The sequence below is a fragment of the Phyllobates terribilis genome, unplaced genomic scaffold (genome assembly GCF_046119375.1).
Source record: "Phyllobates terribilis strain yellow unplaced genomic scaffold, ASM4611937v1 Scaffold_1__5_contigs__length_1240528914, whole genome shotgun sequence".
In the NCBI taxonomy this organism is placed as follows: Eukaryota; Metazoa; Chordata; class Amphibia; order Anura; family Dendrobatidae; genus Phyllobates; species Phyllobates terribilis.
This window is the reverse complement of record NW_027362761.1, coordinates 562,908,857-563,053,035: the sequence shown is the minus strand read 5'-3', so window position 1 is coordinate 563,053,035 and position 144,179 is coordinate 562,908,857. Positions and strand designations below refer to the sequence as shown.

The following is a 144,179-nucleotide window of genomic DNA, read 5'->3' as shown; positions in this document are numbered from 1 at the left end:
GCACTACAGATGAGCGGATGAGGCAAAATTCATGCGGATTTTCCCAGGAAATGCGATTCCCAGACAAGTTATTCTCTGAGAATTTAATGTCTCTTATTATTATTATTATTATTATTATTAAATGTTCTGAGGTCTATTCTTCTACTTCTTTCTTATTTAATTCTGCATACATATTATAATATCAGCTTGCATCACTTCAGATCCCAGCATATAATAAATGCAAGATGTAAAAAAAGAAAAGAACCCTTCTACAAACCTCATCGCTCACCTCTCCGGCTCCTCCGCTCCTCACCGTCACCCGCCTGGTTCCTGTTGCATCTTCTGATTCCCTGCCGATAGTGCTGAAATCCACGGGCCTCTTACAAGGATGGTTCTACGCAAGTCCACAAAAGGTCATGAAGCCAGTACATGTGAAGTGACCGCGGGCAAGGCCGCGCATTGGTATCTATGATCTGGCCCAGCAAGATCTCCACACTTTTTTAACACAGCAAAGAAAAAAAAACAATAAATGACAACCGTAAATATGCACAGTAATAACGTGTACTGATAAGCTGACCCTCACTGTCCCTACTCACACGTTACCAGTCTTTTACTCCAGAAGGATGTGTCCCCCGTCGCAGGCCTGTCTGTCTTTTGCAGGAGGGCGTCCCAGCCAAAAAAAAACAGGAACAGCAGAATTCGCGGAAAGAAAGGAAGGGATACTTCGGCCTCTCGCCAGAGGTCCCGCTTACAGTCTCTCTGATCCGGATAGAAGCTCTGGTGGGTCCCCTTATGTAATCCACACTCCAGTAGCAGGGAGTGTAACAGCTGAATCCTTCAGCAGTACAGGAGCTGGGGAAGGCTCCGAGGATATGGTGTCAGATAGAAGAAATCACGTTGAGAGTCTCTCCTGCGCCACACACGAGGGCCTGCACACCGTCCTGGCTCTTTTCACAGACCACAGCAGACTCTTCGCGCGCTTTTTCCTGCTTTCCTGCAACATCATCCTGTGTAATCACTTCTGTAACAGGCTCTATATCAATTATCACAGAACAGCCAGAGCCGGCCAGCTCACTACACGCCCCCCCACTCAAAGGTTGGCAGTCCGTCCAGGGCGGCGATGGCTGTGGATGTGACAGGGGGCGGCTGGGAAGAGGGCCACACATATTGGTCTCTGTAGGACTGTCCTGGAGGTACCCCTGCAGTGGTCCTCGTTGTCCGCCTAACGGGTTGGATCCCTTCTCTCCTATCAGTCACCCCACTCTCTTTCCCAGTCGACATGTCAGTAGAGGAGGTAATTGGTTCAAGTGCGTCAGTCGGACGGACAGGGGTAGGCATGCATTCAGTCTCTACATCCCCGGGGCCAGTGTCTCCGACAGTATTAGTGATATCCATCTCTCTAGGTATCACAGTAGGGGAGAAAGGCTGGGAACGGCAGGGGCGCAACATATTACGGTGCAAAGTTCGGATGCTGCCGCTGTCTTCGCCCTGCACTCGATAGACGGGGCCGCCGGGGTACAGCTGTCCAATTACTCGATAGACTTCGGTCTCCCACTTAGGCCGGAGTTTCCCTTGCGGCTTTTTTATTCGGACGAGGACCAGTTGACCTACATTCAGTGGGTCTTCTTGTACCGGAAGTGGGTCAGCGTGCACTTGATCCTGAATTTGTCGGCCTACTAGCCAGTAGACAGTCTCCATTCTCTGGCGGTGTGTTTGTAGCCAGGAAGGATAGGTACCACAGGTATCTTCTTCGGAGCTAGACAGTTGCAACTCATGGATGTCTTTGCCTGGACGGCCAAAGAGAAGGGTGTATGGGGTGTATCCGGTGACGGAATGGACCTGATTATTATAGACCCACAGCAGTTTCGGGAGGAATCGAGGCCAGTCGGGCTTTTTGTCTTCAGCCAAAGTCCGGATCAGTTGTAAGAGGGTCCGGTAAGGGGTGGTCCTGGACTTCTTAATTCCATACATCCGTTGGAGTTCTTCAATGACTCGCCCTTCGAAACAAGCCCCCTGATCAGAGTGTAGCCGCTCCGGACACCCGTAGACCCGAACGAATTGCTGACAGATAGCCTGTGCAGCTGATTCAGCAGTCTGATCCTTGGTAGCAACAGCGACAGCGAATTTCGTGAAGTGGTCCACCATCACCAGACAGTACTGGTAGCCACTATTCGCCGTTCCGATCAACAGATAGTCCACCATCAACAGCTCGAGGGGTCTCGACGTCTTAATAGTCTGGACGGGGGCACGCTGCTCCGCGGACTTGTGGAATTCACAGGTATGGCATGCTTGACAGACGTTTTCAACCAACTTAAGGAGCCCCGGACAAAAAATGAACTGCTGGGTCCACCGGAGGGTCTTGTCTATGCCGAAGTGGCCGTTCCTCCTGTGAGCTTCGCCCACCATCTCATGGGCCAACTGCACCGGGACGACAATCTGCAAACACTCCTCCAGCATATGGGATAAAAGGGCCCTGCGACACAGGACTCCATCTTTCACGATCAGCCGATCCCACTGGGCAAGCAGAGCCAAGGCTCCGGTCGATAGTCGGGCTCTCACTTCGGAGGGCGGTTTCTCTTGTTTATTCACATACTGTTTCAGTAAGACGTGCTCGGGATCTCGATCTTGAAGCTTGGCCCATTCTTGCTGGGACAGGGGAGATCCCACTACGGCTTCAATCCCTCCTACCGCATACTGGCGGCTATCTTCTATTTGCTTTGCGAGTCGGGCAAAGTCAGGCATCTCATCTTCCTCCAACTCTTCATCCCGGTCCCCCACTGGCGGGGATGATGTCACTCTAGACAGGCTGTCAGCATTCTGATTCTTGTTCCACGCTCTGTATTTAATTTTGTACTGGAATCTAGAGAGCCTGGCTGTTCCATTGCCCCTAGTTTGGCATTCTCTAGGTGGGCAAGAGGATTGTTGTCCGTCATGACCAGCACCTCCGCTCCTGTCAGATAGCCGGCAAATTTCTCCGTCATAGCCCAAGTCAGAGCCAAGAGTTCCAAGCGGAAGGAGCTGTAGTTGACGGGATTCTTTTCGGTGTCACGGAGAGACCTACTGGCATAGGCTATCACGCGTTGTTTATTATCTTGAACTTGAGAGAGGACCGCCCCTAGACCTTGAAGGCTGGCGTCGGTGTGCAACTGAAACTGTAATGTGTAGTCTGCATATGCCAGAACAGGGGGTGATGTTAGAGCAGCCTTAAGTGCCTGAAAGGATTTTTCTCGGTCAGGCCCCCAACTGATGCGTCGTCCTCTGGGGCTGTTCGCGGTCTCTCGGAGAACCTCATGCAGTGGTTCAGCAAGCCGAGCAAAGTCCTTGACAAACCGACGGTAGTAGCCTGCTAGCCCCAGAAAAGCCCGGACTTCTTTGACGGTAGTTGGCTGCGGCCACTCTTGAACGGCTGCTATCTTCTCCGGAGAGGGCTGGACGCCTTCGGCCGCGATCCGGTGACCCAAGTAGTCAATTTCCTGCTGGAACAGACGGCACTTGCTGGGCTTCAACTTCAAGCCGTGTCGCCTCAAGCGCTGGAACACTTGGCCAAGCTTGTGAAGATGATCTTCAAAGGTGGCGGAGTATACCACGATGTCGTCAAGGTATATCAGCGTAAACTCAAAGTTGAAGTCCCCCAGACAGCGTTCCATTAGTCTCTGAAAGGTCCCCGGTGCGTTATTCAAGCAGAACGGCATCCGGTCGAACTCATACAGGCCCATGGGAAGGATGAAGGCGGTCTTTTCCCTGTCCTTCTCACTCATTGGAACCTGCCAATATCCACTGGCCAGGTCTAGGGACGAAAAATATTTGGCCTTCTTCAGGGCGGTCTGTGACTCTTCGATCCGAGGAAGTGGATATGAGTCCCGGATAGTGCAAGCGTTCAGCCTACGGTAGTCCACGCAAAACCTTAGGGAACCATCTTTCTTTTTGACTATCACCACGGGTGCAGCCCACGGGCTCTGGCTTTCACGTACCACTCCGGCGTGTAGCATAGATTCTAACAGGCTTTTCACCTCCTGGTATTGCTGAGGTGGTATCTGCCGGTACCTCTCGCGGATAGGGGGGCTATCGCCCGTGGGTATCTCGTGCTGGATACTGGTGGTACACCCAAAGTCTGTGTCATGCTTTGCAAAGGAGTCTTGGTGTTCCCGCAGGAGTTCCTCCACTTGAGACACTTCTTGTTTGGTGTACTGAGACGAGTCTAGCTGCACTTTTTCCCGTAGTTTTCGCCCAATGTCTTCATCGTCTACTTGAGAGTTTATGGCTGAGACGGTTACCGTCCAGTCGCCTTCTGTAGACGGGGTGAATTCTAGGGGCCCAATGGGATTCACTTCCGTGGGTAGAGCATATACCCGGGCAAGTTGAGTGCCGGCTTCAAGGGCTAGGCCTACGTCTGCGGTGTTGTTTAGCCTGACAGGGACTCTCCCGTTCCTCACGACGTCTAGAGTGCGAGCAACTAGTGGGTTTAGCTTACCCCCACTTGGGGTCCTCGGCTCGATCAACACTTCAACCCCCTCAAGTTGTCGGTGGGTGTTAAGGGGTAAGGAAATGACTGTCTCTTTTTCAGCGGGCAAAGTAATCCGAGTACGGCGTGGCACCGTAATGGCGGCTAGGGGTAGTTGTTCCTCTGCCATCTGTTGAAGTCCAACGGTCCGGATTACGCGCTGGAACGCCAGACGAGTTGGCTTATGTTTGGTGACTTTCTGCCAGTATTTGGGTCATTTTCTGGTCAACAGCATAAGATCCAGGTCCTTCAAGATGTTCATTTCAACTATCACTGGGGTCTCGGAGCCGAAACCTTCCTTGACGATGACGATCCCTCGTTTTCCTAAGTCCTGTCCGCAGGCCTTTGTGTCCATCCAAGCAACTCCGGTCACTGGAATGGGTAGATTATTAGCCGCAATAATCTTAATGGAGGTGTCTGGGTCACGAGCAGTTCTTGGTTTGAGGTAATTTTCGTAAAACTGTTCAGAGATCGTGGTCACTTGTGACCCGGTGTCCATCAGTCCCTGTACGGCAATTCCTTCCAGGACAACTTCAAGTGTCGGGCTATTCGCGGCAAGAGCACTCCGCCATCGGCTCTGTTTTTCCACACCCCTCTCCTTGGCCTCCCCTGCTGCGTGAGCCTCAGCTGCAGGGGTGTCTAGTTTAACGGCGGCCATTGTGGTGAGGCCCGGCGTGGTAGCTCTGCTTGTGGATATGGCTGGGGTTCCATTCGCTGGTCTGATCGAAATTCCCTTCGCTGGGGTGACTGAGGTTTTGTTCGTTGGTGCGACGGAGGTTGTTGCGGAGGGAAGTGTTGAGGACAACGATTTTCCCTATGGCGAGGATCACCGCATGACCAACACTGTCCCACGGGACGACTAGGCTGTCTTCGCTGGTCTCCCTGTCGGTCTAATGTTAACTGTAATATCTGTCTCTGTAAGTCTGCTACCATCTGTTTCAGGTCTTCCGTGTCACTGTTCGGATTTTTAATGTCAGATATGGATCTGCACGCAGCACCTTGAATCCCCACATCCATGACGGGTCGCCTTGAACGTTCTATGGCTTCCTGTTTGACTTCAGCAAAAGTAAGAGCCGGCATCATCCGGATCAAGTCCTGTAACGTGCGGTTAGGATACTGGTCTCTCAGTCCTATTACAAATTGGTCTCTCAGTACCAGGTCACGAGAAGCCATACCAGCTAGCTGCTCCCCTTTTCCACAGGTTTGTTCAAGGAGTACCTGAAGGGCGTTCGCATATTGGGGAATATCCTCCCATTCAAGCTGCGTCCGTCTAAAGAACATGTGTCGCAGTGTTCCCTGGTATGTGGTCGGCCCATAGGTGTTCTCCAGCACCCGCACCAAATCATCTACTGTACGCTGGCCCCTGACCGTCTCCAGTCTGACTGTCGTCCATGCCTCCCCCTCTAGCATCAGTACCGCCATTTCTGCCAAGGTCTTAGGGTCAATATTATACATTTCCCCCAGTATCCGGACTTGTTCCGCCCACTCTGGTACAGGGTAGTTTCGTCCGCCAAATTTCCTGACGTGATTCACAATAGACACCGGCGGGGCTTTCTGACTGTACACATGGCCTGGGTGGGAATCCTGTTGGTCACAGATCCTGCCGACTACGCCAGATGAAGTGACCGCGGGCAAGGCCGTGCATTGGTATCTATGATCTGGCCCAGCAAGATCCCCACACACAGACTCTATCTTGATAACCGTATCTTTACTCGTATACATTTTTAACACAGCAAAGAAAAAAAAACAATAAATGACAACCGTAAATATGCACAGTAATAACGTGTATTGATAAGCTGACCCTCACTGTCCCTACTCACACGTTACCAGTCCTTTACTCCAGAAGGATGTGTCCCCCGTCGCAGGCCTGTCTGTCTTTGCAGGAGGGCGTCCCAGCCGGAAAAAAAACAGGAACAGCAGAATGCGCGGAAAGAAAGGAAGGGATACTTCGGCCTCTCGCCAGAGGTCCCGCTTACAGTCTCTCTGATCCGGATAGAAGCTCTGGTGGGTCCCCTTATGTAGTCCACACTCCAGTAGCAGGGAGTGTAACAGCTGTACCCTTCAGCAGTGCAGGAGCTGGGGAAGGCTCCGAGGATATGGTGTCAGATAGAAGAAATCACGTTGAGAGTCTCTCCTGCGCCACACACGAGGGCCTGCACACCGTCCTGGCTCTTTTCACAGACCACAGCAGACTCTTCGCGTGCTTTTTCCTGCTTCCCACTTTGGTCACGTGACTCTCTAGGGCGGGACACAGGAGGCTCAGTCTCTTTCTCTGTCATCACACCCTGCGCAGGTGCAACCTCTGGCCACAAGGTGGCAACATCATCCTGTGTAATCACTTCTGTAACAGGCTCTATATCAATTATCACAGAACAGCCAGAGCTGGCCAGCTCACTACACATGCGCTATGACTTTTTGCACACATGTTCAGAACCGTACCGGGCTTCATCAGAGCAGGAAGTTCCAGCACAGTGTGAGAGGCTCGGGTATCTCAGCTCTTGTGCCAGGAAACAGAAGATGCAATGGGGACAGGATAGGTGATGGTGAGGAGCGGAGGGGCAGAAGAGGTGAGTATAAGGATTTTTTTTAACCTCTTGATGGCCTTTTACAGTCCCGAGATGTGGTGGTCAGTGGTCGCCATTTTGCTGAATCTTCACAGAATCGAATTACAAAAAAATCTGCATTTTGGTAAATGCGGAATTTTGTAAAATATTAGTAAAATTCAATTCCATTCAGATGTATTTGCTCATCTTTAGTTATCACTATTGCTTTGCAGCACTGCGGTCCTGACTTCAAAATCCACCAAGGACAATATCCACAAGGAATTTGCATGTTCTCCCTGTGTTTTTGCATAGATTTCCTCCGGGTTCTCCGGTTTCCTTCCACATTTCAAAGACATACTGATAGGGATCTAAAGGAATTTAAGGAGAATCAGGCTTATTCTTTTGGATTGGATAAACCAAATATAGTGTCCTCTTCTGATCTTGAATCATCTGATACTGAAAGATCAGAGAGAGGTGACTATACCCCCTTAAGGGGCAGTGGGAGATCAGGCAGACAAAGATGGCAAAACAGGAGGGGAGGAGGTTTTGGACAGAGGAATTTCCAGAGGAACAGAAGCTATGTGGGCGGAGAGTATATCAACAGATCACCTTCACCATCAAATGGATATCTGTCCTCGTCCTCCTCTTTTTTAGAGCAGAACACTCTCAGGGACTACCCCCTAAGGATCAAGTTTCATTGAATAGAAACCAGATTGTTAATATGTCTAAGCATGTTCTCAGCACTTATGAAATCAATGTGTTGAGTAAAGGTCTCTCATATGTACCTACAAACCGTTTCAATTGCTTTCAATGGGTGAAAGATATTAATTGAAATGGAAAAATTTCTTTAAGTCCCATAATAGGGAAGAATGCAAAGCTCTTGGTCTATCTGAGGACGATTTTGAATCTAAATATCCTGGTAGATCTGGAAAGAGAAAGCATGAAGGATAGAGGTACAGGACCTTTTACGAACTTAAAAAATAAGAGTAAAAAGATGCCACCATCTGGCAACTTTTCCAGGGTGGATATATTTATCAATCTGGTGGAAAGGGATTTATGTAAGATTTCCAGTGTTGGGGGTACAGGATCTAATTTGACAGCTGATGAGGAATCTGCCCTTGGGTCCTTAGAGGAAAATAAGCATCTGATATTTAAGACCTCGGACAAGGGCAGGGACATTGTCATTATGGACCACGAACAATATCTTATGATGTGTTATAGGGTACTTATGGACAAGGATACATATGAGACTCTCCCTGTGGATCCTCTAACTGAGTATAAGAAATCATTGTTGGTAATTTTTGACCAGGCACTGAATGAACATCTTTTATCCAAAAATGAGTATGATTTTCTATTTCCAACTTTTCCGGTTATTCCCACGTTTTACACTCTACCCATGATACATAAAGGCTTCAGTGCACTTAAGAGACGCCCGATTGTCTCCGGTGTTGACAGCTCAACACAAAATAGTGGGATTTATCTTGATTTTATCTTCCGCCCCTATGTAACAATGCTACCGTCATTTATTAGAGGCACAACTTGAGGGGATCCACATTGATGCAGATATCATCCTAGCGTCAATGGATGTGGAAGCATTGTATAGTAACATACCACATGGGGCGGGCCTACAAGCTATAAAATACTATCTCAGATCCAGAGCAGTGGAGTGTGAGAAACACAATAATTTTCTGTTGAACCTCCTTGAATATGTACTGACCCACAACTACTTCCTCTTTAATGGTGAATATTTCCACCAGCTCAGGAGTACTGCGATGGGGAGCCCTTGTGCCCTCTCATATGCCAATATCTTCCTGGGCTGGTGGGAGGAAACCCATATCTTCGTGGAAGAGATGTGGTGGCAAGATAAGATCACGTTGTGGGTCAGATACATAGATGATATTCTTATTCTATTGGCAGGGTTGACTCGCCCAGGGTGATGGGGACGACTCGGTATCCGGGACTTTTGCCTGACCTTGGGGATGTCGCGGTGGTCGGCTCCCGGGCCCGTACCCTGGGGTCACTCTTTTAAAAGGGGATTATTTATTAATTTTATGAAAGTTCGTGATGCCACCTGTGGTTTCTGGTGAGAATCACCAGCGCTGCGGCAGTCCACTGAGGCCGGTGATAATGCAGCTCGACGGTATAGCTCCCCACAGGTGGAGCTAGGCCTCAGGGCAGCGTACGGAGATGGGGATGCAAGACAGGCGAGACCCAGCCGGGTCAGAGCAAGAACAGGGACAGACACGATAGTCACTTCAGTACCTTTTACTGGTGGTAATTCAGGCACATCCCGGAGCACTGTAGGGTGAAGGGTGCATATCAGGATCCTCCCCAATGAGCGGGTGTAGGGCCTCCTGTTTCTTGTCTTTGCGTAGTAAGTTTCTGACCTGCCTGGAGCTAGGCCTAACTTTGTCTCTGTCCTGCACCTGCTGACCTTGTGGTAGAGCCTTCTCTTGGAGTACACGCTCACAGCTTACGGGGCCTATGTGTCTCCTGGCACTGTTACGTATCAGCTTTCTGGTGATCCTGGGACCTGTAGTTCTCCAGGGATTCCGGTTATGCCTTACTGGGTCTTGGAGATCCCGGTAAGCTCGGACCGGGAGTCCGGTAACTGCTTCGGGGTGAGCTGGTTAAGCTCCTCTGCCCCCTATGTACTAACTCTCCACTCGCCTTTGGCCTACTCGGGGCCCTCACTAGGCTATACACACTAGCGGCAGCTTGCCGCGCTTCACCGATCTTATGGCGCCGGCACACCTTAAACTCTAACTGAGCTCCCTGAATCTAGCTAGCAGGAGTCTCGTGCTCCACTGCTGAACTATTAACTGAGTGCCCTAGACTAGACTGAGCTCCACTGCAGACTGACCTCTCATAGGCTTCTTTACTGCAGGAACTCTTCAGAGGAACTGCTCTGCCTAGCTCCACCTTCCCTATCTATATCCCTAATGGGCTCCCTCTGCTGGTCTGAGGTGGAAGGTGGAGATGTGTGAATGTTTATGGGGGCCTCTTGTGGAGGATTCCATCAATGCACTCTTCCAGGATCTGTGATACCAAGCGCAGCTGGGCGTCACAGGGTCATCAGCTGATTTTACAGAATTTGTAAGATTAATTAACATTAATGAAGTGGGACTAAAATTTACTTCGGAATCTAATCACACACGACTATCTTTTCTGGATCTGATGATCATCAAAGATGAACGGGGATGTCTACAAACAATTACACACCGTAAGCCAACAGCAACAAATAGTCTCTTACGATGGGACAGCCACCACCCTATGGCACTGAGAAGGGGGATACCAAAGGGCCAGTTCCTTCGGGTTAGGAGAAATTGTTCTGATGTAGGTGACTATCGTAAGCAATCCTCTGAGTTGAAATATAAATTTAAGGAGAGGGGCTATCCAACACACATCTTGAATCAAGCGTGTGATCACGCAATGAAATGTAAGGGAGATTCCCTCCTTGAGGGTCATCCGAGAGCTGGGAGTGATATATCTGGATTAATAGGAACTTTTGATAACAACAATGAACAGGTTTTTGCGATTCTCAGGAGACACTGGGATATTTTGGTATCCGACCCGGATTTAAAGGGTGCTATTTCTACATCGTCGAGTGTGACATTTAGAAAGGGACGATCTCTGAAGGATCGACTGGTTCATAGTTTTTATCAAAAACCTTCTGGGATGGGGACTTGGCTAAACAGAAAGATCTGTGGGTTTTTTCGATGCAATGATTGCAAGATGTGTGAACAGATGAGCTCAGGAAAGTCATTTATTAGCGCTTCGACTGGTAAGAGGTTTTTTATAAGGGACTTTTGTAATTGTAAAACGGATAGTGTCATTTACAAAGCCACCTGCTCTTGTCCGCTGGCTTATGTTGGGAAGACTTGTAGAGAATTTAGACGTAGAGTGGGAAAACACCTAGGGGACATACGCCACGAGAGAGATACACCACTGGCGAGACATATGGATGGGGTTCATTATTAGTGTTGAGCCACCCCCGTAGTGTTCGAGTTCGGTTCGGTTCGTCGAACACCCGTGTGTTCGCCGAACTGTTCGTCGAACACCTTCGAACTCCGTTAAAACCAATGGCAGGCAAACAAAAACACATAGAAAACACCTACAAAGGTGTCCAAAAGCTGACAAACTGCTCAGAAGACATAACTAACACATGGAAAAGTGACAAGTACATATAGTCATGCGAAAAGAAAAGAGGTGGAGGAGTAAAAGGAGGGGGAGACACAGATATAGGCATGTCATGCCCTTCTAGAATCCAAAAAGTGAGAAGCCGACACGGCCAGTCCGTTCCTGCCCGTGCCACCTCCGTGTCGCCGGGTTTGTGCCAGAGCCGCGGTGGACCCTGACGGCCAGCCCCCCTCTCCCAATACTGGTGCCTGTCCGCTGGTGGGTCGAGCGAGCCCCCCTGTGGTGGAGGCAGCTCTAAGCTTTTTAATTTAAATTGTCTCTCTAATTTGAATGAATACACTTTAAATCCTTTTACAAGGATCTATTGGAGGGCAAGTCTCATGCCAGCAGCCGCGCAATTCCAGCTCCAGTAGCGTCCACTAAAGCTGCTGCAGTTAAAAAGCTTTTATAAGGATCGAGCTCGGCTGTCCACCGCAAGGCATCCTACCGCCAGTCCCAGCCCCTATACCTTGGGGTGCCTCCTGATGCTCTTCACTGAGTATCCCGTGGTCCCGAAGCATTTCCTTTGAAAAAATTAAGTGTCCAAACTACAGGTGATGTAGCTTGCTTAACAGCCGGGATAATCCGCTGACTAGCAGACACTGCAACTAGGCACAAAGTATTTCCTGGGCTAGATGCAGTTAAAAATTTGTAATTAGATACTCTCGTTGGATGCTGAGAAAGCATTCCATAGAGTCTCCTGGCACGCCATATATTATTCTCTTAAAAAGCTTGGGGTAGGGGTCTAGGGGACCCTTTTATAGCCAAAATCACGGCCTTGTATCGCAATACGTCACCTAGGCTGAAGATAAATGGAACTGTAGCACCCTGAGGGCTCGGTTGCTACAGAGGTATTGCACCTCACCCAGAGGTGTGATATCTCAATCTCAGCTAAGGATGGAGTGTGGATCAGGACCCGACACCTGCATGCATTACACCACATTGCCGTGGGGCAGGGCGACCAATATGCCCCTGAGATGGGCACGACAGTCCCTGTCCCTGGCTGGAGTGGGGGGAGGGAACACTGAGGAAGGGGAACCCTGTAGTGCAGGAGCAGGGAGGAAGCAGTTCCTGGGTGCATTGAGAAGGGAGTATAAAAGGTGGGCACCATCTTAGTTCAGTGCAGAGAAGTCTGAGCAGAAGTGACAGGGAGCAGGGGCTCTGCATGAGCTCTGCTCCGGAGGCGGGCCTAGTAACAGAGGCCCAGGCCTGGAAGAGGGAGAAGGAAGGAAGAGGAGCGGAGAAGGCTCCAGGAACGAGGAACGAAGGGATCCCAGGGGTCCGGACGGGCGAGTCGCCACCGCACGCCCGCATCCACCTGCGTGGAGGGGTCAGGCCAAAAGGGGAGACCGGTCCCCGAAACTAGTGGAGGCGGGAAACGACCCTCAGCTAGAAACCGGAGGCTGTGACATTTTATGTGGCGCAGCCCCTCGCTACACCCGCTAGGAAGGCACCACATAGGGTCAGGGAAACTGGCGCCAAGTTTACCAAGAGGAGGCCCGAGGCAGCCGGACAGAAGGGTTGGTAAGAAAGGCCAGACAAAGGACACACAAAGGGGGTCCTGTGAAGCGCTCCAAAGTTATCTGGGAGTTGTCTGAGCCCCTCACCTGGTGAGCACAGTACGACGTGGGCAGCCGTTACCTGCAGAAGTGGTCTGGATAATAAGAACTGTGAGTAAAGGCCCTGGACTGCATCACTGACTCCGTGTCGTTACTGCTGCTGCCCTGCACCATCACCCCCATCCTCCGCATATACTGCCCTGAGGCTATACTCCTCCCGTGGGGAGTTATGCTACGCTCTGCTGCACCCACAACACCAGCCTCAGGGGTCTGCCCTGCAGCGGCGGTTCACTCTGACCGCAATCCACGGGTAGCGTAGTCGGACGTTTAAACATCAAAACCACATAAATAGTTCCGCCACTGGTTTGACCGCCCTGAGCCACGGAACCGGGTCGCCGCCACGGAGACTACAACCACCAGCATCCACCAAAAAGGGTCCGGCTCCGGGTGTCCCAAGGCCCAGGGGGCGCGTCAGAACATTTTCATCACCTTTCATAATCACCAATGGGACAAGGCAGGGATGTCCTCTGTCCCCTCTCTTATACATCCTAGTGACGGAGCACCTGCTCTCATCAATTCGCCATAACCCCAATATTAGGTGGATTGAGGTGGGAGGCACCGAGTACAAGTGCTCTCTATTTGCTGATGATGTACTAGTGTATATCACTCAATCACATATATCCATCCATGCTGTTATGGCTGAAATAGATCACTTTGTTACATGGTCAAATTTTAAAATCAATGCAGCGAAGTCTGAGGCCCTCGATGTCTCCCTCCCCAAATCCATACAGGATTCCATCCAGTCCAACTTTCCCTTTGCCTGGCCCTCACAGAGTATCAAATACTTAGGAATTCCTATTCATAGAGACCTCTCTCGTCTATGTTATCTTAATTTTGGGCCCTTTATTGAACAACTCCATACAGACCACGGTTGGCAAGTTAGAACTGTAAGATTCACTACGTGAACCACTGGTGTTTTGTGGAAAAGCACATGTATACTGTGTTCCAAATTATTATGCAAAAAGTGTTTAGGAGTGATAAGGGAAGAATTTGTTTGTTTGTCAGTTAAACTCATTGATGGTGATGTGTGTCAGGGCTCTTTATATCACTGTAAGCAATTGCAGACACCTGTGCTAATTAGTTTGGCAGGTGTGTCTAATGAAAGGCAAGACTACTTAAGAAGGCTGTCCCACATTATTAAGCAGCCTACATTTTCTGCCAAAATGGGAAAGAAAAAGGATGTGTCGGCTGCTGAGAAGCAACAAATTGTGGAGTGTTTAGGTCAAGGCATGACTACAATCAACATTGTGCGATGATCAGGATGAAGTGTCTTGGCAATCAAGAAGTATGTAGCTGATTCACAGTACACACGTGTGCGTGCTGATAAGGGCAAATTGAGGACTCTCTCCTACAGGCAATTATGTCAGGTTAAAAGAGCAGCGGCAAAAAAGCCTTGTCATAGCAGCAGACAAGTTTTTGAAGCTGCTGGTGCCTCCAACATCCACCGAACAACAAGATGCAGGGTCCTTCAGAGGTTTGCAGCTGTGCGTACGCCATCCTGTCGACCTCCTCTATCCACTGCACACAAGCAGAAACGGCTCCAGTAGGCCAAACAATACATGAAGACTGATTTCAAAACTGTTTTGTTCAAGAATGAGTGCCGTGCAACGCTCGATGGTCCAGATGGATGGAGTGAAGGATGGCTGGTTGATGGACACCCCACGCAAACACGGCTACAGCGCCAACAAGGAGGAGGTGGAGTAATGTTTTGGGCTGGAATCATGGGGAGAGAGATTGTCGGCCCCTTTAGGATCCCTGAAGGGGTAAAGATGAACTCCATAATGTATGTGGAGCTTCTCAAACAGCACTTCCTGCCATGGTTCAAGAAAAAGAACCGTGTATTCCACAGCAAGATCATTTTCATGCATGATAATGCACCGTCTCATGCTGCACATAACACATCTGCATCTCAGGCTGATATGGGCATAAAAGGGGACAAACTTATGGTGTGACCCCCATGCTCCCCTGACCTCTACCCCATTCAGAACCTCTGGAGCATCATCAAAAGGAGTGTCTATGATGGCGGGAGGCAGTTCACATCTAAGCAACAGCTCTGGGAGGGTATTCTGTCCTCATGCAAAACAATTGAAGCGGGAAACCATCCAAAACCTGACAAACTCAATGGACGAGAGAGTTCAGAAGCTCCTTTCGAACAAGGGGTCCTATGTGCAAATGTAACATCACCTAGAATAAAGTTTTGAGTTGAAAACTGTTTGATTTCAGTTTCTAATAACCTGCTAATGCTTATAATTTCAAAAATGACCATTTTTTGGTCTTTATTAAAATGAAAAGGTTTATCAAAGAGTGTGGGGGATCTAAGAGTGTGGCAACCCAGTAGTCAGGATTACTTCGAATTCTGACAATCTGAGGGTCATGTTGCAGGTAGTGCAGCAAGAAGGCACTTATGTATCTTGCGCATCTCGGAGCCCCAAAATTATTTTCGGGCTAGATGCAGCTAAAAATTATTATTAATTTTAAATCTGGTGGAGCTTAGTATAGATGGCCTAATAGAATCAGTACTACACACTGCTACAAAGCCCAAATTATTTTCCAGCCAAGATACAGATAAACATGATTAGTAATTTTAAATCTGGTGGAGCTTAGTATAGATGGCCTAATAGAATCAGTGCTGCACACTGCTACAAAGCCCAAATTATTTTCCAGCCAAGTTACAGATAAACATGATTAGTAATTTTAAATCTGGTGGAGCTTAGTATAGATGGCCTAATAGAATCAGTACTGCACACTGCTACAAAGCCCAAATTATTTTCCAGCCAAGATACAGATAAACATGATTAGTAATTTGAAAGCTTAAAACGGTTGGTGAGGTGATTTTAACCAATCATCAAGCTTTTACTCTCCCCAGGATGACACAGGGGTAGAAAAGTCGTTTCGGATCCATGATTTGTTCATCTTTATGAACGTGAGTCTGTCTACATTATCAGTGGAGAGCCGCGTGCGCTTATCTGTCAGCACACCACCAGCAGAGCTGAACACACTTTCAGACAGAACGCTGGCTGCGGTGCATGACAAGATCTCCAAGGCGTAAGTGGCTAGCTCCGGCCATTTATCCAGATTGGAAGCCCAAAAAGAGCAAGGGTCCAGTAACAAAGTCATGGCTTCAATGTTTACTTGGAGATACTCCTGTACCATCGTCTCTAGGCGTTGACTATGTGTCAGACTTCTTGTCTCCTGTGGCCTTAGAAAGGATGGGCTAAAAAAGTGGTGAAATGATTCCGCAAAATTGATGTTACCAGCAGATACTGTGGTTCTGTTACGGTTTGAGTGCTGAACACTCGACGGTCCCACGGTGGGCAAGTTGGAACTGTGAGATTCACTACGTGCACCACTGGTGTTTTGTGGAAAAGCACAAGTAAGATTCTGCAACAGTCTCTGCTGATACTCCTGCATGCGTGCATCCCTTTCTATGGCAGGAATAATTTCTGCAAATTTACCTTTGTACCGGGGATCTAACAGTGTGGCAACCCAGTAGTCAGGATTATTTCTAATTCTCACAATTCGAGGGTCATGTTGCAGGTAGTGCAGCAAGAAGGCACTCATGTTTCTTGCGCATTTAGGAGCACCAAGTCCCTGTTGTGTTGGTGGCGAGGTAACAATCATGCTTCCTTCCTCTGTCCTCTCCCCCCAACCTCGCACAACAGAAATGTGATCAAGGTCTCCCTCATCTGATGAGTCTTCCATCAGTTCGTCCTCCACTTCTTCCTGGGCTCCTGCACCTTCCTCACTAGTTTGGCTGCTACCATGCGCCCTGGTAAAACCATCTCCCCCACCCTCACATGCCTGCAGCCTTGGTGCTGCCGACCGTCTGGACCTTGCAGATGTTAGCCCTTCCGCATACAACTCCTCCTCCTCTACTTCCTCCACCTCCTCTTGTGCCACCACCTGACTTCGAATTCTGTTTAACATGTGCTCCAGCATGTAAATCACCGGAATAGTCATGCTGGTAATGGCATAGTCAGCACTAAACATCTTCGTCGCCATTTCAAAACTGTGCTGAAGGGTGCATAGGTCCCTGATCTGAGACCACTACTCCAGCGTGATTTGCCCCACCTCTGGATCTCGTTGGCCCAGGCTACACGTCAGAACATATTGCACCAGGGCTTGTCGGTGCTGCCACAGTCGCTGCGACATGTGCAGAGTTGAATTCCACCGGGTAGGCACATCGCATTTTAGCCGGTGAAGTGGCAGGCCCAACGACTTCTGTAGAGATGTAAGTCGCTGAGCTGCGGGATGCGAACGGCGGAAGTGAGCACACAGCGACCGTGCCCTCTGCAGAAGGCCATCTAGTCTGGGATAGTGGGCTAAAAATTGCTGGACAACCAGGTTCAACACGTGAGCCATACAAGGCACGTGTGTGACATTGCCCCGGCGAAGGGCCGCACCCTGGTTTGCAGCATTGTCGCACATGGCCTTCCCTGGTTTCAGGTCCAGTGGAGACAACCATTCATGAAACTGGGTCTCCAGAGCTGACCACAGCTCCTCAGCTGTGTGACTCACATTTCCCAGACATTTCAATGTAAAAACCACCTGATGACGTTGAGCCCTACTGCCAGCATAGTAAGGAGATGTGCAGGATCCCTTCTGCGCAGTTAGAAAGCTTGTGGCATGACCAGACAGGCTTTGGGTGCAGGTGGAGGACCGAGAAGAGGTTGAGGAGGCAGAAGCAGTGGAGGAACTTTGAGATAAAGAGGATTGACGCACAACTCGTGGGGACGGCAAGACTTGGACAGCAGCCCCTTGTCCTGCTGTCACCATAGTTACCCAGTGCCCAGTCAGCGACATGTAACGCCCCTGTCCATGCCTACTCGTCCAAGTGTCTGTGGTGAAATGCACCCTGTCACACACAGAGTTTCTCAAAGAAGCGGTGATGTTGTGTGCGACATGCTGGTGAAGCACAGGCACACCTTTCTTTGAGAAGTATTGCCGACTGGGCATATGGTACTGGGGCACTGCGACGGACATAAGGTCTCGAAAATCCTCTGTGTCCACCAGGCGGAAAGGCAGCATTTCTGTAGCCAAGAGCTTGCAGATGGTGAAATTCAACCTCTTAGCTTTCTCATGGCTAGGAGGAAATGGTCTTTTACTTGTCCACATCTGAGGGACCGAGGGCTGGCTGTTGTGCTTAGACGGGGTTGATAAGGGTGTCCCCGGCAAACTGCCGGTCTGTGAGGAAGATGCAGGCGGACATGTTAGGTTGCCTTGATCCAAAGGTGGTGCTATCGATGTCGGACAGCGCTCAACACCAGCTGGTGTTACCACCTCCAAAGAAAATGATGACCTGCCAATCACGCTGGCTGTTGCGGGTAAAGAGGTGGCAGGTCTGCGTCCCAAAACAGGTGTGACTGCTGTCCCCCCAGTCACAGAGGATGAAGAGGCCGCGGATGCACAAGATGTGGCAGACGGTGGTTGGCCCGGCCGGCTAGGCCGCATTGTAGCACAGTGAGCTTCCCACTGCAACTTATGCTTTATGTCCATGTGCCGGTTCATGCATGAAGTACTCAATCTATGTATTTTTTGGCCTCTACTTAGCTTTTGTTGACAAATGTTACAGATAACACGAGTTGGGTCATCTTTATCGATCTGAAAAAATGCCCAGGCTATGCAAGGCTTAGCACCCATGCGACCTGAAGAGCCACCACGACTTGTGGTGAGAGGCAGAGTTGTGTTTGAGGATGCCGTTGTTGACGTGCTTCCAGTACTATGTCTCTGTCCAGAAACGCGCAACCTGACCTCGTCGTCACTAGCATCCTCCTCCACCTCCTCTGCTGACCTCATCTCTTGGCTGACTGTGGGTTGACAGTAAGTGGGATCTCCAAACTCATCATCATCACCCTGTGTGTTATCACACCCGTCGTCCTCAGAGCCAACCTGTTCCTGCCCTGACAAAAAACTAAAGTTGTCGCTCCAATCAGGTATTTGAGTCTCATCATCGTCTTCCTCATTGTCTCCACCAACAGGAGTTACAGTTTGGGAATGAGGGTCTACATTATGGTCAAAACCTTCTGTGTCTGGTCCTGGATCCGACTCATAAAGATTCTGGGCATCAGTGCAGATCATTTCCTCGTCTGGATTCACAGAAGCGCTGGAGTCGACCTCTGATTCCCAGGCTATAGTATGAGTAAACAGCTCTGCAGACTCAACCATCTGTTCTACCTTATACTCAGACGGGCAGCTGGAGATTTGGGAGCTGTGAGGAAGCAAGGGTGATTGGGGTGACACCTCTGAGGACTGGAGTATTTGTGATGTTGAAGTTGATGTGGAGGAGAGCCCACTTAAAGGAGCACTTGATATCCGTTGAAGCACCTGCTGTTTTTGTGCCTCATCTGGAATTTGTAGCGATTGGCGTGACCGTAAGAAAGGGATCTTATCACATTGTCCGCTAAAAGAAGTAGACATTTTAGTTTGGCTGGAAGATGGTCTTTCTTCTGCAGATGTTACTGTTGCTTTAACACCTACCCCACGGACACAACCTTTTTTCCCCTTCCCAACACGCCTATTCCCCTTTCCACCAGCAGCAGGCCTTTTTCCACTCATTTTGGTGGTTAACTAATTCACAACTCTGGAGTTGTTTGCACAAAAAAACAATGGATGGGAACCGAGCAGAGCTGAGTGGCCAAACTGTGGTATTGGGCCAAAAGTATAGGCTGGGTTAGATGCAGAAAAAAAAATATATTCAATTTGCAACCTGATGGAGGTCAGTATAGATGGACTAATAGACCAAGTCCCACACACTGCTAGAAGCCCAAATATTTTTTCAGAGCTAGATGCAGATAAAAATTATTTTTAATTTGCAACCTGATGGAGGTCAGTATAGATGGACTAATAGACCAAGTCCCACACACTGCTAGAAGCCCAAATATTTTTTCAGAGCTAGATGCAGATAAAAATTATTTTTAATTTGCAACCTGATGGAGGTCAGTATAGATGGACTAATAGACCAAGTCCCACACACTGCTAGAAGCCCAAATATTTTTTCAGAGCTAGATGCAGATAAAAAATATTTTTAATTTGCAACCTGATGGAGGTCAGTATAGATGGACTAATAGACCAAGTCCCACACACTGCTAGAAGCCCAAATATTTTTTCAGAGCTAGATGCAGATAAAAATTATTTTTAATTTGCAACCTGATGGAGGTCAGTATAGATGGACTAATAGAACAAGTCCCACACACTGCTAGAAGCCCAAATATTTTTTCAGAGCTAGATGCAGAAAAAAATTATATTCAATTTGCAACCTGATGGAGGTCAGTATAGATGGACTAATAGAATGATGCTATGCCCAAAAGGTTTTACTTCACTAGGTGCAGTAAAAAAATTGGTATTCTATACACAGGTGGTGTAGCTTGTGACGCGCCCCCTGGGCCTGTGCTGTGCAGGGGGATACCCGGAGCCGGATCGCTGGGGATTGTAGTCCTCCGTGGCAGTGACCCGGTCCGTGCCCAGGGCGGTCAAACCAGTGGCAGTCTTAAGTAATAACAATGTCCGACTACGCCACCCGTGGATTGCGGTCAGTGGGGACCGCCGCTGCGCTGCAGACCGCTGAGGCTGATGTTGTTTGTGCAGCCGAGTATGGGATAACTCCCCACGGGAGAAGTATTGCCTCAGGGCAGCTAGTGTGGATGATGGTGTGAGCGTCCCAGGACTGATGATGCTGGTGCGGCGATGAAACACAGAGACGTGTGGAGAAGTTCAGGGTCTTTACTGATGGTATAACGCAGACCCTCCCGGGGGTACTGGTTAGCAGTAGGGGCCTGGTCAGTCTGTAAGCAAGTAGGATCTCCCCTGGCCAGGTGGAGTTGTAGGCCTCCCCGACTATCTGCCCTCTTTCCTGGCTACCTAGTTCTATGCGGGTAGAAGTAGCCCACGTCCCTGAGTATACCGTGTGGTGCTCACCCGTATGGCCGGTGACTTGGGGCCTTCCGTTAGCCTCCGCTTCACGATGGCGGTGCTGGTCCCTTGCTTGTGACCATGCCTCCGGGCTTCTAAGGCCAGAGGACATGGAATCCCCTGCCGGTTGGATTCTGCTGCTGGACCTGGATGTCCCCACAGCCTCGGACTCCGTGTCCGGGTTTAGTGTCTTCAGCCAAGGCGAGCTTTCTAGCTTCCAGCCTCTGGCACTCGCTCCTGCTCCTACAGAGCTCCTAGTTCTCGCTTTCCCTCTGTCTGCTGTCCTCCAGACCTGACTGCGTCTCTGTCTGGGACTTCACTCTGACTCTGACTGCTCTGCTTGTTCTGCAGGCTCTGTCTCCCCTAATCCCGCCCCAGACCCATTTTATAAGGGCAGATTCCTCCCCTCCCAGGTCTGGGTGGGCCGTGTTGCATGCTTAGGGCTCCTGACCAGAGAAACCTCCCACTTGCTCTCAGACATAATATTTCTATTACTGTGGCAACCAGACCCCTGGGGTGCCACATTCCCCCCTTGTAAATTTTAGTACTCCGGGACTAAACACATTTTTAAAGAAACATAAATACAGGGTATAACAATAATACAATAACATATTTGCAAGAAGCTTTAGTTCTTTAAAGGTCAAGGCGTGTCCGCAACCGGGTGTCCATATCACCCAAGGTGAAGTTTGTGAAACAAGAGGGTGTCCATGTCACCCAAGGTGAAGCTTTAAGCGAAGTAGGGGACCTGTCCAAAGCAAACCCCTGCGTTCTTCCAGGGGCAATGTTTTTAGCAGATCTATCACCACCTGGTTCATCTTCTCGCAGAGTCCATTGGTTTGGGGGTGATAGGGCGTTGTTCTTATCTTCTTGCAGCCATACAGGTTGCAGAACTCCTGGAAGACCTCCGCTTCAAAGGCTGGTCCTTGGTCCGTCAGCACTTGGTCCGGGTACCCGTGTGGGCGGCAGAAGTGCAGCTGGAAGGCTCTCGCTGCTGTTTGTGCTGTTAAGTCTTTGACGGGGACCACCACTAGGAATCGGGAGTAGTGATCCACGATGGTTAGGGCGTAGACATACCCGCTTCTGCTTGGAGCCAGTTTAACATGGTCCAGAGCGACCAGTTCCAGTGGCTGCCTGGTGATGATGGGCTGCAGGGGAGTCCTCTGGCTGGCACGGTCCCTTCTTCTTAGATTGCACGGGCCACAGTCTCTACACCATCTCTCAATGGCTCCTCTCATGCCTATCCAGTAGAACAGTTCACGCAGCAGGAACTCCAGCTTCTTCCATCCGAAGTGCCCTGCCGCATTGTGGTAGGCCTCCAGCACCATAGCTGCGTCCCGTCTCGGTACCACCACATGCCAGATCAGTTAATGTGTCCGGGAATTGACCATTCTGCGGCACAACTTCTCCTTATAGAGAAACAGTCTGCTCTTTCCGTCCACAGTTGCTTGGTCTCTTCCGGAGCGTCTAGGTCCAGGCGGGCGTCAGCCTGGGTCAGCATTTCCTTCACCAGACGGACTGCGGGGTCACTGTCTTGCGTCTCCGCCCAGTTGTAGTGGGGTAAGGGGTTGAACGTAGCGGATCGTTGGCCCCTCACACGGTGGGAATACTGGGTAATCCCATGACGGTGGAACGCAGGGAGTTCGATCTCTTCCAATTCTTCTGGATCCTCCCCTTCGTTCGGTAGGTTTGGCATCCTGGACAGGGCGTCCGCGTTGATATTAGAGCGTCCTGCCCGGTATTTGATCGTGAACTCATAATTGGACAGGCGGGCCATCCATCTCTGCTCCAGGGCACCCAGTCTTGCAGTGTCCAGGTGTGTCAACGGGTTGTTGTCCGTGTACACGGTGAACCTGGAAGAGGCAAGGTAATGCTTGAAACGTTCGGTTACTGCCCACACCACTGCCAGGAACTCTAGCTTGAACGAGCTGTAATTCTCAGGGTTTATTTCCGTGGGTCGCAATTTTCGGCTGGCGTAAGCAATTACCCGTTCTCTCCCCTGCTGGATCTGGGACAGTACAGCTCATAGCCCGATGTTGCTTGCGTCCGTGTGGAGGATAAAGGGCTGGCTGTAATCAGGGTACGCCAGGATTTCATCCCCCGTGAGGGCCATCTTCAGCTGGCGGAAGGACTCCTCTTCCAGCTTTTCCCATTTGAAGGGTGGCTTCTGGTTTTTGGCCTTCCTGGACTGGCCTATCAGGAGGTCCTGCATAGGAGCTGCCTTCTTGGTAAAACCGGGAATGAATCTTCGGTAGTAGCCTACCAACCCGAGGAACTGCCGCACTTCCTTTACGCTGGATGGTCTTGGCCAGTCCTTAATCACGGTGATCTTGTCAGGGTCGGGGGCTACTCCGTCAGCACTCACCACGTGTCCCAGGTACTGTACCTTTGGCTTCAGTAGATGACACTTTGAGGGTTTTACCTTTAGGCCATAGTTCGCCAGGGCTTCAAACACTTCTGCCAGGTGTTCCAGATGGTCCTCATAGGTCTTGGAATAGACGATGACGTCGTCCAGGTATAATAGGACCGTCTCGAAGTTCCGGTGTCCCAGACAGCATTCCATCAACCGTTGGAAGGTTCCTGGTGCGTTGCAGAGCCCGAACGGCATACAGTTAAATTCGCTGAGTCCCATTGGGGTGGTGAATGCGGTCTTCTCCCGGTCCGCCTCTGCTACAGGAACCTGCCAGTACCCGCTAGTGAGATCCAAAGTAGAGAAGAAGTTAGCAGATTTTAAGGCAGCTAAGGACTCTTCTATCCTTGGTAACGGGTACGCATCTTTGTGTGTGATACGGTTGACCTTCCTGTAGTCTACACACATTCTCATGGTGTTGTCTTTCTTCTTCACTAAGACTAGTGGAGCTGCCCAGGGGCTACAGCTGTCCCTAATTACCCCAGTCTCCTTCATGTCTTTTAGCATCCCCTTGGCGTGTTGATAGTGTGCAGGGGGTACGGGTCGGTATCTCTCCTTTATGGGAGGATGGTCTCCCGTGGGGATGTGATGTTCTACCCCCTTTACTCGCCCGAAGTCCAGCGGGTGTTTACTAAACATTCTCTCGTACTCTTGAACCACCCGATAGACTCCCTGTTTTTGGCGTGAGGGAGTGGAGTCAGTACCCAAATGCAGTTGCTGACACCAGTCCTCCATTGGTTTCGTAGAGCCGTTACCTTCCTCTGGTTGAGATGGAGGCAAGGGTTCCACAGCCTGTACAGAGTTCTGGTTAATGGTGAACAATTTGGCTAGCGTGGCATACCGGGGCAGGTATACTTCTCTCTCCCCGATATTGTTGATGCGGACGGGCACCCTCACATGGCGTACATCGACCACCCCCCGTGCTGTCAAAATGGTGGGCCTCCTGTCTGAGTAGACGGGTTCTACCATTGCTTGGTAGTCTCTACCTCTTAGACCAATAGCTGCCCGGCACCAAATCATCATCTCACTTTTTGGGGGCATGGCAATAGGGAACGGGTCACACATTCTCACGCTACCTATCTCACCACCAGATAATTCCACTTGTTGCCGCTTCATCAGTGCCCGGATCTCTTTTTGGAGGACACGCTGCTGGCTGGAACTGGCGTTCTTGGCAACCTGTTGCAAAATAAGAATCACCTCTGCGAGACAGTTTTCGATTACATTAGTACCTAGGGTTGTTTTTGGGTGACTCTCGCGACGGTCAATGTCCACAATGATAAGTCCTTGTGCCGGCAGTTCAACTTTACCGACCTTGATGGTCACTTCCTTAAATCCTATCTGTGGCACGGGCTGACCATTGCTCGCGATAATGCTCAGGTCGTCATCTGGGTAGCGGGTTATGTCCGAGTCATTCCAGTACCGCTTGAAGAGCACGTACGGGATGGTGGTGACCTGTGACCCGGTGTCAAGTAGGGCACTCATAGGAATGCCATCCAGTACCACAGGTAAGACCGGACGTCCCCCTACGTATTTGTCACGCCAGTTCGATGGGCCTGATGATATTATGCCTGGGGGTTGGCCCTCTACCCCAGGTTGTGCCCGTTTAAATGACAGTACCTTGCCATATGTCCGGGTTGATTGCAGCGGCGGCAGATGGGTCGTCCGTCCTCGTTGTACCGGTCGCTGGGTCTTCCTCTGGCCGGTGGGGTCCTCCTCAGTCAGCGCCACGGGACGTCCTCCGGTCCGGATGACAGCTGGATCTTTCCTGGAGAAGAGACCTGTAAAGACTGCACAGTTCTGGTTAGCGCGGCAACGCTCTTAGTCAGCTCTTGGACCTGATGGTGCAGGTCTGTAGCCGGGTCATTGTTCAAAGCCTGCGCATCAGCTCCCACAGGCCCTGCAGACAAGGGCGCCGCGTCCTGGTGATAAGTGATAGCAGGGATCCTGTGGGTCACAGCGCCACCTGGTGCCGGTTCTCGGAGCACCCGGATGGCTCTGTCCTTGAACTGTGCAAAGTCCAGGTCAGGGTCCTGTAAGGCCATTGCCCACAACTGGGTTCGGTGGGCATTGCACAGTAGACCCTCAATAAATTGTTCGGTCAACAGCTTGTCTTCATTTCCCACACTGTCAGGGTCTGCCTGTTTAATGGCTCTCAGGGCCTCTTGTAGGTTTAGAGCATAGTCTCTTATACTTTCATGTGCCCGTTGTTTGCACCCGTAAAATCTGATCTTTATTTCGGCTGAGGTGCGGGTGTCAAATGTGTCTTTCAGCCGGGCTAGTATCTCTCTGACAGTCCTCTTCTTCCCAGGTGACCAGGACTTTACCTCTCTTTGGGCTGCCCCGATTAACTGGGCCACCAGGATGCTTACTTTTTGCTCTTCCGTGAGGGGGTATACCTGGAAGAGGCTATCCAGTTATTCCCTAAAGTCACTCAGGGTATGTGACTCCCCTGAGTACTGGGGTAGCCAGGTTGCCCCCGGGATATAGAGCATGGTGAATGGCATGACCGCTGCAGCGGTTGCGCTGGCGGCCGGTGTGGCAGTGGAGCTCCCCTCGGTGTCCGACATCCTTCTACCCCCCTAGTGGACCGTGGCCTACCTTGCAATGCTCTTCTTCTGTAGGCCGCGGCTCCGCAGTCAATCGTCGGGGTAGAGGACCCGGCGTCGCGCTCCGATGACGTCAGCGTCGCTCTTCCTCGCTTCCAGGACCTTGCGCAGCGTCAGTGCATGGGGCGGAGCTTCGGATCTCGCGCGCTTTCGGCGTCCACGCCCCTCTTCTTCCCGTGCGGCATCCCGAAGATGGCGTCCGAAGGCGGGAAGCAGTTGCGGATGGCGGGAAGACGGCGGGAAACGACCCAAGATGGCGTCCGATGGTGGGAAACGACTCCGGACGGCGGGAAACTTCACCACAGATAAGTATAAAAGTCTTTTTTTTCAGGCACGCAGTACCCGGTGGTTGCGGGCACGAAATCCTGCCCACTACGCCAAAGTTGACGTGCCCCCTGGGCCTGTGCTGTGCAGGGGGATACCCGGAGCTGGATCGCTGGGGGTTGTTGTCCTCCATGGCGGTGACCCAGTCCATGCCCAGGGCGGTCAAACCAGTGTCAGTCTTAAGTAATAACAATGTCCGACTACGCCACCCGTGGATTGCGGTCAGTGGGGACCGCCGCTGCGCTGCAGACTGCTGAGGCTGATGTTGTTTGCGCAGCCGAGTATGGGATAACTCCCCACGGGAGAAGTATTGCCTCAGGGCAGCTAGTGTGGATGATGGGAGTGATGGTGTGAGCGTCCCAGGACTGATGGTGCTGGTGCGGCGATGAAACACAGAGACGTGTGGTGCAGTTCAGGGTCTTTACTGATGGTATAACGCAGACCCTCCCGGGAGTACTGGTTAGCAGTAGGGGCCTGGTCAGTCTGTAAGCAAGTAGGATCTCCCCTGGCCAGGTGGAGTTGTAGGCCTCCCCGACTATCTGCACTCTTTCCTGGCTACCTTGCTATATGCGGGTAGAAGTAGCCCACGTCCCTGAGTATACCGTGTGGTGCTCACCAGTATGGCCGGTGACTTGGGGCCTTCCGTTAGCCTCCGCTTCACGATGGCGGTGCTGATCCCTTGCTTGTGACCGTGCCTCCGGGCTTCTAAGGCCAGAGGACATGGAATCCCCTGCCGGTTGGATTCTGCTGCTGGACCTGGATGTCCCCACAGCCTCGGACTCCGTGTCCGGGTTTAGTGTCTTCAGCCAAGGCGAGCTTTCTAGCTTCCAGCCTCTGGCACTCGCTCCTGCTCCTACAGAGCTCCTAGTTCTCGCTTTCCCTCTGTCTGCTGTCCTCCAGACCTGACTGCGTCTCTGTCTGGGACTTCACTCTGACTCTGACTGCTCTGCTTGTTCTGCAGGCTCTGTCTCCCCTAATCCCGCCCCAGACCCATTTTATAAGGGCAGATTCCTCCCCTCCCAGGTCTGGGTGGGCCGTGTTGCATGCTTAGGGCTCCTGACCAGAGAAACCTCCCACTTGCTCTCAGACATAATATTTCTATTACTGTGGCAACCAGACCCCTGGGGTGCCACACTTGCAACACAGATAGGCTACTCCACTGACTAACACACTCTGCAATTGGCCAAAAAGAATTAGCTTTGCTAGATTTAGCCAAATGCTGTGAAAAAAACTTGCACAGCACTGGCACAGACCTGCCTGGCAAAAACTGATAGGAACTGATGTAACTTAGTCCTGAAAAGGACTGCAATTACAATTAGTCTTTACTCCCAACCTATCTATTTAAGAGCACAGACCTGCCTGATAAAAGTCATTGGAAATGATGTAACCTAGTCCTGAAAAGGACTCCAATTACAATTAGTCTTTACTCCCACAATCTATCTATTTAAGAGCACAGACCTGCCTGATAAAAGTCGTAGGAAATGCTGTAACCTAGTCCTTAAAAGGACTGCAATCACAACTATTCCCTACTCCCAAGCTATCTGTAGATTTGTGCGAAAATTGGCTTGAAATTAACAAGGTATAGCGCACAAAGCAACAGCGGTGCCGTCTAACACGCAGCTGCAGCAGTGAGAAAATGGTGGCGACGGGGAAAATGGCTGGGTCTTATAGGGCAAGTACATGTGACATACACTGCCAATGACACATGCCCTTGCTTGTGTGAAAAAAAGCACTTCGCTCCGTGTGTGCGCTGCTGATAGGCTGACAGACTGCACCTCCTCACTGTAAATGCGGGAAAGAGAAAAAAAAAATGGAGATCTTCATTGTTCCTGCAGAGATCCATCCCCTGCCCCTCCCCCCGCCCCGCTGTACACTCAAACTGCGTATTAACATTAATTTTCAGCATTACTGAGAAAAAATCCAGTTACCCTTTTGGTGCACGAACAGTTATCGAACATAACCTCGAACAGCCGAATTTTTCTCAAATTGTTCGTGTTCGCCGAACGGCTCGAACACCGCCCAAAACAGCTCGAATTTGAGATTGGCGAACAGTTCGAGTCGAACAACGCTCATCTCTATTCATTATGGCAATGTAAAAGAGGTTTCATTCAACATTTTGGAAAAAGTAAGACGTAATTCTGTGTGAATGGATATTTAGACTGAATAGCATCACACCGAAAGCCATTAATGAACAACTGTCATATGCCCCTTTCCTATAAGTTTTCTGTTTCTTTTTTAGGGATTTTCTGATACATCACTCAGGCCCAGTTTTGGACCAAAAAATTGGTTGTTGACCTGTCATAATCTATGGGTTGTCCTATGCTTGGGACACCCACATCTTGATTTATCTTTACATCATGTATATTCTCTCTCCCGGTCCATTAGGTTTACCTTTGTGTACATCACATTTGTATATTAAATAAACCCCCAATCTAAGCTGAATTCATTTTTTTAGGGCTATCAAGCCAGATTGCGTAGGGGGTGTATTAATTGTGTAAAAAATATTTTTATCAAAGTCTGTATCCTTCTTGGGCCCCTCCTTTTGAGTATTGTGGTTTATAGGGTGACGTTGTTATATCTTCCATAAGTGATAAGTAAAGTGTCTATATCTAATGGCCTGCCTGCTAATTGCGCATCTATGCGCAAATATGTTGCATCCCTCTTGGCGTGGCTATGCCCCCTTCTGATGTTTCTGGTTGCGGGAGCATCATCTTTTGCGCTGCTGTGTAGTTTTGGGCACTGTGTGGCCTTTCCGGGGAGCGCTTTGAGTCTTGAGCCTTGCGTTCCAGGGGCTGGAACGCGTATACATCATGTTGCCGAGCACCGGAAGTGACGTCGGTGGTAACCGGAAGCTATGCTTTCCACTATGTGGAACGCACACCGACTTGATAGATCTAGGAGCGCTGGTGTATACCAATAATGGGGACTATGGAGCGCAAACATATGTAGCATGGGGCCTATTTTTACAGGCTATACACCTGGTATCCATTATTGGGACTCTCTGGGACCAATGGAATCGGGAAGGAGGATGTATTTAAACAGGATTAGTGGAGGGTTTGATTTACCTACCCTAGTTCTGATTATCAAAATGGACTGATTACTAGCATGCATTTATATATTATACACTGTGTGCCGAATTATTAGGCAAATGAGTATTTTGATCACATGATACTTTTTATACATGTTGTCCTACTCCAAGCTGCATAGGCTTGAGAGCCAACTACCAATTAAGTAAATCTGGTGATGTGCATCTCTGTAATGAGGAGGGATGTTGACTAATGACATCAACACCCTATATAAGGTGTGCTTAATTATTAGGCAACTTCCTTTCCTTTGGCAAAATGGGTCAGAAGAGAGCTTTGACGGGCTCTTAAAAGTCCAAAATTGTGAGATGTCTTGCAGAGGGATGCAGCAGTCTTGAAATTTCCAAACTTTTGAAGCGTGATCACTGAACAATCAAGCGTTTCATGGCAACTAGCCAACAGGGTTGCAAGAAGCGTGTTGGCCAAAAAAGGAGCAAAAAACTGCCCATGAATTGAGGAAAATCAAGCGTGAAGCTGCCAAGATGCCATTCGCCACCAGTTTTGCCATATTTCAGAGCTGCAACGTTACTGGAGTATCAAAAAGCACAAGGTGTGTGATACTCAGGGACATGGCCAAGGTAAGGAAGGCTGAAAAACGACCACCTTTGAACAAGAAACATAAGATAAAACGTCAAGAATGGGCCAAGAAATATCTCAAGACTGATTTTTCAAAGGTTTTATGGACTGATGAAATGAGAGTGACTCTTGATGGGCCAGATGGATGGGCCAGAGGCTGGATCAGTAAAGGACAGAGAGCTCCACTCCGACTCAGACGCCAGCAAGGTGGAGGTGGGGTACTGGTATGGGCTGGTATCATCAAAGATGAACTTGTGGGACCTTTTTGGGTTGAGGATGGAGTGAAGCTCAACTCCCAGACCTACTGCCAGTTTCTGGAAGACAACTTCTTCAAGCAGTGGTACAGGAAGAAGTCGGTATCGTTCAAGAAAAACATGATTTTCATGCAGGACAATGCTCCATCACATGCATCCAACTACTCCACAGCGTGGCTGGCCAGTGAAGGTCTTAAAGAAGAAAAAATAATGACATTGCCCCCTTGTTCACCTGATCTGAACCCCATAGAGAACCTGTGGTCAATCATAAAATGTGAGATCTACAGGGAGGGAAAACAGTACACCTCTCGGAACAGTGTCTGCGAGGCTGTGGTGGCAGCTGCAAGCAACGTTGATCGAAAACAGATCAAGTAACTGACAGAATCTATGGATGGAAGGCTGTTGAGTGTCATCATAAAGAAAGGTGGCTATATTGATCACTAATTTTTTTTGTTTTTGCATGTCAGAAATGTTTATTTCTAAATTTGGTGCACTGACATTGGTTTACCTGGTGAAAATAAACAAGTGAGATGGGATTATATTTGGTTTTTATTAAGTTGCCTAATAATTCTGCACAGTAATAGTTACCTGCACAAACAGATATCCTCCTAAGATAGCCAAATCTAAAAAAAAACGCTCCAACTTCCAAAAATATTAAGCTTGGATATTTATGAGTCTTTTGGGTTGATTGAGAACATAGTTGTTGATCAATAATAAAAATAATCCTCTAAAATACAACTTGCCTAATAATTCGGCACACAGTGTATATCTATACCCTGGACATTACTTTGTATCAGCCTCCTGAGGAAACGTACTTCGGGGAAACGCGTTTAGGCGATGGGACACTGATCATAGACCTGAGATATGAGGACACGACTTTGAGGCTTTAGACTTCTATTATCTATTTGGGACCTTTTTGAATATTTGGTCATGATATGTCTCTCATTGGAGACACAGGGACACTGACCAAAGGCTGAAACCTTCGTTATACATCCTGGACCATCTCCTTCTGGGCAAGATAAGTCATCTATTTATATCACTCACTTCTTTCTCGCTGTGTTTTATATCATATGCCTTAGACTGCATCGGAATGTGGTGCAATTAGGATATATTCCAGGGTGAGCCAGGATATATAGGGATAGCCGACGTTGAGCGGGGGCGCCAGAATCGCCAACTTTAATTAGGGTGCCAACCTCCGCAGTTAGGCAGGAATCAGCATATAGGTGGTAATTTAGGTCCTGGTCAGTGGTATCTTAGTGTAGAGGTCTATGCTAGAGTGATCCCATCTGTTTGTTTTAATTATGCACTACAATCACTTTGTTCACTGGGTTGCACTTATTCTTGTGAGGTACCGAAAGACTTGCTATATGATTCTATATAATCCTATCCATCTGTATAAAGGAGGAGATTATTGGATTATGATAAATGGTATACTAGTTATGTGAGATATCCCCTTCTTCTTTTTTTCATCAATTAGGGCTCTTTGGAATTTAACAATAGAGTCCAGTACCTTTAGTGTGGTTTCACATTAATGTATATGTTTGTCTGCTTTTTAATGAGATTTTTCTGATTAAAGTTTTTTTATTCTGAGGTTACATGTTGTTGTTTTTTCCTCAGAACAGTTGTATTATATTATAAAAATTACTGTTCAAGACCAGGGACTCACAGAAAAAAAAAATTGTAATTGCTCATAAATGTACTACTTTTATTTATAGGACCAAAATAATCATTTTCTTCTGCTCAGTATACAGGCACCATAAAAATACATTGTTAGACACAATGTATTTCTATGGACTTGTATGAGTTGCTTCTGGATGCATTGACTGCATTGTAGAGTCAAGTTAACTAAATCCGCCTATGTTCACCATTGGGAGCTGTAGCTCAATGGTTAGAGCTTCAGCCTCTGGATGCTGAGTTCCCAGTTTGAGTCCTGTGAGGTCACAGGAGAATGAAGAGGTGAGTAATTTATTCACTGACCAGTGAGCAACCCCGCCCCTGAGGAGGAGGAGCTACAGCCTGACATCAGAGAGGTGAGTATAAATAGAAGCTGGGAGAACAGTTGAGATGGGATGGTTGGGAGCTATATGTCACAGTACAGGGATAATGCACACAGTGTTGTCACAGTACAGGGATAATACACACAGTGATGTCACAGTACAGGGATAATACACACAGTGATGTCACATACAGGGATAATACACACAGTGATGTCACAATACAGGGATAATAAATACAGTGATGTTACAGTGCAGAGATAATATACACAGTGATGTCACAGTACAGAGGTAGTATACACAGTGATGTCACTGTACAGGGATAATACACACAGTGTTGTCACAGCACAAGGATAATACACACAGTGATGTCACAGTACAGAGGTAATATACACAGTGATGTCACAGTACAGGGCAGTAGCATAACTATAATCTGATGGGCCCCAGTGGAAGATTTGGACTGGGGTCCATAAATTTTGTTATACTCACCTGGGGCGTACATAGAAGAAGTATAAATGCACTCCCCATAGTCCTCCATATAATATACTGCACAGCTCATAGTCATCCATAAAGTATAATGTATCTACACTGACAACAATAGTAGTATAATGCACCCCCATAGTCATACATAGTAGTATAATGCACCCCCATAGACATAAATAGTAGTATAATGCACCCCACAGACATCCATAGTAGTATAATGCACCCCATAGGTATCCACAGTAGTATAATGCACCCCATAGACATCCATACTAATATAATGCACCCCCATAGGCATCCATAGTATTATAATGCACCCTCATAGATATCTATAGTACTATAATGCACCCCATAGACATCCATAGTAGTACAATGCACCCCCATAGAAATCTATAGTAGTATAATGCACCCCCATAGACATCCATAGTAGTATAATGCACCCCATAGACATCTATTGTATTATAATGCACCCAAAGACATTCATAGTAGTATAATGCACCCCCGTAAACATCCATAGTAGTATAATGCACCCCCATAGACATCCATAGTAGTATAATGCACCCCCATATACATCCACAGTATAATGCCCCCCATAGACATCCATAGTAGTATAATGCACCCCATAGACATCCATAGTAGTATAATGCACCCCATAGACATCCATTGTAGTATACTGCAGATTGTAGATTGTAAGCTCTTACGAGCAGGGTCGTCATTATTTTTGCTTTAATTATTGTATTATCTTTAACTGTTACTTATGACTGTTGAATGTGAACCTCTGAATTGTAAAGCGCTGCGGAATATGTTGGCGCTATATAAATAACGATTATTATTATTATTATCATTATTACTGCACCCCATAGACATCCATAGTAGTATAATGCACCGCCATAGACATCCATAATAGTATAATACACCCCCATAGACATCCATAGTATAATGCATCCCCATAGACATCTATAGTATAATGCACCCTCCACAGATATCCACAGTAGTACAATGCATCCCATAGACATTGCAAAGATCTAAGGTTGTGGGTTGGAAATAATCACCTAGGCAGGTTAACAATGCAATATTTTATTCCTCACATCCACAGTAATACAACTCCAGATAAATGGCCAAAATACAGTTCCTCAAGTTCCCAGCCTGGGATCAATAGTTCCACTGACTTTGTATCAGGCGATACTCACTGTCTCCCAACTTTTGGTTGGCCCACAGATTTCGTATCTCCAGCCAGTATAGTCTGTAGCCACAGTCCATGCTCCCCCAGACGACAGATAAAACTATGGAAGCACAGGTATCCAGCAGCAACAGTCGTTTGAGAAAGTTTAAATCCCAATGGCATATCCCACAATTGTAGCACGTTCATCCAGCCCAGTCAGTACTGATCTCCAAGACTCCATATGCCATTGATTCATCCATGGTCCAGGTCCTCAGATTAGATCCTACCCCTTCAACATCATTCCACCAACTCCTCACTAAACATGTGGCTTCTTTTCTCCTTCATTGGGATCAGCCCTCTGAATGGGCAGAACTGCTATCACCCTTCCCCCCCCAAAGCTAAGGGTACATTAGTGGAGGCATTTTTCTCAGGTTGAACCCATCACCTGGGTCTGCATGTGAGACTCACTGTGGTGACGGCTCCGCTGGATCTACTTTCAACACTCACACACAATGGGTCTAGTCGCTGTTTGAACAATGGTTTAAGGATCCTGAGATACTGATGAGATTACTGGAATGCTGGACACTTTACAAGTAAGATTAGTGCACATAAACTGACGAGCAAGCAGAACATCAATAAAACACAACAAGCAAATCTCTAATAAAACACAATAATAATATAGACGGAAACGGAGCCCCGTGCTGGAAAACTCTCATAGTCTTTAGTAAGTGGGCAGCTCCTCACAGACATCCACAGTAGTATAATTCCCCCATAGACATCCACAGTAGTATAGTGCACCCTCATAGACATCCACAGTAGTATAATGCACCCCATAGAAATTCACAGTAGTATAATTCTCCCCATAGACATCCACAGTAGTAAAATTCACCCCATAGACATCCACAGTAGTATAATGCACCCCATAGATATCCACAGTAGTATAATGCACCCCATAGACATCCACAGTATTCTAATGAACCCCCATAGACATCCATAGCAGTCTAATGCACCCCCATAGACATCCACAGTATTCTAATGAACCCCCATAGACATCCATAGCAGTCTAATGCACCCCCATAGACATCCATAGTGTAATGCACCACCATAGACATCAATAGCGTAATGCACCACCATAGACATCCATAGTATAATGAATCCCATAGACATCTATAGTAGTATAATGCACCCTCATAGACATCCACAGTAGTATAATGCACCCCCATAGACATCCATAGCAGTATAATGCACCCCCATAGACATCCATAGGAGTATAATGCACCCCCATAGACATCCATAGTAGTATAATGCACCCCCAAAGACATCCATAGTAGTATAATGCACCTCATAGACATCCATAGTAGTATAATGCACCCCCATAAACATCATAGTAGTATGATGCACCTCATAGACATCCATAGTAGTATAATGCACCCCATAGACATCATAGTAGTATGATGCACCCCATAGACAGCCATAGTAGTATAATGCACCCCATAGACATCCATAGTAGCATAATGCACCCCATAGACATCCATAGTAGTGTAATGTACCCCCATAGACATCCATAGTTGTATAATGCACCCCCATAGACATCCATAGTAGTATCATGCACCCCCATAGACATCCATAAGAGTATAATGCACCCCCATAGACCTCCATAGTAGTATAATGCATCCCCATAGGCATCCATAATAGTATAATGCACCCCTAAGACTTCCATAGTAATATAATGCACCCCCATAGACCTCCATAGTAGTATAATGCATCCCCATAGACATCCACAGTAGTATAATGCACCCCATAAGCATCCATACTAGTATGGCCAATGATTTAAAAATATACGTATATATATATATATTCTCACTGTTTCTTCACTCCCACACAGGGCACGTCCTCTTGTGAAGCGTTCGATGGGAGCGTGTGACGTCACTGTCATGCACCCCGTCGCATGCTCGTCGACATCAGCTGCTGGCCAGCTGTGAGCGCTGCGACCGCGGTTGTTACGCCCCTGATACAGGGGTAGAATTCACAGTGATGTCACAATACAGGGGTAGTATATACGTAGCTGCTGTAGAACATTTCCTAAAGTTGTTACCTATTGAAAACTTGGTGGTTATTCATAACACTAAGTAATACCAATAATGCCCTCTAGATGGCACTGCACCCCTGATAATTTCCTAATATGACATTTATTATAACATTATTACAACATAGGAAAGCAGCAGAAAAAAACTGGAAATAATGTGAACACATTCTTGACTTTGAAAATTAAAGTTATGTCTTATGTAAATATAGTCGGTGCATAAATCTAGTCTCTTAGGTGCAGATCTTACTGCGGCTAGTAAAAATGTTTGCCCCTCTGCAATAAGGTGAAAGTACAAGTCGTAATGTCAACAGCACCATTCACTTCTGATGGAGACATGGATGGCGCCGGAGAGTCCTGGAATGGATATTTATCACATGGACCCCCATGGTTCTACTGACCCCAATTTACAGCTGTTATATTAATAAGTATCTAATAATAATAATTATTTTTTATTTCTATAGCGTCAACATATTCCTCTGCACTTTACAATTCAGAGGATCGATTTCTATTAGTTAGAAATGATTCTACATCGTTCTCGTTCACAGACGACCTGGTATTCGTTCTCGCCGCCTCCAATCTCCCTTGGTGAGAGATGAGGACGATCCGCAGAAAGGGCCTTAGTTTTGCTTAAAACATTTAAAGATTAATTGTGAGCTCTTCCCTCTAATGTTTATTCCTCGGAATAAAATATAATCTGTAATAACCTGCGGCCATATGCCAGTATTTACCGAGCCTCCACCAACTCCACAGCCAAGTTATTTACTACGGTTTATGCTGAGAAGGGTTTTAACTTCCAAGTGTAAAGTACTTAAAGCTGCAGAAGTCCGGGCTAAATGTGGCCCTGGCTGTAATCTGATTTATAGCCATGTGCATATGTGCGATCTGATCATCTACAACCCTCATCATCTCTCTGTAATCTTATCTGACAAATATAAGGAGTAAGTATAAAGAGGAGTCATTTCTAAGCAGAGATATTAAAAAAAAGTTCTCAACTTTAGGATTTCCAAACTACATTTGCTTCTGAGCTCAGTGATCAGCTGCAGCATGTTGTTACTACTGCAGCCAAACAACACAGAGTAAGGCCTCCTTCACACATCAGTGTGTCCAGTAGGTGTGGTGACAGTTTCCACACGTACTGGAGACGCTGACACACATAGACCCATTCAAATCTATAGGTCTGTGCACATGCCGGTGTGTTTCCATGGACTGTGTGTCCGTGGGCAAAATACGCTGACATGTCTGTTTTTTATCAGCAGATCGGGCTGCAAAATGTCCCGCACACGTGCACACTGATGACACATGGATGTAATCCACGTATCATCAGTGTGACATGTACCGGCGCCTGGGAATCAGCGGTACAGTACGCGCCGTTCCCTGGTGCCTCTCACACCATTGTCACCTGCTCTCCCTGCAATCAGCGAGAGCAGGTGACAATGATGGGAGTTGTATTTAGCACCCGCAGTGTACATTGTGTGTAAAATAAAGTATTAAATAGAAAAAAAAGAGTGGGCTCCCACCGATTATTCATAACCAGCAGAGGGAAAGCCACCCGCTGGGGGCTGATATTACTAGCTGGGGAAAGGGGCCATTATCCCTTAATGTTCCCAGGCTATTTATAACAGCTCACAGCTGTTTTGTTAGCCTTTACTTGTTATTTTACAGCGGGACCCCAGAAAAATAATTACGTAGGGTCCCCTAATATATTCTAACCAGCAAAGGCTAAACAGACATCTGTGGGCTGATATTAATAGCCAGGGAATGCTATGGATATTGGCCCACCTCCCAGGCTAATAACATCAGCCCTCAGCGGCCCCAGAAATGGGGCATACATAAGATGTGCTAATTCTGGCACTTAGCCTCCGTTCTTCCCACTTGCCCTGGTACGGTGGCAATAGGGTTGGGGTTGATGTCAGCTGTTTTATGGCCGTTGACATCAAGCCCAGGGGTTAGTAATGCAGAGGCATCTATAAGATGCCCCTATTACTAACCCCATAGTCATTTTGTAAAAAAAAAACACCCAAAATAAAGTTCTTTAATTAAAATAATGACACGAACTCCTTTATTGAAATAAACACTTTCCACTCTCTTTTTCCCATTTATTACGGTAAAATTAAAAATAAAAAACAATCATATTGCTGACCTGTCCGACGAGAAGGAAATCCACATGTCCCACATCGTAATCCATCTCTGCTACATCTGGATTTCATAGCCGAGTGGTGGCAAGATGGGGCCGCTGAGGGCTGATGTTATTTGCCGGGGGAGAGGAAGGGGTTAATATCCATGGCCTCTTCACTGGCTATTAATATCAGCCTACAGCTGTCTGTTTAGCCTTTGCTGGTTAGAATTTATTGGGGGACCCTACGTCATTTTTTTTCTGGGGTCCCCCTGTAATCTAGCCAGTAAAATCTGATCAAACAGCTGTGAGCTGTCATTAATAGCCAGGGAACATTTAGTGCTAATGGCCCCTTTCCCTGGCTAGTAATATCAGCGCTCAGCGGGCAGTACTTCTTCATGAGTTTTTATGTATGTGCATTTTTGTTGTGGAAATCGCATTTACCAACAATTTACCTGCAGATTTCAGGGTCCCCATTGAAATTATTGAGTAAAATCCACACCAAACAGGTATGTTTCTGCGGTGGAAATTAATCTTAAAAAATGCACAAAAAACAATTTCCATATGGATTCTGCACCAAACCCCAGATTGCCAAGAAACAGAACCTGTGACTAAGGCTGGAGTCACACTAGCGAATAAAAAATCTGTCTGATGTTGATCCAGAAAAATAGGATGAGTGTCATGCGAGATAGATAGATAGAGGAATAGATAGATAGATAGATAGATAGATAGATAGATAGATAGATAGATAGATAGATAGATAGATAGATACAGTTGGTACCAAATACTAATGAAATGTATGTAAACTTTTGACTTTGTAGTAAGTAATAAAAATGCCTTAAAACATTCTCTCTCTCTCATTATTCTGGCATTTGGCAAATATTAAAATTATGGTAATCCTAACTGACCTAAAAAGGGAAAGGTTTATTCTGATTTCATGTCAGATACTGAGAAAAACCTGCAGATGTGTCTTTGTATATAGTGGATGTAAACTTCTGGTTTCAACTGTAGATATATGATAGATAGATAGATAGATAGATAGATAGATAGATAGATAGATAGATAGATAGATAGATAGATAGATGATAGATAATAGATAGATAGATAGATAATACATAGATAGATAGATAATAGACAGATAGATGATAGATAATAGATAGATAGATGATAGATAATAGATAGATAATATATTGATAGAGAGATAATAGATAGATAGATAATAGATAGATAGATAGATAGATGATAGATAAAAGATAGAGATAATAGATAGATGGATAATAGATAATAATAGATAATAGATAGATGATAGATAGATAGTAGATAATAGATAGATGATTGATAGATAGATAATGGATAGATAATAGATAGATAATAGATAGATGATAGATAGATAATAGATAGATGATAGATAGATAATAGATAGATGGATAATAGATAGATGATAGATAATAGATAGATAGATAGATAATATATAGATGATAGATAATAAATAGATGATAGATAGATAATAGATAGATGGATAATAGATAGATGATAGATAATAGATAGATAGATAGATAGATAATATATAGATGATAGATAATAAATAGATGATAGATAATAGATAGATGATAGATAGATAATAGATAGATAGATAATAGATAGATAATAGATAGATAGATAGATAATAGATAGATAGATAGATAGATAGATGATAGATAGATAATAGATAGATAATAAATAGATGATAGATAATAGATAGATGATAGATAGATAATAGATAGATGATAGATAGATAATAAATAGATGGATAATAGATAGATGATAGATAATAGATAGATAGATAGATAGATAATAGATAGATGGATAATAGATAGATGATAGATAATAGATAGATAGATAGATAATAGATAGATAATATATAGATAATAGATAGATGATAGATAATAGATAGATAAATAGATGATAGATAGATAATAGATAGATAATAAATAGATGATAGATAATAGATAGATGATAGATAGATGATAGATAATAGATAGATAATATATAGATGATAGATAATAGATAGATAATAGATAGATCGATATTAGATAATAGATAGATAGATAATAGATAGATAATAGATAGATACAGATAGATAGATAGATAGATAGATAGACAGATAGATAGATAATAGATAGATAGATGCAGAGAGATAGATAGATAGATAGATAGATAGATAGATAGATAGATAGATAGATAGATAGATGCAGAGAGATAGATAGCTGTCAGATATTTATTAAGCTTTGTGGAGCTTATCCGGAAACTTTTTAGGAATAAATGTAAAAAAAATTATTTAGGGTCCCCCCTATTTTTAATAACCAGCTAAAGGAAAGCAGACAGCTGTGAGCTTGTCTTATTATTCTGGGAAAAGAAGGGAAATAGGACTTTTAATGTGAGAAACACCCCACCCAGTCCTATGGACCCAGACTAGGGGAATGTGAACATGACGTCTTTTTTTCGGCTGTAGAGTCGCTGAATTTTTGTATGTGAAGCGGCTTTTTTGGTGACTTTGCCGTCATTTTTTTGCAGTGCCTCTGACGCTGACGTCTTTTCTCTGTACTTTCTATTACAGTGGTGGAAGTCGCCTGAAGAATGATCTAGTTACTTCTTTTAACAGATTTACAGTTTTCAAAACCTAAAGTGGGTTAAAGAAGTAACAAAAGCCTAAACATGTGCACAGCAATATCGATTTGACATTGCTGTACAATATGTTCATTTTTTTTTGTTTTGCGGCAGTAAAAAAGATGCTGGCGGCAGAGCTACAGTGAAAATGACGGCAAAAACGCTGGCGGAGCTGCTTAAAAAAAGAAAAAAGCCATCGATTTGTCCTTGAATCGGCTTTGTGAAGGAGATCTCTGGCGGCTCCACTGTTGGATTGAAGATACCATGAGTAGAGATGAGCGAACAAGAAATTAAAGTTCAGTGATCGCCGAACACGGACTTCTTCCAGGAGTCCATTGCAAATGTTCGGAGTTCCGGAGGATGGAGGGAGAGAAAGAGAAGAGAGACATATAATAGAAAGAGAGAGGAGAAAGAGAAAGAAAAAGAGAGAGAAGAGACAGAGAGAAGAGAGAGAGAGAAACAAGAGAGAGGAAAGAGAGAGAGGAAAGAGAGAGAGAGGGGAAAGAGAGATAGAGAAATATGAGAGAGGAAAGAGAGAGAGAAAAGAGAGAGAGAAAAGAGAGAAACAAGAGAGAGAGGAAAGAGAGAAACAAGAGCGAGAGAGGAAAGAGAGAAACAAGAGAGAGAGGAAAGAGAGAGAGGAAAGAGAGAGAGAAACAAGAGAGAGAGGAAAGAGAGAAACAAGAGAGAGAAACAAGAGAGAGAGAAACAAGAGCGAGAGAGGAAAGAGAGAAACAAGAGAGAGAGGAAAGAGAGAGAGAAACAAGAGAGAGGAAAGAGAGAGAAAGGGGAAAGAGAGAGAGAGAAACATGAGAGAGGAAAGAGAGAGAGGAAAGAGAGAGAGAAAAGAGAGAAACAAGAGAGAGAGGAAAGAGAGAGAGAAACAAGAGAGAGAGAAACAAGAGAGAGAGGAAAGAGAGAAACAAGAGAGAGAGGAAAGAGAGAGAGAGAAACAAGAGAGAGAGAAACAAGAGAGAGAGGAAAGAGAGAGAAACAAGAGAGAGGAAAGAGAGAGAGAAACAAGAGGGAGAAAGTAGAGAGAGAGAAACAAGAGAGAGAAACAAGAGAGAGGAAAGAGAGAGAAACAAAAGAGAGAGGAAAGAGAGAGAGAAACAAGAGAGAGAGAGAATGAAAGAGAGAGAGGAGAGAGAAACAAGAGAGAGGAAAGAGAGAGAGAAACAAGAGGGAAAGAGAGAGAGAAACAAGAGAGAGAGGAGAGAGATAGTAACAAGAGAGAGAGGAGAGAGAGAGAAACAAGAGAGAGAGGAAAGAGAGAGAAGATAAACAAAATAGAGAGAAAAGAGAGCACAGAGAGAAAAGAGAGAGGGAAGAAAGAGAAGAGAGAGCGAAAAGAAAGAGGAAAGAGAGAAGAGAGAGAAAAGAGAGAGAGGAGAGAGAGTAGAGAGAGAGAGGAAAGAGAGAGAGGAGGGAGAGTAAAGAGAGAGAGGAAAGAGAGAGAGAAACAACATTGTTTTCAATGCGGTTCGGGTACAGTTCTTGTATCTCAGCCGAACTTTGGAATAAAGTTTGGGTTGACTCATGTACCAGAACCCGAACTTCCACAGGTCCGCTCATCCCCAGCCATGTGCACAAAGTCTGTGAGCGGAAACTCAACGTTTTTGAGGAGTTTGAGATTTGAAGACTTGGAGAGTTTCCACAGACACACGACCTAAGTAAGGCTGAGTTCACACTGAAGTTTTTTTTCAGGAGTTTAACAAAGAAACTGGGCACAGTCTCCACCATTGCTCCAACAGCAAGCTGTGATTGTGATTTACTTCACCTTCTGACTCCCAGCAAACCTCTGTCACATTATGGGGACAAGACTAAAAAAGACAGGAAAAGCTTTGAGAAAAACTGTGAAATTGTACTGAACTGCAAAAGAAAGGGATTGTATTATTTCTACATGTCCCACCTCCACCTGACGAGCACACAGTGAGATTTTGGTGAGTTTTTTCGCTGTATATTTTGAAAAAAATGTAAGTAACCTGTTTTACTTAGTGGGTGCAGAAAATCTGTAACATCAAAAACTCACCAAAAGCTCATTGTGTGAACATCGCCTAAGAAGGAGGTGTCAGCTGTCCTGCGGGCTGGTGGGGGTCCGACCCCCCTCTTCCTCCACAAAAAAAAATTATATAAAATGCCGCAATATTGCAGGTGAACAAAAACTGTGCGATATAAAAAAAAACAAAAAAAACTTGTCCTGGACTTAAAAAAAACAAAAAGCTTTTGATTCTTGGAAAACAAGAAAGAAAAATAATGTTTATAAAAGTTAAAAAAAACTACTTCCTCATGACGACTGATTGGTCGTACGACTGCGGTCGGTGCGATCTCGTTATTATTTTTTTTTTTAATAAAGCCATTATTACAATTTCAGCAATGAATGGGTTAAGACTGCCGGACAGCGCCCCGCCTCCTTTCGGATCTGTTCTCTGATTGGCTGCGGTCTCCGCACACTCTTTTCCTATTGGCCCGCGGACCTGTCACTCTCCTGGACGCTCCTCCCTCCCTGGTCCCGTTCTGTGAATGATTTGCGGCACCGGACATGGAGCTCTCCTATCAGGCGGTGAAGACGGCGGCGCAGAGCAGAGAGGCGGTGAGTACCAGCCGGGTATGACGCCAGGAAGAGAAGGACCGAGGGTAACGCACGGTATGTCCGCTGCCGGTGTCTCCCGGGGAATTCTGGGACTTGTAGTCCCTCGGGTACAGCAGCGCTCTGGTGTTTCTATGAGTCTCACGTGATTACCCTTTTGTCTCTGTTGTTTTTTGCTAAAGTTTACATTGGTTGTCATGGTAACGGAGCAGGCGCGTTTCCCTTCACTTCCGGTTCTGCCTGCGGTTGTGCGCCTGCGCGCTACGGTGACGGTCACGTGTGACTCCTTGGTTGTCACCGAACACGTGGCTCCTCTAGGAGGCAGTGAAACATGGCCGCTCTGTCTCCGCTTGTTCTCTAGGCCGGAAATTTGACCATAAAAGCGTTTTATGAAATTTTTTTTTTGCGGGGTGTGGGGGATATTACACAGATTGCCTCTATCAATAAAATGCGTGTTATTGGAATATTATTTTAAATTGTCGTTACACATAGGGTTGCGCTCTGACTTGCGCACGGCGTGGTGGATGTCGTTTTCGTACCATCATAGAAGAAGGGATTTTCTTATAACATTTAAAGGGGTATGACCACAGTCATTTTTGCAAAGTAAATGTCTGATAGATGCGGGTGACGTAGAGCTCGAGCTGCTGGGAGGGGAGACATATTTTGGATGGCTCGGACTTTCGGATGTGGAGATACCAAGTATTTTGTGTTTGATGTGAAGTGGAAGCGTCTAGGAGGAAGAGCTCACCGTGAAGATATGTGGACCGTGCATCTGATAGGATGGGGCCACCGAGTACGGACGCGCGTGGGGCATAAATGTCATTACAAATGGGTTGTAATGGTTCAGCAGCTGCCTGCAGCCGTACATCACCAAGCACAAGGCCGAGCGTCGGATGGAGTGGTGTAAAGCCGCCACCACTGGACTCTGGAGGAGACGTGTTCTTTGCAGTGACCAGAGTAAGGTTCTGGCACTCAAAAAACACAATAGCATTGAGATCAAAGGTTATGTATGTCCTTTTATTGATGTACATACTGCAAAGTCCAATTTAAAAGAAGATTTCTGCCCAACGTTTCAACCCACACGGGTTTTCCTCAGGGGCTTCAAAAACTAGTTCCAAAGTATGTGAAGAAAACAGCAAAAAACAAAAGTATCAATAACAATGTACGTACATCATCGAAACAACATAGGTATATCTATAGAGAGTAAATATAGGATGTGAAACAGCCGACATTCCCCCAAAAAAGGATCCATAATGTTTCAATATTAAAGCTGCTTCATCATGAGAACTTGAAATCATAGATAATAATATATATACACACACATGGGATAGGAGGAAAAGGTCAAGCGGCAAAATTAGTGATATCAGTGCATAGTGAAAATTAATATCGATCATGATCCTGTATTAATGTCATTGTGGTAATAGTCATATAAAATTTATAATACCCATATAAAGAGTTGAGAAGTATATGGTCAGAACTTGCTGTGACTAGTGAGTGTGGGATATCCTATAGTAAAAAGATTTATGATATTGGGGGAAAAAAACATAGGGTTTGTGGAAAATCAGGGATCTAGGAAAAAAATTTTTTATACATACCAAATGGTCAGTGAAATAGTAGAATATGGCCACAACCGGTACACTACACCGAGAGTTACCCTGTGTAGCTGTAATGAGATAACACACTGCTCAGTGTCTATAGCACATAGTCCATATATCTAAAGTGTGAGGGTCCTTCAATGATTTACCTGTTTAATATAAGGAGCTTAGGAATGACAGGCAATGATCCTAGGAAAAAAGAGGATCATAAAAAGAGAACATGTTCCACTAGAGAGAATCCAAAGTAGTTAACCCATAGAAGCGGTTTCAAAATGGAACGGATGGAAATGTTATTTGGGTATATAGATTACCTGTTTGTGCAGAGAAAGTCATGGATTGTGGCGCTCGCTGTGCTGACACAGCAGCTTTAAATACAGCGCTTCCGGTCTGCTGGAGCGCAGGATCCGGTATGTGGAACGCAAACTAGAGCATGTGCTGTATGTGCTGTGAAGAGCGCATAATACCGCTATATGTCAGCATGAATGTGTGGCACCCTGCTGTTCATAGGTACCACAGGACCCAGGGTGCATGGACGGACTTCTCCACAAGAGGCCCTCATTACATACAAACACCTCCACCCTTCCACCTCAACCACCAGAGGGAGCCCGTTAGGGATATATATATGGAGGGTGGAGCCAGGCAGCTCAGTTGAGTGTTTAGTCAGAGAGCGTGCTGACGCTGAGAGCAGCGAAGACGCAGCACGTCTGCTACTGAGTTCTGAGGGCCCCGAGTGTGGCCGAACGCAAGAGGAGAGAGGAGTTGAGCGGGCAGATGAGCATCATAGGCTCACCCTGATATACAAACCGGACACCGGGTCCGCGCCTACAGGGTCCCTCTATACCCAGTAGGGATCACCAGCATTCTAGGAGGACTACAAGTCCCTGGCTGACCTGAAGCTAGACCCACACAGGACCAGGAACCACGAAGGCCCCGGCGCCCAGGGATAGTGGTTTCCAGCAGAAGGTCCTACTACCGAGCGACAGGTGAAGGAACAGCACGACACATAAGCTAGGCCCAGTTGCAGGCTGGCCAGGAGCATACAGAGAGGCAGACACGGACCAGGAGGCCTTATACCCGCTCACTGGGGAGAAGTCCTGAAGTGCACCCATCCTACTGAGTACCCTGGACTATACCTGACATCCGCACCAGTAAAGGTATTGAAGCGAATCCCCTGTCTCTGTCAGTTACTCCTGCTGCGCCATTCCGCCTGCACTACAAGCCCCAGCATCACCACCCACCATCAAACTCCACACTGCCCCGGGGGCCCGCTCCACCTGTGGGGAGCAGAAACACCTCAGCTGCCATCCCAACACCCCCGGAGGTCTAAAGCAGTGCTGGTAATCATTACCAGGTACCACAGGTGGCGTCATGAACTGTTTATTTATTTTATCCAAGTTCCAATCCCCTTTTTCAAGAGTGAACCCAGGGTACGGGCCCGGGAGCCGACCACCGCGACATCCCCAAAACCAGGCAAAGGCCCGGGTACAGAGTCATCCCCATCCCCTGGGCGCGACATCACTCTTCCTGGCGTCATGAACAGGATTTCGTGCCCGCTGCCACCGGGTACTGTGCGCCCTAAAGAACTGTGTCGCATACCGTGGTGAAGTTTTGCCGCCAATTGCCGCTGTTTCCCGCCATTGTCCGCCATTTTCGAGTCGCCGCGCGGGAAGAAGAGGGGCGTAACCGCGGGAACCAGAGAGGCGTGACTGCTGGAAGTGCGCGAAGCTCAAGCCCACGCCTCGCGCTCTGACGCAGCACCAGGAAGCGTCAGGTCCTGGAAGGAGACCGTCGTCTGCGGAGCTGCGGCCTACCCGATTAAAGAAGCAGGAGGTAGGCTACGGTTCACTAGGGGGGCGCAACCATGGCCGACGACCAGCAAGCCGCCGGAGCACTGGTTAACGCTCCTGATGCTCAACTTGCGCCCGGCGTTGCACAGGCCGGAGCGGACGCCCCACCAGCAGGGGTCGTGACTCCGTTGATACCCATGGCCCTGCCGTATATCCCTGGAGCGAAATGGCTTCCCCAGTATGATGGCAAATCAGACACCCTGTCTGGATTCAAGAGTAAGATATGCGGTGTACTGGACATGTATTCTATGACTGGTAAGCAGAGAGCCGCTGTTGTGCTGGGACAATTGACTGGTGCCGCAGAGCGGGAAGTTGAAACCTTGGCCAGCCGCAGACCAGGAATCAGTATCCATTATCTTTAAGAAACTGCAAACTGTCTTTGAAAACCGCACTGAGACAGATCTCCGGATGAGGTTCTACCACTGTGCCCAGAAACCTGAGGACAGTATCCGGGACTACGCCTGGCGCTTACAGGAAGCCCTGCGGGCCCTGAAACAGGTTAGTCCAGCCAGCATACAAGATGAGAATAAAATGCTGACGGAACAGTTCATCCGGGGGTTGAGGTCCCAGGAGGAGAGCAGAACTGTACGGTGGTGGGCTTTAGATCATCCAGACTCCACCTTTGACACCCTGAAGGACATGGCTATTAAGGGTCTACAGCCCCTGGAAACATCAGGGACTGCTATCCAGCGTTACCAGGTTGGGGCCACCCCAGTGCCCGCAGCACCCACTGCTCCTTCATTAACAACTGAAACAAAAATGCAAACAGCGCCCCCTAGCGAGCTGGACTGCCTACGCTCTGAAGTGCATCAGCTAAGTAAAACCCTGGCCACTGTCCTGAGCACCCTGCAGCTACAGACGGAGCCAGAGCCGGAGGGAAGGATCCTACTCGTCGACAGCCCTGAGGATGTCCCCTGGATGAGGAGAAGGAGGACAACGCCACCCCGTAGTAGGACAACGCCACCCCGTGGGAGGACCAACGACCAACGTAGCCCTCCAGGAGACTTCATCTGCTACCGTTGCCACAAGGCAGGCCACACAGCGCAGAACTGTCCTTTAAACGGGCAAACCCTGGGGCCGAGGGCCGACACCCAGGAGTAAATCAACCAGGCCCATCAAGCTGGTACCATCGGTTTGTAGGAGGAAGGCCTTTCCTGTCCATCGTGCTGGACGGTATAGCAACACCTGCGTTACTGGACACCGGCTCACAAGAAACCATCATACCTGATGTCCTCTACAAAAGGTACTGGTCCATAGATGAACTCCACCCGCCAGCCCCAAACCTCTCTGTGTATGCCTCTAACGGCCTTCCTCTTAACCTAGTAGGGGTTAAGGACGTGACAGTGAAGGTGGGGAGAGTGGAACTAAAGGACCAAGGACTAATTGTCATAGAATCTAACCCTGGTGATACCAATCCGTATATGATACTTGGTACAAATATTGTTGGTAACTGTTTGGGAGAAGTGTTGTTTTTACTCCAACAGATTGCTGACACTGCCAAGCCAGGGCAGAGGAAGGTGCTCCAGAGAGAAATTTGAGCCCTCCTGTACCAGCAACAAGTAAAGCTAACAGGTGGTGAGATTGGTAATGTACAGGTGACAGACCTGATACCCATTGTGATTCCCCCAATGAGTGAGATGCTGATTTGGTGTAGGGCAGCAATAGGTCTCAAGGGACAGAACTACCAGGCGGTAGTGGAGCCCATTAGCTCAGAGCACAGACCTACACTCCTAACTGCTAGAGGGGTAGTTGATGTACGCAATGGGAGGGTACCTGTACGTCTCCTAAATTGTGGGGAGGAGGAAGTTAAATTACCAAGATACGCCACTGTTGCCAGATTGTATACTGTGAATAATGATGCCATACACCCAGTGGAATCCTTGACCCCACCAGATACAGTGGAGGACAATGACTCCGAAGCTCAGCTGGGGGATTGGTGTCAACAGCTCCATGTTGGGACTGACGCCACTCCTGTCCATCAGAAACACGGTGTTTACAGAGTGGTTCAGGAATACGAACAAGTGTTTAGTAAACACCCACTTGACTTTGGAAGGGTTAAAGGGGTACAACACCACATACCCACCGGTAACCATCCACCCATCAAGGAGCGTTACCGACCCATACCACCAGCACATTATCAGAAAGCCAAGGAAATGTTACACGACATGAAAAAGGCAGGGGTAGTAAGGGATAGCTGTAGCCCCTTGGCAGCTCCCCTGGTCCTGGTCAGGAAAAAGGACGGTAGCATGAGGATGTGTGTAGATTATAGACAGATTAATCGCATAACACATAAAGATGCGTACCCTTTGCCCCGTATAGAGGAATCCCTGGCTCCACTAAAATCTGCCAGTTACTTCTCTACACTGGATCTCACTAGCGGGTACTGGCAAGTCTCTGTTGCTGAGGAAGACCGAGAGAAGACGGCCTTCACCACCCTGATGGGACTGTGTGTGTTCAACAGTATGCCGTTTGGACTCTGCAACGCACCCGGAACGTTCCAGAGGCTGATGGAGTGTTGCTTGGGACACCAGAACTTCACAACAGTGCTGCTGTACCTGGATGACATTATTGTGTACTTGAGGACATATGAAGCACCTGGCAGAGGTATTTGAAGCATTGTCCTGGTATGGGATGAAACTAAAGCCTTCTAAATGCCACTTCAAGCAGAAGGTTCAGTACCTGGGACACATAGTCAGCTCAGGATTCAAACTCTGATACTGTAGTTTGAGAGACTGATACCTTACCATTGCACTATCCAGTCAAGTGATAGCAACTAATAACTTTTCTTGTCTTATGAGATCAACCATGAAAATACTCAAGGTGACTAAAAGTCATTGTGATTCTGATGTTTGAAGAAAGTCACACATCAGACTCAAACATCATTTGAATTTGGCTTGCTTGCAGTCTGTGCATAAGTCCCAATGAGTTTTAGACAAGTTTGCACTGACAATCATATAACCAAATAGAACTCCAATGTTTTTACAACTAAATTAATAGCTTAGTGGTTAGTGCAGTTACTTTGGGACCCAGAATTTTGGGTTCAAGTCCCATCAGGGAATAGTTACTTTTTTTTTTTATTATTATTATTACAGTTGTAAAAGTCACTCGTCAGATTCACTCTTCAAAATCACTCGTCAGAATCATTTGTCAAAATCATTTGTCAGAATCATTTGTCAGAATCACTCGTCAGAATCACTCGTCAAAATCACTCGTCAAAATCACTTGTCAGAATCACTTGTCAGAATCACTCGTCAAAATCACTCGTCAAAATCACTCGTCAGAATCACTTGTCAGACAGGGTATTTAGCCTCAAACTGACATCATTCTGATGTTTGATTTTGATATCTGATCATGTCCTAAAATGGACACTGTATTATTGTGTGTATATCATATTCATGAATCATGTAATTCACACTCTATTTTTCTTGTAATTCTTACCTTCCTCTTCCCTCTTATACTTACCTTATGAGCTCGCCATCCTACCACTAATTTATCCTTCTCTTTTTCAGACATTTCACAGTTAGATCCGCATTGTCCCTATTACATTAAGGGTATGTGCACACGATGCAGAAATGAAGCAGAAAATTTCTGCATCATTTCTGCATCTCCCTGGCAGAAAAAACGCATGCAGATTGTGCATGCATTTTTCCTGCGGAATACATGCGGATTCACATGCGTTTCCGCATGTGGATTGACAAGCGCTTTCCAGGCGATTTTAGCATCACCTGGAAAGTGCTTGACAACTAGGTCACACTATATAAATCCATGCAAACAGCATGGATTTATATAGTGTGACCCGAGAGAGTGTATATACTTACCCTCTGATGGCCCGCGCTGTCCTGCTTTACACTCCGTTCTCCCGGCTGCCGGCAACTTTGAATTGAAAGACCTGCCGACGTCAGCGTCACGTGACCAGTCACATGACTCTGACGTCAGCGCAGGTCCTTCAACTCACTGCAAGTGCTGGGAACCAAGCGGGAGCGCTGCGCGGGCCGACAGATGGTAAGTATACATTTATTTTTTATTTTATTCTTGTTTTACAGCTTTTTTAATGGTACCTGGGTGTGGATGAGTCTCCTCTTCTCCACACCCGGGTACCATCCGCACATTAGAACGTGCCAATAACGCAAGTACAGATGCAGTCTTGCGGAATTGGCGCGTTCTAATGCAAGTCAATGGCGGCGAAAACGCCGCGTTTACGCAAAATTAATTGACATGCTGCGGATTTTTGAGCGCAGCATAAACGCTGCAGAAAAATCCGCATCATGGGCACAGCACATGCGGATTTCAATTGGGGAACATTGCTGCCCTTCTACCATGCGTTTTTAATGCGTTTCCGCGGCGTTTACGCAACTGCAAAAACGCCGCGGAAACGCATTAAATACGCATCGTGTGAACTCAGCCTTGCAGCTTTGCGGTTTAATCATGTATCCTTTGTCATTTGAATCATCTCCACACTTGTGTACCTAGTGATGTCTCACAATGTTTACCCTCCCCTTTTCTCCTTATTTGGGTCCCCCCTTTCCTCCCATGCACGCATTCATGCAGACATATGGCGGTATTATGCTCTTCACAGCACATGCGCTAGTTTGCGTTCCACATACCGGATCCTGCGCTCCACTGATGCACTGATATCACTAATTTTGCCGCTTGACCTTTTCCTCCTATCCCATGTGTGTGTATATATATTATTATCTATGATTTCAAGTTCTCATGATGAAGCAGCTTTAATATTGAAACATTATGGATCCTTTTTTGGGGGAATGTCGGCTGTTTCACATCCTATATTTACTCTCTATAGATATACCTATGTTGTTTCGATGATGTACGTACATTGTTATTGATACTTTTGTTTTTTGCTGTTTTCTTCACATACTTTGGAACTAGTTTTTGAAGCCCCTGAGGAAAACCCGTGTGGGTTGAAACGTTGGGCAGAAATCTTCTTTTAAATTGGACTTTGCAGTATGTACATCAATAAAAGGACATACATAACCTTTGATCTCAATGCTATTGTGTTTTTTGAGTGCCTGAACCTTACTCTGATCTATGTAAAAAAAATTTGGTTCTTGGCACCTACTGTGTATAGTGAGCCCAGTCTTTCTATTTGGACTATGTGTTCTGTGCAGTGACGGATCACACTGACGGGCAGATCTGGATTTGGTAAATGTCGGGCTACAGAATACCTGCTTTAACGTGATGGACTGGGGCTGTCTGGTCCCTTATTTACTGCAATGGATAATGTTAACACTTTAAAAGGGGGTTGTCTCAACGTCTTAAAGGGGTTGTCTTTCACTTGGACAACCTCTTCTGAATCCCTATGTTCCCCCTCCATAAAATAATAACACATATACTCCCCTCCGGCGCCCTTCCTGTGGTGTTGGCTCTGGCTCAGCTCCCAGGGCTCACTTGACATGTCACGCAAACCCTGTGGCTAATCAGCGCTGCCGTCACTCTCCTCTCCTATGGACAAATCAAGGCATCTAGAGGAGGTGAGAGCTGTGGAGGCTGCTCTCATTTCCTCCGGATGTCAATTACATCTGTAGGAGAGGATAGTGAAGCCAACACTGATTGGCTGCAGGGATTGCGTGACATGGCATAAGTGTTATTATTTTATGACGGAAGGAACATAGGGATTCAGAAGAGTAGTGGACAAACCCTTTAAATGGATAAAACCGCAAAGTGCTCGCATTTTTGCAATTTACCTCTTATTAAATATCTTCTCAATTCTCAAGAATCTTATAATTTACTGCTCATTGCCGAGGTTACCGACCACCTCTGCAGACTATCAGCTCCTTGCTATAAAGGTGACAAGCGCGGCTCTGAAGCTGGTCGCTCACTGGATCACGCTACTTGCAGCATGGGAGAATGACCATACCGCTGTTCCGATCTGTCAATCATCAGGAGCACACCGCACCCCGGCAAGCAGAAAGTGGAGAGGCAGAGGAGCGCTGCGCTCCTGAAAATATTAGATTAGACAATCCCTATAAGGATGAAACCATTTTGGGCATTTTTTTTTGTTCGAAGGCCCATAGCTGTTTAATTACCCATTGGACGCAGCCATAAGGGAGCTCGTTGTTTGTGGTTCCAGTTGTATTTTTAATGATATCCATTTTGGGGTTCTCTTAATTTTTTTTAGAGGCAGAGAAACGGTTGAAGAACATCAATATGGCGCTTATTGGTACCATTTTGGGGTATGCGGATGAGCGAAAAACAGCAATTTTGGCATTTTTTACCTCCTTCAGTCTAATCGTCAACATGCGTGATCACTTTTGGGCCTTATTAAAAATAAAGCACCTTACCAGCAATGTCGGTGCCACTGTTCTTCGGCTTGTTGTGTCACGGAACCGCTGCAGCCAATCAGCTGCTACTGATCAGCTCTAGCTCCTCAATACTCCGTCAAAGCGGAAATATTAAATGTGGCCCCTGATTGGCTCAGTAATCCCGTGACACATCTTCTTGTGACCCACTGAGAATAGCGGCACAAACATCGCTGATACGATAAGTATCCTCAGGGCCCTGAAGTGATTGAGGAGTGGGCAACCCCTTTAAATTGCCAGGATCATCTTTCTATTCTGGCTTTATACATAGCTGGGCTCCTGCAGCTGATCTCAATGTTACAGAGGCAGTACCGGCTGTTATGCCCAACGGTGGCGCAAGTGGATTTATGGACCCACTGTGCCTCAGGGGTCTGCCTAGGTAGGGGCATAGCTAAGTGGCTACCAGGTGTTCACTGCAGCGCCAGATGGTAGAGACAGGCTGGGCTGCAGGTAGCCACGAGGTACCACTCCTAGGCAGATCCCAGGACTGCAGCTGCTGACCTAAGGGGTCAGGTTTGCCACTGACACGAACTAGGGCTATGTTCAGACACACTGGTCTATGATACTGAATCAGGGACTGCCCGCACACGGACCGGGTGACAATGTTCATGCACTAGCCGCACTGGGACCAGGAGACTTCGGGAATTGGACTGGCTGCATCGGGACCAGGGATTCGGGTTTAGGACACTGTCTACACCGGGACCAGGGGATCTCACAACTCACTAGTAGGAGAAACTACACTACTTCTACTAATGAATACTGTTGCTTTGGCGACTTCCTAATGGGGAGGGAGTCTTATATACAAGATGTCTCCCAGATATTGGCTGTGAGCCATCTCGCAGGTGTACTAATTATACTAAATGCCTCTCAGGTACAAGCTGAGGGTATTTACTATATGTGTTCACTGCCCAGGGCTGTGGAGTCGGAGTCGTGGAGTCGGAGCCCATTTTGGTGGAGCCCTAAAATATATAATAAATTGGGTACAGTAGTACAATGCAGTTTGTGGGAAATATTTTTTCATAAGAATTTGGGAAAGTTATGAAATGTCCTATAAATGTCTGTCCTATTCCTGATCTAAGGGTCTACACTTTTAGCTGAGATGAATCTGTGCTGCAGTAAATTTATCACTTAAAAATGAGCCGTGTATGAGGGAGACCGAGTCGTGGAGTTGGAAGTCAGGGAAATTGAGGAGTCGGAGTCGGAGGTTTGGCTTACCAACTCCACAGCCCTGGCGCTGCCCCTTTAGGAAGCAGAGTAGGGAGCGCGTTTGCGCACTAGGTGTGTCCGCAGGAACTGCTTCGCGCACTACAGTAAAGGACAGGAATCACGCCGGGGACCACGCCACAGTGCAAGGGTGGTGAGTGTGCCAGCGTCCGATTCAGGGCTGTGGAGTCGGTGTCCATTTTGGTGGAGTCGGTATAAAATGGACCGACTCCAACTCCTAAAATATATAATAAATTGGGTACAGTAGTTCAATGCAGTTTGTGGGGAATATTTTTTCATAAGAATTTTGGAAGGTTATGAAATGTCCTATAAATGTCTGTCCTATTCCTGATCTGAGGGTCTAGACTTTTGGCTGAGATGAATATATTCCTTAAACATGAGCCATGTATGAGGGAGATTGAGGTTTGGCTTACTGACTCCACAGCCCTGGTGTCCCTGCATGGAGGGGGAAGGGGGCACCATGCAAAAGCGCTGGTCATAGTGTTACACCGGCCCATACTTAAAGGGGTTGTCCACTACTTTAGATTACCTCCCCCCCCCCCCCCATGTATCCCCCCGGGGCCCCTAAGACTTTTTGTAAATACCTTCCGTTGCAGATAATGCCTGTGAGCCGCGCTATCACTGGCCGCTCACAGGCATCACATGACCCCAGCCGGCTCTGACATCCACTGATGTCATGACAAGTGCTGACAGCAGCCGGGGTCCCTCTTCCGCGTTCCAGGTGGATGCCAGGCTGTGGGCGGGGTTACCCCCCTGCGTCACACCCGACATCCACCGTGCGCTCTGCCTCTCCCCATTCATTGGGAAAGCGCGCGGTGGATGCCGGGTGTGATGTAGGGGGTAACCCAGCAGCCACCGCGGGGACCCCAGCTCTGAGTCACGCCTCACTTGTTGTGACGTCAGCGCGGGGTCACGTGATGCCTGTGAACGGCCACCGATAGCGCCACTCACAGGCATTATCAGCAACAGAAGGTATTTACAAAAAGTCTTAGGGGTCCCGGGGGGATACATGGGGGGGGGGGTAATATAAAGTAGTGCACAACTTTTTTAATGACTGATATATCCGTTATGTAGCATTAAAGGGATTGTCTACCAAAAACGGGATAGGTGATAACTTCTAGATCAGTGGGGTCCGACCACTCGGAAGAACAGGACACTTATATCCCCGTTACAATGGCTTTGCAGTGCACATGCCTGAACACAGCACCACGCATCCCCTATGGGGCTTCCAAGCATTGCTCTGCTTTTTCTGACAGTACCACAGATAATGAATGCAGCAGCGCTCGGACCTCCAACCTGCCGATCCATTCAATAACATGGATAAAAGTGCCTCGTCCAGGCTGAAAATTCCCCGTTCTGCGGGTCCCAGCGGTCGGACCTCCACCCATCAGTAAGTGATCATCTATTCTGGGGATAGGTGATAATGTGTTTTCACCGGACATCCCCTTTAAGGGATTATTACCGCAGCATGCCACATCTACCCAACAACTCCCACAGACAGACTCCGAAATGTTATAGAGCCGTCGCAGAAGAGTAGAAGTCGTTGTAGCTGCAGATGAAGGGCTGACTCCATATTGACACCCATGGTTCTGGAATGGGAGGTCCAATCATGTAAGTGTGATGGTCGGGGGTCCACAAACTTTTGGCCGTAGAGTGTTCTACATAGGAGCTGTATACACATAACATACAAACAAATACACCCCTAGTCTGTATGAGATCTCTGATCTGCATTACTGCTGTATAGACCAGGGTTCCCCAACTCCAGTCCTCAAGGCCCACCAACAGGTCACGTTTTCAGGATTTCCTTAGTATTGCACAGGTGATAATTCCATCATCAGCACAGGCAATAGTTACATCACCTGTGCAATACTAAGGAAATCCTGAAAACATGACCTGTTGGTGGGCCTTGAGGACTGGAGTTGGGGAACCCTGGTATAGACTATACTATATAATGGGCGCACAGTGTGATCAAATTGTATGAGCCCATCTGCCAGTGACCAGGTGACCTCTTCAGATGGACGTTCCTGGGCCGAAGCCTACACATATGAAGGGCAGGTTGCTGTGACTGCACTACAGTAGTATTCAAGCAAACAAATACCACCTAAGGTATATGGGAACATTGACTACACACATTTTGAGCAGCATTACTGCTGTTTAGACTGTACTTTTAAAGTCCAGGGACTTAGCTGATCAAATGTGTGAGCCCATCCGCAAGGCATCTTCTCTGTAGATTGGAGCCTACACTATCAGAGTGCGGTAAATTTGTAGGCCTTGGCCGAGGATAACTAATAGGAGAAGCTGGAGAAACCTCCATCAGTTGCCTTCTTACTGGCAGATGGGTTCGCACATTTTGATCAAACCCATTCTCTTAGAACCTTGCTTTTCTAAGTATAATCTACATTTCCAGACTCATGTATTCAGTGTGTATACTTTAGGTTATGTTCACATGCGGCATTTTTGCAGCGGTTTTTTTTTCCCAGGAAAAGCTTTGTAAAATACCTGTTCGCATTTTCTTTTGCCCTATTCTTTACAATGGGTGAAAATCGCTTTCGGAATTGCTGCGTTGCAGATGTGAAAAAAACACTTTTGATGGTTCAAATCCACAAGGAAAAAAGTTAGGAGCGTGTGCCGATTTCAGAAATCGCATTCACTTTCCTGCTTTATTTTCCCGGGAAAAACTGTAGCCATGTGTGAACAAACCCTTACAGGGCCCAGGGTTGTGCTGCACTTGTTTCCTTGCTCTCTATAGCATTGCAGCCGCTGCAACCTGTCCGCTCGAGTCGTCACGTCTGATCGGTTTGTTTGCAGGTAAGTTTAGGAGATCCCTGATCCTCGGCTCTTATCCTCCATGTATCGGGGACTCTCCAGCCTTCTGTCTCGTTAATAAGCTTTGCTTAATGACTTCTGCACTGAGCTGTGTTAATTGCTTATTTTTCTTTTACAGTTTTTCCTCCTTTTTTGCCTATTTTTTTTTTTTGTGCACTAATTATTTGTAGCAGTTTCTCTTAATGGACTCATTCCCCGCCATTAGTTTTCATGCATATCATCTTAGTTAACGCTCAGGCGTTTTATCTGCAGAGTAATAATGGCCGCTCTCCTCGTGCTCGTTACTCGCTCGGATTGTACAGTATCTCCAAATTGGCTCCAACTACATATAAAGTTACAGCCGCGGTAACTGGAAACCCTTGGCTTTTCGTTTTCTGCCGTTTTCTGTATAGGGGTTGACATCCAACTTTTCCATAGTCCTGAAAGGCATTTTTACTGTGAGTTGTGTTGCAATAAATCCAAGTGCCGTAGGTAAGTTGGGCGATGGGTTTCTTCAACCACATTAAGTGTCTGTGTCTTGTCCTTCTAGGATGAGCAGCGGACGGAGGCTCGGAGGAAGAACCTGCTCATACTCATCATGCATTACATGCTGCAGGAGGGGTGGGTATTCTAGTGCCTCCATGTATATAGGGTATGATGTGATCCCATTCACGGAGGGGTTGTCCAACATTACGATGTCCCTACGGTAGGTCACTAATATTAGATCATTGGGGTCCAACACCCAGACTCTGGTACAGTGTGTCATTCCCTTACCGATCCGTATTGTAGTCCTGGAAAACAACTTTAAAGGGGTTTTCCCACAAACTAAAGTTAATTTTAATCAATAAATCTTGGAATAATAATAATTTCCACAATTGGATGTGTTTAAATAAAATGTTCCTGTGCTGAGATAATCTTATAAATGTGCCCCTGCTGTGTACTGTGTAATGGCTGTGTCTAACCGTGCAGGAACATGGTCTGATCATACCACATCTCCTGGGCAGGGGGGATGCAAAAGAGTATACAGACATTACAGCAGGGGATCAGAGCTGATTCTTTCTTTGAAGTAAAACATTGTTTAAAAACAGGCAGGGAAATGCTTTACTTCACAAAAAGAATCAGCTGTGATCCTGTGCTGTAATGTCTGTATACTCTTTTGCCCCCCCCCCTGTCCAGGAGATGTGGTATGATCAGACCATGTTCCTGCAGGGTCAGACACAGCCATTACACAGTACACAGCAGGGGCACATTTATAAGATTATCTCAGCACAGGAACATTTTATTTAAACACATCCAATTGTGGACATTATTATTATTTCAAGCTCACCTCCTCCTGTATAATGACTGATAACTCCTCTTTATACAGTAGATAACACAGGATCCACCATTCACAATAGGTGATGTCACAGCTCACCTCCTCCTCCTGTACAATGACTGATAACACCTCTATATACAGTAGATAACACAGGATCCACCATTCACAATAGTTGATGTCACAGCTCACCTCCTCCTCCTGTACAATGACTGATAACCTCTATATACAGTAGATAACACAGGATCCACCATTCACAATAGTTGATGTCACAGCTCACCTCCTCCTCCTGTACAATGACTGATAACCTCTATATACAGTAGATAACACAGGATCCACCATTCACAATAGTTGATGTCACAGCTCACCTCCTCCTTCTCCTGTACAATGACTAATAACACCTCTATATACAGTAGATAACACAGGATCCATCATTCACAGTAGGTGATGTCACAGCTCACCTCCTCCTCCTCCTGTACAATGACTGATAACACCTCTGTATCGAGTAGATAACACAGGATCCACCATTCACAATAGGTGATGTCACAGCTCACCTCCTCCTCTTGTGCAATGACTAATAACACCTCTATATACAGTAGATAACACAGGATCCACCATTCACAATAGGTGATGTCACAGCTCACCTCCTCCTCCTGTACAATGACTGATAACCTCTATATACAGTAGATAACACAGGATCCATCATTCACAGTGGCTGATGTCACAGCTCACCTCCTCCTCCTCCTGTACAATGTCCTTTGCCCACATCGGAGCATGAGCAGAAAATACATATATACCAGTTGATAAGCAACGTTTCGTTGTCTCTTGTCCTACGTCCATGTGACTGCTGAAAAGCACAGGAAGTACAAGTCTAATAGGAGGCTTAGCGACCAATGTGAAAATTGCAAGATTTCTGTATTTTTGTCCTTTTTTTATATAGATAGTGATCTAGAATAATGAAAAAAAAATAACATAAGAACCTGATTTAATCAGTAGTTTATTTTCTGATGACACATTCCCTTTAAATTTTTGCTTGCATTATGCTATATACAGAGATAGCAAATAAATAAAAAAGACAACGCGGCCTTCTTCTGTTTGACCGGCCACAATGATGAGTCACACCAGGTCAGCTAATCAAATGAAGAGCCGTGAGGGCCGTCAGGGGGTTCCTAGCGCCCCTGTCCTGTGGCTACAGATTACTGATGTGGCCAATGGACCGGGTCCTGGGAACTAATTCACACCAACTCTACTTATCACCAGTTTGGAGTTGCACTTTTTTATTTAAGAAAAGAGGAAATATTTAGAAAAATCAGCAATCTGTCTGAAGAGTCTGTTCCTTTAGGAAGGCATTAGGCTATGTTCACATGTTGCATTTTTGCTGCATTTTTTAATGCAAATTTTAAGCTGTGTTTTACAGTACCAGCAAAAGCTATGAGATTTCAGAAATCTCATTCACACACATTGGTTTTTTTCCTGACTGAATTGGAAAACTGCTGCGTTTTTGAAAGTTGCAGCATGTCACTTCTTGCAGCATTTTTTCACCCTAAGTGCAAAAACGCAGCAAAAAACGCAGGTATCAGGTTTTGCTGCATTTTTAGTGAAAAAAAGCAGGTACAGCAGCATGTGAAACCCATTTATTTTTGTGATTTTCACAAGTTTAACCCAAAACGTCTTGGTCTCCTCACCTGAGAATGGCAGTTAGGATTAGTACAGTTGAATTAAATTAGTGATGCGTGCAAAGTAAATATTGGCCGACTATGGTGTGAGGTTGAACAATACCTGATCAACTGAAGAGCTGACCAAAGTGTGAAAGTAAACAGTGTCCTACAAACTCAATGCTCTGCCAATGTTTTAGGTAAACTATTCCAAACCAATTCACCTCCCCCTGCTCTTACATTTGTAATAGTGTATTTTCTCATGAACTCGATGAACTCGTGAACTTTTTTGTTCAGAATAGTCACTACGTTTTCCAGACATAAAACTATTTTTCCATTAAATAATTTGATCAAATTGCCCTTTTTTTTCCCAAAAATGGTTTCACATATGTCTTGCATTGGTGACCTGTGTTCATGCTTCTGTGGTGGAAGCAAAGCTGAAATTTGGGATCCTGAAAAACAGCAAAACCTGCTTTTTGTAAGCAGCTTCTTTACTGCGAAGAGAGCAGGTTTTACCTGCAGAAAAAAACGTAGCAAAAACGCACCGTGTGAACATAGCCTAACTGTTGTGACTCCGTTTTGCAAATAGGTGACATTCTAAAAAAAAATTTTCAGGCAGATCAGACTTTAAGCAGCGCGGGTCAGTTTCCGATGGGGATCCATTACTGCTACTGTGAAATGTTGCAGACTTTTTGCTCTCAAATCTAGAAGGTGCTTTTTACTCCCACCCCCAAAAAAATCCTGTGTATCCTTATGCCGGTGTGCAGCACTCAACATTGCACAGCCATGGCAGTCATCTGAGCGATCATGTAGTAAAATACGTGTGAGCGTACCATTATGTTTCAGTCAAGGTTTATTGGGGTCCAGCCTGTTTAGCTCACAGATTGGGTACAATTGTAACAAACCTTCAGCAGTGAGAAATGTTGGGTCTGTAGAGGGGAAGGATGTAAATAAGACCGTTCTCATTCAGATACAGCAAGCAGAGATCTAAAAAAAAGTGGTGACGAATTGAAAGAAAATTGTGTCTCCCCCATAGTGAGAATGGGGGCAGGTTTTCCATGAATGTAGTGTTGGATCCATATGGTAAGTAAGCTAAAGAGCATTTACTCCCAAAATTACACTGACCCCGGGTTATTCACCTTTCTTTTAGTTACGTGGACTCGGCAAATGCCCTGGAGCAGGAAAGTAAACTAAGCCTGAGAAGATTTGAGGTCTGCGATAACATCGACCTGGAAACCATTCTCATGGAATATGAAAGCTACTATTTTGTCAAATTCCAGAAATACCCGAAAATCACCAAAAAAGTTGGAGAAACCGGTGAGTTTTACTGCAGCAGCAGCAACTGGAGCCAGCTTGGATCACTGCAGTTAGCTCGGATCACCGCAGTTAGCTCGGATTCAACTGTGTGGGTGTATATATACAGTGCCTACAAGTAGTATTCAACCCCCTGCAGATTTAGCTGGTTGACACATGCGGAATTAACTTGGCATTGTGACATTTGTACTGTAGATCAGCCTGGAAGTGGGAAATGCACTGCAGCAAATATTGTTTTGTTTTTTTTTTGTTTGTTTTTTAAAAACATTAAAAGTTAATTCAGAGTGTCATTTATTATTCAACCCCTCAAACCACAAGAATTCTGTTTGGTCCCCCTAAAGTATTAAGAAGTAGTTCAGGCACCAAGAATAATGAGCTTCACATGTGTGGATTAAAGATCTCTTTTGCCAGCCTTTTCTGACTATTTAAGACCCTCCCCAAACTTGTGAACAGCACTCAGACATGGTCAACATGGGAAAGACAAAGGAGCATTCCAAGGCCATCAGAGACAAGATCGTGGAGGGTCACAAGGCGGGCAAGGGGTACAAAACCCTTTCCAAGGAGTTGGGCCTACCTGTCTCCACTGTTGGGAGCATCATCCGTAAGTGGAAGGCTTATGGAACTACTGTTAGCCTTCCACGGCCTGGACAGCCTTTGAAAGTGTCCTCCCGTGCCGAGGCCAGGCTTGTCCGAAGAGTCAAGGCTAACCCAAGGACAACAAGGAAGGAGCTCCGGGAAGATCTCATGACAGTGGGGACATAGGTTTCAGTCAATACCATAAGTAACGTACTCCTCCGCAATGGTCTCCGTTCCAGACGAGCCCGTAAGGTACCTTTACTTTCAAAGCGTCATGTCAAGGCTCATCTACAGTTTGATCATGATCACTTGGAGGACTCTGAGACAGACTGGTTCAAGGTTCTATGGTCTGATGAGACCAAGATCGAGATCTTTGGTGCCAACCACACACGTGACGTTTGGAGACTGGATGGCACTGCATACGACCCCAAGAATACCATCCCTACAGTCAAGCATGGTGGTGGCAGCATCATGCTGTGGGGCTGTTTCTCAGCCAAGGGGCCTGGCCATCTGGTCCGCATCCATGGGAAGATGGATAGCACGGCCTACCTGGAGATTTTGGCCAAGAACCTCCGCTCCTCCATCATGGATCTTAAGATGGGTCGTAATTTCATCTTCCAACAAGACAACGACCCAAAGCACACAGCCAAGAAAACCAAGGCCTGGTTCAGGAGGGAAAAAGTCAAGGTGTTGGAGTGGCCTAGTCAGTCTCCTGACCTTAACCCAATTGAAAACTTGTGGAAGGAGCTCAAGAATAAAGTCCACATGAGACACCCAAAGAACCTAGATAACTTGGAGAAGATCTGCATGGAGGAGTGGGCCTAGATAACTCCACAGACCTGTGCCGGCCTGATCAGGTCTTATAAAAGACGATTATTAGCTGTAATTGCAAACAAGGGTTATTACACAAAATATTAAACATAGGGGTTGTATAATAATTGACCCACACTTTTATGTTTAAAATTTAATAAAATTCAACTGAGCAACATAACTTTTTGGTTTGTAAGATTTATGCTTCTGTTCATAAATCCTACTCTCGTTTGCAGTTTGAAGGCTCTAACTTATTTGCATCTTATCAAACCAGCTAAATCTGCAGGGGGTTGAATACTACTTGTAGGCACTGTATACAGTACAGACCAAAAGTTTGGACACACCTTCTCATTTAAAGATTTTTCTGTATCTTCATGACTATGAAAATTGTACATTCACACTGAAGGCATCAAAACTATGAATTAACACATGTGGAATTATATACTTAACAAAAAAGTGTGAAACAACTGAAAATATGTCTTATATTCTAGGTTCTTCAAAGTAGCCACCTTTTGCTTTGATGACTGCTTTGCACACTCTTGGCATTCTCTTGATGAGCTTCAAGAGGTAGTCACTGGAAATGGTCTTCCAACAATCTTGAAGGAGTTCCCAGAGATGCTTAGCACTTGTTGGACCTTTTGCCTTCACTCTGCGGTCCAGCTCACCCCAAACCATCTCGATTGGGTTCAGGTCTGGTGACTGTGGTGGCCAGGTCATCTGGCTTAGCACCCCATCACTCTCCCTCTTGGTCAAATAGCCCTTAAACAGCCTGGAGGTGTGTTTGGGGTCATTCTCCTGTTGAAAAATAAATGATGGTCCAACTAAACGCAAACCGGATGGAATAGCATGCCGCTGCAAGATGCTGTGGTAGCCATGCTGGTTCAGAATGCCTTCAATTTTGAATAAATCCCCAACAGTGTCACCAGCATAGCACCCCCACACCATCACACCTCCTCCTCCATGCTTCACGGTGGGAACCAGGCATGTAGAGTCCATCCGTTCACCTTTTCTGCATCACACAAAGACACGGTGGTTGGAACCAAAGATCTCAAATTTGGACTCATCAGACCAAAGCACAGATTTCCACTGGTCTAATGTCCATTCCTTGTGTTCTTTAGCCCAAACAAGTCTCTTCTGCTTGTTGCCTGTCCTTAGCAGTGGTTTCCTAGCAGCTATTTTACCATGAAGGCCTGCTGCACAAAGTCTCCTCTTAACAGTTGTTGTAGAGATGTGTCTGCTGCTAGAACTCTGTGTGGCATTGACCTGGTCTCTAATCTGAGCTGCTGTTAACCTGCGATTTCTGAGGCTGGTGACTCGGATAAACTTATCCTCAGAAGCAGAGGTGACTCTTGGTCTTCCTTTCTTGGGGCGGTCCTCATGTGAGCCAGTTTCTTTGAAGCGCTTGATGGTTTTTGCAACTGCACTTGGGGACACTTTCAAAGTTTTCCCAATTTTTCGGACTGACTGACCTTCATTTCTTAAAGTAATGATGGCCACTCGTTTTTCTTTACTTAGCAGCTTTTTTCTTGCCATAATACAAATTCTAACAGTCTGTTCAGTAGGCCTATCAGCTGTGTATCCACCAGACTGTATCCACCAGACTTCTGCACAACACAACTGATGGTCCGAACCCCATTTATAAGGCAAGAAATCCCACTTATTAAACCTGACAGGGCACACCTGTGAAGTGAAGACCATTTCCGGTGACTACCTCTTGAAGTTCATCAAGAGAATGCCAAGAGTGTGCAAAGCAGTCATCAAAGCAAAAGGTGGCTACTTTGAAGAACCTAGAATATAAGACATATTTTCAGTTGTTTCACACTTTTTTGTTAAGTATATAATTCCACATGTGTTAATTCATAGTTTTGATGCCTTCAGTGTGAAAGTACAATTTTCATAGTCATGAAAATACAGAAAAATCTTTAAATGAGAAGGTGTGTCCAAACTTTTGGTCTGTACTGTGTATATATATATATATATATATATATATATATATATATATATATATATATATATATAATGTGTATACGTGTATGTGTGTATATATAGACATATATATCTATATATACACCTATTAATCTTATCATAAATGTAACTTTTTTTTTCTTTTTAATAGATAGTAAAGTGTTCGCAAAGCCTCGAAGTGGAGGAAAACTGAGAAGGTAAATCTGCTCGTTGTGTCTTCTCCTGCTACATTACTCTTATACCGGGTTATATGTGTAGCTCAGTCACCGTATTCATATGTGCTAAAAGCAGCACAGAGTATTTTAGCAGGTGTGAAGTTGGGATAATTAGAAAAGGATTGGACATTACATTTCTCTCCCCCAGAACAGCCAGTAATTCCTCCCAGGGTCTGCCGAGAATCACCAACCATAATATCATCCATCGCCCAGTGTCCAGGACACACGCCAGGATGGCGGAGAAAGCATCAACCAGAGAGATCTCCAGACAGGTGGGGGGATCCGAAATCACGAGGGGGACGCTCTATATCCCGAGACTGCTGGGAAGTGTTGTTCTCCCTGTATATATCTGACATTCATGATCTTTACTGTTGGGCAATGGATAAATCAATTGGCTGAATGTTGCAGAGACTTTTTTTCTTTTTCAATTAATTTTTCAGATTCTAATTCTTGTCCCATTTTGCAGGAGAATGGTAGTTCCAGTCCTCCGGAGGTCTCGGATTTTGGCTTGAATGTTTCAGCTTTAAATAAAAATGGAGGGGAAGGTGTTTCACAACGAAGGGTCAGTACAATTCACACAAAGCAAGAGAATAAAAGAAAAGATTCAGAGATGCTGGGACCTCCAGCAGACGCCAAAATGAATGTATGTGCATGAGATGAACATGCCGTAAAAACGACTAGGATCCCTTGTCACAATATTAACCCCTTCACGACTTATGACGTATCAGATGATCGCAGCTTCTAGTCTCCTATGGAGACTATTGAAGCATGTAGAAAGTAGGGAAAAAAAATGTTTTAAAAAAATATAAAAAAAAAAATAAAAGTTCAAATTACCCCTCTCTTGCCCCATTCAAAATAAAATAATAATAAAAAAAATACACATATTTGGTATCGCCGCTTTCAGAAATGTCCGATCTATCAATATATAAAAATAATTAATCCGATCGATAAACGGCATAATGAGAAGAAAAAAAAAACGCCATAATTAAGTTTTTTTGGTTGCCATACCATACAATAACGGACGGTCAAAAAATTGTATCTATGTATACATGTTTGGTGTCTACGAACTCGTAATGACCTGGAGAATAATAATGGCAGGTCAGTTTTACCATATAGTGAACATGGTAAAAAAAAACAATTGTGGAATTGCACCTTTTTTTGCAATTTCACCACACTTGGAATTTTTTTCCGGTTTTCCAGTACATCATATGGTAAAGCCAATGGTGTCGTTCAAAAGTACATGTTGTCCTGCAAAAAACAAGTCCTAATACGACAATATTGACGGAAAAATAAAAAAGTTCTGACTCTGGGAAGAAGGGGAGCAAAAAGCGAAAAAATGGAAATTCGCAAGATTGTGAAGGGGTTAAAGGGGGCTTCCAAATCTATGTAAATATCCAGACGACAGGAGTTTCTCACAGCTGAGATTTTGCTACAAGTGTATCCAGTCTATGCAGTTTTTTAGTAAACCAGACAGCCGAGACTTCAGGATGACGTATTGGGCCACATTTACAAAGGAATTCTGGTGCAAAGTTTTTTTTTTTCATTATTTCAAGTTTTCAAAGTTTTGCCCCAAATAGACTGTCGCTGTGCGTCCTGCTTGACACATGTCCGAAATTGGATATAGTTAAGAAGAGTCGTAAGTTATTATCAGCATGTGCGGGTATTTGGTGCAAATTAATGGTAAGACAAGTAAGGAAGGTGTCAACTTCTACCAAGATGTGTCAAATCTATCGCGCCATGATCGCCACAGAGGGGCATTTTTAGATTGTCGGGGCTACATTACACTGTCTTACAACATTAGTAAATGTGACCCATTGCTGCTGCCCTGATACATTGTAGCAAACTATCAGAAGAGATGGAGAAGGGACACAAGTGTTAATGAATTCCAGTTTTTTATTCTGTCCCTTTGCCCCTGGTGTATAACCTTCACCCTCCCCCACACCGGTATATAACCTCTGGCTCTCCGCCCCCAGTGTATAACTCCCGGCCCCACCTCCCCCCCGGTGTATAACATCCATCCCCTCACCCCACCGGTGTATAACCTCCAGCCCCCCGCCATGCCATCTGCCTTTACTAACATTACAGAGCAGCTGGTGGTGCAGAGCTCCCTGATACCAGCGCGGTCCTGTAATCTGAGCCACCGGGGTAACAAGTCCATTTATGACGATTCTTCTCCTAAATCTTCCCCCATCACCTGTGAGTGATATTACTGAGAAGTGGAAGGAACCGCAGCAACTCAGCCACGAAGTGGAGACCCTGTAACTTTACAGATGGGGGGGCCGAGTGCTGAGGAGCAGAGGGCAGAAAAGTCACCACCGCTCCGCTGACCCCATAACTGCAGAGTCCAGACCTCCTCTGGTATAACACCAGCACAAACACTGCGCCCCCGCTGGGACCTTCATGGCCGAGCAGCTGCCGAGCGTCGGATGGAGTGGTGTAAAGCCGCCACCACTGGACTCTGGAGGAGACGTGTTCTGTGCAGTGACGGATCACACTTCTCTGCGTCTGATGGAGGAGTCTGGGTTTGGTGAAGGAGAACGTTCCCCCTTGACTGCACTGTGGCCCCTGTACAGATGATGGAGGAGGATAATGCTCTGGGCTGTTATCAGGGGGCGGCCTCGGCTCCTTAGCTCCAGTGAAGGGAAATCTTAATCTTCAGCACAAGACATTGTGGACAATTGTAGCCTCCAGCTTTGTGGGAACAGTTTGGGGTTCACCCTTTTCTGTTCCCCATGACTGAGCCCAGTGCACAAGCTCCATACAGTCATGGGGGAGAACATGAGCGGCCGCAGAGGCCGGACCTCAGCCCCATCCTATAATGGAGATTGTGAGCCCGGCCTCCCCCCAACATCAGGGTCTCACCCCACTAATGATCTTCTGGATGAAGGGGCAAAATTTTCCCAAATCTTGTATAAATCCTCCCCAGAAGAGCGGGAGCCATTATATCTGCAGAGGGGAAGACTCCATATTAATGTCTATGGTGGATGTAGGACGGGAGGTCAGGAAAGCTCCTGGAGGGGGATGTGGAAGGGGCACATACTTTTGCACACACAGTATATGGGGTCTTTTATAGCTTTACAACACTACCCTGCCTTTTACAATGGTTCACAATGTTCCCTTCTACAATAATTAGATTTTATTTTCATGCCATTGGATAATCCTTCTGGAGAGATGGAGAGGATACAATTTACACATCGTTGTACTCGTTTCTCTTTATGATTTATGTTTTGTGAATTGTACAGGGACAGATCATTGACTTTCGTGGAATGATCCAGGATGCAATAAAGGGGGCGTCCAACGAAATCGCAATGAACACCCTGAACTACAATCCTGACCCTTCTGTAAGTGGCACTGTCGGATTATACATTGTATGGGACAATTTATAGGACCTGACGTTGTCGATCATCGGCTTGTGGAAAAAGTGGCAGCGATCGACCGATGAACGAACAAACCGACCATTCTTTATGTGACCTAAATTATTTGCCCAAACTGTAAAACTTATGTATATGTATATATTTTTTTTCCCTTAAATTCTTTATTTTTTTTTAAACTTTCAACATAAGTGACCGCTCAATAATCATGATAAAATATGGCGTAGAATAAGGACTATACAGATATACAAAGCACTTTTATAAACCTCTTTACACATTTTTTAATAATTTATCTGAATTACAGATAGGAGTAACTTTTTAATTTCCTAGGAAAGATTACTGAAGCCGGTCAGCACATTTTTCGGTGCCAATAGTGAGATGAGAGAATTGGCTGCGGTGATAAGTCGAGTGAGTTTATACTTTTTTTTTCTTGTTTTTAAAGAGTTAGATAGAAGTGTATATACTGATATGTAATGTATATACAATATTGTGCAGGTACTGATACAGTAAACTCAGCTACCATAAAAGTGACATTACAAATGTATTCAATCATGATGGGTCTATGGGCAGATCCCTTTAAATTGAATCATCTGATATTGCTCCATTTAAAGGGGTTATCCAGGATTATTTTTTTCCTTACAGGGCTAAGCACTTCTCATCAGGTAGCTGCTATCTCATATCTCAGAGAGGTCACAGGCTAACCAGGTCCCTAGAAATAGTCTATCCCTGTCCCCCGGATTACTCCTGAAGGTGGAGACTCTGGGTTCTCGTGCCTTGCTATGCGCCTATATCAGCCCTAATCTGTCCCCTTCCCCACCCAGGGTAGTGGGAAGCTCAATGGTATAGGAATACATTAACCAGACAAACAAGGGAAGACGCACAGAGAAAAATGAAAATAACAATCATACAAAATACACTCACCAAACAGAGTGGGACACATGGGAGTTAAAGGAAGGAGAAACGAAATAGGAGAGGATGAGGATGTGCACACAAACAAAACCTCAAGCAACCATCTCCTGAACAAATCTCCAAACGCCAACTCCAACCACGAACTACACCTCTAACTCCAAAACCAGGCAGTAAGAACTAACACTGGCAATCCCTCTGTGCCAGAGACGAGCATATATAGCAGAGAGGAGTGGCTAACACTGAACAGCTGAGACAATCCAGAATGAAAAGCTCCAGGAAATCAACTGAACTGATTAACCCTTGCACTGACAGCAAAGAAAAAACCTGCACTATTTAATAAGATGGTGAAGTACTTCTAACCAGTGCAGGACTGTGTGAAACCAGATGCAGCGATCCTCTGGCCTCTCTCTGACGCGGTATCCCTGTGACAATATGATTCCCTGCAGTGGGTCTTCTCTTACTGTTTCTTATCTGTTTAGGACATATATCTGCAGAACCCCAATGTTCGGTGGGACGACATTATCGGGCTGGATGCAGCGAAGCGATTAGTGAAGGAGGCAGTGGTGTATCCTATAAGAGTGAGAAAATGGCACAATCCTTTGTATCACTTCTGCATGATTACAGTCATTAGAAAATCATTTATTTGTATTCTTCTCGCAGTACCCGCAGCTCTTCACTGGGATTCTGTCTCCTTGGAAGGGGCTCCTGCTATACGGCCCGCCGGGTAAAGGAATCGTTCACCAGCCCAATATCACCGAACACCTTGTAGCACGTCTACAGGGAAAACTGAGGAGAGTAGGGATGTACCCCCATCCTTATTACAGCAAGAACAGCCAAAGTATATGACTTTGCCCCTTCAGCAGATGACGGGGGAAGTAAAGAAGGATCAGGCATGTCGGATTAAGACATGTCAGTTCTAAAAGGGGCAAAAAGAAAAGTTTCCCAAACTCCTGGGAAAGTTTACTTTCTGCCTGGACAATCCCTTTAAACGCTATAATCCACCAGCAGGGGTGTCTGGAAGTGACTTATTCTCCTCTCCCTATTAAGTACATATGCTTAGTTGGGTGAACTGAGCCTTCATGTGTTCGGATTGGAAGGGGCGAGGTCTTCAGCCAAACGAATGTAACCATGTCCTAAACGGATCGCAGACAGCAATTATTCTATGTGACATGACTTTCCTGAATACGGGAACCTGATATCAGTACCGTAACGTTATAGGTCTGTTTTATCTGATGCGTTTCAGGCACTGGAAAGACCTTGCTGGCTAAAGCCGTGGCCACAGAATGTAACACCACATTTTTCAATATTTCTGCATCTACAATCGTTAGCAAGTGGAGAGGAGATTCGGAGAAACTAGTGCGGGTAAGAACGTTGATGGTCTTCATTATCCTCTTATTATTTGCTGATACATACATTTATACTATTGCAGCAGTATATTCCCAGCAATGAAAATATATTGAAATCACTCCATACAGTTTGTAAGCCCCTCATACACTTTACATAGCCATCGTTCAGCCTTGTAACGCTATTGACGGTGCCCCTGCATGGTTCCTCTTACCCCTCCATGCAGGGACGCTGGCATACTCACCGCCCCAGCCGCGCAGCATGCTCCCTGACGTGCTCCTTGTCTCCATGAGTTGTGCGGGCCGCAGTTCCTTTTAGCGCGCTCCCCTGCTCTTAAAGGGGCATCGAGCCTATATAGGTAAATGCCCCCAGCCAATGGCTGGGAGGCATTTTGTATAAGAGTGCACCTGCAAGATGGCTCCCAGCCAATAGCTGGGAGGTATCTTGTTTAATAAACACTTACTAGGTACCAAGCAACTGTGACTCATTATGTAGTGTGCAGTCTTCTACTGAGTTGTGAGGTCCCCTTGTCCTTGTGCGGCCAGTCCCGAACCCGAAGTCCTTGGTCATTGTGCGGCCAGTCCTGAACCCCATCCCCTGGTCCATGTGCGGCCAGTCCCGAACCTGAAGTCCCTGGTTATTGATCGGCCAGTCCTGAACCCAGTCCGTGTGCGGCCAGTCCTGAACCCGGTGCGTATGCGGCCAGTCCCTGGATCAGTATCCGAGACCCATGTGTCTGAACTTGTGCCTATCCGAGTACCCCGTATATCCAGACTGCTACAACCAGTCTCCGAATCAGCCCTGTCTGAGTCTCCGTGTCAGTAACTGTTCTACCCATGGATCCTGAACCTAGTAGTCTGAAAGGAGCCCGAGTCTGTCAGTAACCATTCCACAGAGGATCCAGAACCTATCTGTGTCTGTGTATCTCATCCCTGGGGTTAGCCGCTGCAGTAACGGGAACTGCCAGGAGTGGTACCTACAGCTCAGCCTGACCACCATCAGGAGCTCCAGTGAACACCAGGTAGCCGCTTAGCTACGCCCCTTCCTAGGTAAGCCCGACCCCCGTGGCACAGTGGATCCACGAAACCACGTGCTCCACCTGAGTGCGTAACAAGCCGGCAGCTATCCTCCCCGACTCTCTGCTGGCCGAGCGCTCTCACGTTCTCTAAGAGAGAGCTACTGCGGACGCGGATTATCTCTCAGAGACTAATAAGATCAGCAGTCCGAATTCGGACATGCCAGATCCTTCTGACCCCCAATATCATCTGTCGGGGGGACAGGCAGCAGATCCGCATCCAAATTAGATTGATTGATATTTTCTTAATTTACTATACATAAAAAAACGTTATTAGTCCACACTTTATCTACTACAATTCCTAATAAAAATTATTATTTTTTTTTTACGTCCAGGTTTTATTCGAACTTGCCCGATACCATGCTCCGTCCACCATCTTCCTTGATGAACTTGAATCTGTGATGAGCCAGAGAGGAGCTGGACCGGGGTAAGTAGAAGCCTAGCCGCCCCCATACACATCAGAAGAAAATGGATCGATGATCTACAGACGGAGCCAATAATGCAGCCAGCGTTTATTATTAGCCCCAAAAAATCCAATGTTTCCTCCTGGAGTTTAAAATAATGACTGTTCACCGGTCAAGACCTATAATCATTGATTTCACATCCGAAGGCAGTTTTTACTGACTTAGGATGAATTTGGGCTCTTCCCATTCGCTTTGGGATTTCTGCACCGCAGATCTGCAGCGGCTGACAGTGCAGTACAGGTTGTGAATACCCTTATATTTTTTATTATTATTATTATTTTTATTTTATTAGTAGTTTTATGGTGTATATTTAAATTTTAAAAGGGGTTGAAAAACCTGAATGCTTTCTTTCAGAAATAGCGCCGCCCATGACCACTGGTTGCGTGTGATATTGCAACTCTGCTCTAATTCACTCCTGTGAAGTCGAGATACAAAATCGCTACTCGTGATGGAAAGATGTTTTAAAACCTTTTTTTTTTTTTTTTTTTAAGTTTTAGTTTTAGCAAAACAATTTTTTTAAATGATCCTACTAATACCAGCAGGATGTCACCACTTACAGGGGATTTTCTAAGATCGGAAAGTAAAAAAAAAAAAAAATTGGCAGTGCTATAAAATAAAAGAACGATAAATTTCTTGCGTGACATTTTTTTTTTTTCTTTTTCCCGACAGAGGAGAACACGAGGGAAGTCGCAGGATGAAGACAGAATTACTAGTTCAGATGGACGGCTTGTCCCGATCAGACGACCTGGTATTCGTTCTCGCCGCCTCCAATCTCCCTTGGTGAGAGATGAGGACGATCCGCAGAAAGGGCCTTAGTTTTGCTTAAAACATTTAAAGATTAATTGTGAGCTCTTCCCTCTAATGTTTATTCCTCGGAATAAAATATAATCTGTAATAACCTGCGGCCATATGCCAGTATTTACCGAGCCTCCACCAACTCCACAGCCAAGTTATTTACTACGGTTTATGCTGAGAAGGGTTTTAACTTCCAAGTGTAAAGTACTTAAAGCTGCAGAAGTCCGGGCTAAATGTGGCCCTGGCTGTAATCTGATTTATAGCCATGTGCATATGTGAGATCTGATCATCTACAACCCTCATCATCTCTCTGTAATCTTATGGGTCAAATATACTTCTATATAAGCAGCGCAGGGACGTCATCTCCAAACATAAACTATTGGGGCCATGCAAAAAAAAAAAAAAATACTCAATTCTGACTTTCTCAAAAGTAATTTTTTGGCATTAGGACTCATAGGTGTAATACCCAAACGCTCAAAAGACTCAATATATGAACAGCAAAGGGATTTTTTTTACAATGGAGATGAATAGGAAGAGACTTTTTATTTTTGTGCAATTTTACATGTTTTTTGAAGCAGAAAAAAAATGTTAAAAAAAAAAAAAAATACTCAGATACTGACAGTAGCATTGAAGTGGTGCAATCAGGGTGACGTGCCATTTTGAGCGCGCGCCGTTGGTTCCCTTCCACCCTTGCGATGCGATTAGAGTGCTGCTGGCTTACCGTGGCAGGTGGGGGGCGGGGGGATCTGCTTGAAGACCCCCTATGGCTGCCATCTTTGTGCTGCTATGAAGCTGACTGCAGAGATGGTTATTTTGTGTATATACTGCAATGCTACAGTAGAAAAATACATCAAATTATGGTTCAAGTCCCCCAGAGGGACTAAAAAAAAAAGATAAAAAGTTTGGTTTGACTTTAAAAATAAAAAAAAAGCCATTTCGTCATCACCGTTTCTGCAAACATGTGATCTATGAAAATATAAAATTAAGCTGTATAGTGAACGTAAAGCAAAAAAAAAAATGAAATGCCATTTTATTTTTTTTCAGTTCTCCAGAATGCATTTAAAAAAAGCAATTAAAACATTGTACGTAATCACAAAAAGTTATCAATAAAAGATATAGGTTGTTATGTAAAACACAAGCCCTCGCACGCTCCAACAATGCAAGAATAAAAATAAAAATGTTACGGGTCTCACAAAATGGAGACACAAATCCAAATGTATTTTTTTTTTATTTTTTTTACAAATTTCTTAAATATTTTTAATCACTAAAATATATCTGTATAATATCTATTTATATATATGTATATAATCTATCTACTTAATATATATATTATGTATATAATAATATAATATATATCTAATATAATAAATTATCTATATAATAATATAATATATAAACTATATATATAGATAGATAGATATATCTGTATAATATTGTCGCCTTGACCGTACTGACCTGGAGAATCCTATTACCAGGTTATTTTCACTACTTAGTGTATGTGGCCTCTATGCAGCATATCGACATCCATGCCGGTATTAACAATGTCTTTGTTAGGGAGCTGGATTACGCCATGTTAAGGAGGCTGGAGAAGAGGATTTTGGTGGATTTGCCCTGTAAAGAAGCTCGAGAGTCAATGATCCAGCAATGGCTGCCACCAGTGAATAATAGCGGAGGGGTGGAACTGAGAACTGAGTTGGAGTACAGCATGCTGGGAGAGGTAAATGCAGAGTATATTTGACTACTGTATATATACATTGTTGCTTTTTTGTTGTTTTTTAGCTGCTTTATCTTGTACTAATTTTAAGCTGTATTTGCACTTTCTTCTCCATTCACACCCAAAACATAAAAGTTCTGCAGGTCACTACTTAGATGGAATCTGTAGGTTACCCCTTGGAAAGTGCTGGTTCTGAATGTGGAGATGCAGCCGGTGTAGGGAGTCGTACGAATAATAATAATAATAATAATAATAGTCACTGGGGAAAACAAATATACAAAGTAGCTCTCCAGAGGAGGAAGGAAGCGGCAATCCAGAGAGAGAAATAGAGAGCGAGAAAGAAAAAGAAAGGGAGAAAGGAGAAAAAAAAAAGTGAAAGAGACAATGGAGCGGGGTGATCTCTGGCAGTCACATAGACAACAGAGCGGAGGCGATCTCTGGCAGTCACATAGACAACAGAGCAGAGGTGATCTCTGGCAGTCCCATAGACAACAGAGCAGAGGCGATCTCTGGCAGTCCCATAGACAACAGAGCGGAGGCGATCTCTGGCAGTCCCATAGACAACAGAGCGGAGGCGATCTCTGGCAGTCCCATAGACAACAGAGCAGAGGCGATCTCTGGCAGTCACATAGACAACAGAGCAGAGGTGATCTCTGGCAGTCCCATAGACAACAGAGCAGAGGCGATCTCTGGCAGTCCCATAGACAACAGAGCGGAGGCGATCTCTGGCAGTCCCATAGACAACAGAGCAGAGGCGATCTCTGGCAGTCCCATAGACAACAGAGCAGAGGTGATCTCTGGCAGTCCCATAGACAACAGAGCGGAGGCGATCTCTGGCAGTCCCATAGACAACAGAGCGGAGGCAATCTCTGGCAGTCCCATAGACAACAGAGCGGAGGCAATCTCTGGCAGTCCCATAGACAACAGAGCGGAGGCGATCTCTGGCAGTCCCATAGACAACAGAGCGGAGGCGATCTCTGGCAGTCCCATAGACAACAGAGCGGAGGCGATCTCTGGCAGTCCCATAGACAACAGAGCGGAGGTGATCTCTGGCAGTCCCATAGACAACAGAGCGGAGGCGATCTCTGGCAGTCCCATAGACAACAGAGCGGAGGTGATCTCTGGCAGTCCCATAGACAACAGAGCAGAGGCGATCTCTGGCAGTCCCATAGACAACAGAGCGGAGGCGATCTCTGGCAGTCCCATAGACAACAGAGCGGGGTGATCTCTGGCAGTCCCATGGACAACAGAGCAGAGGTGATCTCTGGCAGTCCCATAGACAACAGAGCGGAGGCGATCTCTGGCAGTCCCATGGACAACAGAGCAGAGGTGATCTCTGGCAGTCCCATAGACAACAGAGCGGAGGCGATCTCTGGCAGTCCCATAGACAACAGAGCAGAGGTGATCTCTGGCAGTCCCATAGACAATAGAGCGGAGGCGATCTCTGGCAGTCCCATAGACAACAGAGCAGAGGTGATCTCTGGCAGTCCCATAGACAATAGAGCGGAGGCGATCTCTGGCAGTCCCATAGACAACAGAGTGGAGGTGATCTCTGGCAGTCACATAGACAACAGAGCAGAGGTGATCTCTGGCAGTCCCATAGACAACAGAGCGGAGGCGATCTCTGGCAGTCACATAGACAACAGAGCAGAGGTGATCTCTGGCAGTCCCATAGACAACAGAGCGGAGGCGATCTCTGGCAGTCCCATAGACAATAGAGTGGAGGCAATCTCTGGCAGTCCCATAGACAACAGAGCGAAGGTGATCTCTGGCAGTCCCATAGACAACAGAGCGGAGGTGATCTCTGGCAGTCACATAGACAACAGAGCAGAGGTGATCTCTGGCAGTCACATAGACAACAGAGCGGAGGTGATCTCTGGCAGTCACATAGACAACGGAGCAGTGGCGATCTCTGGCAGTCCCATAGACAACGGAGCGGGGTGATCTCTGGCAGTCACAAAGACAACAGAGCGGGGTGATCTCTGGCAGTCACATAGACAACAGAGCGGGGTGATCTCTGGCAGTCACATAGACAACAGAGCAGAGGTGATCTCTGGCAGTCACATAGACAACAGAGCGGGGTGATCTCTGGCAGTCACATAGACAACAGAGCGGGGTGATCTCTGGCAGTCACATAGACAACAGAGCAGAGGTGATCTCTGGCAGTCACATAGACAACAGAGCGGGGTGATCTCTGGCAGTCCCATAGACAACGGAGCAGTGGCGATCTCTGGCAGTCCCATAGACAACGGAGCGGGGTGATCTCTGGCAGTCACATAGACAACAGAGCGGGGTGATCTCTGGCAGTCCCATAGATAACAGAGCGGAGGCGATCTCCGGCAGTCCCATAGACAACAGAGCAGAGGTGATCTCTGGCAGTCCCATAGACAACAGAGCGGAGGCGATCTCCAGCAGTCCCATAGACAACAGAGCGGAGGCGATCTCCGGCAGTCCCATAGACAATGGATCGTTGACGAGAAAGTTACACCCCCATTAAATATGTGGCAACATAGCCTTAAAATCGAAAATTTGTAGTTACATAAAAATGTGTACGCCGTATGCCATGACTAACACCGGCCGTTGCTGCGGTGAGTGGTCCGGTCCCGTGCAGGACGTTTCTTACTTTGCTCTTCCGTCCTGTGTGCAGGAGACTGACGGTTACTCCGGATCAGACATTAAGCTGGTGTGTAAAGAAGCCGCCATGAGGCCGGTTAGGAAAGTCTTCCACGCTCTGGAGAATCACCAACAAGGTAACTGTTTGGGGTGGGGAGCAGTAAAGTGGATTTTCTGAGAGCTTGTGTATATGACACGACTTTGGTGTTTGGGCAGTATGCACACTGGATTTACCACGATTATGACAATTGTTCCAAAAACTGCAACATGAACAGCAGCAAAAGCCAATACACCTATAGTACGCCGGGCGGAGGAGACTTCTGCTATTATACTCAGTCTGCAGACATTTCCTGCCATAGCCCATAGGTTTAACTCCTGCCTGTTCTCTGGCGCCAACTTCAGTCCATTAAGATCCATCACTGTGACAAACCTCTAATCTGCAAACTGTCAGCAAAGGAAATGAAAGCCAGAGGTGACACCAAAGAATCAGTGGGCTGTCACCAGCAGGCACAGCATCGGTCACCGGCAGGCACGGCTTCGGTGGCCGGACACCGGCAGGCACGGCTTCGGTGGCCGGACACCGGCAGGCACAGCTTCGGTCATCGACAGGCACGGCTTTGGTCGCCGGACACCGGCAGGCACGGCTTTGGTCGCCGGACACCGGCAGGCACGGCTTTGGTCGCCGGACACCGGCAGGCATGGATTTGGTCGCCGGACACCGGCAGGCACTGATTATATCTTTAAAAAATTTGAGGCGCCATAATGTTTCACTTCACAGCTTTTCTTCCATCCTTAAAAATAACGTTCTCCATGCAGTGAAGCGTTCTGGTGCGATATAAATGATTCTTTAGGCTTAGTGTGAGGCCAAAACTAAGGAAGCACGGAGGTCTGCTAATGGTGTAAAGGATTCCTGCCATAGGCGGGCGGACACTAACTCTGAGTTTACTTCCTCCAGGGAGCCAGGACCTGCCATTTATTCATCTGGACACAGTGACCACATCCGATTTTCTTGAAGTTTTAGCACATACAAAGCCATCAGCAAAAAGTCTGGCCGAAAAATATAACGCCTGGCAAAGGGAGTTTGAGTCTGTGTGAGAAAGGAAAAGAGACGCTGGTGGCCACCACCACCGCTGCACCGCTCCGGGAACAGACTGCCCCCCGCCATACAGCCTGTGACCTGGACGCCAGGCACGAGGCTTCTTACTCCGTTTATGTCACATTTTGCACTGTATTAACTATTTAAAGAAAAAGCAACATGAAATAAAGTGTTATTATTTTACTAATGCACCAGGGATGAATTTACAAGCAGGAAATGAGTTGGCACCAGATTTGATCCAACGGTGCTGATGCCAGGGTGGTAGAGGCCGGCAATGTGGTGTTAACAGGCATGTGAGTAATGGGAGATTGTGCCGGCCGAGGAGCGCCCAGAACTCGCGCCTTTCTTTCACACTGATTTGTCGGGTTTGATCCTGTTCAGTTTAGCTCTACCCCTAAAGTCTAATCGTTACCGATCTCCCCGTCCACGGTCACCAGATTAGTGCAAGATGCTGTCAATCATTGCCACTGCGCAGGGGGAGCATGCACACAGTAGTGTAACTGCCATATGCAAGGAGGAGAGACATGGCTTCTTCTCCATAGTTGGGCATGCTCAACTATGATTGACTGCAGTCTCCGAGAAAACTTGTGGTCATATATAGTGTTAGTCAACTGCTTGTAAGCGGGGGGACAACTTTATTATTATGATGAGAACCCCCTGTAGGCTGTGACTCCCCAAAGATTGCTAGGCGTCGCTGCTATCACCGCAGCGCAGTACAAAGGAATGGGGTCACATTGTGATGAGCAAGACGCAAAAATCCCAATTGTGTGCAGCATTCAATTCTATTGCTCTGCAAAATAGCAGCGACACCTAGCGATCTCCGGTCGCACGACGTGTAGCGGCCAAAGTCACCGTGTAGCCTCATCCTTAACCGTATCTTCAGTGGTTCACGTTTCTAATCCATAATTTTTAAAAATGAGAGGTCAATGCCGTGTCACTCGCAAGTAGGAGGAGACTCGAATTAAGTTCTCCTTGCTGAGATAGGAAGCTGTTGTAACTAGCTGGCTAATGAAGTCCTGTGATTACAGCAGCATCAGCACCTTTCTCTGTCATATGGAGGAGAAGAGCATATTGTAATGTGTGAGGAGGCTTGAATTAAGTTCTCCTTGCTGAGATAGGAAGCTGTTGTAACTAGCGGGCTAATGAAGTCCTGTGATTACAGCAGCATCAGCACCTTTCTCTATAATATGGAGGAAGAGAGCATATTGTAATGTGTGAGGAGGCTTGAATTAAGTTCTCCTTGCTGAGATAGGAAGCTGTTGTAACTAGCTGGCTAATGAAGTCCTGTGATTACAGCAGCATCAGCACCTTTCTCTGTCACATTGTAACAAGTGTGAGCAGCCTTGTAGAGATGGTGACCCTGACACTGTATGTGTAACATGGCAGACGATGATGACAACAGCCCTGTTAGTGAAGACGGAGCGCTCTGCAGCACTAACAACATAACGACGGAGGAAAACACTTTACAAGTGAATCGTACATGAAGACAGGAAAGACATTTTTTAATACAGTAATGCCCTGAGGTCAGGAAGGCTATGTCCGCCATCAGATCAATATTTTCGGGGACGGCATAGTGCGGGTTCCTCTAACGGCTTGCTCCATGTTGCATTGCATCGATGTGCGATCCTGACAGTCCGCCGCGCTCCTCTCCTGCACAGTAATCTCACCGCGTCCTCACAGCAGATTCTTCAGTATGTGATCCACAGCCTGCGGGAAGCTGGCACAGGTCAGGTGAGGCGCGGGGGTGATTTTGGACTCATCGCCTATCCTGTACTTCCCTGTGAAGCAGACGAGACAGAAAATGTCAAAGTACAACTCCCAGCATGGTTACCGGATGTCTCAAGAGGCTGGAGCTCGGGGGGTGTCTGCCAATGAGCAGTAACCCAGACATCTGGTTAATCCTAAAAAAAAAAGCCCCCAAGAGGTGTAGATTATATTCTGTCCTTGCTATAAAGCAGATGTGACTCAAGCCTGGGATTTAGTCTGGTAATGATCTAAACAAGCAGAGCTGCAGTGTAAAGCATGAGGGAGGATCAAACAGCCTCTAATGAAACAAGAGGTATATATGAGGCAGACCTAAGAATGTAACAGATACATACCAGTTTTTACTAGTATCCCCAGCATGCCAGTGTCCTGTGCACCCCCAATATCATCTCTGCAGTCCTGTATGGAAAGGAAAAAAAATCCATATAGTAAACCTGTATTTTATACCTGAGATATTTATCTAGGATCATAGTAAGTCCCGTCCCACCAGAGGCTGAGATGCAAAACGTGGTCGGCCCTAAAGACCCCAATCATGACCTCCCAGTGTGGAGGGATCACGATCAGACGATGTCATCGCGCTCGCACAGGCCTGGCGCACGGCTGCTGAATCCTAAGGCCATGTTCCCATGTAGCGTAAATGCTGTGTTACTTCCATTTTTTGTGCAAAAAATCTGCGTTTAAAGGGGTATTCCCATCTCCAAGATCCTATCCCAATATGTAGTAGGTGTAATAATAATAATATTAGCAAATACCTACAATTAGAAATGTATTCGCTATGTCACTTACCCCATGTGCAGGGCATAGGTATCACCATGGTTACGGCCACTCTTATAATGACGGTTAGTTAATTGTTAGTGGTTGTAACCATGGATATCTAAGCTACTAGAATACCCTGCACATGGGGTAAGCGACATAGAAAAGTAGTATAGTTCTTCTGATTCGCTATGTCGTTTACTCCATGTGCAGGGCACTGCATTCTTAGTGGTTGCAACCATGGATATCTAAGCTACTGCAGAGCCCTGTACATGAGGTTAGTGACATAGTGAATCAGAAGAACTATACTACATTTCTAATTGGAGGTATTTGCCAATATTATTATTATTATTATTATTAAATCTACTACATATTGGGATAGGATCCTGGAGATGGGAATACCCCCTTCAATGTTCCAAGCAAAGTGGATGTGATTTCATTAAAATTCATGCCCACTCCGTGTTACGTCGCTGTTAAACTCTGCTGTTTTTTTTTTTGCTTTTTTTCTGTGTAAATCTAAAAAAAATAAATGCATTTCTGTTTTTAAGTTCATATTCAAAGCATTTCAGTACTAAAAAAAATGTATAAAAAAAACCGCTGCATCAAATAAACGCAATAATCAGAGCTGTTTGGTGCAGAAAATGTGGATAAAAAGCAGCAGAAAAAAACAAAAAACATAATTTACACTATGTGTGAACACGGCCTCAACTGACCATAGAGAGGACTCCACCTAATGCATGCATATTCAGCTCAACATGGTAATGACCAGGCGAGTCCACAAGAGGGCAGTGCTACATTTCAAATGCTATCAAAATAAATGAACAAAAATGTAGCGGCCGAGGTGTAATAGATAGATCTGGATCAGATATGCGATATATAGATAGATGCACTCGGGAGGGCAGTAGTCCTTCCTCCATGTCACTTACGTCTCCTATCATCACCGCCTCCTCCGGGCGGCAGTCTGTGCTCCTCAAGGCTTCTAGGAAAAAAGTCTTCTCTGGTTTTCCCACCACAATGGCCTTAGTGTCTGTCGCATATTCCAAAGCTGTCACAAATGGGCCGGGACCCAGCGCTAAGCCGTCCTTCTTCTTGTAATACCTGGCTTTGTGTATGGCTATGATGGGGGCGCCATCGAGCGCCAGTCTGGAAAGAAGAGGATGGAAAGTGTAAAGGCACATTGCCGAGTATATAGCTTGTCTTATCGGGGGTGGGGGGTCTCTACTGACCTGATTTTTTGCCCCCTATTTGTGCAGCTACCATGGCAATTTAAAAAGACCCTGAGTCACAATGGAAACCCCCCCCCCCCCAACCACTAAATTCATTACCACACATTTTAATGGCAAGGGTGCAATGCTGCATCCCCCCAGAGGTGGCGCTGCAGGAATATTGAACATTGACTGCCAGGTGGCTAAACATTTTGCACCTGATCACTGGGGCTTCTAAGAACAGGACTCATAGATGTCAGTAAAGTAGGCCAATCCCGTCCACTTCTGCAGGAGTGGCCGACCCTTTAATGTGTATGGTGTCTGCTGACATTTAATATGAGGATAGAAGTCTTTTGCGCTCACTTGGTATAAGTCATAGGTATCAGGGTGCAGCTTGTTCTCCTCTCTTCATTTAAAGCCCATGCACGCTCAGCTGATTTGAGCATGCATGTGGGGTAATTAGGAAATATGTAATTTTTTTTTACCTGGTGTAAATGCCGCTGTTCTCCTGAATCCGGCGATGTTTCTCTTTTGTTCCTGCGCCTCTCCGTTCCTGAGATATGGCCACTTTTCCGCTTTGGTATTTTTAACCAAGAGGGTGTGGATCTTTTACTGAGTGTCACACCCAGTTGGATAACAAGACTAAATTTGTATACAGAAAAGAAGGGCCCATATCTCGGGAATGGAGAGGCGCAGGAGCGAAAGAGAAACATCGCCGGATTCAGGAGAACAGCGGCATTTACACCAGGTAAAAGACAAATACATATTTATGGCAAGTGGCAAGTTATTTTTAAAGGGGATGTCCAATTTAGACATAACCTTATTGGAACGGTTCCCCAACAATAAAATGGAAAATACTTCTTCAAAAGAAATTGAGTCAACGCTCATTGAGAAGGAGACATATCTTTCCTAATAATCCTCAATTCAGCTGAGCGTGCAGCATGGACCCCTCTAAGAACCAGGCTATCGGGGGAGGGGGGGTGAGTTGCACTTGCTGGTGACATACAGGTTGTAGAGTATAGGGTTAATCCCAGGTTGAAGCAGAAGCCCGATAGGATGGCAGAGCCCTTCATTACAGCCACCACATTTATGACCCTAGATCAGATCTCCGGATACATCAGTGATAAGAGCCGCTCAGTGCAGCAATTCACATCTATCAGGAGCTATAGATGCGCTGGGAGAGGATGGGAGTAGTAGTGCCACACGAGGGTCCGTGCGGGTTACATAGAATATATAGATAGTGGAACTAATAATGGACCGTATCTGTGCTTCCTACTCATAGTGGACCTGACCGAGGGGACAGCGCGAGGCACTGACCTAACTGATTAACGTCAGAGCTGCAGATAATAACATGGGGAGGAGCGGTGGAGACTCAATGCTGGACCCGGGGAGGGTGAGCAAAGCTTATTTCTTTGTTTTATGGACCTGTGGAGGGTGAGCAAAGAAAAAATCTTTGTTTTATGGACCAGTGGAGGGTGAGTAAAGCACAATTTTTTTGTTTTTAAATCAAACAAACTTCAGCCCGGGGATAGGGATTTTCTGAACCAGTAAAACCCCTTTAATTACCCTACATCGTTGCTGTAGGTAAACTTGAGACATTGCACACTTGAAATCAATGGCTTTCCCATCTTATGCATGGATGACCCCGGTCCGTCAGGAAAAGAGACTCTCTCTCTCTAATACCGTCTTGGCTAATAAAAGTGGGTCCTGAGTAGGAAACCCCCTGAGTGACGTCCTATAGTGAAATACTCACCGGAGTGATCTCATATGGTCTTACGACTCGCTCCACTGTTTAGAAGGCTTACGGCGGCCATTCCCTATTAGTAAGTCTATGTCGTCTGGCCGGGGTTGTGGGCGTGCGTAATCCAGCGCATGCGCAGCAGATCAAGAGTGCCGAGGAAGCGGGCATTCTGTGCAGCGGGAAAGAGAATAGCCCACTAATAGATGAGGATCATGATCAGAGACTCTCCTTTATTAAAGTGAAACTGTCAGCAGGTTTTTACTATGTAATCTGAAAGCAGCATGATGTAGGGGCAGAGACCCTGATTCCAGCGATGTGTCACTTACTTGGCTGCTTGGTGCAGTTTTGATAGAATCCCTGTTTTCTCTATTGTAAATGTAGTGGTGCTCAGAATGCAGAGCTGTGTATAACCCCGCCCACACCACTGATTGGCAGCTTCCTGTACACAACTGTCAACAAGCTGCCAATCAGCACTGGGGGCGGGGTTATACGGATTAGCTAGACTGCCCTGCACATGAGATCTAGTCCAGCAGTGATAATCTCCTGCTGATAAAACACTGGTTGTATTGAAACTACAGCATAATAAGTGACATATCGCTGGAATCTTGCTCTCTGCCCCTACATTAGATTAAATAGCAAAAAAACTGCTGACAGATTCCCTTTAAAGTGACACATCGCTGGAATCTTGCTCTCTGCCCCTACATCAGATTAAATAGAAAAAAAACTGCTGACAGATTCCCTTTAAAGTGACACATCGCTGGAATCTTGCTCTCTGCCCCTACATCAGATTATATAGCAAAAACCTGCTGACAGATTCCCTTTTAAAGGGATTTTCCCACATAAAGCATTTAACACCTATCAATGTATGATCGCTGGGACCCCAACAGATCACTAGAATGGGGGTCCCAAGTCTTATGTGGAACCAGTGGAGCATAGACAGGACACCTAAAATTCACGGGATGGTAGCGCATGGGTAATTACATGGGCAAATGGCAGTAAGACCATTGACCTGGGCAAGAGCGGGGTTCATTCTGCCCTTAGAATGAGAAGGAAAGATGTGAATGATCCAACATATAAGTTATAGAAGGCGGCAATTCACCCGAGAACATGGCTTTATATCTCCGGCAGATGATGAGGGTGATAAGATAAGAGTAGAAGGGAGATTAGATAAAACAGGGTCCCTGCACCTCCTGACCTCCCTCACGCTACAGTGCACCCGGGAGTGCAGTCAGTCTGGAAGTATTAGTGGTGAGGACACAACATTTTCACTTTTCTATTTTTATGTCACAATTTTGAACAAGAAAAAAATACAACAAAATTTGTAAAAATAAATAAATAAAAATAGTATAAAAAAAAAAACTGTAAAAAAAAAAAAAAAGTAGCATAAAATAAATGAAAATTTAAAATGAATAAAATATAAAATGTAAGCAATGAGGACAGAGATCAATTTTACAAAATACAATACAATAAATCATGGAAATAAAATAAAAAAGTAATGTAAAGCAATGAAAATAAAATAGCAATAGGGTAAAGGAAAATAAAAAATAAGATTAATGAAAAGAAAGAGAACACTGGATGAAAAAAAAAAAGTAAAATAAAAGACAAATGAAACTAATAAAATGAATGCAAAAGAAAATAAAAAATATGTAAAAATATAATAAACAAATCAGTACAAATGCAATTATAAATCCAAAAAAATACTAATAGGAATAGAAAGGAAATAAATGCTGTGAAGAGTGAATGCAAATAAAAAAAAAATACAAAATAATACAAAAAAAAGAAATGACTACAAAAGACCCCCCAATACCACTCATCCCGTCTTACTATATCATGGCCCCTCTGGTGTCTTATCACCCACCGTGACCTTGACTTTTTGCATTTTTATTATTGCTTGTTATATTGTACAGCGTCACCTTTCCTACTAACGTCGTTTCTCAATTGAGTATATTACACATCCTGAGCACTGGGGTCCCCTCTACTTCTCCCCAACATGTACGCCTGTATGGTGACTACTTGTTTCTTATATAAGGGGATAGAGAAATATATCACTACATTACCGGCTAGATAGATATATAATAGGTTAATTTTAACATTGAGAGATAGAATATCCCCCCAAAAAATCAAGAAAATCACATTGTATAAATTAGATAATTTTTTTTGCATTTTGCAGTGAGAAATAAGTATTTGATCCCCTACAAACCATTATGAGTTCTGGCTCCTACAGACCAGTTAGACGCTCCTAATCAACTCGTTACCTGCATTATAGACATAGTCTATACATAGTCACCTGTATAAAAGACTCCTGTCCACAGACTCAATTAATCAGTCAGACTCTAACCTCTACAACATGGGCAAGACCAAAGAGCTTTCTAAGGATGTCAGGGACAAGATTATAGATCTGTCTGCACAAAGCTGGAATGGGCTACAAAACCATAAGTAAGACGCTGGGAAAATGGAAGAAATACAAAATGACTGTCAATCGACATTGATCTGGGGCACCATGCAAAATCTCACCTCATGGAGTATCCTTGATCTTGAGGAAGGTGAGAGATCAGCCTAAAACTACACAGGGGGAACTTGTTAATGATTTCAAGGCAGCTGGGACCACAGTCACCAAGAAAACCATTGGTAACACATTACGCCTTAAAGGTTTAAAATCCTGCAGAGCTCACAAGGTTCCCCTGCTCAAGAAGGCACATGTGCAGGGCCGTCTGAAGTTTGCCAATGAACACCTGGATGATTCTGTGAGTTATTGGGAGAAGGTGCTGTGGTCAGATGAGACAAAAATTGAGCTCTTTGGCATTAACTCAACTCGCCGTGTTTGGAGGAAGAGAATTGCTGCCTATGACCCAAAGAACACCATCCCCACTGTCAAGCATGGAGGTGGAAGCATTATGTTTTGGGGGTGTTTCCCTGCAAAGGGCACAGGACTACTTCACCGCATCAATGGGAGAATGGATGGAGCCATGTACCGTAAAATCCTGAGTGACCACCTCCTTCCCTCCGCCATGACATTAAAATAGGTCATGGCTGGGTCTTCCACCAAAACAATGATCCAAAGCATACAGCCAAGGCAACAAAGGAGTGGCTCAAAAAGAAGCACATTAAGGTCATAGAGTGGCCTAGCCAGTCTCCAGACCTTAATACCATAGAAACCTTATGGAGGGAGTTGAAGCTCCGAGTTGCCAAGCGACAGCCTCAAAATCTGAATGATTTAGAGATGATCTGCAAAGAGGAGTGGACCAAAATTCCTCCTGACATGTGCGCAAACCTCATCATCAACTACAAACAACGTCTGACTGCTGTGCTTGCCAACAAGGGATTTGCCATCAAGTATTAAGTGTTGTTTGCCAGAGGGATCAAATACTTATTTCTCACTGCAAAATGCAAATAAATGTATCTAATTTATACAATGTGACTTTCTTGATTTTTTTGGGATATTCTATCTCTCAATGTAACCTACCCTTAAAATTATAGACTGTTCATGTCTGGGTCAGTGGGCAAACTTACAAAAACAGCAAGGGGTCAAATAATTATTTCCTTCACTGTATAAAAAGACACATCTGCATGTTTTTCTCAATATCTGACATGAAATCAGAATAAACCTTTCCCGTTTTAGGTCAGTTAGTATTACCATGATGTTTAATATTTGCCAAATGCCAGAATAATGAGAGAGAGAAAATGTTTTAAGGTATTTTTATTACTTACTGCAAAGTCAAAAGTTTCCATACATTTCATTAGTATTTGGTACCATTGCCCTTAACCTGAATGACTTGGGTCAGACGTTTGGGATATCCGTCCACAAGCTTCTCACAATAGTTGGTTGGAATTTGGGCCCATTCCTCCTGATAAAACTGGTGTAACTGATCCAGGTTTGTAGGTCGCATTGCTCGCAGCCTTTTCAGCTTTGCCCAGAAATTTTCAATAGTATTGAGATCAGGGCTTCGTGATGGCCACTCCAAAACATTGACTTTGTTATCCTTAAGCCACTTTGTTACCATTTTGGCAGTATGCTTCAGGACATTGTCCATTTGGAAAACCCATATCCGCCCAAGCTTTAACTTCCTGGCTGATGTCTTGAGATGTTGCTTCAGTATTGCCACATCATCTTCTTTTCTCATGAAGCCATCCATTTTCTGAAGTGCACCAGTCCCTCCTGCAGCAAAGCAACCCCACAACATGATGCTGCCACCCCTGTGTTTCACAGTTGGGATGGTGTTCTTAGGTTTCCAAGATTCTCCCTTTTTCCTCCAAATGTAACGATGGTCATTATGCCCAAAAAGTAAAATTTTAGTTTCATCAGACCACAAGACATGTCTCCAAAAATTAAGGTCTTTTTACCTGTGTACAAACATTAATATGGCTTTTTTATGTTTCTTTTGGAGTAATGGCTTCTTCCTGGCAGAGTGGCCTTTTAGCCCATGTTGATACAGTACTCGTTTCACTGTGGATCTTGACACAATCTTACCAGCTTCCCCCATCATCTTCACAAGGTCTTTATCCTTGGGTTGATATGCACATGTTGGACCAAAACACGTTCATCTCTGGGACATAGAACCCGTCTCCTGAGCGGTATGATGGCTTAATTGTTCGTACAGATGAACGAGGCACCTTCAGGGATCATGAAATTGTACCCAAGGATGAGCCAGACTTGTGCAAGTCCACAACTCTCTTCCTGATATCTTGGCTGATTTCTTTAGACTTTCCTATGATGCAACACAAAGAAGCAGTGTGTTTCAGGTGAACATTAAAATACATCCACAGGTGTGTCTCTAATTAACTCAGATGTTGCCAAAAAAACTATCAGAAGCTTCCAAACACATTACATCATCATATGGGCAGTCCAGAATTGTTTAAATGCATAGTAATCTTAGTATATATAAACTTTTGACTTTGCAGTAAGTAATAAAAATGTCTTAAAACATTCTCTCTCTCTCTCTCTCTCATTATTCTGGCATTTGGCAAATATTAAAAATTATGGTAATCCTAACTGACCTAAAAAGGGAAAGGTTTATTCTGATTTCATGTCAGATATTCAGAAAAACATGAATATGTGTCTTTATATATAGTGTATGTAAACTTCTGGTTTCACTTGTAGATAGATATTAGATAGATAATAGATAGATAATATATACAGTGCTGGCCAAAAGTATTGGCACCCCTGCAATTCTGTCAGATAATACTCAGTTTCTTCCTGAAAATGATTGCAATCACAAATTCTTTGGTATTATTCTCTTCACTTAATTTGCTTGCAAGGAAAAAACACAAAAGAGAATGAAGCAAAAATCAAATCATTGATCATTTCACACAAAACTCCAAAAATGGGCCAGACAAAAGTATTGGCACCCTCAGCCTAATACTTGGTTGCACAACCTTTAGCCAAAATAACTGCGAACAACCGCTTCCGGTAACCATCAATGAGTTTCTTACAATGCTCTGCTGGAATTGTAGACCATTCTTCTTTGGCAAACTGCTCCAGGTCCCTGATATTTGAAGGGTGCCTTCTCCAAACTGCCATTTTGAGATGTCTCCACAGGTGTTCTATGGGATTCAGGTCTGGACTCATTGCTGGCCACCTTAGAAGTCTCCAGTGCTTTCTCTCAAACCATTTTATAGTGCTTTTGGAAGTGTGTTTTGGTTCATTGTCCTGCTGGAAGACCCATGACCTCTGAGGGAGACCCAGCTTTCTCACACTGGGCCCTACATTATGCTGCAAAATTTGTTGGTAGTCTTCAGACTTCATAATGCCATGCACACGGTCAAGCAGTCCAGTGCCAGAGGCAGCAAAGCAACCCCAAAACATCAGGGAACCTCCGCCATGTTTGACTGTAGGGACCGTGTTCTTTTCTTTGAATGCCTTTTTTTTTTTCCTGTACACTCTTTGTTGATGCTTTTTCCCAAAAAGCTCTACTTATGTCTCATCTGACCAGAGAACATTCTTCCAAAACGTTTTAGGCTTTCTCAGGTAAGTTTTGGCAAACTCCAGCCTGGCTTTTTTATGTCTCGGGGTAAGAAGTGGGGTCTTCCTGGGTATCCTACCATACAGTCCCTTTTCATTCAGACGCCGACGGATAGTACGGGTTGACACTGTTGTACCCTCGGACTGCAGGGCAGCTTGAACTTGTTTGGATGTTAGTCGAGGTTCTTTATCCACCATCCGCACAATCTTGCGTTGAAATCTCTCGTCAATTTTTCTTTTCCGTCCACATCTAGGGAGGTTAGCCACAGTGCCATGGGCTTTAAACTTCTTGATGACACTGCGCACGGAAGACACAGGAACATTCAGGTCTTTGGAGATGGACTTGTAGCCTTGAGATTGCTCATGCTTCCTCACAATTTGGTTTCTCAAGTCCTCAGACAGTTCTTTGGTCTTCTTTCTTTTCTCCATGCTCAATGTGGTACACACAAGGACACAGGATAGAGGTTGAGTCAACTTTAATCCATGTTAACTGGCTGCAAGTGTGATTTAGTTATTGCCAACACCTGTTAGGAGCCACAGGTAAGTTACAGGTGCTGTTAATTACACGAATTAGAGAAGCATCACATGATTTTTCAAAGGGTGCCAATACTTTTGTCCACCCCCTTTTTTAGGTTTGGTGTGGAATTGTATCCAATTTGGCTTTAGGACAATTCTTTTTGTGTTTTTTCATTGAAGACAAATTAAATGAAGATAATAATACCAAAGAATTTGTGATTGCAATCATTTTCAGGAAGAAACTGAGTATTATCTGACAGAATTGCAGGGGTGCCAATACTTTTGGCCACCACTGTAAGTAGACTTATAGATGAGTAGATTTAGATGGATGAATAGATGATTGATAAAATCTATAAAATTGACTTTTCTTTCCAAAATAAAGAATAACGTTTTCCAGAATAGTACATTTTTCCTCACATTGAATAATAAAAGACGCAAAAAAAATCTCTTCCATAGTTTAAAATAAAATGTAAACGTTTCAGCCGTCAAAGCAGCAATTTTATAAAGTAGCTATAAGTGTCTCTAATTACCAAGGCTGATAATAGCTCCGCTACGAGGCGCTCCGTCCATCTTTACACTCCTGTGCTCGCCTCGGGGCCTGTTCACACTTTGTGATTTGCTCCACATTTCAGCCACTGCAGTATTTTACTAGACCAGGCAGATGTCATGTATGGATCACGTGCAGGAGGCCGCTGTTCCCGGCACCAGAACATTATAGGGGTTGTCCAACAGATAAACAATGATTTTTATAAGGCTCGGACTGGTTAGTAACATCGGCGCCATCCGTCTGCTGTCAGAAGTCTACGGCTGACAGGTAATTGGGGCACGGGCCGGGCACGCCTTTGTGTGGGCTCGTTATTAAAGTCGCCGCGTGGATGGAGCAGACTTTGGCGGGTTAGCGAGTCCCTCCGGAGCAGGGAGGACTAATCCGTCGGTTAAGAAGTAACCAGCCAATTACACGAGCCGTAAAGCGCAATCAGGCCAGGACTCACCTGAAGGCCCGATTCATGCGCGGGTAGTTGAAGTGTTCTGGAGCTAATCCTATCAGCACCGCGTTGGGACTGTCGGTGGCGATTCCTGCGAGCGGAGAAGAGAGAGGTCACAGCCGGAAGACTCGGCAGTAATTGAATTCTACGTGGCGTCTATAATTTAGTCATGCTTCAATACAAAGCCCAAGGAGGAAATTCTCATCAATGCAAAACCTTTAATTCTCGCACCGGTATTAAAATCCCTGTCCTCTATATCTATACGTCAGACATTGCATCGCCGGCTCTCGGATGCGAGCAACTTGCTGTAACCCTTTCCTTTCTGCTTCCCATTTTTTCCTGTTTATTTTTAAATGTGATGTATTTTTTTTTGCAACAAAATCTGCAGTGATATTTTTTTGATTCCGATTTGGCTGCATTTTTTTTCCGCTGCGCATCAGCAGGGTCAAAATATACTGATGGGAGAAGGTGGATCGTGACTAATGGTGCCGACCGGCCGCCGATAAATGAGCCATCGATCTGCTGCACAGAACATGATCAGCGCTCATTTAATAGCTTGTTCATGATGACTGAACTTCCATGTACAGGAGGATTCCTCTGTGTGAATAGCATATCACTGGTCTCAGCAGCACATAATGTTTAAATAGGACAATACTCTGCCGGGAACAATGATTTTTTATGACCAGCTCCATCGCCCCCGCTGTACATCCAGCCCCATCACCGCCGATTTATAACATCCGGACCCATTGCCCTCGGTACATATTATCTGGCCTCTTACAACCCGGTGTATAACATCCGGCCCCCGGCGTATAACATCCGGCCCCTCACCCCCGGTGTATAACATCCAGCTCCACGCCCTCTATGTATAACATCTGGCCCCCCCGTTGTATAACATCCGGCCTTTCGCCCCCAGTGTATAACAACCGGACCCCTCGCCCCCGGTGTATAACATCCAGCCTCACGCCCCCCAGTGTATAACACCCGGCCCCTCGCCCCCGGTGTATAACATCCAGCCTCACGCCCCCCAGTGTATAACACCCGGCCCCCTCGCCCCCAGTGTATAACACCCGGCCCCTCACCCCCAGTGTATAACATCCAGCCTCACGCCCCCCAGTATATAACACCCGGCCCCTCACCCACAGTGTATAACACCCGGCCCCTCGCCCCCAGTGTATAACATCCAGCCTCACGCCCCCCAGTGTATAACTCCCAGCCCCCCGGTGTATAAAATCCAGCCCCTCGATTCCAGTGTGAAACATCCGGCCCCTCACAATGATAGTAATGGTAACACGGATGATGAGTTGGAGAATATGCAGGTATCGGACGCACCCGTGTCAATGGAATTCTTTATTAAAATAATTTAGAAATGAATGTGGAATACCGTAAGTATTACAAATTATTGGTGTAAGACAATTCCCCTTTATTAAAAGGAACAAGGAAAGATCTTTGAACAAATTATTAAACAGCATGTATGTAAGTACTTGGATAAGAGTGTTTGCCCGCTTTCTGATTTCTTATTCTTTTGCATTACTGTCATATCTAAATGTTTCAAATCACAAAACAAAATTTAAATATTAGACAAAAATAACACAAGTAAACACAAAAAGCAGTTATTAAATGAAGGTCTTTATTATTAAGGGAAAAATAAATCCAAACCTACAGGGTCCTGTGTGAAAAAGTAATTGACCCCCCTTAACACATAAATTAACTGTGTTTATCACATCTTTGGGAAGCTGAGTTCAATTCCCCTAGCCACACACAGGCCTGATTACGGCCACACCTGTTCTCAATCAAGAAATCACTTAAATAGGACCTCCCTGACAAACTGAAGTAGACCAAAAGATCTTCAAAAGCTAGACATCATCCTGCGATCCAAAGAAATACAGGAACAAATGAAAAACAAAGTAATTGAGATCTATCAGTCTGGAAAAGGTTATAAAACCATTTCTAAAGCTTTGGGACTCCAGCGAACCACAATGAGAGCCATTATCCATAAATGACGAAAACATGAGTGGCTGGCTGACTTACCCCAAGAGCGCAGTGATAACTCATCCAAGAGGTCACAAAAGACCCCACAACAACATCCAAAAGAACTGCAGGTCTCACTTGCCTCAGTTCAAAGGAACCTGTCAGGTCCCCAATGCCCTCCAATCCATCAGTATTCAGCTATTTGTGATTATACCCCCTCCCTAACCAGCCCTGTATAACATAATTCAGTTAAATAAATGCTTTAAAAAAAACATTTATAACCTCCGCTTTCCCTATGCTAATTAGGGCTTTGACTAGTCGATGGGGCGTTAGTTTCCCAGACTAGTCAGCCCTCTTTTTATGTTGTCATGCCCCTGTGGGCGTGATAATATAATTTGCACTAGCAGCATAATCACCACTCATGTATATCGGCGCAGGCAAACCGCTCATTCCAGTCCGTCACTGCATCTCTGAAGCCAGGCGTACGCTTTCCGGCTTCAGAGGCGCACTGCGCATGACCGGAAGCCATCATCTGAACTTCCAGACATGCGCAGGGAACGCCTCTGAAGCCTCTAAGCAAAAAGAACATAAAGACACATCTCAGTTTTGTCAGAAAACATCTTGATGATCGGCAAGACTTTTGGGAGAATACTCTGTGGAATGACAAGACAAAAGTTTAACTTTTGGAAGGTGTATGTCCCATTACATCTGGAGTAAAAGTAACAGCATTTCAGAAAAGGAACATCATACCAACAGTAAAATATGGTGGTGGTAGTGTGATGGTCTGGGGCTGTTTTGTTGCTTCAGAACCTGGAAGACTTGCTGTGGTAAATGGAACCATGAATTCTGCTGTCTACCAAAAAATCCTGAAGGAGAATGTCCAGCCATCTGTTCGTGACCTCAATCTGAAGCGCACTTGGGCTATGCAGCAGGACAATGATCCAAAACACACCAGCAAGTCCACCTCTGAATGGCTTAAGAAAAACAAAATCAAGACTTTGGAGTGGCCTAGTCAAAGTCCTGACCTTAATCCGATTGAGATGCTGTGGCATGACCTTAAAAAGGCGGTTCATGCTCGGAAACCCTCCAATGTGGTTGAATTACAACAATTTTGCAAAGATGAGTGGCCAAAATTCCTCCAGAACATTGTAAAAGACTCATTGCCTGTTATCGCAAACGCTTGATTGCAGTTGTTGCTGCTAAGGGCGGCCTAATCAGTTATTAGGTTTAGGGGGCAATCACTTTTTCACACAGGGCCCTGTAGGTTTGGATTTCTTTTTCCCTTAATAATAAAGACCTTCATTTAAAAACTGCATTTTGTATTTACTTGTGTTATCTTTGTCTTATATTTAAATTTGTTTTGTGATCTGAAACATTTAAGTGTGACAAACACGCAAAAAGAAATCAGGAAGCGGGCAAACAGTTTTTCACACCAATGTGTATACTGACAGACCATGTGACACTTAGATTGCACACAGGTGGATTTCCTTTCACCAAGCATGTGACTTATGAAGGCAATTGCTTGCACCAGAAATTTGTAGGGGCTTCATCTCCAAAGGGATAAATACATATGCTCGTGCCAATTTTAGTTAATTGATCCCATAAATTTAATTTATGCCTATATTTTATTCACTTCACCAACTTAGACTATGTAGTTCTGATGCATCACATACAAATCGGATTACAAAAACACAAGTTGTAACAAAATAGGTAAAAAGTCAAGGGGGGTGAATACTTTCGCAAGACACTGTATAAATTATGGCAACAGTAAGCTCAAAATGTGGTGGGATTCTATTCTCTGTGATGTACCAATTGTGACAGTGGAAGCAGATTCTTCACAGCATCTGAATGAGAGATGGAGCCTTCTGCTTCGATCTGCAAGATTTAGGGTGAACTGTTCAATTTGGTTGTTTTGTTGAGTCGCTGGTCCATTGAATACAATGGGAAACCAATTTGCCTCTTTTTTCTCATAAATTCACCACCCAAACTCTTTCACAAACATGGTGAATCATTTCACAAATATATCCCAATGGTCACTGAAGAAGAGAAACACAAATCAGGTGAACATTATTATTCCCCTTCAACCAGAAGCCTTAACTTTACTTCTAAATGAATATGGTTAAGCATCAGACACATAAGAAGATGTCGCTGTATAGTCCGCAAACCAGCAAAAGTAAGAAGAGGACATAGCTGCTTCTAAAGGGTTAATCTGCTAAAAGCAGGACACCTGCATGTAAAGGGTAAATCTGAGTCGCTTGTAAGCCGTTATTCTAAGTCTCTTACTACAAGCTGTACAAAGACAGCAGTAGCCAAACCCTACAGTTAAGAGAATGTACAGTGGGTACAGAAAGTATTCAGACCCCTTTAAATTTTTCACTCTTTGTTTCATTGCAGCCATTTGGTAAATTCTAAAAAGTTCATTTTTTTTCTCATTAAAGTACACACTGCACCCCATCTTGACTGAAAAAAAACTCAGAAATGTTGAAATTTTTGCAAATTAAAAAAGAAAAACTGAAATATCACATGGTCCTAAGTATTCAGACCCTTTGCTCAGACAATCATATTTAAGTCACATGCTGTCCATTTCCTTGTGATCCTCCTTGAGATGCTTCTACTCCTTTATTGGAGTCCAGCTGTGTTTAATTAAACTGATAGTACTTGATTTAGAAAGGCACACACCTGTCTATATAAGACCTCACAGCTCACAGTGCATGTCAGAACAAATGAGAATCATGAGCTCAAAGGAACTGCCCAAGGAGCTCAGAGACAGAATTGTGGAAAGGCACAGATCTGGACAAGGTTACAAAAGGATTTCTGCATTACTCAAGGTTCCTAAGAGCACAATGGCCTCCATAATCCTTAAATGAAAGAAGTTTGCTAGCCAAACTGAACAATCGTGGGAGAAGAGCCTTGGTTAGAGAGGTAAAGAAGAACCCCAAGATCAGTGTGGCTGAGCTCCAGAGATGCAGTAGGAATATGGGAGAAAGTTCCACAAAGTCAACTATCACTGCAGCCCTCCACCAGTCGGGCCTTTATGGCAGAGTGGCCCAATGGAAGCCTCTCCACAGTGCAAGACATACAGTATGAAAGCCCGCATCGAGTTTGCTCAAAAACACATGAAGGACTCCCAGACTATGAGAAATAAGATTCTCTGGTCTGATGAGACGAAGATAGAACTTTTTGGTGATAATTCTAAGCGGTATGTGTGGAGAAAACCAGGCACTGCTCATCACCTGCCCAATACAATCCTAACAGTGAAACATGGTGGTGGCAGCATCATGCTATGGGTGTGCTTTTCAGCTGCAGGGACAGGACGACTGGTTGCAATTGAAGGAAACATTAATGCGGCCAAGTACAGAGATATCCTGGATAAAAACCTCTGCCAGAGTGCTCTGGACCTCAGACTTGGCCGAAGGTTCACCTTACAACAAGACAATGACCCTAAGCACACAGCTAAAATAACAAAAGAGTGGCTTCAGAACAACTCTGTGACCATTCTTGACTGGCCCAGCCAGAGCCCTGACCTAAACCCAATTGAGCATCTCTGGAGAGACCTGAAAATGGCTGTCCACAACGTTCACCATCCAACCTGATGGAACTGGAGAGGATCTGCAAAGAAGAATGGCAGAGGATCCCAGAATCCAGGTGTGAAAAACTTGTTGCATCATTCCCAAGAAGACTCATGGCTGTACTAGCTCAAAAGGGGGCTTCTACTCAATACTGAGCAAAGGGTCTGAATACTTATGACCATGTGATATTTCAGTTTTTCTTTTTTAATAAATTTGCAAAAATTTCTACATTTCTGGGTTTTTTTCAGTCAAGATGGGGTGCAGAGTGTACTTTAATGAGAAAAAAAATGAACTTTTTAGAATTCATAGAATCATAGAATGGTAGAGTTGGAAGGGACCTCCTGGGTCATCTGGTCCAACCCCCTGCTCAAAGCAGGATTCACTAGATCATCTCAGACAGATGTCTGTCCAGCCTCTGTTTGAAGACGTCCATTGAAGGGGAACTCACCACCTCTCGTGGCAGCCTGTTCCACTCATTAATCACCCTAACTGTCAAAAAGTTTTTTCTAATATCTAATCTGTGTCTTCTCCCATTTAGTTTCATCCCATTGCTTCTAGTCTTTCCTTGTGCAAATGAGAATAAAGATGATCCTTCTACAATGTGACAGCCCTTGACATATTTGTAGACAGCTATTAAGTCTCCTCTCAGTCTTCTTTTTTGCAAGCTAAACATTCCCAAATCCTGCAACCGTTCCTCATAGGACATGGTTTGCAGACCAGTCACCATTCTGGTCGCTCTTCTCTGAACTTGCTCCAGTTTGTCTATGTCTTTTTTAAAATGTGGTGCCCAAAACTGTACACAGTATTCCAGATGAGGTCTGACCAAAGAGGAGTAAAGACCGATAATGACTTCACGTGATCTAGACTGTATGCTTCTGTTAATACATCCCAGAATTGTATTTGCCTTTTTTGCTGCTGCATCACACTGTTGACTCATGTTCAGTCTATGGTCTATTAGTATACCTAAGTCTTTTTCACATGTACTGTTGCTTAGCTCTATTCCTCCCATTCTGTATATGCTTTTTTCATTTTTATTGCCCAGATGTAGTACTTTGCATTTTTCCCTGTTAAAAACCATTCTGTTGGTTGCTGCCCACTGCTCCAGTTTATTTAGGTCTTTTTGAATCCTCTCTCTCTCTTCTCTAGTATTAGCTATCCCTCCTAGCTTTGTGTCATCAGCAAATTTAATCAGTTTACCCTCAATTCCTTCATCTAAATCATTGATAAAGATGTTGAACAATACAGGTCCCAGGACGGAGCCCTGTGGTACCCCACTTGAGACATTCATCCAGCTGGATGTGAAGCCATTTACAACCACCCTTTGAGTCCGATCACTAAGCCAGTTATGAATCCACCTAACAGTTGCCTGGTCCATTGCATACTTGGTCATTTTTTCAATAAGGATGGTGTGAGATACTTTGTCAAATGCTTTGCTGAAGTCAAGATATACTATATCTACAGCATTTCCCTGATCCACCCAGTCAGTGATTCTGTCATAGAAGGAAATTAAGTTAGTCTGACATGACTTGTTAGTTACAAACCCATGCTGACTCTGGTTAATCACTTCATTCTTATCCATGTACTTACATACATGTTGTTTAATAATTTGTTCAAAGATCTTTCCTGGTATAGAAGTCAGACTCACCGGCCTATAGTTCCCTGGGTCCACCTTCTTCCCCTTTTTGAAGATAGGAACAACATTTGCTCTTCTCCAGTCTTCTGGGACTTCTCCTGTTCTCCAAGAATTTTCAAAGATTATGGAGAGTGGTTCTAAAATTTCTTCTACGATCTCCTTCAGTACTCTGGGGTGTAATTCATCTGGACCTGGAGACTTGAACTCATTTATGTTAGCTAAATATTCCCTCACAATCTTTCTGTTTACAGATAACTTGGATTCCTCTATTCCTTTAAAAGGACAGTGAAGATCAGTTGATGTTACATTTTCTTTCTGAGAGAAAACAGATGCAAAATAGGAATTAAAAAGTTCGGCCTTCTCAACATCCTCTCTTACCATTTCTCCATTTTCATCCTGTAAAAATCCTATAGCATCTTTGACTTTTCTTTTACTTTTGACATACCCCCAAAATCCTTTTTTATTGCTTTTGACATCTCTTGCAAGCCTTAATTCATTGTCAGCTTTAGCTAACCTGATACGTGCCCTGCAGGATCTGCAGACTGCATTATAATCTTCTTTAGATATGCCTCCCTCTTTCCATTTAATAAACATTTCTTTCTTTCTTTTTAGCATGTGTTTAAGTTCTGTGTTCATCCATCCTGGTTTCCTTAAATGCTTCCCATTCTTCCTACTTTTCGGGATTGTTAACGATTGTGCTTTGAGAATCTCATTTTTAAAAATTTCCCATCCTTCCTGGACATTTTTGTCCTTAAGGACATCCAGCCATTGGATCCCTCCTATTCTCTTTCTGAGTCTCTTAAAATCTGCCTTTCTAAAATCTAACCTTGAAGTTTCAGTCTTCACATGTCTTCCTCCTCTAGTTATCCAAAATTCTATAATAGCATGATCGCTGCCTCCTAGGGTCCCAGCAACCTTTACCTCCTCAATCATTTCCTCCCTGTTTATAAGGATTAGATCCAAAGTAGCAGATCCCCTTGTTTTCTCCCCTACCTTTTGGAAGATAAAGATGTCAGCAAGAGAGGATAAGAATTTGCTTGACCTGTTAGTTTTACTTGAGAGAGATTCCCAACAAATGTCTGGATAGTTGAAATCTCCCATGACCACTACGTCATATTTTTGGGAGAACTTGGTCATTTGATACATAAAGAGTTCATCCATATCTTCAGCTTGCCCAGGTGGCCTGTAGTAAATGCCTACAATGGTGTCCTTTCCGTTGTTCTCTCCTTGTATTCTTACCCAAACAGTTTCCACAGAACTCCCAGTCTCTGAAGCTTCAATCTCTGTGCAGATATACGCTTTTCTAACATACAATGCAACACCTCCTCCTCGTTTATCAAGTCTGTTTCTTGCAAATAAGTTGTATCCTTTTAGCCTTTTATTCCAATCATGTGTATCGTCCCACCAAGTTTCAGTGATTCCAATGACATCATATTCCTTTTCCTGCATTAGCAGTTCCAATTCTCCTTGTTTGTTGCCCATGCTTTGTGCATTTGTATAAAAACATTTTAGTTTGTGATTGGTTTCTCTTCCTCCCATATTTTTATTATTTAAATTGTTTTGTCTTTGTTCTTCCTTTCCACTTCCAGTAGCAGAGATCTCAATAGTATTTGTCAGCTGTATGGCTTTTTCTGGCCTTTTGCTTCCCTTCCCACATTGTTCTAGTTTAAAGCTCTTCTGATGAGTGTAGCAAGGCGACTTCCAAATACATGTTTTCCAGTCTTCGTAAGGTGCACCCCATCTCTAGCAAGTAGTCCATCGTATAGGTAATTCATTCCGTGATCCAGAAATCCAAATCCTTGTTGACGGCACCATCGACGTAGCCAGTTGTTCACTTGTAGAATCTTATTCCACCTCTTTGTTCCATGGCCATCCACTGGGAGGATGGATGAGAAGACCACCTGCGCTCCCAATTCTTTCACTTTCTTGCCTAAGTCTTCAAAGTCACTGCAGATGGTTTCCAGGTCCTTTCTTGCGGTGTCATTTGTCCCCACATGTATTAGCAGGAATGGGTAGTGATCTGTAGGTCTGAAGAGTCTTGATATCCTGTCAGACACATCTTTAATTTTTGTTCCTGGAAGACAGCACATTTCTCTTGAGGTTATGTCTGGTCTGCAGATAGTCGCCTCTGTTCCTCTTAACAGGGAATCCCCCATGACCACCACTCTCCGTTTTTTCTTCACAACATTCTTCTTTCTCCATCCAGGAGGATTCTGAGGGCTTACAAGGTTATTCATTGCTGGCAAAGTCTTATTTTGCTGTATTTCTTCATGGTTCTCCTGCGTGAGAGCCTGGTACTGGTTCCTGAGCAGTATGGGTGCTGACTGCCTCTCGATCCTCCTGCTTCTGTGGGTCACATGCTTCCATTCCTCTGTTTCGTCAGGTGCAGTTCGAATTTCTTCTCTTTCTGAATCATGAAGAGATAATTCTGCTCTGTCTAAGAACTCTTCACCTTCCTTAATGATTTTCAAGGTAGTTAACCTCTCTTCTAGATTTCGCAACTTTTCCTCCAACAGGGACACAAGCTTGCATTTCTGGCATGTGAAGTTTGGCTTTTCCACTGGCAAGTCTGTGAACATGTAGCAGGATATGCAGCTCACCAAATGGCTCCTGGACTCTTCCATGTTCTTATTGTTAATGTTCTGAAAACAGTGAAAAAAGCTTAAAAAAAAGCCTTCAAACCGGCGCGCGGTTTACCGATGTCCTCTTTTCAGCTCCAACAGCCAAAATCCAGTGTTCTTTGAGCTCGCGGAGACTCTTCACTTACCCCAAAATGCAGTGGGAATATGCAAATTATCTCCTCAGGACTCCTCCCCTGGTTTACCGATGTCCTCTTTTCAGCTCCAACAGCCAAAATCCAGTGTTCTTTGAGCTCGCGGAGACTCTTCACTTACCCCAAAATGCAGTGGGAATATGCAAATTATCTCCTCAGGACTCCTCCCCTGGTTTACCGATGTCCTCTTTTCAGCTCCAACAGCCAAAATCCAGTGTTCTTTGAGCTCGCGGAGACTCTTCACTTACCCCAAAATGCAGTGGGAATATGCAAATTATCTCCTCAGGACTCCTCCCCTGGTTTACCGATGTCCTCTTTTCAGCTCCAACAGCCAAAATCCAGTGTTCTTTGAGCTCGCGGAGACTCTTCACTTACCCCAAAATGCAGTGGGAATATGCAAATTATCTCCTCAGGACTCCTCCCCTGGTTTACCGATGTCCTCTTTTCAGCTCCAACAGCCAAAATCCAGTGTTCTTTGAGCTCGCAAATGGCTGCAATGAAACAAAGAGTGAAAAATTTAAAGGGGTCTGAATACTTTCCGTACCCACTGTAGGATTTACATGTTTTGCTGCTCTATAATATACAGGGATCCGCATACATGACAAACTACATTCAGGCTGTAGTAAGGGATGCTCCTGTGTTGTTTATGTGCTGCACTCTCACAGTTTTCCTCCACACAGTGTTTTTTCCCAGATCAAATGAAGGAACTCTCACATGGCTGTCAAATAGAGAGACAACTGACGGTCCCGGCTTCAGGCGCCTTCTCTTACAGGGCCAGAGCTTTTATCAGTAAATTAATGGGTAAATGTTTTAATTTTCCACTTGATAAGTATCTGATAAATGGTCTCACATTTGTTCTTTTAACCTACGAGGTTTCCCAAGATGATAGGTTCTCTTTAAAAGGGTATTCCCATCTCCAAGATCCTATCCCAATATGTTGTAGGTGTAATAATAATAATAATATTAGCAAATACCTACAATTAGAAATGTAGTATGGTTTTTCTGATTCTCTGTGTCACTTATCTCATGTGCAGGCATTGCAGGACCTTCGGCATCCATGGTTACGACCATTGATATAGTGAGTTAGCTCATTGCTGATGGCCGTAACCATGGATACCTAAGGTCCTGCAATGCCCTGCACATGAGGAAAGAGACAACGAAAAAACGGAAAACTATACTACATTTCTAATTGGAGGTATTTGCTAATATTATTATTATTACACCTACTACATATTGGGAAAGGATCTTGGAGATGGGAATACTCCTTTAAGTCTGTTAGTATAAATTTTCTTGGTGGGGGGGGGCATATAATCTATATGGTAGCCTTGATGGTGCTTTTTGCCCAACAGCTTGCTGTGATCTTCTCCTAGACTTGGGAGAAGGAATATAGATGTTCTACCTTAACTCTGGTGCCATTGCTGACTTTGCTTTGTCTGGGTCTCAGTTAACAGTGGGGTACCACAGGGGTCAGCATTGGGCCCCCTTCTTTTTAACATATTTATTAATGACCTTGTAGGGGGCATACAGAGTAATATTTCAATATTTGCAGATTACACTAAACTCGGCAGAGTAATCAATACAGAGGAGGACAATTTTATATTACAGGAGGATCTATGTAAACTAGAAGCTTGGGCTGATAAATGGCAAATGAGCTTTAATGGGGATAAATGTAAGGTAATGCACTTGGGCAGAGGAAATAAAATGTATAATTATATGCTTAATTGTAAAACACTGGGCAAAACTGTCACTGAAAATGACCTGGGTGTATTCGTGGACGACAAGCTCACGTTTAGTGGCCAGTGTCAGGCAGCTGCTGCAAAGGCAAATAAAATAATGGGATGCATTAAAAGAGGCATAGATGCTCATGAGGAGAACATAATTTTACCTCTATACAAGTCATTAGTGCGACCACACTTAGAATACTGTGTACAGTTCTGGTCTCCGGTGTATAAGAAAGACATAGCTGAAGTAGAGCGGGTGCAGAGAAGAGCGACCAAGGTTATTAGAGGACTGGGGGGTCTGCAATACCAAGACGGGTTATTACACTTGGGGTTATTTACTGTGGAAAAACGAAGGCTTAGGGGTGATCTTATTACTATGTACAAGTATATGAGGGGACAGTACAAAGACCTTACTACTGAGAGACGGGGACAAGGGGACATCTTCTACGTCTGGAGGAAAGAAGGTTTAATCATAATCACAGACAGGGATTCTTTACTGTAAGAGCAGTGAGACTATGGAGCTCTCTGCCGCATGATGTTGTAATAAGTGATTTACTACTAAAATTTAAGAAGGGCCTGGATGCTTTTCTTGAAAAGTATAATATTACAGGTTATATATACTAGATTCCTTGATAGGGCGTTGATCCAGGGAACTAGTCTGATTGTCGTATGGAGTAGGGAAGGAATTTTTTCCCCCAATGTGGAGCTTAGTGTTTGCCACATGGGTTTTTTTTGCCTTCCTCTGGATCAACATGTTAGGCTATGGGTTGAACTAGATGGACTTAGTCTTCCTTCAACCTTAAAAACTATGTTACTATGTTACTATGTTACAGCGTTATGTAGAGTTGAAATTGACCCCGAAATTTCTTCCTTAAAGGTTTTATTTTGAAGATGAACAGTTAACTGGTTCAGCCAAACATAAGGACTCACTGAAGTAGATGCCTCCTAATTTTTCTCCAGGTCTATATCAGCTCTTTTATACATAGAATCCTTTAAAAGATCCTATATTTTCAACAGGAAAAGCTGATGGTCTTCGAGATTATAACTACAGGATCATCAATTTTAAGAGCCCTTTCCTAACCTCCGACTCATCAAATGGATATTTACATTTGCGAGAATGAGGAACTTTCTATCAGGCTTCTTCCATTCCCTCCTACTGAGAGCATAGGAAACCTCTAGATCTCCTAGGCTGGAGGTCCTCAAACATCCCGTCCTGGACTGTCCGAGGTGCTTTTTTCTCTTCAACTTTACTAAAAGCCTTTATTCAAGGAACAAGTCTTTTGCCTGGAACAAAGGTCTACCCAAAGCTTTTTCTCCTAAGAATGACACCGATACTACTTTACCTTCCTCGTCAATCTCATAGCACTATCCCCTAAATAATTAGACAGATATGTGTGAGGAGTCCCGGGAAAAGTTCTCTTAAATTCCTCTATGGAATTGGGAACTTCAACGTTAATGATCTTCTTAATATTCTGAAGAAGCTAGAGGACAGAGAGAAGGACAGCCAGGCGGCCCAATAGAAATCCTCTGTAGATACAAAGGACAGCTTCCTTCCATAAACCTTCACCACCTCAGGCCCAAAAGTGGCACCGCCAGTCATCAAAATGATGATGCGCCACTATCTTAGAACCCCTCTTCCATCCAAACACCAAGGCATCAGAAGAAGCTCCATCAAGGCGGTCACAAATCTAGCCTCAATGCACAATGGCTGACACTAGCACGTCACACACTGAACAGAGGAGGAGAATATACACCTGGGACCCCTGTACGGCAGGAGGAGCCCACTACAGACCAGCAACAGGAATGGAAGGGCCCTAAGGAGATCAGCCACAGGAGAAAAAAAACAAATTAAATGTCCATACTCCTAGAGTAGACTCTAGGCCCAGGTATCTCAACCCATAGGAAATCTGGGGGGATAGAGCCCAGAAACTCCCGAAACATCCTGGAGGAACAACAGGTCCCCCTACTTTGTCCATGTACTTAACAGAAAAGAGGAATTGAGTTGGCTAGAGACATTCTGGAGGAAGTCTGTTCCTGATTCTGTCTGGAAAAGTAGGACCTCTCCCCGATGCGGTCATGAGTGTAAGGGAAATCTTAATACTTCAGCACAAGACACTGTGGACAATTGTAGTCTCCAGCTTTGTGGGAACAGTTTGGGGTTCTCCATTTTCGGTTCCCCATGACTGAGACCAGTGACAGAGCCCGGACCTCAGCACTATCCTGTAATGGAGATTGTGAGCCCGGCCTCCCCCCAACATCAGGGTCTGACCTCACTAATGAGCTTCTGGATGAAGGGGCAAAAATCCCCAAAATCTTGTAGAAATCCTCCCCAGAAGAGCGGTAGCCGTCATATCTCCAGAGACGAAGACTCCATATTATTGTGTATGGATGTAGGATGGGAGGTCAGAAAAGCTCCTGGAGGGGAATGTGGAGGGAGTCCATACAGTTGTGCTCAAAAGTTTACATACCCCGGCAGAATTTTTCCTTTCTTGGCCTTGTTTCAGAGAATATGAATGATAACAAAAAAACTTTTTCTCCACTCATGGTTATTGGTTGGGTGAAGCCATTGAATGTCAAACTACTGTGTTTTCTCTTTTTAAATCTTAATGAGAACCAAAACATCCAAATGACCCTGATCAAAAGTTCACATACCCCAGTTCTTAATACCGTGTATTGCCCCCTCTAACATCAATGACAGCTTGAAGTCTTTTGTGGTAGTTGTGGATGAGGTTCTTTATTTTCTCAGATGGTAAAGCAGCCCATTCTTCTTGGCAAAAAGCCTCCAGTTCCTGTAAATTCCTGGGCTCAAGCATGAACCATAGCATGAACTGCGCGCTTGAGATCTCTCCACAGTGGCTCAATGATATTGAGGTCAGGAGACTGAGATGGCCACTCCAGAACCTTCACTTTGTTCTGCTGTAGCCAATGACAGGTCGACTTGGCCTTGTTTTTGGATCGTTGTCATGTTGGAACGTCCCATGCGCAGCTTCTGGGCTGATAAGTTCAAATTTGCCTCCAGTATTTGCTGATAACGTGCTGCATTCATCTTTCCTTCAACGTTTACCAAGTTTCCTGTGCCTTTGTAGCTCACACATCCCCAAAACATCAACAATCCACCTCCGTGCTTTACTGTAGGAATGGTGTTCCTTTCATCAAAGGCCTTGCTGACCTCTCTCCAAATGTAACGTAATGGCTTTCTTCTGGCGACTCGACCATGCAGCCCATTTTTCTTCAAGTGCCTCATTATTGTGCATCCTGAAACAGCCACACCGCTAGTTTTCAGAGTCCTGAATTTCAGCTGATGTTATTTGTGGGTTTTTCTTTGCATCCCGAACAATTTTTCTAGCAGTTGTGGCCAAAATCTTTGTAGGTCTATCTGCCTGTGGTTTGGTTTTTACAGAGCCCCTGATTTTCCATTTGTTTGAACGCAGCTGACTGGCATTATCAATTCCTTGGATATTTTTTTTGTATCCCTTTCCTGTGTTAGGCTATGTGCCCACGATGCAGAAATGCTCAGGATTTTTTCCTGAGCAATTCTGCATCTCCCTGGCAGAAAAAAACGCATGCGGATTGTACATGCGGATTGTACATGCGTTTTCCTGCCAGAGACTTGCGGATGTGAAGCGTTCTTCACATGCATTTCCGCATGCGGGTTGTCAAGCGCTTTCCAGGCGATTTTAGCATCACTTGGAAAGTGCTTGACAAACAGCATGGATTTATATAGTGTGACCCGAGAGAATGTCAAAAAATAAATATATACTTACCCTCCGATGGCCCGCACTGTCTTGCTTCACCGTCCCGGCTGCGGCAGACTGAAGGACCTGCCGACGTCAGCGTCGCGTGACCCGTCACATGACTCTGACGTCAGCGCAGGTCCTTCAGTACATCGCGAACTGCCGGCATGCGAGGAGGAGTGCACCGCGGGCCGCCAGAAGGTAAGTATATATTTATTTTTTATTTTATTGTATTTTTTTACAGTTTCTATGGTACCCGGGTCTGGAGGAGAGTCTCCTCTCCTCTAGACCTGGGTACCATCTGCACATTAGAACGCATGGAATGCGCATCTACATATACAGTAATGCGTAATCCATGCGATCTAATGCAAGTCAATGGCGGCGAAAAAGCAGCACTTCCGCAAAATAATTGGTAGTGCTGTGTTTTTTTCCGCAATGATAATCCGCAGCGAAAATTTCCGCAGCATGTGCACAGCACAAGCGGATTATCATTGGGGAACATGGCAGACCTTCTACCATGAGTTTTTAAACCGCTTCCCGACCGCCCACTGTAGATAAACGTCGGCGCTTGCTGGGCTCTGTGCAGCGCCGACGTTTAAAAACGGTGGGTGGTCTCGCAGCGCTCAGGACCCCCAGGGTCCTGCAAGCGCTGTGGGAGCAGTGCAGAGCGTTAGCTCTGACAGGGAACATCATCGGGACCTGATTAGATCAGGTCCCAGTGATGTTAACCCTTTGCTGTCTTCTATATGCCACGATCTATAGTGATCGCGGCATATAGAAGACAGCAGGAGGAGAGGGGGTCGTCCACTTACCTCTCCGACGACCCCTTGATTCCTTTCAGGACCTGGCGTTGCTATGGCAGCTGGAGGTCACATGACCGCCTCCAGCTCTGCCATATATGGTGTCCTTCCTGCCTGGCTTCAGCCTGTAGCTGATGCCAGGCAGGAGACTGTGAAACAGTCAGTGAAGATCTCATATAATGTAATACATGTCTATTACATTACATGAGATCAGGGATCAGAAAAATAAAAATTAATGTCCCATACAGGGACTAAGTAAAAATGTAAAAAAAAGTAAAAAAAAAATGTTTTGAAACTGTTAAAAAAAAAATACAAAATAAATAAAAATGAATAAATAAAATATTAAACCGATAAATCCATATATTTATGCAAAAATAAAAAAAAGTACACATATTTGGTATTGCCGCGTCCAAAACAACCCGAGCTATAAAACTGTCACACTAATTAACTCCCTCTGTGCACACCGTAATAAAAATAAATAAAAAACGGAGCAAAAAACTATGCTTTTTCCTCATATCGCCAAACAAAAAGTGGAAAAAAATGCAATCAAAAAGCAAAATGGAAATAAAAAATGGTATCGCTGAAAACGTCATCTTCTTCCGCAAAAAACAAGCCGCCATACAGCTCCATCAGCCAAAAAATAAAAAAGTTATAGCGCTCAGAATAAAGCAATGCAAAAAAAATATTTTTTCTATAAAATAGTTTTATTGTGTAAAAGCGCCAAAACATAAAAAATATACAGTACGTGTAGTATCGCTGTAAACGTACTGACCCGAAGAATAACGCTGCCTGATCACTTTTACCACACGCAGAACGGCATAAAAAAAAAACTCAAAAAACAATTCCTGAATTGTTGGTTTTTGTTAATTTTACCTCCCAAAAAACGGAATAGAAAGCGATCAAAAAATGTCACGTACCCAAAAATGGTACCAATAAAAATGTCAACTCGTCCCGCAAAAAACAAGCCGTCACATGACTCTGTCGGCCGAAATATGGAAAAATTATAGCTCTCAAAATATGGCGATGCAAAAACTAGATTTTGCAAAAAAAAAGCGTCTCTTAGTGTGTGACAGCTGTCAGTCATAAAAACCCGATATAAATCTGGTATCTCTGTAATCGCACCGACCCGAAGAATAAAGTAATCTAATCAGTTATATCACACGAGGAACGGCGTAAAAAATAAATAAAACCAATTCTTCACCTGCTACTGATTAGTTTATTATGTCTCCCAAAGATCGCAGTATGGCTCGGCACACATTTATCCTGCGCTCTGCGCTGAGCACTTACGCCAGAGTTTCCATGTAAATCTCTGAAATATGTGATTCAGCCGGAACCCATGACGGAAGATTCCCTGCAATGAGGCAGATATAGGCCACTGTGGATGCCGTCTGGCCTGTGATCCCACGGTGTCATTTGTTTTAGGCGTGCATAAAAGTGCGGTTGGCCACAGTTTTGTGCACTTCTGAAAAAAAGGACACCGCTAAACAGAGGCCAGACGGAGTCCAGAGTAACTCTGCTGCCTCATTACAGTGAATGGATCCGGCAGGGGTTTCATCTGAATTACATCACTTGGAAATTTAGATGGAAACCCCGATGTAAGTGCTCAGCCTAGAGCGCCGGATAAATGTTACGTAAAATGTTCCCAATAAAAGCTTCAACTCAGTCCTCAAAAAAAGCTAGTCCCCACTCAGGTCCGTCATCTGTTAAAAATATAAGGGACTTCCAAGTTACTGGTAGCAGAAAGGCTCTGGAAAAGCGAAATGGCCCTTGCCCCCCAAAAGAAATTCAGAAAATTTTGTGCTCCCAAATCCAAATGCCTATTCTACAATAATTTGTTCTCCAATTGTCAAATAGCGCTCCGTCCCCCCCAGATCTCGCCGTATGGCTGAGCGGTACGATGCAGCCACATATGGGGTATTGCCACTTTTAGAAGAAATTGTGTGACACATTTCAGCACCATTTTTACCCATTGCCCTGTGTGAAAATGTAAAATCTGAGGGTAAAACATTTTTTTGTGGTAAAAATATAATTATGCTTTTTTCACTGCCCAATGGTATAAATTTAAAAATTAAAAAATACTCACTACTTCCCTAGATGAATTCCTTGAGAGGTGTAGTTTACAAAATGGGGTCACTTGTGGGGGTTTCTGCTGTTTCGGCATGTCAGCGACTCTTCAAATGTGACATGGTGTCTGCAACCTATCCCAGCCAACATAGCGCTCCTTTCTCTTCCGAACCCTGCCGTACACCAAAGCAGTGGTTTTCCCCCACATATGGGGTATCGGCGTACTCAGGAGAAATTGCACAACAAATTTCATGGTGCAATTTATCCTGTTACCCTTATGATAATACAAAATTAGGGAATGAAAAACATTTTTTGTGGGAACAATGTGAAAATTTTATTTTTATGGCTCAATATTATAAACTTCTGTGAAGCAGCTGGGGGTGCAAGGTGCTCACCACACATCTAGATAAGTTCCCTACGGGGTCTAGCTTCCAAAATGGTGTCACTTGTGGGGGGTTTCCACTGTTTAGGCACATCAGGGGCTCCCCAAATGCAACATGGCGTCCGTTAATTATTCAAACAAATTTTACATTCAAAAAGTCAAATGGCGCTCCTTCCCTTCCGAGCCCTGCCGTGCGCCCAAACAGTGGTTTGCCTCCACATATGGGGTATCGGCGTGTTCAGGAGAAATTGCACAACAAATTTCATGGTGCAATTTATCCTATTACCCTTATGATAATGCAAAATTAAGGGATGAAAAACGTTTTTGCGGGAAAAATGTGAAAATTTTATTTTTACAGCTGATTATTATAAACTTCTGTGAAGCACGTTGGGGTTCAAGGTGCTCACCACACATCTAGATAAGTTCCCTAAGGGGTCTAGTTTCCAAAATGGTGTCACTTGTGGGGGGTTTCCAGTGTTTAGGAACATCAGGGGCTCTCCAAATGCAACATGGCGTCTGCTAATTATTCAGACAAATTTTACATTCAAAAAGTCAAATGGCGCTCCTTCCCTTCCAAACCCTGCCGTGCGTCCAAACAGTGGTTTTCCCCCACATATGGGGCATCGGCGTGTTCAGGAGAAATTGCACAACAAATTTCATGGTGCAATTTATCCTATTACCCTTATGATAATGCAAAATTAAGGGATGAAAAACGTTTTTGTGGGAAAAATGTGAAAATTTTATTTTTACAGCTGATTATTATAAACTTCTGTGAAGCACCTTGGGGTTCAAGGTGCTCATCACACATCTAGATAAGTTCCCTAAGGGGTCTAATTTCCAAAATGGTGTCACTTGTGGGGGGTTTCCACTGTTTAGGCACATCAGGAGCTCTCCAAACGCAACATGGTGTCTGCTAATTATTCAGACAAATTTTACATTCAAAAAGTCTAATGGCGCTCCTTCCCTTCCGAACCCTGCCATGCGCCCAAACAGTGGTTTTCCCTCACATATGGGGTATCAGCGCGCTCAAGAGAAATTGCACAAAAAAATTTGGGGTCCATTTTTTCCTGTTACCCCTGTGAAAATAAAAAAAATTGGGTCTAAAGTAACATTTTTGTGAAAAAAGTTAAATGTTAATTTTTTTCTTCCACATTCCAAAAATTCTTGTGAAGCACCTGAAGGGTTAATAAAGTTCTTGCATGTGGTTTTGAGCACCTTGAGGGGTGCAGTTTTTAGAACGGTGTCAATTTTGGGTATTTTCTGTCATAAAGACCCCTCAAAGTGACTTCAAATATGATGTGGTCCCTAAAAAAATGTTTTTGTAAATTTTGTTGGAAAAATGAGAAATCGCTGGTCAACTTTTAACCCTTATAGCTCCCTAACAAAAAAAAATGTTGGTTCCAAAATTGTGCTGATGTAAAGTAGACATGTGGGAAATGTTATTTATTAACTATTTTGTGTGACATATCTCTCTTATTTAAGGGCATGAAAATTCAAAGTTTGAAAATTGCAAAATTTTCAAAATTTTTGCCAAATTTCCGATTTTTTCACAAATAAACGCAAGTGATATCAAAGAAATTTTACCACTATCATGAAGTACAATATGTCACGAAAAAGCAATCTCAGAATCAGGGGAATCCATTGAAGCGTTCCAGAGTAATTGCTTCATAAAGTGACAGTGGTCAGAATTGAAAAAATTGGCCCGGTCACGAAGGCAAAAACAGGCTCTGGTGCGAAGTGGTTAAGCATTTCTGCAGCGTTTTTGCCGCTGCAGAAACGCTTAAAAAAAGCATCGTGGGCACACAGCCTTAGGCTATGTGCCCACGATGCAGATTTTTCCCTGAGCATTTCTGCATCTCCTTGGCAGAAAAAACTCCTGCAGATTTTACATGCGTTTTTCTGCCAGGGAGAAGCGTTTTTTAAGCGTTTTGCATGCATTTCCGCATGCGTTTTTTCAAGCGCTTTTCCAAGCGATTTTGAGCATCATTTGGAAAAGTGCTTGACAAGTTGCTCACACAATATAAATCCATGCAACTGTCATGGATTTATATTGTGTGACCAACTTATGTTGCTTTAAATGCAGCATCAATAGTAAAAAAAAGAATTAAAACGTAAAAAATAAAAAAAACATTATACTTACCTCTATGGTGGCCCCCGGTCTCCTCCGGTGGCGTCCTCGGCGTCCCGCGGTGTTCTGAAAGGACCTGCGGTGATGTCATTTAGTCAGCTGGCAGGTCACGCGACCGCCAGCGTCAGCAGTCGCGTGACCATCACATGACTAAATGACGTCACCGCAGGTCCTTTCAGAACACCGCGGGACGCCGAGGACAGAGGAGGCCACCGGAGAGGAGACCGGGGGCCGCCGGAGAGGTAAGTATAATGTTTTTTTTTTATTTTTTACGTTTTAATTCTTTTTTTACTAATTGTTCCCGGGTCTGGATGAGAGTCTCCTCTTCTCCAGAACCAGGTACCATCCGCGCATTGAACCGCATAACATCCGCATGCATACATGCGGATGTTATGTAGTTCAATGCAAGTCAATGGCGGCGATTTCACCACGTTTATGCACAATAAATAGCTGTGCTGCGGATTTTTCCGCAATGATAATCCGCAGCGGAAATGTCAGCAGCATACGCACAGCACATGCGGATTATCATTGGGAAACATGGCAGACAACTTAACAAGCGTTTTTAATGCGTTTTCGCGGCGGAAATGGAGCAGCGGAAACGCATTAAATCCGCATCATGGACACACAGCCTTATACAGTTCAACTACCTTTTCCCGTAGATCCGTTGACAATTCTTTTGCTTTCCCCATAACTCACAATCCAGAAACATCAGTGGCTGGATGAAAGATGCAAGAGTCTGCCTGGATCCCAGAAACTCACTCAGCTTTTATGCACACACTCTGATTACAAGCAAACAGGTCACAGGTGAGGATGTTACCTTTAGTAGCCATTCAAACCCATTTGTGTCAAATTCTGAGCATGTTATCAGGACAAAATCACCAGGGTATGTGAACTTTTGATCAGGGTCATTGGGATGTTTTTGGTTGTCATTAAGACTTAAAAAGAGAAAACACAGTAGTTTGACAATAAATGGCTTCACCAGACCAATAACCATGAGTGGAGAGAAAGTTTTTTTGTTATCATTCATATTCTCTGAAACAAGGCCAAGAAAGGAAGAATTCTGCCGGGGTATGTAAACTTTGGAGCAGAACTGTACTTTTGTCCGTAAAGTGTAGATAAACCGGTTAAAATACATACATGACACAGATCACATTACATGAAAGTATCTATAGGGTGCCCTAATAATGCCAAGCAGATGGGTGCAATAATCCAAACCTGGTAGTGCCTCTGCCAAGCTGCTGTCACCTCCCTTTTCTGTCAGTCTATTCTGGCTAGTTACTGCCTGGCTCCTACGTCACTTCAAAACATAATTTCTACAATTATATTTCATTTAAAAAAAAAAATTGCATAGTTTTGCTTTTACATGCTCTTTGTTTCACGGCACATTCAACCTTGAAGCGGTCTGTTGTCATAAAATCAGCCAAGAGGAGCTCAGAAAGAGACAGATGAAAGAGTTACAAGCTCCATGTCAGACTTTCATAGTGGGCTCACTGATGGATCCTCAGTTAACTCGTTCTGCAACCAATGTGCTCCAATTCATTACACAATGCTCAGGGGAGAAGTTTGGGGAGAGTTTACTGGAATCAATGTCCATTACCTTCAAAATCGGGCAAGGCGCTATCGTCCACTAGCAGCATGGGACGGACATCTTTCTGCTCCAGCAGGTTCCTCGCTGCTGTCAACGATGTGAAGATCTCGTCCTCGCTTATATCAAAGTGCAGCCTCCGCAGTCTCTCCAGCAGGGTCCTCTTACACTCTTTGGTCGTATTGGTGACAAACCGTATGGTAACGGGAGCGGAGCGCAATCTACAGCGAGGAACACAGCAGCAAGTGGGAAAAAAAAAACATGGTTGTTCCATCAGCAACAGCGCCACACCTGTCCGCAGGTTGTGTCTGGTACTGCAGTTCAGCTCCAATAAAGTAAATTGGCCAAACTGTAATACCACACACAACCTGTGGACCGGCGTGGGGCATTTTTTTTCTATCCCCTTAGATATGATTAGAGAAGAAAATATTATACAATAACTCCTACCTCTTCAGAGCCTCCTGAGCCCCCGGGATAGCGGTGTCCTCAATATGGAGGGTGCCACTTAGATCCACCAGCACAGCCTTAAGGGCACGTCGAGCAGCCATTCTACAAAGATTGAGCAGGTTTATATTTGACTTATTCTTATTTTTTTATAATATAATAAATAATAGTCCCATATAATCATATATGCAATAAAGCAGCCATATAGTGTCCGCATATAAGAGCGAGGCATAACAATTCTGTACAACAGTGCTAGTCGCACGTTAGTGCAAGCGATGGTAAATACATATAATAATGCCAGCAAGACACGAAGATATACTGCACTACCAAGTCAGGATGATCAAATAATACTGCCACACAGTGCACATGTCATAGCACTATAGCATGCGGGTAAATGGGCCAAAATGTAAACAACAACCATAACATTGGCCATACTGATTTTCAGTGCCGCTAAAATGGTGCCGACCTTGGCTACCCCAACACATTGCCAGCCATGGAGATTATAAAATACCTCCAGACACAGCGCTTCTATAAGAGTGCCAGTCACAACGCACCTCTAATAGCCAGACACAGAGCTCATACATGAGGGCCAGCCACAGGGCCCCGATGACAGTACCAGCCTCACGGCGTCTATGACTGTGCCAAAAACAGGGCCCATATGACGGTCCCAGCCACAGAGCCTTTATAACAGTGCCAGCCACAGAGCCCCTATGACGGTGCCAGCCACAGAGCCTTTATAACAGTGCCAGCCACAGAGCCCCTATGACGGTGCCAGCCACAGAGTCCCTATGACGGTGCCAGCCACAGAGTCCCTATGACGGTGCCAGCCACAGAGCCTTTATAACAGTGCCAGCCACAGAGCCCCTATGACGGTGCCAGCCACAGAGCCCCTATGACGGTGCCAGCCACAGAGCCCCTATGACGGCGCCAGCCACAGAGCCCCTATGACGGCGCCAGCCAGAGTCCCTATGACGGCGCCAGCCACAGAGTCCCTATGACAGCGCCAGCCACAGAGTCCCTATGACAGCGCCAGCCAGAGTCCCAATGATAGCGCCAGCCACAGAGCCCCTATGACAGCGACAGTCAGAGTCCCTATGACAGCGCCAGCCACAGAGCCCCTATGACAGCGCCAGCCACAAAGTCCCTATGACAGCGCCAGCCACAAAGCCCCTATGACAGCGCCAGCCACTTAGTCCCTATGACAGTGCCAGCCACAGAGCCCCTATGACAGCGCCAGCCGCAGAGTCCCTATGACAGCGCCAGCCACAGAGCCCTATGACAGCGCCAACCAGAGTCCCTATGACAGCGCCAGCCACAGAGCCCCTATGACAGCGCCAGCCAGAGTCCCTATGATAGCGCCAGCCAGAGCCCCTATGACAGCGCCAGCCACAGAGTCCCTATGACAGCGCCAGCCAGAGTCCCTATGACAGCGCCAGCCAGAGTCCCTATGACAGCGCCAGCCACAGAGCCCCTATGACAGCGCCAGCCAGAGTCCCTATGACAGCGCCAGCCACAGAGCCCCTATGACAGCGCCAGCCAGAGTCCCTATGATAGCGCCAGCCAGAGCCCCTATGACAGCGCCAGCCACAGAGTCCCTATGACAGCGCCAGCCAGAGTCCCTATGACAGCGCCAGCCACAGAGTCCCTATGACAGCGCCAGCCACAGAGTCCCTATGACAGTGCCAGCCACAGAGTCCATATGACAGTGCCAGCCAGAGCCCCTATGACAGTGGCAGCCACAGAGTCCCTATGACAGCACCAGCCACAGAGTCCCTATGACAGCACCAGCCACAAAGCCCCTATGACAGTGCCAGCCACAAAGCCCCTATGACAGTGCCAGCCACAGAGCAGCTATGACTGTGCAGCCACAAAGCCCCTATGACAGTGCCAGCCACAGAGCCCCTATGACAGCGCCAGCAACAGAGCAGCCATGACAGTGCCAGCAACAGAGCCCCTATGACAGCACCAGCCACAGAGCCCCTATGACAGCGCCAGCCACAGAGTCCCTATGACAGCGCCAGCCACAGAGTCCCTATGACAGTGCCAGCCACAGAGCCCCTATGACAGTGCCAGCCACAGAGTCCCTATGACAGCGCCAGCCACAGAGCCCCTATGACAGCGCCAGCCAGAGTCCCTATGACAGCGCCAGCCACAGAGCCCCTATGACAGCGCCAGCCAGAGTCCCTATGATAGCGCCAGCCAGAGCCCCTATGACAGCGCCAGCCACAGAGTCCCTATGACAGCGCCAGCCAGAGTCCCTATGACAGCGCCAGCCACAGAGTCCCTATGACAGCGCCAGCCACAGAGCCCCTATGACAGCGCCAGCCAGAGTCCCTATGACAGCGCCAGCCACAGAGCCCCTATGACAGCGCCAGCCAGAGTCCCTATGATAGCGCCAGCCAGAGCCCCTATGACAGCGCCAGCCACAGAGTCCCTATGACAGCGCCAGCCAGAGTCCCTATGACAGCGCCAGCCACAGAGTCCCTATGACAGCGCCAGCCACAGAGTCCCTATGACAGCGCCAGCCACAGAGTCCCTATGACAGTGCCAGCCAGAGTCCCTATGACAGAGCCAGCCAGACTCCCTATGACAGAGCCAGCCACAGAGCCCCTATGACAGAGCCAGCCACAGAGCAGCTATGACTGTGCAGCCACAAAGCCCCTATGACAGTGCCAGCCACAAAGCCCCTATGACAGTGCAGCCACAAAGCCCCTATGACAGCGCCAGCCACAGAGCAGCCATGACAGTGCCAGCAACAGAGCCCCTATGACAGCACCAGCCACAGAGCCCCTATGACAGTGCCAGCCACAGAACCGCCATGACAGTGTCAGTCACAGAGTCCCTATGACACTGCAGCAACAGAGCCCTATGATGGTGCCAAAACAGAGCAGCCATGACAGTGCCAGCCACAGAGCCCCTATGACAGTGCCAGCCACAGAACCGCCATGACAGTGCCAGCCACAGAGCCCCTATGACAGTGCTAGCCACAGAACCGCCATAACAGTGTCAGTCACAGAGTCCCTATGACAGTGCCAAAACAGAGCCCTATGATGGTGCCAAAACAGAGCAGCTATGACTGTGCAGCCACAGAGCCCCTTTGACAGAGCCAAACACAGAGCCCCTATAATAGCAATGGTCGGCCATGGAGACAAGATAATGGACTCTCTCCAAGTTTCTGTCCTGTTTGACGAGGAGGAAAGCTCTGAGGACACATCTCCATTAATGTCTCTCTCTTCCCCCACTGGACGCTGTTCCTGCAGGTTCTGATATAAAGTATCACCTAACTGTTCCATTGTTTCCTCATCTCTGGCTGGAAATGATTTACATTCCATTGTTTTCACAATAAGGAAACATTTCTCAGTAATTTGTGCTGTGAGATTCGTTATCTTATCAGCGCACATTACAGAGCGGCGGTTATCAGTCTGTGTCATCTCATATAAGCGATGAGCCATCAGCCGTCCTGTAATATTGCTCCTTATCACCAACACATCGGCTACAATGTCAAGGTGAAGGCGCATTCTTGTCCTTGAGAACATGTGATGTGGCTGATAAGCTCTCAGCCCCTGCAGCGACTGCCGTCCTGATGGGATCTTATAGACCTCGCTGCATTCTTGGGCCAGATTATCGCGCCGGCGTGCAAAATTTTTGCTGTGATATTGCATGCGATGCTAGCCTGCGGCATCCCATAACTTTTGCATTTTGAGGTTTTGTTTTGCCATTACGGCGGAAATCTCATTACTGCGCCCTGTGTGTCTCCAAATGCAGCTCACAAATTGCACGAGGATTGGACGGTGAGCTAGCAAGAGATCGCAGCACAATGAATCGAGGACTAAGGCTACGTTCACACTTTGCGTTTTTTCTACGTTTTTTTCACAAATTTTAAGCTGCGTTTTACAGTACCAGCAAAAGCTACAAGATTTCAGAAATCTCATGCACGCACATTGTTTTTTCTTTCCTGACTGATTTGGAAAACGTTTTTGCACCAACAGAAAGCAATGAGCAAGTGCAAAAAAAACTCACAGGTTTTGCTGCAAAAATCTAAAGAAATTGCATGATTTTTGAGGGGGGCACTAAACTTTATCAGCATGCACAAGAGACAATAAAAAAGCAGCAAAAACGCAACGTCTGAGGCCTAAGGCTATGTTCACACATCATGGTTTTTTCAGCATTTTTTGCTGCAGATTTTTATGCAAATTTTCAGCTGCCTTTTGCAGTACCAGCAAAGTCTATCAGAAACCAGAATTCTCTGTTCACACATCATGTTTTGTTTTTTTGGTTCCGGATTTTGTGCCTTGCATGTTTTTTTTTGCAGAATAGAGCATGTCACTTCTTTCAGTGTTTTTTCAGGGTTTTTTCAGCAATTTTTCACCCATAGGAAGTTATGGGTGGTGGAAAAAAACGCTGAAAAAAACGCACCAAAATTTGCATCAGCATTTTTTAGCGTTTTTGATGGCAAAATAGAATGAGGTTCTTTTTTTTCACCTTACTTTATGTACATGCATAAATACAGACAGAAGGACAGTGAAAAAAACGCATCAAAAAAGCACCAAAACTGCAAGAAAAACACTGAACAAAACGCCCCTGAAGATAAAGTTTTGCTGCAGATTTGTGACGCAAAAAAAAAATATAATGTGTGAACATAGCCTAAAGATGGATTCAAAAACTGCAGTCACGTTTGAAAAATCATTGCCTCTATCACAGCCAAGACTGAGACACGAGTGCAAGACGTTTTTTGTAGATTTTTGCTCCAACATCCTATCAAATTTTCCCGATAGGAGAGTCGTTGAATATCCTGTGATGATTACGTCACTAAACAAAGTTTTCAATAGAATTTCTGCAACAACAGAATTGAAAAGTGCAAAAATGATCTGGATTTGACGCCCATTTCTTCCTACGTACGTGATGGTGATGCCCACGGTGCAAAACTGATAAATCTACAACACTAATCAATTTATGCTGCAGATTTAATACCTACTACTGGGTCACGTTCACACACAGATTTCCACTGTAGATTTTTCTGCAGATCTGCAACAATCCAAGTAGTCCGCGGGTGTTAATTGCAAATTTTTCAGCTTCTCCATTAAGAATGAGCATTCTGCCGAAGTGAAAATCCGCACTATTAGTCTTCATTCAGACGTCCGATTTTTGCATCCGAGTGCTATCCTTGTTTTTTACGGATAGCACTCGTACCTGTGACAGTCTATGGGACCATTCAGACGTCCGATCTTTTCCTCGGACGGAGCGGTCTGCGGAAAATCACGGAGTCATGCCCGATTTTGATCCGAGCTTTGGATGAAGATTGGCAATGCAAGTCAATGGGCTCATGAAAAAAAAATCGGACTGTACTCAGATGACATCCAAGTGCGACCTGATTTTCACGAACTGTCAGAATGGAGAAATTGGAGAATATTTTACTTTTTAATTTTATTTTATTTTTTTATTTCTCTATGTATGAGAAAATCGGATCACACTTGTACTATACTCTGATCAGAATAATAGGTCCGATGTTCTTCAACATGAGAAAAAAATTGGACATTTGAATGAGGCCTTATCTGATTTTTGTGCAGATATTTAAAACAAAACTCATTCACATGTGTTGTACTGTAAATTGTGCAGAATCCACATTGTGTGAGCATAGTCCAATACACCAGCCGCCAAGATCCACAGTGGAATATTAGCATATTTGCTCAGTGGGAGCGTACCTTTCGTCAAAACCATTTTTGTGGCTGCGGTTCCTCTTTGTCCTTGGACCTACACTAAATGGTAAAAAATTCTGTATGACATTCTATATTGTTCTAGCTGGATTAAAAGGAATCTGTCAGCACGTTTTTACATAAGGAAGTAGTGGCGTGACTGTGTAGGCGTTTGTTCCCCGATAAAAACGATACCTTTTTTGTAGAGATCCGATGTGCCAGTCACTAGAAATCCAGCGTAGAAGGCTTATGAAAATCAGGCTGGAAGTGCACTGGGGGCGTGGCTATAAACTTGGACTAATCAGCCACGCCCCCAGTGCACTTCCAGCCTGATTTGTTTAAGATTTCTTCATTGGATTTCTCGGGACTGGAACATCGGATCTCTACAAAAAAGGTATCATTTTTATCAGGGAACAAGCGTCTGTACAGCCATACTACTACTTCCATACGTAAAAAGCTGCTCACAGGTTCCCTTTAAAAAAGGCTTAGGCTAAATTCATATGAACAAGTCCGATCTTGCGTCATCAAAATAATGGATCCATAACAGATATAGCACATGGATGTCTTCTGCCTGCATTCCAGTGACTTTAATGGTCAAGTCCAAGCTGCATAAAAGGAAAAATGGACCAGAAAAGGACAGGCAGAAAGCTTTGCTTTCCTCTGTGGGAGGGGGTATCTAGGCCTGGATATCATACTTTTTTTTCTGCCATTTCTTTCAAATCCTTCTTTACAGACCTTCAAAAACACTAAGAAAAAAACACAATAAAATAAGAAAAAGCCACCAAAAAAAACGCAGCCTTGCAGCGCTGGGGTCCTGGGTTCAAATCCCACCAAGGATAACATCTGCAAAGAGTTTGTATGTTCTCCCAGTGTTTGTGGGTTGCCTCTGGGTTCTCCGGTTTCCTTCCACACTCCAAAGACATGATAGGGAATGTAGATTGTGAGCCCCGATGGGGACAGTGATGATGATGTCTGTCCAGCGCTGTGAAATTAACAGCGCTATATAAGTGAGTAAAATAATTAATAAATAATAAAAAAACAAACATTAAAAATGCTTGAAACAATCGGCGTGGCGACCTACTACGCAGTTAAATAATTTTTTAAAAAATCAAAATAGTTAGACAGAGCGCAGGACTGCGGGGTCAGACGACAGTGTTTGTGGTCTGTATCCATGGAGACGCATTGATCCAAACAGGAGCTGTGTACACCATTGTTAGGTTGCAAAGTTTTCTCATTTTTTTTTATCTATTTTTTTTTTTTTTAATGCATTGAAGCAATTTTTTGCATAAAAAAAACAACACCTTTAAGTCTTATTTACATGGTTTCCTATATTGCCTCTGCTGCTGACTATTCCTAACCAGGTTTTTTGTAGCAGGAGGACAGAACTACAAGTCCCAGCACAGTTATGTCATTATAGCATTCTACAGCTTGCATTTGTTACCTATTCTTAACCATTCATCTTATGCAAACAACAAATGCACTGACTGGAGTAATCATATCATGTAAGAAAGTAGTAATGGATGGCATTGGAGCTCTGCCTTACCTCCTAACCAGAAGCACTGCAATCCTGTCACTGACTGAATATAGGTGACCACCATAAAGCCTGACCTAATCTATACCTAATTTACTGTTTTCTACACACAGGCAAGTCATAGGGCAGTCCAGTTTGGAGAGGACCCCGGGCCTTGCAAACAGGATGCGTTCCACGCTTCAGTGCTGTTGTTATTGAATAGGCAGATGCGGAAGTGAAGCGTGGAACGCACAAAGTTATAGCAATAAGTGTGTCTCCAGCAAGTGTGGCACTACAATTACCAGCATGCCCTGCAAGTAAATCTGGATATTGTAGCGTTACATCTCTTGGAGAGATATAAGCATGTTGATAAATTACGTGTGTAAAGCATAATAATGATTTGTATTAAAATAATGAGTATACATGTGGTCTTTTGTAACCATAGAAACGTACAACTAAAAGATCTACATAAACTGAAGCAGCAAAACGTCAGAAATTCAAACTTTGCGTCAGTCTCAAAACTTTTGGCCGTGACTTTACCGGAATCTGTGAACTGACAATTGAAGTGAATAACAATAATGCTGATGTGAAAGTGATCACCCCGCAAGAGAAAAGCAATATTCTGGGGTGAAAAGGGTGAGACCTCCAGGGAGATGTTGGTAAAACTCCTGGGCAGATTACAGAAATAGGATAACCTCATGGGTATATAATTATATCTCACATCAAAAAACCCATAAAAAATAACCTTTACTAGATATCATTAAAATATTGCCTTAAGGCACACAAACAAACACTGTATAACATAGATATAGACATAAAATTTGTGAAAAGATGATCAAATGCTGTTAGCTCAGATGGATATATAGAAAGACATCAATCTATAGGCTATAACGTCTAACAAGACGACATGTAGTCCAGAGAGACCCAATCATTCAGAGTCTCTCACAAAAGCCTATTCTTATATAACAGTCATAGATCATAATAGCAAGATTAGCCACTAAGAGTACCGCTAGAATATATTACTCATTTATTTTGATTTAAAAAAGATCCCCGGTGGAGGCGACATCAGTACAATATAAGATGATTCCTGAATCCTCTAATTCATCTCAGCATATCACCTGTTAATGTGAATATGCTTAATAACTAGCTGCAGTTAGCAGTATAATCACCAGGTGATAGTAGTACTCCAAAATTACAAACTAATATATAGATAAATAACTTCCCCAAGCTGGGATATAACAGCAGGTTCCCTTGCAAAAAAAAAAAGGGTCATATAGCATGAAGTATGCACAGATGAAGCAATACCTCCCACTACAGTTGTAGATATTTCAGATAAAGTGCATATAGAGTTAAAGTGCATAAATAGTTACTCATCTTAATAAGCAGGGATGCTGCCTTCCCAGTAAAGTACAGGGGTTCCACATTCCTCGACGCGTTTCCCCGTGTAAATAAGGTTCATCAGGAGAAAAAATGGGATGATAATGTAATTAGGTATCCTGCTGATGGTTTGATACCTAATTACATTATCATCCCATTTTTTCTCCTGATGAAGCTTATTTACACGGGGAAACACGTCGAGGAATGTGGAACCCCTGTACTTTACTGGGAAGGCAGCATCCCTGCTTATTAAGATGAGTAACTATTTATGCACTTTAACTCTATATGCACTTTATCTGAAATATCTACAACTGTAGTGGGAGGTATTGCTTCATCTGTGCATACTTCATACTATATGACCTTTTTTTTTTTGCAAGGGAACCTGTTGTTATATCCCAGCTTGGGGAAGTTATTTATCTATATATTAGTTTGCAATTTTGGAGTACTACTATCACCTTGTGATTATACTGCTAACTGCAGCTAGTTATTAAGCATATTCACATTAACAGGTGATATGCTGAGATGAATTAGAGGATTCAGGAATCATCTTATATTGTACTGATGTCACCTCCACCGGGGATCTTTTTTAAATCAAAATAAATGAGTAATATATTCTAGCGGTACTCTTAGTGGCTAATCTTGCTATTATGATCCATGACTGTTATATAAGAATAGGCTTTTGTGAGAGACTCTGAATGGTTGGGTCTCTCTGGACTACATGTCGTCTTGTTAGACGTTATAGCCTATAGATTGATGTCTTTCTATGTATCCATCTGAGCTAACAGCATTTGATCATCTTTTCACAAATTTTATGTCTATTTCTATGTTATACAGTATTTGTGTGCCTTAAGGCAATTTTTAATGATATCTAGTAAAGGTTATTTTTTATGGGTTTTTTGATGTGAGATAAAACTCCTGGGCGCCACAAAATCCTAGAAAACCTCCAAGAAAGCAAATAGTGTAAAGAGCTGACTGAGTCTGACAATGGCCATATCATGATGACTAAACTACGGAACTCCTCCAAAATGGGGTATACGGCAGGTCTTGTGGGGTGTTCCCGGTATACTGAAGGTCTTGTGGGCTGTTCCCGGTATACAGCAGGTCTTGTGGGCTGTTCCCAGTATACGGTGAGTCTTAGATGTCCCCGGTATACAACAGGTCTCATGATGTTGGGGTGTTCTCAATATATTGTGGGTCTTGTGGGGTGTTCCCAGTATACGACAGATCTCGTAAGGTGTCCTTGGTACACGGAGGGTCTGATGTGGTGTCCCCTGTATACGGCAGGTCTTATGGGGATTTCCCAGTATATGGCAGGTCTTCTGGGGTATTTCAAGCATATGGCAGTTTTTGTGGGGTGTTCCCAGTAGACGGTAGGTCTTGTGGGGTGTTTTGGGTACACAATGATTACTACCTCGGCGTGCTCGTATATTAAGTTTGAGTCCCTGCGTGTGCATGATTTACAGCTGTAAGACAGCCTCAACACATGCAGGAATTGCTTGTTTGTAAGGGAATCCTCACGTGTTGAGGCTGACTAAAAGTCATAAATCATGCAGACGCAGGGACTCGAACTTAATATACGAGCACGCCGAAGATACTCGTGAAGCACCCGGCATGCTCGCTCATCACTATTACTTACAGGTGGTCCGTGGTAAAACCAGTGACCAGTGAAATGGATGGCCAAGATTCATTGGTACACGTGGGCAGTGAGGCTAGCCTGCCTTGTCCAATTTCCAGAAAGCTAATATTATCCTGGTGCAAATTGGGGAGAAATTTACAAGTGGCTATGATAGAGGTCAGAACAAGCAGAACATGGCAGCTTGCTGTGTATGGGGCTGTGTGCTCTCTGGCTGGTCCATGTACACTCCCCAAAGGGCATCATCAGAAGTGGATCATGATCTGATGAATCACGGTTACAGCACGTGGGCAGCTGGGTGAGTGCGCGCCACTTACATGGGAAGGGATGGCATAAGGGTGCACTATGGTAAGAGAAGCTAGTGGAAGATAAAGAAATTTATGTGCCATACTGATACTTTTGATGAATTTGCACAATTTTACACTGTCAATTATGGTTCCTTTGCACGTTATTCTGCGTTCAGCAGTGCTAGGTAACAACAAACAAATGTGTTTTTATTTATATCTACTGTATATAGAGGTGTTATCAGTCATTGTACAGGAGGGAGAGAAGGTATACTCTATTTTGAATCCTGTGTTAACACCTCTATATACAGTAGATAACACAGGATCCACCATTCACAATAGGTGATGTAACAGCTCACCTCCTCCTCCTGTACAATGACTGATAACACCTCTATATACAGCAGATAACACAGGATTCACCATTCACAATAGGTGATATCACAGCTTACCTCCTCCTCCTGTACAATGACTGATAATGATAACACCTCTATATAAAGTAGATAACACAGGATCCACCATTCACAATAGGTGATGTCACAGCTCACCTCCCCCTCCTGTACAATGACTGATAACACCTCTATATATAGTAGATAACACAGGATTCACCATTCACAATAGATGTCACAGCTCACCTTCTCCTCCTCCTGTACAATGACTGATAACACCTCTATATACAGTAGATAACACAGGATCCACCATTCACAATGTATGATGTCACAGCTCACCTCCTCCTCCTGTACAATGACTGATAACACAGGATCCACCATTTACCATGTTTTAGTCTAGATGAGAGCATACCTAGAAAGCTTACTTTTGAAGTTAATGAGTCAGTAGCCATCTGTTTCTGCCTATGTACATGTGGCTGCTGAAATCATCTATACAAAGCAGAAAGTGGGCCTCGTATAAGTCCTAGTGGCCAGTGTGAAAATTCCAAGATTTCTGAGATACACTTTTTAAATCTTGATATGGAAAAATAAAACAAAAAAAATAAATGTAACATAAAAAACAGATGTAGGTTTCCCTCTTCGTCAGCTCTGTGATCTTTGCAGCTGTTCATTTTATTAAATAACCCACATTTTTTCAGACAGGTTTTTGGGATACATTTTTATTTTTCTTCCCCCAAAATCGACATAAAAAACAAAACAAAAAAAAATACAAAAAGACGATGTGCTGCTATAGTGTGTAGCACAGCAGTATACGGAGAGCTCTGCACCATCATATGACATTCACCGGCCTTGTATGCATACTATGGTCGCTGCCAGGGACTTCATCTGAGACCCTCACTATGCACACAAGTAAGGATGGACAGCAGCGGCGGAGACTTAGCTCTGGACCAGGGGAGGGTGAGTAAAGAAAAGTTTATTTTCTTAAAACAAACTGCAGCTGCTCAGTTTACTCTCTATGGGACTGCTGTAAAAAGCCAAGCACAGCATATATTGGGAGTCATCCCTTAAGGCCACGTTTAGAATTTGGTCGGTATTTTACATCAGTATTTGTAAGCCAAAACCAGGAGTGGGTGAGAAATACAGAAGTGGTGACGTGTTTCTATTATACTTTTCCTCTGATTGTTCCACTCCTGGTTTTGGCTTATAAATACTGATGTAAAATACTGACCAAATACTGAACGTGTGAACGTGGCTAAGGTACACACTTCATTATTAAATCTGGTGGCGGATACATAATAGTAATGGACGTAGATGGCGGCTTATGACTGGTACCATCTGAGTTGTAGTTCTGCAGACGGCTGGAGAGCCGCAGATTGCACACCACCGCCATACACAATAAATGCCGTCGACACCAGTACAAAGTTCAAAAAGTCAAAATATAGGAGTGTGGTGCGTGCCAATCGTTCTGCCGGCTGTGAGGAGGGTGGGCACGAGAGTATTGGTAGATCCCAGTGTCTCAGTCTTCAGGTTGGATCCATATTATTAAGAGAAAAATGCATCAGCTTTCAGAAACTCTCTGCACAGACGGCGCAGCGTTCGAGACGGAGGAGGGGGGACAATCAGTCTGAGGTGGTGGGGTCATCCGTCTGGGTCGGCCTTCACAAGAAAGGACAAGAGTCTTCATCCAAATAATAGGAGCAGCACGATCGTTGCCGAATTGACGATTATTAGGGGCACTGCAAGAGAAGAAAAAATATAGAAGGTTTTGGTGACTGAGACTTATAGGGGCTGTCCGGAGAAAACAAGGTATCACTACAGATGAGCAAACTTAAAGGTTCGGCGTTCGTACATGACGGTTAGTGTCCGGGGCTAAAACGCCAAAAGCGGATTTCTCTCTCTTTCTCTTTTTCTCTCTCTCTCTCTCTTTTTCTCTCTCTCTCTCTTTTTCTCTCTCTCTCTCTTTTTCTCTCTCTCTCGTGGGCGGGGCCAGTCATTGTGTATGACCGCCTACTGGACTCCTAAGCATAGAAAGCGCAGGGATTCAGGTGAATACACCGCCCCGGTGATATAAATCTTCAGAGATGGTGACGTTTACCTCTCATCACTGTCCGTACGGAGCGCACAAGGTTCATCATCTGGGACTTGACTCCGGGTTCTTCTCCAAAACCTCCAATCCCCTGATCGGCGCCCCAGCCAACTGCGTATCAGAGACACAGACATGAGAAAATAAAGCACCATACACACTCATCATTGAGTCACCACCAGCACAGCCAAAAGTGACAGGTGCCAAAAAATCATGGAAGAAATGAAAAAAAAACACCACTGGAGATTACAATCTAATTCCACTAAGTCTCAAAACTGCTGTCAAACTATAACTCCTGACATTACTTGCTGGGAGTTGTAGTTTTCCACTGCTGTGAGCCAAATGCAGGCTCTCCAGGTGTTGTAAACTACAACTCCCACAATTCCTCAGCAGCCGCAGATCACTGCTGTGAGTAAAGTTGTCTGCTAAGGCATTCTGGGAGATGTAGTTTAACAGTTGACTATGTAGCAGCGGACTTTGTCTGCCCTCCCTGCAACCTCAGAGGCTTCTCCGCTTCCTACCCGTCCAATTCCCATTACCGGCAGCTCTCACTTTTGCTCAGAAACCGCTCCTCATGCAGAACGGCCACCGCGTTCACACACAGCAGAGCGGCCTGCAGGAGCGAGTACAGCGTGAACGCCATCTTGTTGGTGGACTCCCTGTGTGACGTGGCGGCGACTAGCGGAGGAATCAGCTGGGACGGACCGAGCTGTGGGACAAAATGGATAAAATCGCGAAGGCGCTATGCTAGGGGTGGTGTGACGTCATCATCATATTTTTTTATTGTCTTGATCATTTAGAAAAGTGAATTCACTAATTTCAGTGAAAGTTGCATTTTACTAACTTATTGCAGCGCAGGTGCCATTTTTTATTTACTTTTTTTGTTGGGGGACTGCATTGTTTTTAGCTTGTTTTATGGGACATTAAAGAGAAAACACAGAAATTTAACTTTTGGATTTTTTTTTTGGTGTATAAATAAAATTACAACTTAATTATACAAGTTGTTAGAAAAAGGGCGAAACCAAAGATGTATTTTTCTATAAATTCACTATTTTTGCACTATATGGAAATTCATATATATATACAGTATTTTTCCCTTTACTGATCGCTCATATAACACGCCGCAATATTCCTGTTTTACTAAACACACTTAGTCACAATGGTAAATTAAGCATAACCCTTCAGAACTAAGGTCAGAAAAACACTACCTGGGATATTGCTATATATATTCTTAAAATATTCTTTCTTTATTGACAATTCATATTAAATTTGAAAAATTAAAAAAAGCCAGGATTACCCAGTTGTAGCACACAGATATCATGCAGATGTTTAAATAGGAGAATATGCACAGTAAATGACTGAAAAATGCAAAAAAAAATAAAGTGCAAGTGTCTATTTATCCAAAGAGGGTTCTGCTGTCTAGAGTTAATTTCCTTCAGTAATTTGCATTAAGATAGATAATATAATCTATTTAAAGTGCCATGTATTACTTCTTATTGCCATAAAGTATGAAGTCTGCATGTATCAGGGCTACCACCCCAACGATGCCGTTTCATCCCCTGGAAGAAGTGTGGCGAAACGGCGTCGTAATCCTTTTTTTTAATTTTTAAGCTTGTTTTTATTTATTAATTTTTTGAAAGAAAAATAAAGAATTAATATTTTAAGAATATACATAGCATATATGCCTTCTTAACCTGAGATCCAATATCCCAGGTAGTGTTTTTCTGACCAATATTCCTGTTTTGACATGTTTTATTGTCTAAGTTTTTGCTGACAGGGAGCATATTAGATCTTATGCTGCCTCTGGATGGGCCGAATTGGTGAATTCACAAGGTGGACCTTGGGGGGCTTTGTTAAGGATGGTAAATTATCCAGCTTCCATAAGATAGTGAATAACTTATTGATTGATGGGGGTCCAAATGGAACCTGATTACTGGTCTCCATGATGCGCACGCTCCGCCATGGCTCCATCCATTGTCTATGGGACTGCTGGAGAAAGCCGAGTGCAGCACTCGATATATCCGGAAATCCCATAGACGGGGTTCTGGTCCAGAGCCCCGTTCCCAGTATAACTGGGGGGTCCAAGATGTCAGATCATGAACTTGTCCTCCGCTTTCTTATAGATAACTTCATATTTTGGAAATAATCCTTTAAGTCACTGGTTGCCATGACAATTCCTCAGCCTGATGATGTGATTATGGGGGCACTGATGGGAAATTAGAACTAACTGCTTAGATGCCATTGTCACTTCTGACCGCAGCGTCTGAGGATTTCAGTAACCAGGATCGGAGTTATCTCCTATCCTGGTTGTTGCAGCAGTGTCAGCTCACACTATCCCTGTGCCATAAATGTGTGATATTTTAATTACCTTTATATCACCAGAATAAGAAGTTTTTATCACTATAAGGCCACGTTCACACGTTCAGTATTTGGTCAGTATTTGACATCAGTATTTGTAAGCCAAAATCAGGAGAAAAACAATCAGAGGAAAAGTGCAAGTCCTGGTTTAGGCTTACAAATACGGATGTAAAATACTGACCAAACACTGAGCGTGTGAACATGGCCTAACCTCATGAATCCGGCTCGGCAATCGGTCTTCTATGATCAGCTGCATTTAGGGAAATTGTGCTGCTACTGCGTCAATTCCAAAGAACATGCGGCCATGTAATGTCGGAGTGTCGGCCACTGTTTCTAGGCAACGCTCCATGGAGGAAAGTCCTCTCTGTGGTGTCCATGTGCCCTTACAGTATATTTGGGCAGTATGGCCTTTATAAGTCAGGTCTCGTCCAGCAGCCAAAGATGTCACCAGTAGAACTAACATTCGTAGTGATATGCTGTGCCTACACTACATTTGACCCCTTTATCAGACCCCAACAGGCAACCAGACCCCCTATACCAAGACAAAACACACAGCTGACAACCTAAATATAAACTCCAGTCTAGACCCCCAAAATCTATATAAACCCCATGCCTGACTCCAAAAAGAAGTGGGAATTTCCTTTAAACAGTCACTTCCCCATTTATGAAGCAACCAGACTGAACTCCTCCATTTATAAAGACCCCATTTATAGACATGACCCCCATTTATAAAGCGTCCAGACGGAACTCCCTATGTATACAAACCCCAGACAAGATACCCTTTATAGAGAAACCATCTCAAACTAGACTGACCCCCTATTTATAGAGACCCCGACCTAGACCTCCTTTGAAGAGATCACCCACTTATAAAGCCCCCGGTATCTCCCATTTATATAGACCCCAGACGCACTTTATAGAGATGACCCCCATTTATAAAGCGTCCAGACGGTACTCCCTATGTATATAGATCCCAGACAAGATACCCTTTATAGAGAAACCCTATCAAACCAGACCCCCATTTATAAAGTCCCTAGACTGACCCCCCATTTATAAAGACCCAGACCTCCTTTGAAGTGATCACCCACTTATAAAGCCCCCAGACCGTATCCCCCATTTATATAGACACAAGACCCACTTTATAAAGACACACCCCCAGAACAGACCCCGTTTATAAAGCCCCCAGACTGAATTCACCCATTTATACAGACCCCAGACCCATTTTATAAAGATACTCTGTCAGATCACGCCACCATTCATTAAATCCCTAAACCCCAGACCAGACCCCCTTCTTTTAAGGAGACACCCCAACAGACTAGATACCCTTTTATAAAAACTCTAGACTGAACCCAACTTTATATAGACCCCAGACCAGACACTTCTTTATAGTAACACCCCAGACCAGACATCTTCATTTATACACACCCAAGACCTTCCCCTTTTATATAGACCCCAAATTATTTATAGAGGTCCAGACCAGCACAATAGAAACCTTGCACTGGAGGTACAGATGTCCAGGCCATGACCAGGACGTAGTCTATGGAGGCGTATAGGAATGAAGAGGGTGCAGGACCCGGGAGAAGTACGTATCACTTAAAAAAGATTCTGCACCTGCGTCGTTTGCCTTCTCCTGTAGTCCAGGACATCTCCCCTTTTTCTGGGAGTTAGCGAAAATATCATAAATGGCTTCCTCTCCAATTATACACATCACGTATTACCCGGTTAGGTGAAAAACATTAAACCAATTTCTGGGTTGTTTCCAGAAAACAAAATCATGAGGAACTGAAGCACAAAGTTCCTGCTTCATCATTTCCATTTTATTGAAGTGACTTTTCTTTTTTTTGTCTTGTATTATTTGTTGTTTTTTTGTCCAAATTTTTCAATATGGCGCACTTGGTTTTTTTTGTTTTTTTTTATTTCTTGAGTAAAAAGTTGCATGATCTTGTAAGATGTTGCATGTTGATCTTCAAAAAACTTGGACAGATTTTGTACTCCACTAGTGTACTGGAATACAACTGCGCAAACATTTTGCGACATGTTGAAAATTACCAAATGATGAATTGGGTTAAAACATACATGTCAAACGCTGGCCCATGAGCCAAATCTGGCCACAGGGTGATTTTATTTGGTTTTGACACCAGAACCACCACCTCTATGTGGGGCCATTATTCTGTATGGAGGACTATGTGGGGCCCATTATACTGTATGGAGGACTATGTGGGCCCATTATACTGTATGGAGGACTATGTGGGCCCATTATACTGTATGGAGGACTATGTGGGGCCCATTATACTGTATGGAGGACTATGTGGGCCCATTATACTGTATGGAGGACTATGTGGGCCCATTATACTGTATGAAGGACTATGTGGGCCCATTATACTGTATGGAGGACTATGTGGGCCCATTATACTGTATGGAGGACTATGTGGGGCCATTATACTGTATGGAGGACTATGTGGGGCCCATTATACTGTATGTTGGACTATGTGGGGCCATTATTCTGTATGGAGGACTATGTGGGGCCTATTATTCTGTATGGAGGACTATGTGGGGCCAATTATTCTGTATAGCGGACTATGTGGGGCCATTATTCTGTATGGTGGACTATGTGGTGCCCATTATACTGTATGGAGGACTATGTGGGGCCCATTATTCTGTATGGAGGACTATGTGGGGCCCATAATACTGTATGGAGGACTATGTGGGGCCTATTATACTGTATGGAGCACTATGTGGGACCATTATAATGTATGGAGGACTATGTGGGCCAATTTTACTGTATGGAAGACTATGTGGGACCCATTATACTGTATAGAGGACTATGTGTGGCCCCTTATCCTGTATGGAGGACTATGTGGGGCCATTATTCTGTATGGAGGACTATGTGGGGCCCACTATTCAGTATAGAGGACTATGTGGTGCCAATTATACTGTATGGAAGACCATGTGGGGCCATTATACTGTATGGAGGACTATGTGGGGCCCATTATACTGTATGGTGGACTATGTGGGGCCATTATTCTGTATGGAGGACTATGTGGGGCCAATTATTCTGTATGGAGGACTATGTGGGGCAATTATTATGTATGGCGGACTATGTGGTGCCCATTATACTGTATGGAGGACTATGTGGGGCCATTATTCTGTATGGCGGACTATGTGGGGCCATTATTCTGTATGGCGGACTATGTGGTGCCCATTATACTGTATGGAGGACTATGTGGGGCCCATTATTCTGTATGGAGGACTATGTGGGGCCCATAATACTGTATGGAGGACTATGTGGGGCCTATTATACTGTATGGAGCACTATGTGGGACCATTATAATGTATGGAGGACTATGTGGGCCAATTTTACTGTATGGAGGACTATGTGGGACCCATTATGCTGTATAGAGGACTATGTGGGGCCCCTTATCCTGTATGGAGGACTATGTGGGGCCATTATTCTGTATGGAGGACTATGTGGGGCCCACTATTCAGTATAGAGGACTATGTGGGGCCCATCATAATAATAATAATAATTTTTATTTATATAGCGCCAACATATTCCACAGCACTTTACAATTAAGTGGGGACAAGTACAGACAATAAATTCAAGGTAAGACAGTTTAAACAGTTACATTAGGAGTGAGGTCCCTGCTCGCTGCTTACAATCTACAAGGAAATGGGGAGAAACAATAGGTGAAAAGTGCTTGTTCTTCCAGGTCAGGCAATTATAATAAATAGGGATTTTCATATAAGGCTGCATGATCCGGTCATCAGCCCGTATGTTTAAGTGCAATAATCAAGTATCGAGTACAGTTATCGTGTGCATGGAGGATGTAGAGAGCAGATTCTGAATAATATTTAGGAGGGAACAGAGGAAAGTTAGTTTATTGGGTATTTGAGGTGGTAGGCTTGTTTAAAGAGATGGGTTTTTAAAGCGCACTTGAAGACGTGTGGGCTAGGTATCAGTCGGATCATCTGGAGTAGTGCATTCCGGAGAACTGGCGCAGCACGAGAGAAGTCTTGGAGACGGAGGTGCGAGGTTCGGATTATGGAGGATGTTAGTCTTAGGTCATTTGTGGAACGAAGGGCTTGTGTAGGGCGATAGACAGAAAGGAGATATAAGGTGGTGCAGAACTGTGGAGAGCTTTGTGGGTGAGAGCGATGAGTTTATATTGGACTCTGTAGCGAATGGGCAACCAGTGTAATGACTGGCACAAAATGGAGGCATCTGTGAAGAAGCTGGACAGAAATACGACCCTGGCTGCCGCATTCAGGACGGATTGGAGAGGAGAAAGTTTGGCAAGAGGGAGACCGATCAGAAGAGAGTTGCAGTAGTCCAGACAAAAGTGAATAAGAGCGACAGAGTTTTAGCAGTTTCAAAGGTGAGAAAAGGTCGGATTTTGGAGATGTTTTTAAGATGCAGGTGACAGGAGCGGGTGAGTGATTGGATATAGGGAGTAAAGGAAAGGTTAGTGTCGAATATGACCCCAAGGCAGCGGGCGTGCTGCTTGGGGGTTATGGTTGAACCCTCCAAAGTAATTTCGATGTTAGGTAGAGTTAGGTTAGTAGAGGGGAGAAATACAAGAAGTTCAGTTTTGGAGAGATTCAGTTTTAGATAGAGGGAGGACATGATGTTAGAGACAGCAGACAAACGATCCTTGGTATTTTGTATTAGGGTAGGGGTGCTGTCCAGAGAAGAGGTGTATAATTGGGTGTCGTCAGCACAGAGATGATACTGGAACCCAAATCTGCTGATTGTTTGTCCAATAGGGGCAGTGTATAGAGAGAAGAGGAGGGGGCCAAGGACTGAGCCCTGCGGAACCCCGATAGTAAGGGGACGAGGAGAGGAAGAGGAGCTGGCAAAAGATACAGTGAAGGAGCGGTCAGAGAGGTAGGAGGAGAACCAGGAGAGAAAGGTGTCCTTGAGGCCTATAGAGCGGAGCATAGTGAGGAGGAGCTGGTGATCCACAGTGTCAAATGCTGCAGGGAGATCCAGGAGAATCAGCAGGGAGTAGTGACCATTAGATTTAGCTGTTAGTAGATCATTAGAGACTTTAGTGAGGGCAGTTTCAGTGGAGTGTAAGGAGATTGGCCCATAATACTGTATGGAGGACTATGTGGGGCCCATTATACTGTATGGAGGACTATGTGGGGCCATTATTCTGTATGGAGGACTATGTGGGGCCATTATTCTTTATGGAGGACTATGTGGGGTCCATTATTCTGTATGGAGGACTATGTGGGCCCATTAAACTGTATAGAGGACTATGTGGGGTCCATTATACTGTATGGAGGACTATGTGGGGCCCATTATACTGTATGGAGGACTATGTGAGGCCCATTATACTATTATACTGTATACTTGTTGGCCCGCGACTTTGTCCAAGTATTTTATTTTGGCCCTCTGTGTGTTTGAGTTTGACATCCCTGGGTTAAAACATCTGAATAATGAAAAACACCAATAAAATATACCGCACACGTGGCGACTACATCCCATCTACAATGGCTGCAGTGCATTATTTCCTGGTGTCCGCTGGGAGATGACACAATCACATCATACTTTTTGGTTTGTGACATTATTTTTTTTCCAGAATTCTGATGCAATGTTCTAATAAAAAGTGTGAAAACCGTATATAAGACACGCTGTATATTCATATGTAGAACGTGTGCGGCGGACCGGACAGTATGAATTACCCAACATGTCTCACACCGGCATCTCGCCTCCCAGCCCTTCCCATGGGAAATATGTCCCCTTCTTGAAAATTACATTTTTCCAGTTTGGATTGTTTTCCTGATTCTCTGACGGTGAAATGATTTACATTCATTAATTCTCTTTGCCCGCGGGGAGTCACAGGGAAGTCCTTGTTTGTCACTGCTCAGATTGTGGTCATCTTCCAACTTTTTATTTATTCTCGGAGGGCATGTTGACTTTTGCAATCGATATTTTCTTTGTTTTAATGCAAAAATGAAAAACTTTGCAAATAACCTTATTTAGAAGTCTACAGTTTTGTGTATACAGCACCCCTGCAGAGCTATGTGTCTTTTTTTGATTGGGAGGTGCATCAATTGAAAAATGTCAATTTTGGCATTTTTATGGTATTTACTGTACTGGTTAAATCATTTTAAATTTTGATAGATGGGACTTTAATGCTTATTTTTTTAATTTATTTTTGGATGGGGAAAAACTTTTTATTTCTTAAACCTTTTTTAAAACTTTTTTTTTCCATTTCATTTTTAATCCTTCCTGGGGAACTTGAATTGTATTCAGTATTGCAGTATGTAATAAAAAATCATGATCTTCTATGAAGACCAGCTTTTAGATGACGGCAAAATAAGACTTCAGCAGGCCCCCCGACTGCCATCAGCACTTGAATAGGAGCTGATCTGCAGTACCCCAGAGTGGCCACTAAACAGCATGTTTATACATGATTGATGGGGTGGCGGGTGTCTGATCCCCACCGTTCTGATTTTGATGACCCCTTTTATAAGGAATTACCTAATGAGCTATAGGCATTTAGTTTTTTTTTTGTTTCTTTGTTTTTTTATACTGGACAAGCAGAATAAGGCTATGTTCACATGTCACGTAGTGATCAGTTAGAACGGATCCAGCAGCAATATGTTGGCAAAAAAGTTGTGCAGACACAACTTTTTAGTCTCTTTTTACTTAGTCTCTTTTTACATAACTGATCTCTGCTGGATCCATTTTTTTTAACACTGAAGTCCATGGAAAACGGATCCGTTATTCAGCCTTCCATATTTCCTTCATTTGTAACGGATGCGTTTATTGCTTTTTGTACAGTGAGTGTTAGGACAGGTCTTCAGGATAAGTCACTTATCTAATTTATTGCAATGAGTTTTTTTATGTGTGTATACTGGGATATGAACACAGTTTACAAAAGTATTAAGTTTTAGGCTGTAATAAACATACTGGAGCAGATCCTCGGCTTCCTGTTGTCCACATCGTTGCTCATGGAAATGGTGCACCCACGCATATTATGATACACTATAGGTAGGTGGGCAGTATTATGATGAATCACAATCATCTGGGTACAGGTTGCACAATGAACCAGTTCTGAAGGAGAGCTTACTCATCTCCTTTCCAATTTACACCTCACCACTTGTCCACTTGACCCCATCCCATCTCCTCCCCAACCTCACCACCACACTCATCCCATCTGTTCAACCTATCACTAACTTCTGGGACCTTCCCTTCTGCTTTCAAACATGCCACAATCACGTCCAGCCTCAAAAAGCCATCCCTCGACCCGACCGCTTTGTCCAGCTATTGCCCCATATCGCTGCTCCCAATTGCCTCCAAAATCCTTGAGCAACATGTCCTGAACTTTCCTTCCACCTCTCATCTAACTTGCTCTTCAACAACCTACAGTCTGGCTTCCTTCAAGGGCCGTTTTGGACATTCATGCTGCCCTAGGCACTTTAAGTGATCACGACCCCTACTGATCAATCAGATTAAGGGTATGTGCACACAGCGTTTTTTTCTGGCAGAACCGCTCTGTAATCCTTCCTGAAAAATCGCTAAATATATGCTAAAAATAATGAACTCATACACTGCACCGTAAAGACGACTCGCTGTTCATATGTTCAGTCTTTTGAGTTTTCTAAAAGAAGAGACCGGTCCATTTACAAAAATAAATAATCAAAAACTTATGACTAAGAGATGTTGGAAAAGATGACCAAGTAGAAGCAAAAAAAAGTTACTTCGAGTTAAAATGACTACACTGTGTGCAGAATTATTAGGCAAATGCGTATTTTGATCACATGATACTTTTTATACATGTTGTCCTACTCCAAGCTGCATAGGCTTGAGAGCCAACTACCAATTAAGTAAATCTGGTGATGTGCATCTCTGTAATGAGGAGGAGTGTTGACTAATGACATCAACACCCTATATAAGGTGTGCTTAATTATTAGGCAACTTCCTTTCCTTTGGCAAAATGGGTCAGAAGAGAGATTTGACGGGCTCTGAAAAGTCCAAAATTGTGAGATGTCTTGCAGAGGGATGCAGCAGTCTTGAAATTTCCAAACTTTTGAAGCGTGATCACCGAACAATCAAGTGTTTCATGGCAAATAGCCAACAGGGTCGCGAGAAGTGTGTTGGCCAAAAAAGGCGCAAAATAACTGCCCATGAATTGAGGAAAATCAAGCGTGAAGCTGCCAAGATGCCATTCGCCACCAGTTTTGCCATATTTCAGAGCTGCAACGTTACTGGAGTATCAAAAAGCACAAGGTGTGCGATACTCAGGGACATGGCCAAGGTAAGGAAGGCTGAAAAACCACCACCTATGAACAAGAAACATAAGATAAAACATCAAGAATGGGCCAAGAAATATCTTAAGACTGATTTTTCAAAGGTTTTATGGACTGATGAAATGAGAGCGACTCTTGATGGGCCAGATGGATGGGCCAGAGGTTGGATCAGTAAAGGGCAGAGAGCTCCACTCCAACTCTGACGCCAGCAAGGTGGAGGTGGGGTACTGGTATGGGCTGGTATCATCAAAGATGAACTTGTGGGACCTTTTCGGGTTGAGGATGGAGTGAAGCTCAACTCCCAGACCTACTGCCAGTTTCTGGAAGACAACTTCTTCAAGCAGTGGTACAGGAAGAAGTCGGTATCGTTCAAGAAAATCATGATTTTCATGCAGGACAATGCTCCATCACATGCATCCAACTACTCCACAGCGTGGCTGGCCAGTAAAGGTCTAAAAGAAGAAAAAATAATGGCATGGCCTCCTTGTTCACCTGATCTGAACCCCATAGAGAACCTGTGGTCCATCATAAAATGTGAGATCTACAGGGAGGGAAAACAGTACACCTCTGAGAACAGTGTCTGGGAGGCTGTGGTGGCTGCTGCACGCAATGTTGATCGAAAACAGATCAAGCAACTGACAGAATCTATGGATGGAAGGCTGCTGAGTGTCATCATAGAGAAAGGTGGCTATATTGAGCATTAATTTTTTGGGTTGTTGTTTTTGCATGTCAGAACTGTTTATTTCTAAATTTTGTGCACTGATATTGGTTTACCTGGTGAAAATAAACAAGTGAGATGGGATTATATTTGGTTTTTATTAAGTTGCCTAATAATTCTACACAGTAATAGTTACCTGCACAAACAGATATCCTCCTAAAATAGCCAAATCTAAAAAAAAAAAACACTCCAACTTCCAAAAATATTAAGCTTGGATATTTATGAGTCTTTTGGGTTGATTGAGAACATAGTTGTTAATCAATAATAAAAATAATCCTCTAAAAAACAACTTGCCTAATAATTCTGCACACAGTGTATGTGTCCTGAAGCGTCTTCCGTCTGAAAAACTCCTTGTATTCACGGAAGTCTAAAAGAAGTCGCGGGCACATATCCTGACAGGGCTCATACCATTCATATAGTAGCTAAGACCCCCATACACATTAGACTAAATTTGGCCAAACCCGCTGATATCAACAGTAGTGTTGAGCCACCCCCGTAGTGTTCGAGTTCGGTTCGGTTCGTCGAACACCCGTGTGTTCGCCGAACTGTTCGTCGAACTGTTCGTTGAACACCTTCGAACACCGTTAAAACCAATGGCAGGCAAACAAAAACACATAGAAACACATAGAAAACACCTTCAAAGGTGTCCAAAAGCTGACAAACTGCTCAGAAGACACAACTAACACATGGAAAAGTGACAAGTACATATAGTCATGCGAAAAGAAAAGAGGTGGAGGAGTAAAAGGAGGGGGAGACACAGATATAGGCATGTCATACCCTTCTAAAATCCAAAAAGTGAGAAGCCGAGACGGCCAGTCCGCTCCTGCCCGTGCCACCTCCGTGTCGCCGGGTTTGTGCCAGAGCCGCGGTGAACCCTGACGGCCAGCCCCCCTCTCCCAATACTGGTGCCTGTCCGCTGGTGGGTCGAGAGAGCCCCCCTGTGGTGGAGGCAGCTCTAAGCTTTTTAATTTAAATTGTCCCTCTAATTTGAATGAATACACTTTAAATCCATTTACAAGGATCTATTGGAGGGCAAGTCTCATGCCAGCAGCCGCGTAATTCCAGCTCCAGTAGCGTCCACTAAAGCTGCTGCAGTTAAAAAGCTTTTATAAGGATCGAGCTCGGCTGTCCACCGCAAGGCATCCTACTGCCAGTCCCAGCCCCTATGCCTTGGGGTGCCTCCTGATGCTCTTCACTAAGTATCCCGTGGTCCCGAAGCATTTACTTTGAAAAAATTAAGTGTCCAAACTACAGGTGGTGTAGCTTGCTTAACAGCCGGGATAATCCGCTGACTAGCAGACACTGCTACTAGGCACAAAGTATTTCCTGGGCTAGATGCAGTTAAAAATTTGTAAGTAGATACTCTCGTTGGATGCTGAGAAAGCATTCCATAGAGTCTCCTGGCACGCCATATATGATTCTCTTAAAAAGCTTGGGGTAGGGGTCTAGGGGACCCTTTTATAGCCAAAATCACGGCCCTGTATCACAATACGTCACCTAGGCTGAAGATAAATGGAACTGTAGCACCGAGGGCTCGGTTGCTACAGACGTATTGCACCTCACCCAGAGGTGTGATATCTCACTCTCAGATAAGGATGGAGTGTGGATCAGGACCCGACACCTGCATGCATTACACCACATTGCCGTGGGGCAGGGCGACCAATATGCCCCTGAGATGGGCACGACAGTCCCTGTCCCTGGCTGGAGTGGGGGGAGGGAACACTGAGGAAGGGGAACCCTGCAGTGCAGGAGCAGGGAGGAAGCAGTTCCTGGGTGCATTGAGAAGGGAGTATAAAAGGTGGGCACCATCTTAGTTCAGTGCAGAGAAGTCTGAGCAGAAGTGGCAGGGAGCAGGGGCTCTGCATGAGCTCTGCTCCGGAGGCGGGCCTAGTAACAGAGGCCCAGGCCTGCAAGAGGGAGAAGGAAGGAAGAGGAGCGGAGAAGGCTCCAGGAACGAGGAATGAAGGGATCCCAGGGGTGCGGACGGGCGAGTCGCCACCGCACGCCCGAATCCACCTGCGTGGAGGGGTCAGGCCAAAGGGGGAGACCGGTCCCCGAACTAGTGGAGGCAAGAAACGACCCTCAGCTAGAAACCGGAGGCTCTGACATTTTATGTGGCGCAGCCCCTTGCTCCACCCGCTAGGAAGGCACCACATAGGGTCAGGGAAACTGGCGCCAAGTTTACCAAGAGGAGGCCCGAGGCAGCCGGACAGAAGTGTTGGTAAGAAAGGCCAGACAAAGGACACACAAAGGGGGTCCTGTGAAGCGCTCCAAAGTTATCTGGGAGTTGTCTGAGCCCCTCACCTGGTGAGCACAGTACGACGTGGGCAGCCGTTACCTGCAGACGTGGTCTGGATAATAAGAACTGTGAGTAAAGGCCCTGAACTGCATCACTGACTCCGTGTCGTTACTGCTGCTGCCCTGCACCATCACCCCCATCCTCCGCATACACTGCCCTGAGGCTATACTCCTCCCGTGGGGAGTTATGCTACGCTCTGCTGCACCCACAACACCAGCCTTAGCGGTCTGCCCTGTAGCAGCGGTTCACTCTGACCGCAATCCACGGGTGGCGTAGTCGGACATTTAAACATCAAAACCACATAAATAGTTCCGCCACTGGTTTGACCGCCCTGAGCCACGGAACCGGATCGCCGCCACGAAGACTACAACCACCAGCATCCACCAAAAAGGGTCCGGCTCCGGGTGTCCCAAGGCCCAGGGGGTGCGTCAGAACATTTTCATCACCTTTCACAATCACCAATGGGACAAGGCAGGGATGTCCTCTGTCCCCTCTCTTATACATCCTAGTGACGGAGCACCTGCTCTCATCAATTCGCCATAACCCCAATATTAGGTGGATTGAGGTGGGAGGCACCGAGTACAAGTGCTCTCTATTTGCTGATGATGTCCTAGTATATGTAACGGGTCCGGGAGGCGGAACCTCTGAGCTACTATACAAGGGGGCGGCCCTTGTAAGGGAGCGGGTGGCAGTCTCTGGGTGAACGGACAGGGAGTTACGGCAAGTGATCAGGGCAGTCTCTGGGTAAGGGGTAGGTACGACCTGTGATGGCAGAGCCTCCGGGTAGGCTAGCAGGCAGATGGTAGATGTGTGCTCCCAGGTGAGCAAGCGAGAGTCTCTGGAATAGCAGGTGGTCACGGCACGTGACAGCGGAACCTCCGGGCTGGCAGGCAGGTAGGTAACGGAGAAGCGCTCCCAGGTGAGCGGGCAAGAGTCTCTGGAATAGCTGGTGGTCCCCGCACGTGACAACGGGACCTCCGGGCTGGCAAGCAGGCAGGTAACGGAGATGCGCTCCCAGGTGAGCGGGCAAGAGTCTCTGAGATAGCTGGTGGTCACAGCACGTGACAACGGAGCCTCCGGGCTGGCAAGCAGGCAGATAACGGAGAAGCGCTCCCAGGTGAGCGGGCAAGCTGGTCCATAGACAGACTGACCGGAGTAGTAAGGCAGACCGTCGGACCTCAGGCAAGCAGGCAGGTAGCTGATATGCGCTCCCAGGTGAGCGGGCAGGCTGGTCCTTTAGACAGACTGACAGGAGTAGTAAGGCAGACCGTCGGACCTCAGGCTGGCAGACAGGTAACAAGTATTCAGGCAGGAATCAAGCAGGTAACTAGCAGGAAACTGGCAGGAAACTGGCAGGTAACTGGCAGGTAACTGGCAACGGGACCTGAGGGCTGAAGCACAGGTGAGACACAGGTGCAAACAACATTGCTCGGGCACCTCCATTTTGGAGGAGGTGCCTTAAATATGATGAAGTCCTCCGGCCATTGGCCGGGGACTCCTTAGGACGGCGCGCGCGGCCCCTTTAAGAGGAGGGGAGCGCGCGCGCGCGCGCCCTAAGCACAGGGGCCGGGAAGGAGCGCGCGCTGAGAGCAGAGCGGGAGGAGGACGCCGGGAAGGAGCGCGCGCTGACAGCAGAGCGGGGAGAGGACGCCGGGCACGGAGAAGAGCGGTGAGGGGAGCAGCGTCCCTGCCTAGCAGAGGGCAGGGACGCCAGCGCTACAGTACCCCCCCCTTTAGGCCCCCCCTTTTTTAGGCCAGACAGAAATTTAGCTAGGATGAGAGGGGCATGGATGTTCTCCCGGGGCTCCCACGTTCTCTCCTCAGGACCAAACCCCTTCCAATCTACCAGAAAAAAGGTCTTTCCTCTTACCCTTTTGGTGGCAAGAATGTTCTCTACCTCAAACTCGTCCTCAGCAGAAACCGGAGCAGGAGGCGTACCTGTAGACTTGGAAAAAGAGTTAAGCACCACAGGTTTGAGGAGAGACACATGGAAGGAGTTAGGGATCCGTAAGTTGGCCGGGAGTTTCAATTTATAGGCCACCGGGTTGATCTGACTGATGACCTCCAGTGGGCCGATGAACCGAGGCCCTAACTTATAGGAAGGGATCTTGAGCCGGACATATTTGGACGAGAGCCAGACTTTATCCCCAGGGCGGAATTGAGGAGGGTCCAGACGTTTTTTGTCAGCGTGTCTTTTCATACGCTCGGATGACAGAAGGAGTGCAGACCGGGTACTCTCCCATATGGAGGAAAATTTGTTAACAAGAGATTCCGCAGCCGGATTGTCCGCCGAGGTGGAGACGGGAAACGGGATCCGAGGATGCTGACCGTAGACTACAAAAAACGGGGATTTGGAGGAAGACTCGCTCTCGTGATTGTTGTACGAGAATTCGGCCCATGGCAGGAGATCCACCCAGTCAGAATGGTGGACATTAACGAAGTGCCGAAGGTAACTGGTCAGGTTCTGATTGATCCGCTCCACTTGACCATTAGACTGTGGGTGGTAAGCGGAGGAGAAGTCCAGGGTGACGTCCAGCAATTTACAAGTGGCTCTCCAGAAACGGGAAGTGAACTGTACCCCACGATCCGACACGATGTGACGGGGCAGGCCATGAAGACGGAAGATGTGGCGGATAAAGTCTTTAGCCAGCTCGGGTGCAGACGGAAGACCTGGCAGTGGAATGAAGTGAGCCATCTTGGAGAAGCGGTCAGCGACCACCCAAATGACCGTACAACCGGCAGAGACGGGTAGATCAGTAATGAAGTCCATCGCTATATGCTGCCAGGGGGCAGCAGGTACTGGCAGAGGTAGGAGGCGGCCGGCCGGCAGGTGTCTCGGAACTTTGTTGCGGGCGCAGGACACACAGGCAGAAACAAAGTCTATTACATCCTTGTGCAGGTTAGGCCACCAGTAGTGCCGGGTAATAAGCTGGAGGGTCTTTTTCTGACCGGCGTGGCCAGCTAGTTTAGAAGAATGACCCCAGTGTAGGATCTTCTCCCGATCAGGTACTGGTACGAACGTCTTACCAGGAGGAAGACGATTTAGACTCACGGGAGCCACCTGCATTACTCTGGCGGGATCGATGATATGTTTCGGATCCTCCTCGAGATCAGACACCAGAAAGGACCGAGACAAGGCGTCCGCCTTGACGTTTTTGTCAGCCGGGCGAAAATGAAGGACAAAATCAAAACGAGCAAAAAACAAGGACCACCGGGCTTGGCGCGGGTTAAGTCTCTGGGCATGCTGGAGGTAAGCCAAGTTCTTGTGGTCAGTGTAAATTATTACCGGGTGAAGAGCCCCCTCGAGCAGGTAACGCCACTCCTCCAATGCCAGTTTGATGGCCAATAACTCTCGGTCTCCTATGGAATAGTTGCGCTCAGAGGAGGAGAAGAGTTTAGAGAAGAAGCCACAAGTTACCATCCTCCCGGAAGATGATTTTTGAGTAAGTACCGCTCCGGCTCCAGAGGAGGAGGCGTCAACTTCCAGGAAGAACTGTTTGTTGCCATCTGGGCGATGCAGAACCGGGGCGGAAGAGAAGGCCTGTTTAAGGGAAAGAAAGGCCTCCTCTGCTTCGGGTGGCCACTCTTTGGGATTAGTACCTTTACGGGTGAGCGCAGAAATTGGGGCCGTCCGGGAAGAGAAGTGTGGTATGAAGAGGCGGTAGTAGTTGGCGAAGCCCAGGAATCGCTGAATGGCCTTCAACCCCTCCGGTCGGGGCCATTTCTCGATGGCAGACAGTTTCTCAGGATCCATTTGTAGGCCGGTCTGAGAGATAATGTAGCCCAGA

The 144,179-nt window shown here is 45.2% G+C and overlaps 3 protein-coding genes across 6 annotated transcripts; 1 reads left to right on the top strand and 2 right to left on the bottom strand.

Annotated features, from left to right (window-relative positions):
- Positions 1 to 42,921: 42,921 nt before the first annotated feature.
- On the top strand, positions 42,922 to 78,249 carry KATNAL2 (katanin catalytic subunit A1 like 2). Of its 3 annotated transcripts, XM_073680554.1 has the most exons (17): positions 42,958 to 43,053; positions 55,290 to 55,423; positions 57,389 to 57,459; positions 60,956 to 61,122; positions 64,622 to 64,667; positions 64,834 to 64,957; positions 65,152 to 65,247; positions 67,928 to 68,026; positions 68,387 to 68,464; positions 69,445 to 69,543; positions 69,626 to 69,689; positions 70,209 to 70,327; positions 71,720 to 71,811; positions 72,518 to 72,628; positions 74,198 to 74,360; positions 77,005 to 77,107; positions 77,926 to 78,249. In XM_073680554.1, the coding sequence occupies exons 3-17, from the start codon at positions 57,437 to 57,439 to the stop codon at positions 78,063 to 78,065; spliced, it is 1,524 nt and encodes a 507-aa protein (XP_073536655.1). In that variant the 5' UTR covers positions 42,958 to 43,053; positions 55,290 to 55,423; positions 57,389 to 57,436; the 3' UTR covers positions 78,066 to 78,249. The 3 variants fall into 3 exon arrangements, with proteins under 3 accessions (XP_073536637.1, XP_073536655.1, XP_073536646.1); XM_073680536.1 differs by lacking the exon at positions 55,290 to 55,423 and having other exon boundaries at positions 42,922 to 43,053; XM_073680545.1 differs by lacking the exon at positions 55,290 to 55,423 and having other exon boundaries at positions 42,975 to 43,107.
- Positions 78,250 to 79,595: 1,346 nt separating this feature from the next.
- On the bottom strand, positions 79,596 to 121,105 carry HDHD2 (haloacid dehalogenase like hydrolase domain containing 2). The gene is made up of 7 exons (XM_073680567.1): positions 121,028 to 121,105; positions 113,795 to 113,896; positions 113,360 to 113,568; positions 90,997 to 91,081; positions 81,510 to 81,726; positions 80,166 to 80,229; positions 79,596 to 79,844 (listed from the first exon to the last, which is right to left on the bottom strand). The coding sequence occupies exons 2-7, from the start codon at positions 113,893 to 113,895 to the stop codon at positions 79,741 to 79,743; spliced, it is 780 nt and encodes a 259-aa protein (XP_073536668.1). The 5' UTR covers position 113,896; positions 121,028 to 121,105; the 3' UTR covers positions 79,596 to 79,740.
- Positions 121,106 to 125,377: 4,272 nt separating this feature from the next.
- Positions 125,378 to 127,474, bottom strand: IER3IP1 (immediate early response 3 interacting protein 1). 2 transcript variants are annotated; one of them, XM_073680580.1, is made up of 3 exons: positions 127,310 to 127,463; positions 126,770 to 126,871; positions 125,378 to 126,410 (listed from the first exon to the last, which is right to left on the bottom strand). In XM_073680580.1, the coding sequence occupies exons 1-3, from the start codon at positions 127,398 to 127,400 to the stop codon at positions 126,355 to 126,357; spliced, it is 249 nt and encodes an 82-aa protein (XP_073536681.1). In that variant the 5' UTR covers positions 127,401 to 127,463; the 3' UTR covers positions 125,378 to 126,354. The 2 variants fall into 2 exon arrangements, with proteins under 2 accessions (XP_073536681.1, XP_073536690.1); XM_073680589.1 differs by lacking the exon at positions 125,378 to 126,410 and adding an exon at positions 126,635 to 126,692 and having other exon boundaries at positions 127,297 to 127,474.
- Between the last annotated feature and the right edge of the window lie 16,705 nt (positions 127,475 to 144,179).

Excerpts from the sequence above, each read along its gene's own strand:
- HDHD2 (XM_073680567.1), bottom strand. The coding sequence starts at position 113,895 with ATGGCTGCTCGACGTGCCCTTAAGGCTGTGCTGGTGGATCTAAGTGGC. Across the intron at positions 80,230-81,509 it reads AGGCGGTGATGATAGGAGAC|GACTGCAGAGATGATATTGG; the intron begins GTAAGTGACATG and ends CTTTCCATACAG. Across the intron at positions 79,845-80,165 it reads GGGGATACTAGTAAAAACTG|GGAAGTACAGGATAGGCGAT; the intron begins GTATGTATCTGT and ends TCTGCTTCACAG.
- KATNAL2 (XM_073680536.1), top strand. The coding sequence starts at position 43,003 with ATGGAGCTCTCCTATCAGGCGGTGAAGACGGCGGCGCAGAGCAGAGAG. Across the intron at positions 61,123-64,621 it reads CAAAAAAGTTGGAGAAACCG|ATAGTAAAGTGTTCGCAAAG; the intron begins GTGAGTTTTACT and ends TCTTTTTAATAG. Across the intron at positions 74,361-77,004 it reads AGTACAGCATGCTGGGAGAG|GAGACTGACGGTTACTCCGG; the intron begins GTAAATGCAGAG and ends TCCTGTGTGCAG.
- IER3IP1 (XM_073680580.1), bottom strand. The coding sequence starts at position 127,400 with ATGGCGTTCACGCTGTACTCGCTCCTGCAGGCCGCTCTGCTGTGTGTG. Across the intron at positions 126,872-127,309 it reads GGAGCGGTTTCTGAGCAAAA|TTGGCTGGGGCGCCGATCAG; the intron begins GTGAGAGCTGCC and ends TCTGATACGCAG. Across the intron at positions 126,411-126,769 it reads CGTACGGACAGTGATGAGAG|TGCCCCTAATAATCGTCAAT; the intron begins GTAAACGTCACC and ends CTTCTCTTGCAG.